A 142,899-nucleotide genomic window follows, 5' to 3' on the forward strand; every position below is an offset into this window, starting at 1 on the left:
TTGCCCGTGGAGCCCACAGATGACTTCGGTTTGAGATGACTCCAAAATTAAAGTTCGCACAACTTTCATATGGACCACTTTTCCATCCAACGCCATCTTGATGATGCTTCTGTTTAATCTTTAAACAGCTCTCATCCAGCCACGGCTGGACCTACATATCTTCACGTCCATGCCACTCCATGCCATCAACTCTTCTTGTGATGTCTTCAAAACTCGACCATCACGTATCGAATATCTCCAATACCGTACATATCCGGTATAAACAACGTACGACAAACCGGTGCCCTCCCGGATCATCGTAGTTTTCATTTCCATTGTTCCTTCGCACGAACGTCCCGCATGACCTTGATCCTCGACCTCAGCTTCTCCCAAGCTTCGTCCCTCGATCCCGTTATCGACCACGTTCCTCTAGTTCCGGCAACATCTGAAAACGAACACACAAATAACCAGTACGAGCACAAGTCCACGACTTGACTCAGGGTAAGTTTCACACAACTCACGCCATGTTTTCACATAAAAAACTAATGGATCAGCACACCACTAGCAAAGTACTAAGTCACCAATGATTTCACGAGATTGTTCGAGGGAGCCTGAGGGGAGACAGATATTTTAAGTTGCCGGCCGGCTCCACGCGCTAACAGGAATCAGGTCTGCCGGCCCACCTTTTTGAAACGACGACGAGCAAATGGTCCAGCAACCGACCGAAAATGGCTCAGTATTCTACTATTCCATACTGTATCCTGGGCCAGATGTTAGCACTTCATGGGCCAGATAGATGGACCTGAAAAGTCTCCCAAGGATCCCGGGTGCCACAAATTCTGGTTCTTTCTACCCCCAGTAAACATGTTGGCAGGAGTGTTAAAAAATTTCTCAACGCTTTGATAAATTTTTGTGTTACATACCTAAAAGCCCAAATACTTGTGCATAATTTATCACCTAAAAAATCTTCGGTTCCTAAGACCAACAAGTGGACAATATACTGCAACGTATTTCTCTAGTATTCTGGGGGAGCGCATGCTATTATCCAATAGATATTTCAATGCACCATTCCTACAACCCAATGGACATTTCATTAAATCCAAGATACAGAAGAGAGAAAATAGACCATCAATTTGGAATTTTTTTGCAAATCTTTAGAAAAGCAAGATGCAGGTGCGGCTTCTGCTCGAGCGAGCACAAGACTAGCATTGAAGCAGCCCCCCTGCTCGCCATGACAATTTCTCGCAAGGAGATGTCGTCGCGGAGAAGTGAGGAGAAAAAGGAACACTTCTTCACGTTTTAGCAAAACAAGAAGACCCAATCCTCCTTCCCAGCCGAGAACCAAGCACAGGCTGTTGGCAACAACAAAAGATGGAAGAACACAAGAACACAAACACGATCAAGAAACACAAGAACACAAACATGATCAGAAAATACTTAACTCTCGGTGAAGACTGCTGTGATGGGGTTCATGGTGACTTGGTTCAGTGATGCTCGTGTGTGAAGGCTAACGAGTGGAGGCAGAAGCAGCATTGCAGACCTCCATAAAGACAATATGATCAGAAGTTCAAAGGATAAGATTTAGCCCAACTCTTTTTCTAACGCTCAATCAAAGGCATCGAATCACACACGCACTCTACACTTCTAAACTGCAGAAACCGATCCAATTTACAAACACAACTTGCGCGTCATTTCATCAAACAAGTGACGTGCAACTCTACTGGTTGAACTAAGCAAAATCAAAATACATTCAAGAGAAACCAACCAGACGGACAGCAATAGAATCAAGAAATTGAAGATGCAGAAGTATGTGGCCTGCTGGCTTGCTGTTACTGCTCCACACGATAAAACAAGCTCGCGTGCCCTTGTGGCCTTGCCGTTGCCAAAGATCTTGGCCTGCAGGTTGTCCAACGCGTCATGGAGCAGGTCGACAACACGGCCGTCTGGTTGGACCGCGCGCGCCCTCAATCCCGCGGCTTCATCTTCTTCCTCGGGCTCCAGCTGGGCTAGGACGTCGAGCTTGGACTCGGTGCCGGCGGAGTGGTCGGTGGCGAGCATGGCGAGGCCGTGGATCCCGCCGCCGGCCGCCTAGGTGCTGCGCGGGTCGACGTCGACCCGCCCCTGCACGCCGCCTCCACGCTCACCGGCTTCGCACACTCCTCCTGTCCTCCATCTCCTTCTCTCAGTCTCTGCAGATGAAGCCAAGAATGGAGGTCAAAGCAGCCTGGCTGGGGATGGAGGTGGGAGAAAGAACCGTGGTCTTATTGCCAAGGAATGGGTACAGAATCACGTGTGTGTGTGTTGCCTATATGGCCTAGGGCTGTCACAGCAGACGCAGAGGACAGCCAGGAATTTTTTGACGCACTAGCCTCCAAGCTAACTTTTTTAACAAATTTGGTTCCTTTCAAAACGAAATTGCAAAAGTAATCTGGCAAAGACTTTTCGCCAATGACATTGACGGAAAGAGTTTTCCATCAATGGCATTGGCGGAAAGTGCTTTTCTCCAATGGCATTGGCGGAAGGAGACCAAAAGCGTTTTTCGAAACAACTGCACAAACACCGCTACAGTGCGTGCTACGGTGCATTCCGTCAATGCCATTGGCGGGAAGTCCATATGTTTCTTTCTGGGCTTTCCGCCAGGCTAGTTTTATCAATATTTTCAGAGGGGGCCAGTATTAACAAAAACGTTGGCCGCGAAAAAATTCGACAAACAGTCAGCTTTATAGATTGCCGCGAAACCTCCAAAACACACTAAGGCTGAAAAAATCTGCATGGGCACGAGGTCCGATCGGACGGCAGCAACAGCGTCCTCTGGGAGGACGTCCATACCACTCCTTATATATATACACTTTCCTGTTTAACTAAGATCTGAACTTTCTCGCCTGCATGATTGAACTTCCCTCGTTGCGGATGTGAACTTTCTCTCGCTGTGCTATACTCTGCACGCGCATGCAGTACGGGTAGTCTGTGCGGACGGTAATTTGAAATCTACTCTTAAACCGTACAGAATTAGCAAAAACGTTATATACGAAAAAGGTGCGCCTGGTTCAGAACTTTCCAACGCCGTATTACTTGCATCATTCCGACAAGCGGTTCAAAAACAATCGTAAAAATACCGTCCGTCCTTTTTAGATTGATCTGATTTCGGTATTTTTAAAATTATTCCTAAACCGTGGGGAATTTGGAAAAACATTACATATGAAAAAGCTGCGGATTTTCAGTTGCTTTCCAATTGTATATCATTTGCGCAAATCCGAAAAAGTTTGAGAAACGTGAACAAAAATCAGTACATTCTACGCGGCAACACGGCGTGCATGTTCTGAACTTACATCGATACACGAGTAAACTTTCATTTTATATACTGTGAACTTCATGAAGGTCTCTGAACCTCCGTCGGCTGTAATATTTTGCCCGCGCCGGAGAAGAAGGAGGTGTCCGGACGTGAATGTACCGAACTTCCCTATATATTAGAGTGAACTTCTTATTTTATAGACCGTGAAGTTCCCTGGTACAAGATTTTTGGCGAGGAAGTTTTGCCAATCCATATTAACAAGGCTACTACACCCCTGTTTTTGTAGCGTGCCGGCTAGTGAACTTACCAAATAAAACTTGCGAACTCTCATGAAACTAACTAGTGAACTTCTCGGTCTAAACAAACGAAACTTCCATGAAAGGGCATCTGAACTTTTCAGTCTAAACAAGTGAACTCCCACGAAAACTAGCTAGTGAACTTCTCAGTCTGTACGAGCGAACTCCCATGATAGGGCATCTGAACTTCTGTACAAGTAAACTCATGAAAATTAGCTAGTGAACTTCTCAATCTGCATACGTGAACTTCCCTAAAAGCACATGTGAACTTCCCAGCGTACCACGCCTATAACTGTGGTCTACGGGCGTGAACGTTCTGAACTTCCATCGACTACATGAGTGAACTTCCGTTTTATAAACTGTGAACTTCCTGACAGTCTCTGAAGCTCCGCCGATTGTAATTTTTGCCCGCGTTAGAGAACAAGGAGGTCTACGGGCGTGAACGTTCTGAACTTCCATCAATACACGAGTGAACTTCCGTTTTATAGAGTGTTGAAGCGACTGCCCCCGTACAGGGTTCGATCTCTGTGCTTACAGTGCTAATCCCTGGATCGACTCGCTAGCACACACAGTTAAAGATGTAATATCAAGATACAAAGGTCAAAAGTATATTACATCGCATTGATCCAGGATTTAATAGTACCTTACATATTGCATAGCCTCATGGGTTAGCTCAGAGTCCCATAAAAACTCCACAATCGAAACATGTTGGAATGTAAACTCGCAACCCTAACAATTCGTACCTCACACTTCACCTGGTTCACCTGCAACATTTAAACGTTGCAGCCACTAGGGGGTCAATACATTGAATGTATTGGCAAGTTCACCAAAGGGTTATTACAGACCTAACAAGTATATGTAGTATTTGGCAAGGTGGAATTCAGGCTTTTTGCGTGGAAGCAGAACATAATTTACCCTACTACAAATGAATGTTACAATAATGTTAACTAATGGACACCGGGTAGAAACACCGATGCTCCTATTAATCTAAGGACATCGAGTAGACACATCAATGCTCCTAAACCCAAGTTCAAACCATTCATTTTATTTAAGAAGTTGGAATGAGTGAGACTTTCCTTACAGCCTCCATATCTAGTTGCTCATGATTGTCCGTAACCGGGGACACGGCTAAGTACTTAGTTTGACACTCTCGAGAGGTGGTACACTTTACCGACAAGAAACCGACGTGTTGATCCCTTGCTGTCGTCAGGGTAGAGTAGCAACGGCATAGATTACAGGAATTTTCAGAACATAATCCCCCAGACCACCTGAGGGACGCGCTCCCACCTACACGGCTACATACCGATGTCATCCTTGGATCCGGATTCATATTTCTTACATCCATTCTGGCAGAGCCCATATTACCATGTGGTTGTACTAGAAGCTACTAAACAGGAAAACTAGTCCAGTCTCTGGTTACCCCGGGTGGCATTCCACATTTGCGATGCAAGCGCTCCCCGAATCCACGGGGAGACGTTCATGGACGATCTGCCCCCGAATCCACGGGGACTCGACTCAGAGGGACCCATAAAAATGGACCTGACATCGCATAACATCTCAAATCCTCAAAGCAGCCCACCAAGGATGGTTCATTAGGGTTGTTTTGCCAAGTTTCCAAAAATTACTCCACATAACCAGTTTCACGGTGATTGAGATTCCCTCCCACGTATACTAACATAGCATGGCTAAGCAATACTAATCACGATGGCTGTTGGTGGAGGATTCATGGCAAAGGTAACCCTATCGCTAGTAGGTCAAATTATAGCTAGCATAAGTACGAGTAATAATCCTATCAATGCATTTTACAAGCAACAGTAATGCATAAGTATTTTAAAAACAATAATAATAGGATATGATCAAAGTGAACTTGCCTGATTAGTGTCTTTGTATTCTTCTTCTTTTCGATACTCATAGTTACCGCACTCCGTATAATCATTCGACAACTCCAAATCATAACTCCAAATATAGAACCAAAGCAATAATAAATAACCATTCGACAACTCCAAATCATAACTCCAAATAAAGAACTAAAGCAATATACAAAGTTTAAATTAAACAGTACCTAACTACTGTTAGGTTATCCTAGGCATAGATCTAAGAGGTAGGAACAAGGCTTGGGTTCTATCGGAGTTGAAACGATGAAGTCATTGGCTGTTAACAGATACAATTTTCTAGGGGTCATGGGTTATGGTAGATGAACTTAAAAAGGTGCACAGAGTGATCAAGAATCAAGAGTTGGGTTTATTCTTGTCAACACAGAAAGAAACAACTGGTTTAGAACTAGGGATCAACAGATATGCCTCTCCGAAGGTAGCTAACAACTAATCAGACTGCAGCGGATTCAATTTTCAACTGGAAATACACTATTGATTATGAACTGGAACAAGGTGAACAAATTGGACTGGTGTGAGGAGGGTGATCTATTCTTTGTATTCCAGAAGGAATTGGCTTAATAGGACAGACGGATAAAAAGATATGAGCTTGCAAAGACGGCTAGTCAGAAACTGGCAGACTAAAGGTACTAATTCCAATTGAAATTTTACTGGTGCTAATGGCTTCAAAAGACAGAGGGCCAATGGGATGAATTAAACTAGATCTAACAAGATTTCAAAATCCACTGGTTTAACATGAATAGGAGTTGTGAGTCAAAAGATACAGGCTTACAAAACAGGCTAATCTATAACAAAGTTTCTATAACTAAACGCTTAGAATTGGCCAAGTGTGGGAAACTGCTGAAAGTACTATTTTGCAATGACGATTCACTAGTGTGGATGAACTTAGAAAGGTGTTAAAAGAGGTCTAGGATTTATATTTTGATTTTATCTTGACATGACAGAAAGAATCATCTAATTTGAAGTAATGGCTCAAAAGATATAGGCTCCGGAAGACAGCTAACTGATGCGCAGTGTTAACAGATACGACTTTTGATTGAAGATGCACTTAGGTAGAGAAATACTAACTTGTGCACCAAGTACACTAATGTGTAGAACAGGATCTAATTGATGAATTACAGAAGGTTTGGAACCAAACGGATCAATGGAACAACCTACATGAATTTCGAAAGGTGGCTACTCCGGAAGTAGCATACTGTGAATAGCAATTTCCAACGAAGATGCCGTACTGAAGATCATTGAGAAGGGGTATACAAAGTGATCTAACATATGGATAATGATGTGTTATAACTACAACAAAAGGAATTGGATCAAAATCTTCTATGGTTCGAAAGATACGGGGTCCGAAACATGGCTTATCTAAACTGCTACGGCTGAAAAGTTGCTCAACGGAAAAGACACGGAGTTCGCCGTAGTTGAAAGAGGACGGCGATGATGTCGACGTAGGGTTAGATGGGGCCGTGGAAGACGTCGTGGCAGACATCGTGACGCGGCTTGCGTGGTCGTAGCATCTTCAGATGGCGATGGGTGGATCTCCGGGTGCAGTGTCGGCATGGGGTCGGGGACGGCGCGGCCAACGATGGAGATGGATCGCATAACCTTGTCACAGAGGTTGTAGATGGTCACGTGAGTGCACCGGTGAAAGGAATTTAAAAACGGACCTTCAGAGAGAGCTCACCGGCAACAATGGCGGAGGCGACGGGCGGAGAAAGACGTCGACGTAACCGGATGTACACAGGTTTTGAGTCAAAACTTACTACATGAGAATGGGAGAGGAGAGGCAAAGGCTCAAAGTGATGCACGTGGAATCCTTTTATACTGGCTGAGGAGGGAGATCGGGCGCGGGATGTCGACGGCCGGCATTCGGGACGCCTCTTTTTGAAACGGCGATTATGAGAGGAAACTTTAAATTGATTGCCTGAATCGGTTCCTGAGATGGTGAGGATTGATGGGATGGTTTCTTTTCGAAGAAAACCGCGTGGGAAGAAAGGAAATCGAGGAGGGAAAATATGGCAATGGTGCGTGCTCCGTGGCTTTCCTTAGGTGCGTGAGGAGGAAGACAAAGCCGGGGCTGGGCTGTTTGGTGGTGTTGGGCCAGGAGGAGGTCGGCCCAAGAAGAAGAAAAAGAAAAAAAAGAAAAAGGGGAGGTGGCTGGGCTGGGCGCTGGGGAGATGGGCCGGCCCAGTTGGATCGGTCCAATCTTTTTTTTTCTTTTTCTTTCTATTTTCTATTTTTATTAATAACTTTTGATTTCTAACTCCAAATAAGTGCAAATAAACTCCAGAAAATTAGTAAATTCAAATCCTTCAAAGTGCGAGCTTTTGGGACTTGAATTCTTTCAAAATAAAAATACTTTTGCTTATATAAATGTCATTAGGGCTTTATAACTAATAATCAAAATATATTTCAAAATCTATTATGAAACTTTTGTTTCATAAATTAGTTCAAACTCCAATAAAAATATTGGGTTGGAATACTTTGCACTAAAATCCTTCCTTAGCTAAATACCCCATTGGGTTGAACTCCAAATAATTGAATTCCAAATAAAATCTCATAATAATTGCACATGAGGATGTCACGTTATCCTCTTCTCGAATATTTGATAGTTTCTTTTTGAAACAAAATGAATACGACAAAACAAATATCGAGAAAACATAGGTGATCCATCAAATATGTTTTCCAACCATATACTAGGAAAATCATATTATTCCCTCTCTTTATCATTTAGATAAATGTTGGAGAACATTTCTAATCGATTTAAATATTCTAACGATGCATGGCATCCAAATTGAAAACTTAGTGTGCTAATAAATTTTTCAAAAAGAAAATAAGATTTATTAGATGCGAATAATAGTTCGGATAAAATCATAATATGCAAACGGTTCCAACTGAAATACTTTGAACTTATATAAATGTCCTAATCATGTTGTATAATTTGGATACTCATATTAATCCATTTTTTTGTTGAATATTCAAACATGGTGTGAAAAAATTTAAATAAGTCCTGAAAATTTCAAATCCTTGAGAAATTCACAATCAAAATATTTCCAAAGCCAATATTTTAATTAAAATAATTATTTTATTTAACATGCCAGAATTGGAAAATTCTGGGATGTTACAATTGTGAACTTCCTGGCGGTCTCTAAACCTCCGTCGCTTATATCTTCCTCTTTTATACCCCGTGAACTTCCTGACAGTTTCGAACAGTGGACGGTAATTCGAAATCTGCTCTTAAACCGTAAGGAATTAGCAAAACCTTTATACATGAAAAAGTTGCGCCTAGTTCATAGCTTTCCAACGCCGTATAATTTGCATCATTCCGACAAGCGGTTCAAAATATATCGTAGAACTACCGATTGCATCCGCCGCCGCTCGCTCGCCCGTGCCGGAGAAGAAGGTCCGCTCGCCCGCGCCGGGAGGTAGCTCGCCGGTTCCGTCGCGGGCTCTCTCGCGTTGGCCTCCTCCGCTGCTCGCTCGCCCGCGCCGGGGGAAGAAGGTGGTAGCCAGGGGGCGCGTCGGGAGGAGGTGCCGCGGGCGGCCGCCGCAGGCTTCCTCGCGTCGGCCTCTTGCCGCCGCTCGCTCGCCCACGCCGGGGGAAGAAGGTGGTAACCGGGAGGCGCGTCGGGAGGAGGGTGCTGCGGACAGCGGACGCGGGCTCGCTCGCGTCGGCCTCCGCCGCCGCTCGCTCGCCCGCGTCGGTGGTAGTTGGGAATAGTTCCTGTTTAAGGTAAATGGAAACTTTTAGGATAGGTTCCTGTTTAGTCCTGCCCTATATATATATTCTAGACTTTTTTTTATATAATTATACCCATATGTAATAAATTTGGACGTGACTATACAGCAGCCGTATGGCAGTTATCTAACTACCGTACGTTTCTACCTGCCCTGCTTTTCCTGCGAGATTGAGCTCGTGATAGCGAGCCACTCCATTTTCCTTGGTCCAACTGCTTGCGTGCGAATGAAGTACTGAGTACGCTCCTGCAAGAGAAAATCAATCCAAGTAATCAACCTTGACACTGGTACATTAAATGGTATTTTGGAAAATTTAAAAAGTTGTATAGCTCAAACTGGATGTCTGATCTAAAAATCGTTTTCACCGTTGACTTCGTATCGACCAGGGCTTCAAAATAAGATCCGATTGGATATGTTTTGACACAAAAAATTCGAGCCCAAAAGTTACCCACCATAACCACAAGAGTTACCGGATCTATTCACGATCACGTGTCAGCTTGAAAATTATACTCACTTAGGGGTGTTTTGATGAATTTTCAGCCAACCAAAGTTACCCACCATAAACACGAGAGTTACCAGATCCTAAGTTACCAGCCAACAAAAGGAGTCTTCAGACTATTCACAATTGGTTTGACACTAGATTTAGTTGGGCACATTTTGACAAAAAAATTTCAAGCTAAACAATTACTAGCCAATATTATGTGGGTTACCAGACTATTCATAAACAATTATCAGCATGAAAACTATTCTCACTTGGAATGTTCCAATGACCTTTTCCGGACTTAGAAAGTTACCGAACAGTAACAATATGAGTTATCGGAGTACTTACAAATAGTTATCCACATTAGCTAGGCCTCAATTAGTTATGTTTTGATGACTTTTGTTGAACTGAAAAGTTACCAAACCAGCAATATGGTTACCATGCTATTCACGATTAGTTATCGGTTCCAACATAAATCTCATCTCGAGATGTTTACATAGCTTTTTTTCAAGCTCAAAAGTTATCAACTAGTAATGTTAGAGTTACCGGGCTAGACTATTCGCTAGTAGATTGAGTTTTCAAGGTTAGATGTCACTTGAGTATGTTTGAACAACTTTCTTTAAGCTCAAAAGTTACCATGCATCTGGTAGCATGTGAGTTAACGAACTAGTTCACATACTATGAGCTTCATAAAAACAACTAGATTTCACTTTTATAAGTAAAAATATCGTGAGTTACCAGACTATTCACAATTAGTTACCCACTTAAAAATCTAGAGCTTACATCGGAAACCAAGTTACTACATCAAATACTATAGTTGTAAAAAGTAACTTGGATAACCGGGTAACTACAATGGTGCAATGGTGATAATTGTAATATGGACACTAGGTGACTACATAAATACCACGTTGGTAAGCGTAACATAATAGTTGGGTAACTATACTAGTGTTATGATGATGGCAGATGGTAACTTTAACCTGAACGGGTAGTTAACTCCATAAATGATATGGTGATAACTATACCCTTGACTGCTAGATAACTATGGATGTGAATATATAGTAACGAACAACCAGACAACTACAATGGTGCAATAGGGATGACTGTTACAGGGACATTGGATAACTACATAAGTATCACTTTGTTTTGTGTAACACAAATAGTGGGTAACTATAATAGTGCTATGATGATGGTATATAGTAACTTAATCCCGAACAAGTAGGTAACTCCATAAATGATATGGTGATAATTGTATCTTTAACCGCTAGGTAACTACATTAGTGAAAGGGTACATGGTAAGTCTAACTCACATAGTTGTGTAACGGTATCAGCCTCATGGAGGTTACTCTAACCCAAACTGATGGGTAACTCCATAAGCCTCATAATGGTGATTGTAACCTTAATGGATACAATACTTCACTATTACTACTAACTATAAAAGGGAGCATTGGTAAGGCCGTCTACTCCCCAAATCTAAAGGAAAAGCACGACAAAGAGAAACAAGAAATCTAGTCTAGCTTCATGAACACACTGAACCTGCAACAAACAATTTCCCATGGCTGAAAGTAAGGCGCCATTGCCAACAAAAATAAGAAGCATGTAATTAGCACTAACAATGACATAAGGCTAAACACATACTGTGATACACACAAAAATCACATACCAGTGGGCACCAAGCATAACGTCGAACATGTCATGTGCATGGCCAAAGATGATAAACGGCGAGCGATCCCTCTTTGCCGGTCTGGCCTGCATCCCGATCAGAGCCCATCATAGTTAGGACTTGGGTTTATCTCCTCGCCACGCCATTGAGCAAGTCTTCCTGCTCGTGAGCAAGCTTGGCCATACCTGAAATTAGTGTCCTCGGGCGTCCTACGTTTGTCGGCGCGATGAAAACCAAGCGAGTGGTGTCCATTCCAAAGGAAGAGGAGCTTACTGTGCGGGGAAGCAGTTGCACCACATGGATCTGGTGTGCAGCAGCAGTGGTCGTCAGCGGTGACTCCCGAGGCGGGGGAAGGGGAAAGGGCCGGTGGTGGTGGAGGCGACAACGACGGAGACACGGGGCTGCGGATGCTCATCCTGCTACCTCTCGAAGGCACGCGACCTCCTGCACGAGCTCGCCGAGCTCACCTCAATGTTCGGCACCTCCCTCAAGCACATCATGGGTGCAGCTTCATGCCTCTGATGGTTTGCAGCAGCAGGGTCGCTGGTGTCGACTCCCACAACAGAGAAAGGGGAAGTGGTGGTGGTGGAGCCGGCGACGGAGACGCAAGGGCTGCAGCTGCTTAGCCTGCTGCCGAGGTGTGCGGGGGCCGTGGTCGACGGAAGCAGAGCGCTGGTGCGTGGAATCAGTGGCTATGTCTGGTGGTAGGTAGGAGAAGTGGAAACAAGATGAGAAAGGAACGGACGAAATCAAACAGGTAGCAAGAATTGAGGCGGCCGAGCAAATCGGACGATGCGGAATGCACGTAAGTTTAGTTGTCGGACGGGTTGAAAATAGATTTCCCGGATAAATTTGACTCGCTTGAGACGGGACAAATGAAATATAATAAAAGTTGCCGCTCATAAAACCAAAGGTCATCCAAGACAGGTGACGTGAAAGTTGCCGCTCATAAAACCAAAGGTCATCCAAGACAGGTGACGTGATCAACCCAAGTAATTGTGATCAGATGGCCATCCGGATGGCACCTGACGGGTTCGGGTACGGGTACAGCACTACCATACCCGTACCCGACGACCCGATACTCAACCGCTACCCGTACCGTACTCGCGGTCGGGTATGAAACTTTACCATACCCGCCACCCGTCACGAGTAAGTTTATCTGCGGATATTTTTACCCGACCCGCTAAATAAATTCAGTAGAATTCAGCAGCATAACTACTGTATACAGATTCAGATTTCAGTACACATGTCATACACTTCAAATAAATCAGATTTAGATTTCAGTACTCCACTTTAAATAAAAACTATTGTATACAGTACACATGCAATACACTTCAAATAAATCAACAGAAGCATCTTAAATAAACAGTAGGCGGTCGTCGCCAAGCCGCGGTCGGAGGACTGGAGGAGGCGGCGGAGGGGTGGAGTGATGGGCTGCCGGAGTGCAGGAGGCGGGGTGGAGGATTGGTGGTGGTGGGTTGGCGGCAGAGTAGAGTCGTGGTCCCGTAGAGGAGGCGGGCGGCGCCGCGGCGGACTAGGAGCTCGTGGTCATGGAGATTGTTTGTGGCTGGCGGTGGAGGGTTGCCGTGGTCCGTCGAGGAGGCGGCGGCGCGGGCCGCATGGACTGTTGGAGGAGGCGGGGCTCGGCCGCGCGGGCGGCCGGACTGGTGGAGGAGGAGGCGCGGGCCGGCCACCGGCGGACTGGCGGAGTGAGACAGCTCGGGGAGGAAGCTAGGTAGCAGCGGAGTTCGTCGATTGGAGGAGAGGCGGCCAGGCGAGGGCACGACCGCTGAGAAAGGCCTGGCGGCGGACGGGTGAGGGGATTCGGGTGGGGAGGGAATTTGGGGATTAGGGTTAGGTCAATGGGATTGGGGCATCCAGGTTTATATACGAAATGTATTGGGGTTGGACCTTAGGCAAGATTTTTAATGGGCTATGTACTGGGCCGGCAACAAGATGCAGGTATACGGGTATACGGATTCGGGTAGTGCAATACCATATCTGTACCCGTCATACCCGTTGGGTACAGAATTTTACCATTTACGTACCGCGGGTATTTTTCTTTACCATACCCATATCTTAAACGCGGGTATCGGATACCCATCGCCGGCCAGCAAAGAATTCTGACTTTAATACGGGAGCTTCTGCCGTTCTGATAATTTGATCTCCTCAGACCAGATCTGACGGAAAAACAAGAAAGCCCTTGAGCAGTTGAGCCAAGAAATCCTTTCCCCGATCTGATCGGAAGCAGACAACGGCGGCTGCGGCGGCGGTAGAGCGGAGCAGGTCGCGATGGGTGTCGAGTGCCGCTACGAGGTAGCGCAGGCGGCGTACGTCAAGCTAGCGCTGCACGCACTCAAGCACCCCACGGCCGCCGTCAACGGACTCCTCGTCGGCCGCCTCCTCGACTCGGCCTCCCCGGCCGTCGTCTCAGTCGTCGACGCCGTCCCGCTCTCACACCAACCGCACCACCTCCCGCTACTCCCGACGCTCGAGCTCGCGCTCACGCTCGTGGAGGACCACTTCGCGCCGCAGGGCTTCGCCGTCGTCGGCTACTACCACGCCAACGCGCGCCGCGACGACACCGACCTTCCAGCTGTTGCCAAGCGCGTCGGGGACCACATCTTCCGCTACTTCCCTCGCGCCGCCGTGCTGCTGGTGGGTATTCTTTTTTCCCCCTATCTGCAGAATTAGGGGATGCAGATCTCATACGGATCCTGATTATGGTTCTTTTTCTGATTTTGTGTTGATTGATTAGCTGGACAACCAGAAGCTGGAGAAGGTGATCAAGGGGGATAGCCGCGACCCAGTTGTTCAGGTAGGCGCCCGTGATTTTTTTTGAGATATACCTTAATAGCTCTTACAGTATGCGAAGGGATTAGCGTATTTGGTGAGATATCTTCTACATTTTAGCATGATCTATTCAATAGCTGCGCTGCCAAGGTCTTATGAATAATAAAGTGCTGCAAGCCACTAGTGTGTCAACCAACCAAACACCTATATGAGAAACTGTGGTTGGTGTCATCTTAGGCATCACAGGCTAGGAATTAAACAGCCCTTTGGCAAGCTTAAGTTCAAAAGAATTTGGAAAGATGCTCTTTTGACTTGATATGTTAGATTATTTTAGTAATTTCAAAATTAGATCATTTGATGACTTTTCTGTGATTATCTCTATATATTTTGCATTTTTGGATCTACTCATCAGTCATGTCATCTGATCATTTTCATATCACAATTCACAAAGACATGTTGTATTTTTCCTTAAACTAATGAAATAATATAAGATTGTTATTTTCACCAAAATATTCAGTTTGCAAAATACCTTGTTCACCCAAATATTTAGTTTTGGTTTATGCAAGGTCTTCACTATTACTAAAACCGTCGTAACGAAGATGAGATCGAAGATGATATGGTTTTGCACTGGAACTATGCTAGGAGTAAAATATAAGCTTTATGTAGGGCAGACAGTATTCTAAAAGGTGACTGCCTACCTGGGTATGCGGCGTCTAGGTGCCAGGCGATATCCTCACCCTCTTGTGTCACCAGCTTGCTGGTTACCCTGCCTAGTCAGTGCCTAGGAATCAGTGCCTAGTCTGCTCCTTCTCAATGATCTAGCCCCTTGATGAACAATGAGAACAAAGGGATTTAAGTATCTGTTGCTATTGGAGTTTTGGGATGAGAGCTCTTGCTCCTTGTGTTTCCTGCAGAGCTCTGCTATGAGTCTAGCAGCTTTAATATATATGTAGTTTACCTACAGATGGAATGGTGACACTAGATCATTCACTTCTTGCTAGAGAAATCTATGTTGTCTCGCAAGTTAATTGATTAATGCCAACGAAGAACTGAATTCTTATGGTACTACACTTTAGTTAGGCAGATTTTGGATGTGAATCCTAGGTATTTTAATTAATTTTGAACTGATTCCAAAAATTCGCCCATGAATCCTCTTGTCCAGAAGCCCCTTAATTTATATGTTGGACAAATGAGGGAAAGCTCAAGCGCATTTTTTCTCTGCCCCTAGTCGTTGTTTTCTTCCATTGTATCTACAGCTAATTTCGGCAAGAGAAAAGTACAGACGAGCAAATGGTTTCTAAATTTTGTTCTTGTAATTGTTAGCTAAGTGTGTAGTTTTTGAATCGTTAAGAATTATAACTTCAAACAAATACTCTCTCCTTTTCACAAAGAATGGCGCCCACGCTTTTCGAGGTCGAACTTTGACCAACGATTAGACCAATTGTATGTAGATTATATGTTACAAATTTTATATGTTGGAAAGGTTTTTGAAATACGAATCCAATGATATAATTTTTGTAACACATAAACCTCAAATCATTAGTCTAGTTGTTGGTCAAAGTAAAATCTTGAAATGCGTGCGTGCCATTCTTTGTGAAATGGAGGGAGTATATAGTTAACTCCCATCTATCATATAGTACTACCATGTGGTAGTATGTATATACTATATATTTTAAGTACGGTCCATAGTTTGTATTATATTTTTGAAATACTATTTGCACATATGATGGAGAAATTTATACATGTTACCCAAAAATTAGTATATACTCTATACTATATACTCTTTACATACTCCATATTTCATACTCTCCATTGCGCTATATACTAGTCCCTCCTATCCATAATAAGTGTCTCAGATTTAGTACAAAGTTAGTACGTGAAGTTGTACTAAGTCTGAGACACTTATTATGGATCGGAGGGAGTACCTAAATTGCGTGAAACAGGCGTCTGAGTAACTAACCTAGTAGTATGAAAAATCTTCCTATGCTAGCTCAAGTTGAAGGATCTACCCTCACATCTGTTTCCTGAAATTTAGGGAGTATATAGTGTAACGGAGATTATGTAGTATGGAGTATATAGAAAGTATATGGTATGTGGTATATATACTCCTTTGTGGGTAATGCACCTTTTTGTAATATACTCTGTTATATGTACAAACGTGAACGTATTTCTAAAATATATTAAGAACTATGGAACAACCTCGGAATTAACTTGAAGATTACCTATTTGTTGAACTTAACCATATGAGCAATAGCTATCTTTTATTTTTTATCAAATGTAAAAAATCATGAAACTTGCACAGTATATTAACCAGAAATGAAATGAAAATGCCAGCAGCCATGTGCTGCTTGAAAGAATCCTGTATGCAATCTGTGTTAGCCTTCAGTGCAGAACCGAGAGTAGAAGCAATATGCTCCGACTTATGAATACTTGTGCAATCTATTACCCTGCAGTACAAAAGTGAGTAGAAGCAATATATTTTAGGGTATGTGCTATGCCTACCAATTAATGGGTTGTTAATGTATTATTGTATGACTTAAGAAGCAGTTTTGGAGTTGGTCATATTAACTTGTTAGGTCCAAATGTAAGAACACAAATAATCTGTGACCGGAGTTCTTTTTGCAAGTTTATAAATATATTTAGAAGTAAAAGCATCGTATATATAATGCATAAAAAGGTGTTCTGTTTAGCAAAGTGCCATTATAGTAGCAGCATATAGATCCAAATGTTCTTCAAGGAGGGAGTTGTAAACTGTAACTCCTTTAGTCCTATGTATAAGTGGCAAATTGCTGAGATTTTGCTCAATCTGCAGATTCTGAGTAATGAATGGTGGATTAATTTTTCATAACTCCCTTAGATGATCCAATTTACAGTTCTAGTTGGAAGTATTGATCATTATGCATTCATGGCATGGATATTTATCAGTCTGTCATGGTCAATTAGGACCCACAACTGTAGGTTATGAGCCTTGCCTAAACTAGTAAAATTACTCGATATTTGGTGTCACACTACTATCCAGCCCCTGAATTATGTGCGGCAGTAATCAAATTTGTTACCCCCTCCGATCCATATTAATTGGCTCAAGTTTGCCCAAATATGGATGTATCTATGCCTAAAAAGCGTCTAGATACATGTAATATTTTGACAATTAATATGAATCGGAGGGAGTACTAGTTAGTTAAAACACCAGTTGGGACAAAATATGAAACAATATGAAGCACTACTTTGCATGGCTAAGAGTCATGGTAAAATACCAACCATTCTGTTTCTTTAGCATGCAAGATTAATGACACATGGTTTTACGACATGTGCAGCTATATTCCAGGGATTCATCAAAAAGCTGGCGCCAGGCTGGATCAGATGGAAGTAGTCAGCTCACTTTAAAAGAACCATCTACCAATGTGGTCTTAGCTGATCATGTTACAACGAAGAAGTGGCAGCAAATTATTGACTTTGATGACCACCTTGATGATATTAGCAAGTAAGTTGAAGAGTATACGAGTTAACATGATGTTAAGTTATAGTTTTATTACCTATACAAAGAAATTGAGTTTTTATTAAGTTTCTAGAGTACTTTCTTTCCTCTCGTTTGTTTACATTGTTTTTCTTAATATCTTTTGCAGGGATTGGTTGAACCCTAGCCTACTTGGTTGAAACAGTTTTGTGATTTTAATCGTTATATATTTATTCAATCTCGATAGAACCGAAGGCTCGTCCCACCAAATCATTACATTGACTATATAGCTAGACGAGTTGTTTGATTTGGTTTGTAATTTACTTAATGTGACAAATAGATATTACCCTTTGTGTTCCACCGGAACTCTGCAGACAAAAATTGATGAAAACTAAAGTTTTGCAATTGGGCTTTTCAGGTTGGTATAAAAATTGATAGAAGTTGCTTGAACTTGAAAATCAGGAATTATGGCCCTTGTGTATGATCACAATATCCACCGGCAGGTGGGTGAATAGGCGATTTCAAATTTAAACTCTATCAAATCATTCCACGTGCACAAAGCGGTAAGAACATACACGTGAATCTTGTACGTAGTAGTTTTTTTTTTAGATTAACAGGAGGCCCAACGGCCCCCCGTTCCTTTATAAAAAGAAACCAGAATGTCTCATACAGCAGGAATAATAGAAGCAAAGTGCTGGGAAGTAAAACAGCAATGACAGTTTGCTGAAAGTATAAGTGCACAACGACAAGAGTTTGTAATGGTCCTGAAAACTACTCCACAGATGAGCCTTCAGGCGGTGCTGCAGCTGCATAGCGTTTGACGATCTTTGCCAGCTTGCTCCTGACCAGGGCTGTGTGGAGAGGTTCAGGGCTTGTCGAAGGAGATCGCTCCAGAAGTGCACGGCTGCTGAGAGTACCTTTAGCCATAACCCCAGGTGATCTCAGAGGGTCAGGCGAGGGGAAACCTTGCAGGCAAAAATGGCGAGAGAGGCTGAGGTAGCACAGGAGCTCTCAGATCCGGTGAGCCCAGAATCTTGTAGTTTGAGGACTTGTACCTTAGGAGTTGAAAGCTTACCTTTGGCAACCATAAGTAAAAACATCTGCTCCAAAGAAAGTCCCTTTGCCTTTGGCAAATGACATAGTAAGTGAAATATGTGCTCCAAAGGAAAATCACTATTTCGATACCACTCAAGAAGATAAAGAACTCTGAAAGATTAGCTCCTTGTATAATGGCGCAAACAAGAAGGATCTTACGAAAAACAAAGATGTGTGGTCAATTCCTAAAAAATCAACGAGGAACTCAAAAGAGCCATCTAAGTAAATTTCACTAGGTATTTTACCCAAGTGCTAATTGATGCAGCTGCACTTTTTGCGACGGACGGGCGCACGTTCCTACGCGTCGTTGGATGGAGCGAACGGCCTGTGTGCTCCCGACCAGGTGCCATGTCTTGCTTTCCCTTCCTCCCCGTCACCCCCATCCAACCTCCTCTGCTTCCTCCCTCCCCTCCTCCCGCTGCTGCTCCTTTTGCTCCCAAGCCGCAACCCCCTCCTGCGCCCACACATGTTTCTACTTGCTTGCGCTGGGGTTGAGGGGAACCGACAGAACGCGGCGGCTAGGAGGAGGAGGAGGCCGCGGCGCGAGGAGACAGGCACCGACAGAGAGCGCACGGGCCTCCTCCTCCTCACAGCAGCCACGGTCCCTCCTCCTACTCGCACCCGCCACGGCCTACCTCCTCTTCCTCCCTCTCCTCGCAGCTTTCAGTTAGAAATTGGGGAGAATCAAGGAGATAAAACGAAGAGCTAAACGGCAGAATCGGTCCGTGGGGTGAAAGGAGATAATTCCCACACATTAATTTAAGGAGAAATAGATGGGAGTGAGAGAATTAAAGAAGAGTTCAAGAACGGGCATGCACGAGCTATGGAGGTCAAAGCCAACGAGGAAGACGACCGCTTGGGCCGTGTAGATGGGGTCCTCCACTTCATGGGCCAGGAGGGGGAGGTGCGGCCCTAGAAGGAAAGAAAAGAAGGAGGAGAGAGATGTGGGCTGCAGCCCAAGGAAAAGAGAGATGAGGGGGATACGGGCTCATGCGTTTGTTCTCAGTCGCAATTTTACTTCTTACAAAGTTGCTAAAATCTATAGTTAGTTACTAACATATGAACCATAGTTGTTGTTTTTTTATCTAAATCCAATCTAAAATTGTTGCACACATTAAAAATTGCGAGCTTTGGAAGAAAAATTGCCAGCATAAAAGACAAATTTGCCAAAACATTAACAAAAATATAACCGGACATACATAAAAGGTTTGCGGTTGAGTGGAAGGTTCTAGACATGAGCAAAAACGGTCACTTTGCATGGGAGCTAATTGTCCATGTCTGAGCAATCGTTGCTAGTATGAGAGTCAAGTTGCTAGTATTTGAAGTGTCAAAAAAAAAAGTGCTAGTATTTGACCAATAGTTGCTAGTACAGACGTAAATGTTACAAGTATAGGAGCCAAAAGTGTTGGTATAGAAGTCAAAATTGCAAGTATGCGAGTCAAATCTGGTATGTGACCAAAAAATGCAATTTTAAGTGTACTATAGGCACCTTTGACTCAATATTGTCGGCAACCTTGTATTATTCATAACAACTTTCCATCCAATGTAACATTGCTCACAAAAATGCAAAAAAACACAAGGAAGTTGCATCGTTGGACATATTCAATTTTTTTATGGGAAACAACTTTTATGATGAATAAAAAAATGCAACTTTGGTTCTCATAATGGCAATTTTGGCTCATATACTATCCACTTTAAGTTCTAGTTTGACTTTTCATCCAGAGGTTAGGATATCTGCTTTTCATGTCGAAGTAGCAGTTTGTTTCCATGGTACTAACTTTGGACACAGCAACTATGATGTGCTCGGTGACAACTTTCGCAACGTGTTTGCAACTTTTGTCTTTGTACTGGCAACTTGGTCTTCCATATCAGCAATTTTGACTTTATGCTGGCACCTTTGGATCTAATATTAGTAACTTCGGTTATTATACTGACAAGTTCACTCGCATATTAGCAACTTTGGCTCATATACTGGCAACTTTACTCACATATATATTAGCAACTTTGGCTCATACACTGGCAACTGTAACTCAGACAATAGCACATTTGGTTCCCACTAGTAATTTTGACTCCCATACTTGCTACGTTGGCCCTTATCTCACGAACTTTGACTCTTATACGAGCAATTTTGGTTCTTATGCAGGCAATTTTCTAACACATAGTTGCAACTTTTGCTCATATTTAACAAATTTCAGTCCATCACAAATAACTTTGGTGTGCCCCAGCGATAACTTTCGTTGTGTGTTGGCGACTTGTCTTTTTTGTCGACAACGTTTATCCCATGCTAGCAAGTACTGCTATACCATACTAGCAACTATTGCTTCCATACTAATAACGTTAACTCCAAACTGGCAACTATTGTTCCTATGCAAGCAACTTTGGTATCCATGGTAGTGGCGGCTTATTGTCCCATGTAGCAACACGCAAACATCTTTGATCTGTTCGATCCCAATTTTCGCTATGTGTTGGCAACTTGGTATTTGTGCTAGCGCTTTGACTTTCATGGAAGCAACTTTGCATTGGACACTATGCCGGCAACTTTCACTCGCGTACTAGCGACGTTTTCTCCTGCACTAGAAAATTTGACTCACATAGTAACAACTTTGGTTTTTATAATGACAACTTAGACTCACATACTAGCAACTTTGGCTCTCGTACTAGTGGTATGTTTTCCTCAACTCTAGCGACTTCCACACCACCCAAACATATTCGGTGTGTCGTCAAGTTGCAACTTTTGTTAATGTGTGACAAGTTTGTCTTTCACGTTAGCAATTTTTTCTTCTGCTGGCAACTTCTTATTTTGTTCTCACAATTTTTGATTGAACAACAATTTATTTTCGATTAAAATGCAACAATATATAATGGATATATTATGAACTAGTTACTCATATTTAGCAACTAACTACACACATTTAGCAATTTTATATAAAATGTGTGAAAGTTGCCGATACAGTAGCCAAAATTGCTAGTACGTGAGTCGAAGTTGTCCATATAGAAGATAGCTAGTACGATGTCAAAATTGCTGATTTATCAGCAATATTTGCTAATATGTGAGTGAAAGTTGCAGGTATAGAAGCCAAAATTGCCAGTGTGCGATTCGAAGTTGCTAGTATAGCAGCCAGGAAGGAAAGAAAAGGTAGAGAAAAGGGAAATGACAAAATTGCCGAGACATAAGGCAAAGTTGTCATTGGACACATTAACAAAAGATGTCACTGGGCACATCAAACTTCCAATAGAGGATTCCAAGTTGTTACGATGGGCAAAAAATTCTGCCGGAAGCCAAGTCGCCAGTATAGGTGCAAAAATTGCATTGTCTATTACAAAAGTTGCTTTTCGTAAAATATATGTCAAAATATATACAATTTGGATCTAGTTTTGAAGATCTAGTCGCAATAGAGCCAACGGTGAAAACAGAGCATAATTTCGACGCTCGGTTTGAAAGTTGTGGCTTTTTAAAAAAACTTGAAAGGAAATGAATCATGTACAAACTATCAGCCACTACTACGTTGGTGACATGCAGCATCTCGTGGGATGAGAAAGCATGGGGGTCGGTTGTCTGGAGATTTGCTCGTCTTTCCTTTAATAGCTAATTGCGGGATTGCTGAGTTACCATATCGATCGTTGGGTGGCTACCGCTAACGAGCCAATGGCCGCCGGATAGTCGCGTCCATTTTTTTTTTATCTTTGAAAACAACGAAGCCAACTCAACAAGCTATTGGAAGATCTATGATAACACACTCCGGCAAAGGTTACGTCATTGTACAAAATTAACCAACATTGACTCCAAAGCCAATACAAAATTGCCTCACAGAAAACTTCAAATCAAGAATGATGAGAAACAGTCATTATAGAATTATCAAACTAGGTAAAAGCAAACTACAAGAACCCCATTGCCATGAGATATTCACCACACAAAATGCACAAATAAGGAATGTGCCAAAAGGACATGAGTATCACGTGCAAAATACAACCCTAGCTACATGGATAGAGATGGGATTTTTTTTTACTTCGATTCAGATCTACATGTGGTCTCTTAAGTCTTAACCTTACTACTTCCTCCGTCCAACAACGGATGTCTCAACTTTGATTAAATTTGAATGCATTTATACACTAAGTCATGTCTAGATACATTCAAATTTTGGTAAATTTGAATGCAAATACAACCCTAGCTACATGGATAGAGCTGGGCCTCCTCTGGTGGCTTGGATTTGGCCCCGGGCGTGGGCTTGGCTGCAGCCTAGAGGCGGTGGTGCATGATGGAGGGCGGCAGGCGCCTTCTCGGTGGGAGCAGGAGAGCAGGCCTCGGCGAAAGCCGTGCTCCGGCTTCGGCTTGAGCCAACGATGGTGACGCCTATGGGCGTCATTCACTTCCTTGGAGGCATTGTTGTTGTGGCCTTACTGCTCTTCTCTCGTTGACCGAGCTCCGGGGGAAACCTCAGATCTAGTGGCTTGGATCGGGCGATGGCAGCGCAATGCTGCGCTGCTTTCCTCCTTGGTGGCATCGCTTTGGAGATGGCGTCGGCCAGGGACCAGTGGCAGCAGGCGGTTTGTGAGCGGGGTGTTCGTTGCCGTCTTTCGTGGCATTGACGGCGGTATTGAGCAGAGTCTGGGCTGCGGCAACGGTTTCGGTAGTCGGTTCTCCAACGTGTCCGTTGACTCTTCATGGTTGGTTTTGCTTCATCGTTGAGAAGTCGGAGTCGCCAGCTCAGAGGGGATCAGAGGAGTGATGTGTGATGACGATGACTTGGTGATGGGTGGTCCGGTCTGAGGAGTCTTGTTCGGCGCGAGCCTTGCATATTGCCTCTACAAAGCTCGCCATCCGAATCGGTGCCGCATTGTTGCCAACACGAGTGGTCGATCTTTTGGCATGGGCCGGCACAAGCTTGCACGCCTGTTGAGTTAGGAACTCCGTCGTTGGTCGTTTCAGGTGAAATCGGAGTCGCCAACTCAGGAGGAGTGTTTGTGTGATGACGACATCTACTGCACCCTCGGCATCGTTCTTCGTTCAGCAGCGTGTGTGGGTACCAGGTTGGCCAGAGTTGTTCGTGGTGTTGTCATGTCTCATGATCTTGACACTGTCGACGTTGTTTACGGTTTTTGCCCGGTTTTCCGTTAATTAACTGGGCAACTCTCTTCTGCTTAATCAATAGATTGAGTCCTTCAGACTCCGGTTCGAACTTTTTTTTTGTAAACTCGAGACATCTTTTGTTAGACGGAGGGAGTATATAAAATCATGACTCCATTAAGAGATCGATGATCCTCATGCTTTTGTGGAAAATCTAGCATGTCCACAACTAGGGGTGGACTATCGAGTAGCTCGGCTCGTTAAGGCTCGTGATCGTTAAGGCTCGACTCGTTAAACTCGTTATGCTTAACGAGTTAAAACTCAAGTTCGACTCGGTTCGTTAAAAGCTCGCGGGCACTCGCGAGCACTCGTTAAAGCTTGTTAGATGACAACATGTTAGCAGCAGTGAATCACATTTTCACAATTTATACAAGTACACAGCAGCAAAGCATAATAGGATAGGAACAGATCAGCCTTTAGCAGAATTGCACAAATGCATAAACACAACTGTTTAGCAAAATAGCAAGCCAACTAGGCACACACTGACGCACAAACAGTCTGTCACTTAATTCAGACAACTTGAGTACTTAATAAACAATATAAAACATCACAATTTAAAGTATAGGAACAGCCAAACTATATCGAACTAGGAAATTAACAATATATTTGGAATAGAAGAGGAGGGGGAGGGGGGGGGGATTGAGGAGGGAATTGAGGAGGTTGCCCGTTTCTGCCCAAGAGATTAGATGGGCTGGACTTGGATGTTGGACGGCCTGCTCTGTTATTGAGCTTATCGAGTAGCTCGTGAAACTCGGTACTCGGTTCATTAGGCTCATTTGTGCTATCGAGTTGAAAACAAAACTCAGCTCGGTTCGTTTGCAAACGAGCACGAGCTTAAACAAGCCGAGCTAGCGAGTGTTCGTTAGGCTTGTTGAGTTTCGAGCTTTATGTCCAGCCCTATCCACAACGAGATCACCCATCACAAACCGGCCATCCCCATGCTTTTGTAGAAATCTAGCATGTCCACGACAAGATCACCCATCGCAAACCGGCCATCCCCATTGAAGCTTCTACTAAGAACATGTTCAATGCAAGGTGCTTAGGAAGGTGCTTGCACAAAGAAAACCGAGTTTTGTCTAAACACTGATGCTTGTGTTCTATAAGACGGGTGCTTGAAAATAAACCGGTTTAATTTTGTAGCACTACCTTAAGCACCTTGCATTGAACATGCTACATGAGGTATCAGTTATATGCACTCCCTGCTACTGATCAAACAACACCCGGAGTTGGGTGTGAGAAAAGGAAAACAAGATGTGGTCTACTCTGCTGCCAGCATGCACAATCTGGAGCGTGCCCCAAAGTAGAAACCCCCCGATCGTGGCATGCTCAAACAGAATGTGGACGGTTCCTTTGTGGCCGCGAATAAGACGGCAGGTGCTGGCATGGTCCTCAGGGACGCTGATGGCCAGATCATCTTCGCAGTGTGCAGGGTCCGGCCCACGATGCTGAGCTTGTTGCGTGCGGTGCGAAGAGGGTCTCTCCCTTGCTTTCCAATGGTCCGTCCGACCTGCCTCTCACACTGGAAACAGACCGCGGAGGCGGTGGACCTCAATTAAGCCGATGGTGTGGACCGATCGGCTTTTGCACATCGGAACAAAGAAATCAAGTTGCTGCTTGCCCAAACGAGTACCTCTGTCTACAAGATCAATACGGCCCAGAACAGACTCAGCCATGATCTGGCGAAGATTGTTCGTGCCACCTCGAAGACTGCATGCTAGATTAGACATGGCCTCGATGAAGTGATGGACTATGTAAATTCTGATTGTACTTACTTCCCTGATTAATGAATTTACTTTTCCCCGCAAAAAAAAAAAAACAAACTCACAAGCCCTAAAGAGAATAGTTGACACACCGATCATGGTAACCATCGAAGTTTCATTTTTCGATGGCATAAATTTAGAGTGGGTCTTTTCTACGAAATTCCAAAATCATGTTACATATACTAGGAATCAATGAATCAAGATGGTCATAATCCACCATATCATCAACCTAAGGCCTCAAAATCAAAAGACACAACCCTCTGAATATGCAAATTAATCACCATATTCCAACGTTGCTACAATCATAATCTTTAAGACAACATGAATGACCAAATCTTTACTTCTCCATATTGACTTAACCATCCTTAAAGATAAATTTTAACAAACTATTGCTATTAGTTAATAAGATCAACTCAACTAAACACAAAGAGAAAAAGATAGAGCCAGGAAAAGTAATGAGCAGAAAGAAAGTTTACGTACCTAGGCAACACACTACAAGTTTCCATGGTAATGGCAGGCAAAGAGGCACAACAAACACTTTGAGGATAGACATCAATAATAGAAGATATACATCAGAAGCGTAAATGCGATGACCGACCCAAAACCCTTCCAATTGTGCACCAATGCGTCAAATTTAAGTTGTTAAACTCTAAGTCCCAAAACCAAACAACTAAGGCGGGCCTTTTTTAAGTAGCCCGATCGACCGTTTTTCCGAAAAATCCACCTGCGGGATTTCCAGGCGCGGAGAAGCCCCGGATACATAGCGAAAAGCGCTGAGGGAAGCCAACGGCATGTGCCAGCGCCAAGGTGACCGTATCGAGGGGAAAAACGCCCATAGTTATGTCTGAGGAGTAGGCCAATTTACTGAATATCATGATACCAGTATCGTATTGTAGATATACTACTTCGTTCAACAACAGTGGGCATATTAGCTTTCCTTTGATCAATGATTTGACTAAAAATTACTCTATTAATATATAATAATATAACATAAAATTGATACCATTGTATTTGTATTATAAAGTAATATGTAGTCAAAGCGTTTGTTAACCAAAACCTAATATACCAACTATTGTCGGGTAGATGGTGTACCTCCCCTTTCCAGACACTAACAACCTGAAGCACTCCGGAAACTATGTGTTACAGAATTACGTATGGACAAGACTCGAAAAAATGTGCAAAATCAGAAACAGTCCGAGAGCCTGGATCCTCTCTGGTGTTGAGATGCTATTCATGCTTGCCCTGTTTTACCAGAGGCAGCGTCGATACAATAATCCTTTTTCTGCCAGGAACCTAATAAACCTCACACAATGTTAAAAAGAAGTGTTTATTCCATTATTCACTTAATAGGGTACCAACAAACTGACGTGCATCTTATTATCTTGTTCATCTATGTGAGGAATCGAGCACCAAATTCAGTACTACGTCTTTTTTCTTTAAGGAACAGATCCGCATTCCATTACGATAAGAGCCTGGACATATCGCCAGCTACAGAGTCTTTTACAAAATCAAGGAATTCACCAAACCACGTTTCACAGTGGTCAACTTCCATAAGTACACCGTGCAGCTAAACACCATTACAAGCCCTTCAGCGATTAACAACTTTTACATTATTGAAACCAAGCTGTAGATGAAATTTAATTTCCCTAAAGATGGCTCCCAAAGAGGATAGATCATGATCTTCAGAACTGACAGCTTGCTTCAGCACTACCGAATCAGTTTCAAACATCACATTTTGGCAACCCATTTGAGAAGAAATATTCGCTACTTGTACTCAGTACTACGTACGATTTCTCACAGGTGATCTTCATTCTTGTTTTAAGATCATCGTCCGGTTACTATTTCTCCTCATGTAAAATTTATGAACCGAAGAGGATGCTGACTTTCCACTAGCTTTAGCTGAATTGACATTGTCTTGCTCATACAGATCACGGTAAGTGACCAGACCCGGCTTTTCCCTCCTTAACGAAATACACCCCGCAAGGTCGCTCTTCTTGTCCACTTCCTCGGTAACCACAGCGTGCATCTCTATCTCATTATACTCCAGTGTGTTTTCCTTCAACATTTGTTCTCCACTTTTAGTACCCAATTCCCTTTTGACCATAATATGAGTTCTGTCCTGATGTGAACTGTTCGGGCAATCTGAAGTTGTTTCGTTAATTGGCTTAGAAATTTTCGGTGGCCTCCCTCTTGGTCTTTTAACCGTCTGTGAACCGATCAGTTCTTTGCCTGTAGGCATCACAGTTTCAAACTTTCCTTTTGGTCCAGACAGAGGATTTAAGCTAGCAAAGGTGTCACCTTGAGCTGCCACATGGCAAACCAAAATTACTAGGCAGGATAAAGAGGCAAAACACAACACCGTATTGAACTAGAGTCAAAGGAACATAAATAAAGTATTCATCGGTTAGAAATTTCAAGTTGGGCAATAATTTAAGTGAAGCTTAACAGACTTTAATGCCTTACAACCCTACACAAACTTTGTTTTGAGAGAAGTTTTAAGATGCTCCCAAACTAGTTTGGACAGTCAATCCATTTGGTAGGTAATACGTCACCTACGAATATTAAATAAGCACCAATGCCTTTTGTATTTAGAAACTTAGCATAAAAGCAAACAATACATTTATGGAGGTAATTGCTATAGATACGTTTCTATAGTATTGGAACTTATGTCAGAGCAATCATGGCAATGGTGACACAATATTGTTGATAAAAGGTACTAAAGTGTAACATGAGTAAGATTTTACTTTTAAGGTGGCAACATTTTGCCATGCAGTTTATCCAACATTGTATGTATCTTAAGGCAGATTTCCTCACCCTGGGTCCATTTGCACTGTATATTAAAAAAACTCAAAACTATTATCTTTTTTGGTATATAGCTCTTCTTTGGCTGTGAAAGATAATAATTTTGTGACTTATTGGATTGTATGTATTGAACAGTTTGATGGGACACGATTAAATCTCATAAGTCATAACGTGACAACATATTTGGTCAGATGAACAAAATACTAATCCATTGATTAGATAAGCATGTAAGCCATTTTTCTTTGTAACTCAATTCTAAAGGAGAGGAGGTTTAAAAGAAGCACGGGCAAAGAGAGTTTAAAGCTCTGGTGTTTTATAGTGACCACAGGGAAGATTAATATAGTAGCTGCGTTGTCCATTATGTTTTCAGATTACCTCAGTTCTTCCCTGTTATTATATCATTCTTTAAAATCTGGATGTTATATTCCACATTGTCGACTTGAAAAATACATCACCACTATTCTTTCATCACATACTATTACGGACAGTTCTGTTAACCTTTTTACTGGTCACAAGTGCAATGAGAAAATTTGCAAAACCAAGTGATGGAACCATTTTATTGAGCACTTCTGATAGCGTTTTAATTAGTTTGCTCAAAAAATTGTTGAAATAAAATTGACACATGAATACAAGGGGATTTCATGTGTTAGTATTAATATTCTGAGTCCAATAGCAAGAGGAGTTTGGGCAAGTATGTGTTAGGAAAGAAGGGTCTTGGGACTGGAGTCTGTTGTATTCCTAATCACTCTAAATGAAGGGTTTGAAGTCTTGAGGAGGAACGACCATGGTTTTCGAAGCGTAAAGCGAAGCGAGGAACCACCATCTGCACACTTTTCAAGCGCTTAAGGAGCGTGCCAAGGCGATCTCATACACACATCTTAATTTAATATTGACAGAAAATTATATCCCCAATTTATTACTACATGTGCACCTAGATGGCCAGATGCTGCCAGTTGTTGAGCCTATGCTCTGGAGGTTCGGGACTATAGACCCATCAGCTTGGTCCATAGTGTTGCCAAACTGATTGCCAAAGCTTTCTCACTCTGCCTTGCCATGATCCTTCCAACGTTTGTGTCCCCAAATCAAGGCGCTTTCATCAAAGGCCAGGCAATCCATGATAATTTCATGAAACAAGGCAACTACCAATACCAGACTACTATTACTAAACTAAGGAACTACTACAACTACTATCAACATTCTCACAAACTAAGGAACTACTGTTACTAAACTAAGTCTAGTATATACAGTGGTACTTTGTACTGCACAAATGCGCACAGAGGGCCCACTCTTTTTACTTTGCATCCAGCTGCAGCATACAGCTCTATGCATGTCCTCATTAAGGCCCCTTTGGATTACATGATTTTTCATAGGAACTTTGTAGGACGTCAATGGTTCAATCCATATGAAGTTCTCCTATGGAGCCCTTGGATCAAGGAGTAACAACTAACGACCACTAAAATTTGTACTCTATTAGTATATCTCAAGTGCTCCAATAGCATTGAGGAAGACAGAATTGCAAGGTCCACTATTTCCGCTGTATTTTGTATTTTATACATGAGAGAAGCATCTACATGTTGAGGCCCCGCATCGACGTGATAAGGTTCCAAGCCACGTACTTCAAATCTTCAATAAAGCGCACAGTATTTCAATACATATTGATGTCATAAAAAGGAACATTCGAACCTCAATCAGAATAAACATTTATTGTGCAGGTGTGTGTAACTTGAAGGACTAGAGGCTGTGAGAAAGTTAGTATGCATCTTATATGACAAATTAGAGTTCTACAGAAAGTAACATAACTGCAACATATTGGATATAGCTCTGAGAAGATCACCTAGCCAATAACGGTAGGGACTATACTTTGAAAACAGCACACAACCAGGAACTTACAGAGATTTGACGTCTGGACATCAGGTAATTCCTTTTCAAAGACCAACGGATTTGTGGATTTTCGCTTTGCTTTTCCTTGTACTTGCAATCTCTTCAGAAACCTTTGAGGCTGATGGGTCAGAAAAACATATGTCAAATATAATCCAAAAAAGTTCTGGACACTTTTACAATTAGTATAAACATACATCCAATAGCCATGAGGCAAGATCATTTTATTCGCAAAAGACTTTAGTATAGTCAATGTCAATGCCACTTATTTGATCAATATTCTGGCCCCCTCTGCTCTTCAGGGTAGGATCCCAGCTGAGTATCTTGGTAGCTCTAACCTGATTTTACGAATTTTTGTGTTCTATGTACTTCGCACCAAGCTGACTAGTCTGTCCGCTGTGAGCATTTTTTTTTCGGATTAGAATGTTGAGCACAAGGAATATCATTGTTGGGAGCATGATGGTTGATGGACCTGTATTTCTTGAGATGTTACATCTTTTTTTTTTAGATAATGGAAGCTTTATTACCTCCGGCCTCTGCATTCAGAATGCATACAGCCTAAACTCGTACATTATTCTCAACAACTGAAAACACATGACCACATCCACAAGTGTGACAGGCACACAGAGAACCGATCTACAAACTAAAAAGTCCAGAGCAGAGATGTTACATTTAACAAGTTTCGTCCTTTGTATTCTCATTGTTCCACTAACATTCCTTGCCAAGCCGCTGTTTTTGTTGTCCTTTCCTGGTACCCCAGGCACGATCTTCGCCTTATCTGCCTATTCACTGATGTCTGCTGGCAGTTCCTCCAGAGGTCTCTTCTGGTAGAACACTAGAACTAGAACTCCTTCAATTCTTCATATCATCTATGCTACACTTGTTGTCTGCGAATTGAGGATTTTCTGATGTATCATCTTCTTCCGTTCTTCATCCTCGATACACTGTTCACAATCTGTCATTCAGCTTCAAGAGAACTTTGGCGGTGTTTTCATTGCTCTTACCAAATTCACTTATCATGCTATTCATCAGTAGTGAGCTCCAGGCGCCGGTGACAGAAAAACCTTCCAGGATAGCAGCCGCACTCCAGGAGGCAGCGGGGCATGTATCTTCCGCAACGCAAACTGTGATGCTGAGAGGCGAGAGCAGTAGCAGCAATGATTTTCATGGTGGTGCCACAACTTCTGGCTACCACAGTTCTGCCAGCAGGGGCTGTGATGGACTGGGGAGGCGTCATGAAGCTCCGTGCAACACACAGGAAGGCCGACGCCTCCCAAAATGGCGGGTGCAACACACGGGAAGGCCATGCACACACCAGCAGCGATGGCAGTTGACAAGACGAGAGCCTCAGATGAAGCGCGCTTATTTCCCTAATCATATGATCATTACTCTACTGTTAATGCTTCTTAGGATATCACATTTGTGAAGGACGGTCTTGATGAGAAGTTTCTCATCTCTGATCTGGATCCCCATCCCTACTGCTTTAGGATTGAAGTTTATTCTACGCATTCTCACCTATTGTGTGTTTCTAGGTGGTTCTCTCATTGCTCTGGAGACTAAGAAGACAACAGCAGAGGCTGAGCTGTGACCTATCTCTCATTGCTCTGGAGACTAAGAAGAAGACAACAGCAGAGGCTGAGCTGTGGCCTATCTCTCATTGCTCTGGAGACTCAGAAGAAGACAACAGCAGAGGCTGAGCTGTGACCTATGGCTTTATTGACAACAAAATAACTAGGCTACAGTGTCAAGGATTTCGGTGATTGTTTCTGCATTGGCTCCTCTTTTGTCTAACAGTACAAGTGTGATTAGCATTGCTCCAGATAGAGTGAAGCATGAGCTTACTAAGAATAGAGGCGTTACTGCTTTCTAACATGCAACCACAGGTGCAAGATCACGTTCCATGTGACCTCTAAGTATAGTTGGCTGAGTTCTTCATGAAGGCAGAGACCAGAGCCCAGCACAACTTATAGTTACGTCTCCCAAACTCGTTGTTATTGATCCACCATGAGTTTGAGGGAGGCTGTTGTATGCACATATATTAGTTATCTATTACCAGAGCCCAGCATGACTTATGCAACATTGTGTGTGTATGAAGTGGTTTTCGTACGTAGGCTCACCGTAGTGCATGCTCATGGTTGGACAGTGTGGAAAAAAAAAGGGCATCCCGGTGCATGTAGCTCCCGCTTGCGCAGGGTACGGGGAAGGGTCCGACCACTTTGGTGTGGAAATTCTCAAAAATAGTGAAAATTTGTTGAACACATTATGACAAACAAAGCAGTCCGGGCATTCATATACAGAGAATTGAGAAAATAAGATTTTATGGGGGTTGCAGCGAAAACAAACAAAGCAGTCCGGGCATACACATACCTCCCTGGCGAGCTCAAATTTCTTGTTCTTTTTGCCACTGACACTAAATTTATATATTTTTTCGATCACACCGTCCCATCATCTCATATCATAGTCATGGTGTTGCAGTAAAAATTTCAAAAATAAAATAAAATAAAATAAAAACTTTTAAACCATCCTACCATTAGCGTGTGCTGTAAAGAGCCTACGTACGAGGACTTTTACTAAGTTGAGCAAATAGAAAGATAAGGTGACACAAGAGGAATGGCATTGTAAAACAAAGGTAGTAGAAGGATAGGAAAAAGCAGCTCTAAGACTCTAACATAATATGTGCTCTATTCAGCCATAGCAATAAGCACTTCTTAATATGAAATTAGTTGCTTCAAAGCAGGCAGTGGAAATTTTATCAAAGCTAAAATGCTTTCTAGTATCATCAACAGCATCACAGGATGCCCACTGTAAGAGATTATCCATGACCCTTTTGCATGAAACAAGAAAGTAATCGAAGCAGGTACTAAATTGTGTGCCTGATAATGTAAGGACCAAGAATATGAAAAACAGAGGATGCAGATTCTGCGAAAAGATTTAAAGGCCCCTGAACAGTATGCACATAAAGATGAGAAAATTTCATTTCCAAAACGAAATTACCAAATCTGTATAGTGGTCGAAAGAGTACATGTCCATGACACTTCTCCTTGGAATATAGGCATGTTTAGATATTTCTCCAGTTTCAAGGTAGTTTGTTACAGACTTGAGTGTACGGAATACAAGATGACTGATAGGATCAGTATAATACTGCACAGTCAGATAAGAACATTAGAAAAAAATCAAGTTTCCTAACTTAAAACAAAATCAATTGTAAGGGAAAATGTTTGACATATTCAATATAAGGAGTGAGATGCTCTGGTGTAATGTACCGGATCTTTTCTAATTCCATCATTGCACTTCCGAAATATCACTTCTTTCACCCACCCATTTGGCAGCCCATCTGGATTGAACTCCACCTGTGCAAGTATCTGTAAATAAGTCCAAACGTTAGTTCTTTAAAAAGTTGTAACTTTCAGTTAATGCTATCTTGTTCAAATAGAATAATTCCAGCAAGAGTCATACATTCTCTTCAGAGCTGGTGCAACATAGCTCATTAACATTACGTCTAGAAATCTCCCCCTCATTAACGTAGCGCAGTACATCTTCTTTTGAGAAAAATCGCGTTCCAGTAGGCAGATGAACATAAAACTACAAAAGACACAGAGGCATGGTTTGAAAAGATGGCCACTCTCTCAATGCAATTCTACAAAATCAGTTTACCGAATAATCATATCTTTCATGAATGTATACCATCTAATTGCAAAACATACATAGTATGCCATAAAAAAGACATTCTCATGGATGTATACCTCCATGTAACTGCAAAAGCATTACCATATCATAAAAAGACAATTCTTGTGTGAAATAAATCCCTACTGTATACATTATAAACATTGTCTTCTATTATATCAGAAATAACAAATACAACCAATCTGGAAGCAAACATGGAGAAGCAGTAACTTATATGATACATTGTTCTTTTCAGCAGCACCTGAACAAGCCTCTTGTAATTTCAATTTCTAGGTGTCTAGTTGCAATGACCTCTACCACATATAGACACATTGAGTTCAAACTAAGTGTAAGACCAGCCAATAACTAGCTGTTAATGTGAAAGTCAAATCAAATGAACCTTGTACATTTTGTCCATCACCTTCCCCCCAGCTCGGACTTCAATCACCCAACCATCTGGAAGCCATCTATACATTCCCTGCATGTACATGGAGGGATTCATATTTGGAATGTAATCAACACATAACCAGAAAATACTTACTCACCAGAAGCTTGTTGTCAACAGCGCAAGCCTGCGACTCCAACACAAACTCGTCCATCTCTGAGAACAGATAATGCAGTGCCTCCATATTGGTTGAGAATGTGTATTCTGACACTGGGGAAGTGTAGTACTGCAAAGAAACAATGAGGAAGTAACAAAAAATTATCTGTGAACTCTATTGTCTTCTCCTTTGTGTTATGTCTTTAGCTGCATGTATGCGCGTGTGGAGCTTTACTTAGTAGCATCGTTTTGCTCTAGCAATGTGCTTGGCTATCTTGTGAGAGGTTTGATACTTTTGTTAAAAAAACACTCTATTATCCATGTGTTCTATTTGAAGAAATTCTAAACAAATCTCAAAAACAAAATATAGCATGTTAGCAGGGTGATGTTCGAGAAACATGCAAAAATTCAAGTTCAAACTCAAATTCATTTTAGAGGTATGTAAAAACAAATTCAGCAACAAATAGCTGCATTTACTATTTCCTACTATTCATTGCGGAATTTGGTTTGTTCACGCCTCCCGAATGAAATTGAGTTTGAACTTGAAAATTTACATGCTTATAGAAATGCACCCCTGTCAATATATTGTATTTTCAGAATTTCCTGAAACTTTAAAACATGATTTTGGCTTGGTTTGCACCATAAGTGGACCCAAAAAAAGATAACAAAAATCCATACATCTCGGCCCCACAACGACATGCCAACAATAAAAAATAGAGCACACGTGTGTAGAGAAGGGCATATGCTGGAAATAAGTACCCGGTGTGTGGAGCCACCGTCACCATGGTGGACATTTATGATCCAACCATCAGGAAACCAGAAAGGCGCCTCCTTCAACGCCGCTACATTTTCATCTTCCTCATCCAGTCCCTCTGCCTCCCCAACCTCCTTACTTTCTTTCTTCCACTCTCCTGCCTCATCTAGCTGATTAACATCCTTGTCATCAGGGACCGCCACCAATGGTTGGAAGTCGTCCATCTTTCTGTGGAAGAACCCGCAAAAAGAGCCCAAGGATGACATGGATGCTAAGTTAGACATAAGCAAACGAGTGCAACAAAACATGTAACACAGTTTGATAAAAACAAATTATGTTGCATACTTTCTATAGGCAAGTAAAAGAACATAAAATAGCAAATAACACCTAGCAACTTCTATATAGGCTACCTAATACCCCTGCATTACTCCGGATAAAACAAATTAGGGTATTCGACAAGGTTATATGAGCAAATAAACAAATTTGACTACCAGATGCCCCAATATTGCCAAGCTTAGCCTATGCAACATGCTCATTCCTTTACTATTATGTTTTTGACAATGTCAAGATTAACCTAGTGTTTATAGGAAATTTATCCCACTTTTGGTAACAAAAATGACAACCACTTATATATGTGCATCTTGTGTTGGAAATATGCCCTAGAGGCAATCATATAGATTCGGAGGATGCACGCCATTTAGAAAGTATAAGGAAGCGATTGAGGTGCGCACACAAGCTAGTTATAAAGGTAGCTTTCGGGTTAGATTATTTATATTATTTAATATTTATATTCAGGACCCGGATTCTAGCTTCGCCCCGGCCCCTGAAATCTCAGGACCGGCCCTGCATACTGCAAGGCATGGTCAACCAAGATGGGATTTACCCCTCCCTACAGCAGGAGAGATATCTCTAGGCCTCCCAAGTAATCGGATTCATAAAGTGCATGGCCATGTCATGGTTAAGTATTAATCGCATTCAGGAATTCCGGATCACAGGTCACAGGTTCAAGTAAGAGTGGTAGAACGATCCAACAAGGATGACAACACACACCTTGAGTTTCATCGATGTCTCGAGGAAAAGACACAAGCATATCTGCATATGACAAGTTGACAACCTTTATATCCTGCAGGATTAAGGATACTAGAATGCGTTCCTATAATCGCTTAGAATGTACTCCGTACGAGAGTTTCACAGTTGTGACACATCAGTCCTTGCAGTGCCTAAATATAACATAGCACGAAAACTACACTATGCAGTTCACACGGGGCCTTCGAATGGTACGCGTAGGCTAGCCGCTAGCTCTCAAATTTCCCAAATCGCCGATACTAAACATCAATCACGAGCCCAGACCGGCATTACCAATATCGCATCACAAATTGACAGTTCACGCAGAATATATTCACTCGGCGAAGCAGGGACGTACCTTACGCTGACGGAACGCTGGGACGGCACAGCCCCACGACGGCGCCGCGAAGGCAGGGAAGAGGGACCGGCGGCGGTGGCCGGAGGAGCGACGGAGGCCGGGGACGGCGTTTCGTCCGGCAGCTGGCGGCGGGCAAGCGCCCGCGCAGAGCGGCGAGGTACAGAGCAGGAAGGCACGGCGCTCTCAGAGGTAGGCATGATGGGATGGGGAGGACTCCGCTGGACGGCGTAGGCGCGGTGTGGGCGGTCGCGGCAGCTGGAAGTCTGGAACGAGCCCAGCAGAGGGATTGGGGTCAGCACTCAGCAGACCGCAGGTGACTGCTGAGCGCCTGAGCGTGGGGTGCGGGTCCCATAAACTTTTTTGACGAAAAAGGGTCCCATAAACTGGGCCTGACGACAAGTGCGAGTGCGGCCACCACGTGGCTCGCTATTTCTTGCTGTTCGATTGGACATCAAAGTGTTTACCTTTCTCGCTCCAATCCATATTAATTAATTGTTAAAATATTACATGTATCTACATGTTTTTCGACATAAAAACATTCATATTTGAGCAAATTTTGAGACAGTTAATACGGATCGGAGGAAACACACACTAAAATACGTCAGAGACGTTTGTATCTTCGGTTTATCTATGTGGGGCACGTGCCCCACATAGTTTTACCGATCTCCTTACTAGTTGCTACCTCTTTCCTCGTTGTCCTCGATACCCACGCATATCCCCTGTTATCTAGACTCTGTCTCTCTCTCGGTCGCATCGGACCCGGCCCCAAATCCCCCAATCTCCCTCCTTCTAGCTCCCCTCAGACATCTTCCTGCCGGCGGCGCGTAAGAAAATGGCGGCGGCGCGGAGGCAGCGGCGCGGTCCGGAGCAGAGCTGTGGCCAGCGGCTGCAGGATATTGCGGTAGCGGCCCTTCTGCAGCAACTTGAGTGTGCAGAGGCGGTGGTGCAGCGGGGAGGCAGGCGTGCGGCGGCACGGAGGCAGCCGGGCGGCTCGGAACGGGGCTGGGGCAGCAGCGGCAGGATATTGCGGCAGCCTGCTTGTGCAGAGCCGGTGACAGATGGAGATGTGCTTCTGATGCCTTGTGGGTGTTCGATGGAATGCCTCATTGGGATGCCAGTTTCTGGGAACTACGTGATTTAGTGAGTGCTTTTTGAAAGGATTGCATGGTAGGGCTGATGACAACTTTGTTGGCCACATAATAGCTATATGATGATGTTTGTGATCATTTGAGGGCCTTCTCAGCAGGTCCTGGCGACGACCACTTTGTTCGATGTGTGTGGACGGCAAGCAGGCTAGGCATAGGCCTGTCGTGCTGTTGCTAACGCATGTGCACAGCTAGGCAAGGCATTCCGGTGTGAAAGATCGAGTATATCACAGAGGGGGGGTGAATGTGACCAATTTTAATTCTTTCTTCAAAATGAAGACTGAAGACAGTCACAGTACTTTAACAATTTAGATTACACTTATCAATTTTAGAGTTGCAGTGGAAAGAATAAAGATGAATAGGTTTAGCAGCAACAATGAAACAGTTATACTTCACAGAGAGTAAAGGTTGAGGAACAAAATCACCAAGACTGAAGATACAGGGATTTGTTTCTGAAGTTCAGATTGTTGGCACAATCCTACATCTGAGGGGGTTGAGTCACACAAGACTCGCGGACACACAAGTCCACCCAATCCTCTTGAGCTAAGACCGAAGTCTCGCCCAGTTACTCGTGGTAGATGTTGAGGTGATCTCCGGACCTTCACAGACTGGTTGATGGCAAACCACAATCTTCGATTGCTCTTCAACACTGACTCCTAGCCGTGTAGGTGATGCTAATCACCAAGAGTAACAAGCTTCAAGTGCTCGGCTAGAGAGGGGATCCCATTCTTCACGCTCAGTTCAGCTCTAAGGGTTTTATCAGGTGTTCTTCAAAACAACTCACTCGGGATCACCACCGAATTCCTTCGGGGTGGGTCGTCTTATATAGCCTTGGCCACGGCTGATCTAGCCGTTGTGACCCGTTGGATAAAGTGAACTTTGAACCTCCAGCTCACACTTTATCACTTTGTCTCACAACGGTTAGATTAGGTGGTCAAGCACGAAAGCGACAGATTTTAAAACACATTTGAACTCAAAGTGAAGACTTCACGCGGAAGTTTTTGTGAAGCCTGAAATGATTCATTCTTCACTCCGACGAAAAACACTCACACAGAAAATGGTTTTCGCCTAAGCTGAACATGAAGAATAAGGTTTCACCTAACCAGCTCCACACTTCAAACCCCCCTTAATAGTACGACGTTCCTATACTCAAGTGAAAGAAAAAGCTACGGAGAGACCTATGAAGAATGCCATGCTTCACGTTCTTCACCGTTCTTCACTGAGTTCTTCATACTTCACGCCAGTATCTGTACTTCAATTTTTAGGGGTCATCGATGCTGGTTAAACCAACTCTTCTGAGGAACTAAAACCTGAAACACTCAGTGTAACTCATTAGTTTCTCAACCATGTTGTCATTATTCATCAAAACCCATACAGGGGCAAGGTTTCCCTTTCACGGTGCATGGCAGCATGGAGCACCTGGTCCTTTGCACAGGCGAAACGAAGGAAGCGGGCTGCACGTTATGTGTTCGATAAAATGCTCAAGTGGGGTTTTTTCGTGCCGTGTTTGGCATGTTGGCCACGGCTGCCTTCGTTGGAGGTGCTCAAGGTGGTGGGTTTGCCGCTGCTGCAGATGGCGGCAGTGATTTTGGCCTAGGTGGTGCGACTGCTGGTGTTGGCGTTGTTCCGTCGGGTGATGGTGCTCATGCTATTGGTTGTGGCAGCGGCAATGTAGTGCCGGTGCTAGCTAGCAGCTTGATGTGGGCGGTGGCCAGCAGCAGGGCAGGCCAGGAGTAGCAAGGCGTGGCCTTCTCCTTGCTGCCGGGTTGACATACGGAGGTGGTCTGTCGTACGATGGATTGTAGTAGCTTGCCGGCGTCGCTCAGCGGGCTGCAAGCGTTGAAGGTGGACCTAGCTTTGCCGCTTGTGTTGTGGCAGGCCTAGGCATTGTTGCTGCAGGTGGTGGTCTTGTGGCTGCTGCCACTTTGTCGACGGTTGGTGTTTTTGTGATAGCTGAGTAGTCATCTGGTGAGGAGTTGGGTGGCGAGCCAGTAATAGGATAGGAGTGTGCTCTTGGTGTTTTTGTAAGTTGTTAAGCCTTCAGTAATACAAAGGTTATGTGCATCGATTGATGCAGAGGCCGAGGGTTCTCCTCCTTTTCGAATTTTTTTTTATGGCCTTCTCTTTGGTCTAAGCGATTTGATTCGATGATTGGCCAAGGTTGTTGTGAATTTGTGATTGAGACAGACTGCATGATGTTGATGATGCATGATCGTAACTAGGTAGTGTATATGTATAAGCGGGGAAGATAGGTAAGCATTGGTAACTGGGCAAGTATGCATATTTAACGTGGCAAATAGCCATATTGATCCAGCAAATAGACTCAATTAGACACAATTAACGTGGCAAGTAGGTTTAAACCGGTAAGTAAGTTTAGCTAAGCCGGCAAAGACACAGTTAATCTGGCAATTATGCACAATTAATATGACAAGTAGTCATAGGTAACTTGGCAATTATGCACAGTTAATATGGCAAGTAGTCATAGCTAACCTAGCAATTAGGCACCGTTAACATGGCAAGTAGGTTTAAACCGATAAGTAAGTTTGAATAAACCGATAAGTAAGTTTGGATAAGCTGACAAGTAGGCACGATTTGACTGGCAAGTAGACACATCTAACCTGGCAAGTAGGTTTAAACCGGTAAGTAAGTTTGGCTAAGCCGGCAATTAGACACAGTTAACCTGGCAATTAGGCACTGCTAATGTGGCAATTAGTCACAATTAATCTGGCAATTAGGCAAAGTTAACATGGCAACTAGATTTAAACCCGTAAATAAGTTTGGCTAAGCCGGTAATTAGACACAATTAATATGACAGGTAGTCAGAGGTAACCTAATAATTAGGCACAGTTAGCTTGACAAGTAGGTTTAAATCGGTAAGTAAATTTGCCTAAGCTGACAATTAGACACAGTTAACCTGGCAATTAGGCATTGTAATTTAGCAATTAGTCACAATTAATTTGGCAATTTAGCAAAGTTAACATGGCAACTAGGTCTAAACCGGTAAATAAGTTTGGCTAAGCCGGGAATTAGACATAGTTAACCTGGCAATTACGCACAATTAATATGACAGGTAGTCCGAGCTAACCTGACAATTAGGCACAGTTAGCTTGGTAAGTAGGTTTAAACCGATAAGTTTGGATAAGCCAACAAGTAGGCGCAGTTAGACTGACAAGTAGGTTTAAATCGGTAAGTAAGTTTTTCTAAGCCGACAATTAGACATAGTTAACCTGAAAATTAGGCAGTGCTAATGTGGCAATTAGTCATAATTAATTTGGCAATAAGGCAAAGTTAACTTGACAAGTTGGTTTAAACCGGTAAATAAGTTTGGCAAAGCCGACAATTAGACACAGTTAACCTGGCAATTAGGTACTGATAACGTGGCAATTAGTCACAATTAATCTGGCAATTAGGCAAAGTTAACGTTGCAAGTAAGTTTAAATCGGTAATTAAGTTTGGATAAGCTGGTAAGTAGGTACGGTTTACCTAGCAAGTAGGCACAATTAACCTGGCACTGGTAAGTAAATTTGGATAAGCCGACAAGTACACAGAATTAATCTGTCAATTAGACAAAATTAATATGGCAAGTAGTCATGGTTAACCTGAGAATTAGGCAAAGTTAATCAGGCAAGTACGCAAAATTAACTTGGCAGTTAGGCACAAGTAGGTGTGGATAAGTCTGTAAATAGATCCGGATACACTGGCAAATAGGTATTGATAAATGTACAAGTAGGCCTCGATGGATGGACAATTTAATAATAAACGAGTATTACATATAGATAAACTGACGATAGACCGGTAATAAGTATACGACTTCGTGATATGCAAAGGTGACGTAACACTGATTTTTAGCGGATCTCAACAATGAATTTCTGCATATTAGAACTGGCCAGAAATTTATATGTGGAAAATACTTGCAATTTAGAAAGAAAAAAAAAGGCCGCTTTGCAAGATGGTCTGGGCTGGTAGCAAGTTGCTGCCTCGGAGATGGGCTTGGGCTGGTAGGGAGCTGCTGCCTGTGTGATGGGCTTGGACTGGCCATGCGTGCACGTTGCGCTCTAGCCGGGCAGGAACGTGCGTGAAGTCGTGAACGGGCGAAGAGAAATACGCAGGCATCGAGCGCGGGCGGGGAAGCAGGCGCCGCTGCGGCGTTTTACGTGGGGCACGCCTCTGCGTAGCACCCTTTAACTTGGAAATTTGTCTCCTGACGAGAAGTTGAAGTTTGGTAAAATTATACCCGCAAAAAAAAAAGAAGTTTGGTAAAATCCATAGATCTGTAGGTACCCCTACCCTACGCAGGACACACCGACCTACTCGAAACACCCTACGAAACCAAAAGAAAACCTCACAGATTACAATTGCAATTTTTTATTTTTGCCCAAAAAAAAGATGAAAAAGTGTGGGTGTTAAAAAAAATAAGGTAGACAAATATTTTATTTAGCAATCAATATTAGTTGCCTTGGTTAAGTTTAGTGATTTTTAGTCAATTGAGCTTACCTTTTATTTTCATTCTGGATAAGTCAATAGCATGCATCCTCACCAACTACGTCTCAATGTTGGAGGTCATGTATACACACGAAGCGAAAATCTCATAGTTTCGTCTCCATCCAGTCTGAATGTGGTTATTGTAGCCACCACCAGGATCGTGTGGTGTTTTGTTCCCACAGATTGATGGTAGTGGCAATGATGGTAGTATCGAGTTATTTTTGTTGAGATTTTTGTCTAGAATTGTCATTTGTGCTCTTAGCCTATCTTCTCTGTAGAACTACGTCGAAGAAGCATTTCTATAACATACTACCACGCATTCATCGGATGGACGGGTAATTCAGCTTTTGAGGTTAGTGTAGCATTTTTGTTGTTTCTACCCCGATACATGGAGAAACAAAAGAAGGAGCTACATACGTCGACTACCTTTCTTTGTTCCTTTTCTTCCATCCGATGCAATCCGTTTTCTAAATCGATTAAGTCGGACATTCTCTCCGAGAAAAAACCAACCGTTTGGAACTTCCGTGTCATACCAAATGGTTCTCCAACCGTCCATTTCTAGTTGATTCCGTAAAAACATGTCCATAAAAGTCATATAAAGTGTACCATAAATTGTTTTACGGTATTGATTCGACTCGGGCGGAACAATTATCATAAACACGTACAGTCGGTACTGTTTGAGCCTGTGCGATATCGTAAATGTATGCATTTGCAAATGGATTTCAACAACAATGGTGTCTAATTGTACGGGGACAATAGTTTGGAAATAACTTGCCAGTACTTCAAATTAACCAAGTTTAACCTCACAATATTTTTACTTAACAATAGTTTTATATCCAAAAATATGCGCAATGAAATAGTAGCAGTTAAGCATGATCAAAAGAATGCGCAGTCGAACACCACCGATGACCACATCGTCGAGAAACACCATCATTGTCAAGATCGCCGACACTATCTCCACCACAGGCCGAAGCATCAGCACCACCACCAGCCAAAGTAGCACCACCACTAGCTTGCCGTCTTTGTTGCAAGATCTCACTTCTTCCTATCTCCCACCACTCTTGCTGTTGCACTTGGGTCCTTTCCTCCTGGATCCATCATCATCTTGTTCTCACATAGTCACCATTTATGCAACCACTTGGAGGTGCGTTCCTCACTTGCTCCAAACAATTACTCCAACAGCTACAACAACTCTTGATCTCAATGAGCGTGTAGATGGTACCGGCATGAGACGATGAAATTTGTCATCAATTCGTTGTCAATACTTCTTCCCATTATTTCTCTCAACTGAAAATCATCGAAAACCCTTCCTCAGTCTCCTCCACGTCATTTCAACCTCTCTATCGCCTCGTTCCATGCTGGCATCAATGGCCCCCAACTGGTGCGTTATCAATGTTGACCGTATTCTCATCCATCAAATCGACGTACGAAGTAGGAACCAAATGCAAATTGTAACTACACGATGAAAAACCAAAATAAAAAAGTGATCATTACGAGAGGTGGCCAGATTTTTTACCTCTCCGACTTTTCCTCAAACACATCATCAGTGGCGTGGTTGTTGCTTGTGGTGGCCTCTTGGGCCGGCTGAGGTGGTGGAGGCGCTAGTCCTCGAGGAGCTGCCTTCTTCGAACCAGTAACCGATGCCTTTGGCCGCCCTAGGACGGCCTCGGCATCGACGACGCGGGAGCGAAGCCGGAGGACGTGACTCCAGCCTGAACGGCTATCTGGGCAATGTGTTTGCCTTGTCGCTTGTGTTTGGCCGCCACGACGGCCGGATTTTGCTGTGCAACAACACCCGGGACGCACGGCTACGACTGGGGCTGCGCAACATGGGATTCAATGAAGACCTCAGGAAGCTCCATGCTGGTGCTTGGCCGGTGCATCTTCGCCGGACGTCGTGGGGGCAGGGAGATCAGCGGCAGCGACGACAAGAAGACGAGAAGACTGGAACTGAATGTCTCTCCTGCCAAGCTATTCTCGATTTTATGGTGACCTAAGAAAACAACGGCGAACCCCGATTACATGAGGGATTTCGGCTCCAGTTTTTGGTACGGACTAGGTTATTTAGTGGAACTGTTTGGGTCAATTTTTCTGACTGAAATCATAAAACAACAAGGATGGTGCTAGTGAGTGCATGTGCACTTGAGCATCTTCAGCAGTACCCCTCAAATCAAGGCCCCTAAACAACATTTAGGGGCTCCTCTAAATTTTTTTGAGCCCCTACTTTAACTTGATTTTCAGCAGCAGCCCTTATATTTCAGCCCCTACTTCTTTTGACCATCATTTTCATATTAACTCTACTTGTACATGTAGTTTGACTACACAATAATTCAAACATATATGATTCAAATGCATAGACTTCAACCATATTCGGATACATAATTTCAAACGACACAATTCTAATACGAGTCCAAAATTTTCAAACATGAAAATGACAAATAGTAGTACCAAAAGACACCATGTAGATCAGATATTGCTCGTGTCGCCGCCATTGCCACCTCCATTGAAGCTCCTAGTCATGCAATCTCCACCAAAGCCCCAAGTCATGCAATCTCCACCCAAGTTGCTCGCCCCCAAGCCCCCCGCCCTAGCTGCAGCTGTCGCGGCCATCTGTGACCTCGGCCAAGACCCATACCTTCACATCCGTCTCCAATGCATTCACATCACAAAACATGATCTGTTGTTCTTGCTCCCATTGAAACTTGTGCTCCTCAAGTGATAGCTTGTGTTCTTGCCTATCTTCGGCCTCCTTCCATCTCTCCTCTCTCATCTTCCCTTCTTTCTCCCTCACCTGAAGCAGATCTTTCAACGCTTCCTTATAAGATCCACCCTCACCTGCATTCTTCATCATCTCTTTTGCTTTCTTCCTTCCAACTGGCCTAGCTTTCCTTGCTGAGTCAGGAGTGGGACTGTTGCTATCATCATCACCATCTCCAACCTCATCAGATGGTGTGGATCTTGATCTCTTGGTGGCAGCATCTAGAGCTAAGAACTTCGGTGTATGCCTCACCTCTAGCCAACAATGAACATACTGAAATGACTTGTTCTTTGGCTCCCCATTTGCATATAAAGCATGACGTTCCTTCATCTGCAGCAAACAAAAGTTAGTACAATTGTTGAAGGGAAATGTTGGTTAAAAAAAGAATTGTTGAAGGAAATATGTGCATTCAAAGTATAACTTACATGCTCCTTGTATGGAATGCCGCTTTCATGGCGACGCTCAACTTGCTCAAAGTTTGCCTGCCACTTCATGCACTCTTTCTGAAGAACATTCCAACGATGCTCCAGAGAATTAGCATTCCTATCGGATTCAAATGTCCGATTCTCATGATAGTGTTCAGCTATCCTAGCCCAATATGACTTGCCCGGCTGCTCATTGCCAACAATGGCATCCGTGCTAATGTTGATCCAAGACTTGCATAGTTGGATGTCCTCATCATGAGTATAGTTGCTTGATCTTTTTTGAGTCTTGGGAGGAGGAACTTCTTCAACCTCCTTCAACAATAAGAATGCATCAATGTCTATTCCTTCATCTATCATGTTCAAAAAGGATTCACTGCAACATTCACATTTATACACAATCATATACACAGATATATCCGAATGTACCACACAATTTTATATATCGCAATTTTATCAAGCAATTCACCTCATACACCACAATTTTCAGAAAACAAATAAACTCATATACCATAATCTTATCAAGCAATTCACCTCATACACCACAATTTTTCAGAATCAAATCAACTAATATACCATAATCAATCAAGCAATTCACCTCATACACCACAATTAATTTTCAGAATCAAATCAACTCATATGCCATAATCTTATCAAGCAATTCACCTCATACACCACAATTTTCAAAATCAAATCAAATCAACTCACCTTCGGGGTTCCTGTGGCTGTGGTTCAGCTCCACGCGTCGGCGGCACCATGGAGTTGAACGCGGCCTCGCTGCTTCACTTTTTGGCGCGTTGCTTGGCACCAGCAGAGCTGGCACCACGAGGGCGCCCTTTGGAAATTGGGGCACCATCCATCAGGCAGCGGTACTGCAGGGGACGAGGAAGGCGGAGGATCGGCCGGGGGACGAAGGAGGTGGAGGACGAAGATGGGCTGGAGGCGGCGGCACTACTGGGAGGTTGCGGGAGGCGGCGGCGCAGCGGGCTTGAGGGGAGGCGGCGGCACTAGGGTCGAGGGCGGCGACGTTGGGGTGAGGCGAGGGAGGTGCTAGGGTCAAGGGGAGGCGGCGGCTGCTGGGGTTGAGGAGGGCGGGCGGGGGCGGCGACGCGTCTGGAGATCGAGGATGGCGGCGCTGCGGGCGGGTGAGGGTGGCGGCTCTGCGGGAGATCTCGGGCGGCGGCGCTGCGTTGGGGCGAGGGCGGCGGCGCTGCGGGAGAAGTAGGACGGAGGCGCGGCGCGGGGGCGATGGTGGCGACGGGGAAAATGGCGGGACGAGAGACGATGCGCGCGGGAAGAAACAACAACGCGGGAGGAGGAGAGAGAGGGGGAAATAGAGAGATAGGGGCTCGCAGGGAGCTCCCAGGAACGAGGGCAAGAGAAGTGATTCTAGGGGCTTTCCTACTTTAAAGGCTCAAGTAGGAGGCTGCTGAAGACATTTTTTTTGGCTCTATCCCCTAAAAAATGAGTAGAAGATCTGTTTAGGGGCCCTGCTGAATATACTAACTTGCCAAGGGTGCACAGCCAAAAAAGAAAAGTATTTGTCCCCCTTTCCAAATAAGGTAAGTTTTGGTCCCCAGTCTCGTCGCGTGTCCTGCCCCGCTAAAACAACCGAAGCACGTGTTTTTTGCCTGCCGCAGCTGTCGATTTTGCCCGATAGATCAGAAAGTTGGCCCGGATGCAAAGAAGCTATATCCAAACAAAGCAAAAAGGCAAAAGCAAAAACGAAAAGGAGACGAAGCTCTTCCTCTCACCCGATTCCATCTTCTCCAGCGCCGCTATTCCCTCCTCTCTGCCCTTCTTACGTCCATGAATTGAAAACTGCCAGGCGATGAGTTCATCCCCCACCCAATCAGGACAGGAAAATTGCTACAGGTATAACGCAAATCTTGCCAACCCCACCCCCTTCCCCTGCTGTGTAAAGCATAAATCACTTAAACTCTGGGCTTAATTCCTCTCCCCAACAAAACACAGATCATGTTCCTTAGGGTTTTGATATGGCACTTAACTCTGGGCACCCCAAGAAGGTAGAATCATAGCGTTGCATGTTTTTGTGATCCTGCACCCCCAGAATTGCAATCTGGGTCAGGGGAGAAAATAAACATGCGTCCAGAAAAAATCCATCAAAATATATGCACCATGTAACATGTATAAGCAACTCTTTAAAGGCATAGAAAAAAAGGAAGAAGCTACCACGCATATAAGCAGAAACAGTAGATCTGGCACATGTACTTGTTAAGAGTTATTTGTTAACATGTATAAGCAACTCTTTAAAGCCAGACAGAAAGTTGCATCCCACAAAAGCAGTGCAAACCACATGATTTTAACCCTATGCTTGTTTTTTGCTTCCCTAATCTCACTATATTTTGGCCCTGTCTTGTACCTGCAGCTCAGAACAAAAAATCTGTTGCTCCTTCGAGTGCATTGTGCCTCCTGCTTTTTGCTTCCATTTTCTTCTGCCCTTATTCCTGCCATTTGTACAGATCCATTTGTAGAAACCCCACCTGGTTACACCTAGCACAACAAAAATAGGAAATCATGACCGGATGACCATATTCCTTGATCAGCTTGTTGTATTTGCTTTCAGAGCATATGTTTGCCATATCAACTGTGCATTCGCCGAACTTCGATAACTCCTGCTCTACTCCACTATGTCCTTAAACAAGTTCCCATCATCTTCACAGATGTCTAGTTCTTCTGCTCTGCTAACTCCTGCTCTACTATGCCTATGCTCTGTACAAACTTGGCAACCTTGTTTGAAATTCCTGTCACTGGCGGATCCACAGGGTGACCAGGGATTCGGCCCATATATGATTACACGTTATATCCTGAGCCCAAAAAAAATAGAAAATCAGGTTGCTACGATCAGTCCCAGCCCATCTCCTCGTTAGGCTCGGCCGGCTGACCAGGGTGTTAGGGTCGCTGCATTGGGCCTAGTCTTATCGATCAGCCGGAACACAACATGCGGAAGTCCAGAACTGCCGGCCTAGCTAGCAATCAGCACGGAGCACAGCCGCAATCTCTCGTGCCCGCACCAAAGCAGAGACACGGGAGCCTGCAGCAGCACAACGGCCTGCGACTTGTTTCGAATCAAGGTTTGCTTGTTGCTTGAACTAGATTTACTATAAATTGTTCCAATGTTGAAATTCTCTATACATAACATACAAATGCCACTTCATACTGAATCGAAGAAATACTTTGAAATAATGTCTGAATTGACAAATTCCAATGCTTCATTGCTTATACTGCGGTTTACTATTGGCGAGTAATATTTGAGGTAAAAAAATAGCTGGTTATAATATATATTGGAGTAAAAAAAAATATACATTGGACCACCCTGTCTCAAAAACCTGGATCCGCCACTGATTCCTGTGCATAGCTCTTGCACCATAACTGCAAGTTTCCTTGTCTTCTGCAATTTATGTAAATATGAATATCCATTAAGGTTGTAATTTTGTAAGGAAAGCAAATGACTCAAAACTGAAAGTAAAATTAGCAGGTTATCAAGTCTAGAAAGTTTCAGTTGGAATTTTGGATTGGCTGAAAACTCATAACAAAAATTGGTTGCCCCCGAGAAAGCGACTAATTATGATGAAAAAGCCTAAGGAAAACAACAAAATTGCATTCTGAAAAACATGCCCAAGGCATTTGGTAATTATTGCATACCTTTACTTTGTAGTTAGCAGGCAAATTTGAGGAAATGACTTTTTTGGCATGTTCGATGCCCACAAACAGGCCTTATCCTACTGTTGCCGCCCCAACGCTATTGCCACGTCCAGCTTGTGCTTTCAACTGTTGGGATTCACAAAAAGAACAGATGGTCAGTATTGCTACTGTACTATGTGATCGAAATAGCCAGAAAACATATCCAAGTGGGGTATTTTATTGAAACTTACATGCAGTTTCCCCGTAAACTCGGCATGCTATCATATCTTGCTGGACAACTTTATTTATGGCTTGCGTCGTCCATGCTTGATTGCAGACAGCACAGTTGCTCAAAGGCTCGTCGACGATGAGTGAATCAAGATGTAGAAGCTGCGCATGAGTATAGTAGTGCATTAACAAAAAGCAAAAAAGGGCCCCCTGCACAAAGCGAAATTCTAACGAGAGAGAAACTCCAGTAAGAAATCAGTTTATTGATGTGCCATACCGGTAAGAGATATACGCAGCAGCGAAGTGAGTTCTTTTCATCGCCCAGATTCTTGAAAGCCACTTGTAGTCGATCAACTACAAACTGGCAGAAATTTATGTTCACAACATCTTCCAGATTGATGAATGAGGGATAACATCGTGGGCTGACTCTTAAGCATGTGCTTGGGCATAAGAAACTGCTCATTGCAACAATCAGCCAAGCACGCATGAATTTATCATCGGCTTTCCCTTTTATAGTTGGATACAGATTCAGTTTCATCTACTTGCTCAAAAAGAGTGGGTCTCGGATAAGAAGCAACTACTCGGGCCACAAAAATTCAGGCTGGTGATATAGGAAGCAAAATTTAGGCAAAATTAACCTTCTGTAAAAATGCATTACAGGCAAAAAGGGGGGACGGAACAAGAGAAGTACCCCCTATTTGCTCCACGAAGCAAGAAATGAAATAGTGTGGCAACTTTTAACCGAAAAATTGGCTAGGTGGAAGCAACTTTTGCTAAAAAAAAGTTGGGTCTCTGATACGAAGCAAGTACCTTGGCAACAAATTCAGGCTAGTGTTATAGGAAGCAAAAATTAGGCAAAATTAACCTTCTGTAAAAATGAAAAGGACATGAAAATGCATTACAGGCAAAAAGGGACGGAACGAAGTACTACCTATTTTCTCCAAGAAGCAAAAAACGAAATAGAGCGGCACCTTTTAACTGAAAAATTGGCTAGGTGGAAGCAACTTTAACTTGAAAAAAACATCAAAGGGGGTAAAGCGAAAAATTGAGGTCAAAAAACGCAAAAACAATGAAGGAGCAATAAAAGTGTGGATGCAACTTTTGCACAAAACAGAATAGGAACAGTAAGTGGTAAAGCAAAATTTAGGCCAAAAATTGACACTCTAATACAACTGCTGGTCAATTTGACAGGTCAGAAGCAATGGAGGATCTCGGCCCTAGCATTAGCCTAATAGCTGCCAATGTTGGCTGTAAGTTAGGATTAGGTTTGCAGATTTGCATAAAGAACCAAAAAACGCCTAAAACGCTTGTATCTAACACAGGCTGGCTGTAAAGCATACCTTGCATGTAGCAACAACTAGGCAAAACCCCCGTGCTGGTTTGAATGCACGTCTCCACCAAATTTGAACTATAATTTGGGCCAATTTCCAGGGATTCGTATGTAGAATTTAGGGGATTCTGATTCCAAAAAGGCTAACCCTAGTTTACCTATAATTTTGCGCACAAATAGAAGCAGCATAACCACCTCGCAACTCCCAGAGCTCGTCGCGGCCGCAAAAGCAACGATGAAATCATCCCTTGGCTCGAAACCGCACATACGGGCCAGCCAAACGCGAGCAACGAACGAAACCCTTGCGGGCAGATACTGGCTTGGGGGGAGGGGTACTAACCGTGTGATCGCGTGAAATCGCTGTGCTGGTTAAGCCCACGGAGCTATATGTGCCCCGGCCTTCGTCGATATGCTTGCCCCGCTCGAATCAGTACCCGGAATAGCTTCGCGCAGCCCAGCACTGCGCCGTGTGACATGCAGACGACCAGGCCGAGCCTACCACCGGCGACAACCTTTAAAGCTCGTGGGTGGACGCGCGAGGCCACCGCGAGGAATTGACGGTGAGCTCGTCGATCTCCCGCCTCCTTCGACATAGCTCCCCCTACCCCCCGTGTGTCGCATCTCTTCTCCGTCGACCCGCACCGCCGAGACCCCCCATGCCGCCGAAGAAAAATCGCCGGGGAGAGACAGAGAGAGGGGCGAAGAGAATGGGGGAAAATGGGATGGGGGGAAATGCAGGGCGTGTGGGCCCCCTCCAGCGAGTCCTAGTTGGGGGGCAACAGACAGCCTCTTGTCCTAAACAGATCGGACGGACGGCGACCGGTAGAGGGAAACGGACGGAGAGGAAGCCTGTGTGCCCGCGTCGTCCGATAAGTGCATAAGCACTTTCTAGCACTTAGGAAACAACAATTATTGTATGAATCGGGGCTATATAACGAATCTGCCAGAGATGCTCTCTCGTCCCAAATGGCTTAAAAAGCTTATTGGCATTTTATTTTTCGAACAATGGTAGTTCGTGAAAGCCTTTCAATTTTCTTGAATCAGAATTTCACGTATACGCTGAAAGCCTGAAACTGAATCAGTAGCATCCCAATGTTGTGTTTACAGATAAATGTAATGATTATATTTTAAACCTTAAACTTGTAGACAGGTATGAAATAAACCCTGGCCACATACAGAAATCTCAGGATTTTTATCCAAAAGCCGACTGAAGTAAGAGATAACTGAACATTTTAGTAGAAACATATTAGAACAAATAAAGGTAGATGCCTTCATTTTTTTTTCAACGCCATGCACACACATGCGTCCATATAACTATGCGCATACACAAGCTGCTAGGTATTTTCACGTGGCCTTTTTGTCCAAGTAACATGAGGCGTATGATCAAATTTCCCACATGCATATTCATATGCAAAATTGTGAATAATTTTATATAACTTGGTCTAAATATATGTGGCGAATCTAGGGAATTACTCCCTCCATTGTTTAGTGCAAACTTGCACTAAAACAACGACAAGTATTTAGGAAAGGAAGGAGTAGTCAACAAATCACCAAATTGTAACCGCCATGTCAGCAATCTCGTTGTCCCAAACGGTGTTTGATTCCCGAAGGTTGACAGTAGACAGCATTAATAAGGTAATGGTGGTGATTACAGAGATTAGGAAGTTAGAGTTCATTTTAGACTTTGTTCTAGGGTCAAAGTTTAATATGGACTTTACTCAATATACAACGATATATAAAATAATTAAGACAAAGGGACCTATAATCACAATTGCGTTACACTAGAGTTATCCTTGCCACGGCGAGTGTGGCTGGCGGCAATCCATTTCGATGGGCAACCAAGCAGCATGAGGTCACAACTCACGACACCCGCCTCCTGGTACTGCGTCTTGCCGAACTTGGGTCGACCAGCCTTTTGATGGACGAAGGCTGGGGAGCGGACAACCCCACAGATTCAGGTATGTCTAGGTCGTTATTCGCCGCTGAGCCTGCAGGAATCTCCTGGTGCTTCTGGAGTAAACCGTGCAATGGCTCAACTTGGATTCTGACTTTCTCCACCTGAAAGGGGAACTTGAAGCTCAACTCCTTGTATATATCTGTCCATAAATGGTCACAAGCAGGGAACCTAAAACTGTAACAGCTAATCGGCGGTATTTTGGGTGAGGCAAGGGTTTAGTGAGACGTTTATCTTCTACAACAAGACATGGGTGCCCGACATAAGATTCTAACTTTTCCAGTTGACGCTTCACAGCATAATACCATTCCACAATAATAGTGGAAAAAGAATGACACTTCAGCTGTTTTCCTATGAATGTGTTCATGGGTGCCAGACAAGATTTGTTTGGGGTTTTCTTTGATGCTACAGAACCAGCGGCTCTCCAGGAAATCCCATCCTTTTCAGAACTACAGTAAACCAACTTGCAGGTTTCCGATGAATCTACAATGAGCTGCTCATTTTCTAGATGTCTAATATTCTATGCACTAGTACGGCTATTTAAGTAGAACTAAGCACTCAATCTTGTAACCAAGTTATTTTGCATGCTCTTAAGAAAAATCATGAATACAAAAATGCATGGCAAGTGAGCTCAGCATCCGCTGTTTTATATTGTGGGCTATAGTAGTGTGGCAATCAAAACAATTGCCACACTTTCTGTGGCATGCCGCACATCCACACCTAGTTTAGTTTAGATGAACCGAGGACCTAAGACCCCAAGATATGGATTATGTACCGAGTTCAATGAGCACATATAAACTGCATGATAAGTATATATGCAGGTCTCCAAATTGTAAATATTTAACTTCAAAGATTGTGGTACCATACCAGCTCTTGGTGAAAAGTGTGAGAACGAGCTTCAGTCAGTCTTCTCTGAAGATCGATTTCTTTCTTACTTCCATACTCGGAGTTTTCCATTTCATTTTCTCTCTCTTCCAATTCTCGATATAACTCTGAAATGAGACATCAGTCACCATCAACCTCCAGCAATTTGCACTAACATGGCATGCATATGAAGAAATTAAATAACAGCCTATGAAAGGTGAAACTAAGTAGAAGTAGGGCCTTCAGAATAATTTCAATTTTCAATAGATGAAATCAAAGAAACACCTCTATGAGATACCTGTAAATACTGACAAGATCCAGATTTGTGTTGGGATGTCATATAGCGTCTTCGCTAACGTCAACGATGACTTCAATATCTCTCTAGCCTGTCCAGTGTCATGTAGCTGAAGTGCTAATGTACCTAGTATTGTTAAATACTGAGAAACCAATTGGATGTTGCCCAACTGTTGGTGTGCTATTCTCAGACCACTTGCAAGGCGAACCCTGCATTACATAGTTTTTTTTTTATATTGATGTAGCAACAAAGTATCTGCAAACTTGGTAAGGGTTCACTCAAAACATAAAGAGGAAGTGGGATGTGGCAGACAACCATGGGAACAAATAACACAGAACATTAGCTAACATGGAGATACAACCTTTTCTTACATGTATAACATGTGACTGTGGGAGATCCAACTTTTTCTTTTATATTGTATGCAAGTGTTATAATACGACGAGACAGCGAGCTCTGAGTATGTTGCACAATATACATTTGCATTCATCATACTAATTTGACTAGTTACTACACCATAGCACTCACCGTGCTTCTTGTGGATTATTCTGTCTCATAAGTAGAAGTCCATACACAAAAATAATACAGGTCTTTTCACGTACGCCAACAAATGAGTCCATGGTTCTGTAAGCAGGACCAATCAATTCTAGCGCCTAAACAGTGAAAAATGGTAAAGCAATATTTTAGTCTTAGGCTGACTTGAAACAGAAAAAAGACAGGTATTGAAGAGTGATTTAAAATCCTACTTTACCTGTGAAGATGATTCTGCATCTCCCTTGCAAATGTAGGAGACTGCTGCATAAACTTGGCACATATATTGCATTGATTTATTCTCTGTCAGCTGAAAGCATTTCATTTATTTAATCAGAAAAAGGCAGGATGGCTTCAACAGAACATACACAGAGTTGGCCTAATATACCAACAATAATATATATTTTCACTTCTGCAGTCTTGGGGTGCATATATTAAATATTGGCTAAAACAAGGTTAACTACTCCCTCCGTTCCATAATTCTTGTCTCAAATTTGCCCAAAAGTGGATGTATCTATTACTAAAAAGTGTCTAGATACATGTCATATTTCGACAAGAATTATGGAATGGAGGTAGTACGTCATAACAGAACTGGTAACTTAGTGATGTAGATCACATTGAACATGTAACAAGTGACCGGTTGTTATTACTCCCTCCGTTCTAAATTTGAACTAAAACCACGGCAAGAATTTAGGAACGGAGGGAGTAGCTTTTTAGATCACTGGTCACATGAAGCACGGTTTGAGGTGCAGGCCGTGCAGCGTGCAGAATATTGATGTGTTTGGACAGTTTGGCAGCGTACAAGAGGAAACTATGAGGTGCATGACAAATAGTCCATTGTGCAGGCAAAGCAAAATACTGTGGAGTGGTACTCTGAGAGGAAAAATACCCTTAATGCTTCAAGGAAGTGAAAAGCAGCCTCATCAAAGCAGCCAACAGAATGTGCATATTGTCCCCTTAGCATTTCAATTGTGCTTTCACTACCTTGGAGAATTGTTGGAAAACGGGTAAACCAAGTTTTCATCTGTGCTAAAGCCTGCAGGAAAATGGTAAACTTAATAAGGGCCAGCTGAAGAACCATATCTGTCATAATTTGTGGACCTATTACACCAGACAAAATGTGCTTATATCAAATACAGTAATCAGTATATATTAGCCCGATATATTGGCCGTGGCAAACAAATGGGCATGAACTCTCCCATAAGAAATGGACAAGTATACATAAGAGCATATACATAAATGATTTATCAAGCATTTTTACAACCTTAAGAAGTCTTCCAGCATACTAGTTAAATATGGGAATGCTTGTTATTTACCTCTTGGGCTTCAACAAATTCTGATCTCGTAAGTTCTACAGCAACATTGTTTTCGAGAAATTGAAGTAAAAGCATCAGGTAAATCCCGGCCGTCCATATCGTGGAGTGTTCCAAATTTGCCTCTACATAGCATGATAAACACTAGATAAGATCAAGGTAACAGAAATTCCATACCATAACAAATTAACAATTTAGTCCTCAAGTGGTGAAGGTGAGTTTCCCATCAAGCACAAAAGATTTAAGGGGAAATTCTTTGGATACCATCAAACAGTTTCCCCAGTCCATGATCCGGCACTGAATAGTGCAATGCCCCTTATATAACAGTATGCCACTGCTGTAGTAAGGGCCTGTTTGGTTTTGAGCCAACTCTAGCCATGCCAAAATATTGGCAACCCGCTAAAATTTGGTGTTTGTTTGTTTTGTTGCCAAAATTTTGGTTGCCAATGAGCGTTTAGACATCCCTCTCACAGATTTTTCCCAAACCTTTGGCCAAGTGTAGGCTCAAGAATTGTTGACCAAATAATTGGCAAGCCAAATTTTGCCAAGATTTGGTAAGGCTATGTTGGGCATAAACCAAACATACCCTAAAACCTTACTCTCAATGTCACAGTTGACCAAATTCAGTGATGGGATTGCACAAAGACCATTATATGCATCCTTATTCTTCTTCCTTGTTGTGTATTGATCACATGGAAGTGGAACTCGGGATGTGTACCATTGCTACACAGCTACGCTCGTCTTCATTGCCTTTTTCCCTCTCCATTCAAACAGGAGAGCATGGAGGAACAGGATAACTGATGGTTCTTGATGAATCATGGGAGTGGAGCTGGATATGTGTGCTAACAATTTCCATGGAAGAGCAAAAGAATAAACCGTCGGGTGGTCGTGCAGGATTGACGCACCAATTAACCATAATAAGGATCAATCCAGTGGTGGTGATGAGAGATTTAGTTTGATGAAGGAAACGTGATCAATTTGTCGAGTGGAACACATTTTAGAACGATGTCACAAGATAAAAGGTGTAGAGGAGGAGAAATCAGTGAGGCGGCAAGGGGGAGGGGGGAGGGCGCATTTGGCCGAAATTGCAGCAGGGCATGATGAAGAAGGTGCATTAAAGTCACAGCAATGATGGAAGACCATGAGCATGGCAGCTGCAACCGCCATGACACATCAGCATGGAGCATGTCACGACACATTAGCATGTAGCATGTGCAGCGATCAGAGAAAGAGAGAAGTGAGAGATGAGCTGTGAGGAAGAAGACCGGCAGGGGAATAGAATAGTGAACAGCACTGAACTGGCCCGGACTGGTTCACCATATCCATCTGCTTGCGTGGCGTTTTGTTGCGTAGTCAACCACAACAAGTGGGCCCCAGATGTCAGTGTTCGCATCTAAATGACTAAAGCTCAAATTTGGGCTTATTGTTGATAATTAATCCAAAACATGTGGTTCCATGTTTAAAAACCCAAAAGTTATAGCACAATAAGGTCCCCTGAAGTGGTGCCTTAAATTATTTATCTCTACGACAGTCGAATGACATGCATCCAATCAGGGCCATGCATAAGTGAGAGCCCTAATGTATGATAGTACAGATGTAATAATAAAAATGGTAACAGGTCTAAAGTATGATAGTAGGAAATAATGTAAGTTGTTAACAGTACCTGTCACACCATCCACGATCCCGAGTTTTAGGAGTTCCTCTGTGAAACAATGTGAACACTCAGTAAGTAGCAGCAATGTACTTAAATTTGTGTTCCTACAGATTTCAGATTTTACATAGACAGAATGAATATATCGGGTTCTAATACAAATCGTGTTTAGAATATCCAAGAAAGGAAACACGGTGGAAGAATATGTTATAGGCTACTATTTAGATTATGGAGATCCACATTCATCAACACTCTGCCCATAGTAACCTAATACATGCTATATCCTGGTCGCAAACTCGCAATAGCCCCTTTCAAATTCCAGTGTGGACTGAAGGTGTACCGTGTTCCAAGAATCATACCTGGACAATGAATCTGGTCTGCAGTGAGTTATCGTGAATTTGGATATTATGATGCTGATTGGAAGAACAAAAAAAAACACCAGCTATATTTTTGAAAGATGGTGATGGCTGGAAATGGATCTGATCAGCATGAGAAGTAAAACAAGATTAAATTATTTTGTCGAACACCTATTTATTAAAACCTATTTTGTAATGAGCACCAGAACAGCTGAACAGGTGCCTAAAGCAGACACTCAATAAACTTAAAATAGCAATATTTGATTCCACAGTAAACACTCACTTAGTCACTTCCTATTCTCTTAGTCTTTGGTATTTCCACTTAACTACAACATGTATACTAAACCCACCATGCACACGCATGGCCACTCTTCCCTATATATGCCTGTCGGCCACATATGTTACAGCGCTGACCCAGGCACCTTCAAGGAATTAGCTTCAACGACACAAATGGCCATGGAATGTCATGACATATAATATCGGTCAACTTGCATTGGATGAGACAGTAGATTCCTTCCACAATTGGCTGAAGGTCTTACAAAATCGTGATGCATGATGCTGAGCCCAATCAATTCTTAAGTGGTTAAGAATAGGAAAGTCTATTTTCAGCACTGAACTCCAGTATTTGGTTCAAATGAACCCCGAACTTTTAATCCCTGAAATTGGTCGTAACCCTGGTGAATCCCGGCCATGAGCTTGTTGGCACACCAGGAAAAACATAATACCGCCAGAATCTCATACCCTATGTCGTTCCTTTCGCTGGCATCCCTTACCCATTTGACCATGAGTCAGATCCATATCCCTAGGCTCCTCCTCTATTCCTAGCCCCTCTATCATTTCTCTCTTGCCTGCCAATCATTAATTCCTCACAACCACCCTGATCGCTGCATCATTCCCTCCCTGTTCTTTCAATCATTCAACTATCCTATCTTCCTTTCCCATCCCCTACATCTCCCTCTTCATCCCCTCTTTTCTCAGCCCTAGTCACAGCCAGTTGGCCCAATCCACGTTGCCTACTTGATATTGCGGCAACCAGCGAATGAGAGGAAGCCGACGAGGTTACCCTAGCAGAGTGACCTCACAGAGGGCTTGGCAGGAGGGCGACCTCCTCCAGGAGTAGGTAGTGTAGTGCGCATCGGGTGGGCATCAATGTTAGCCTCACTGAGGGGATGTGTTGAAAGGAATCAAGGAGACCAGGTCCGATCTGCAGTTGTTAGTCAACGCGGTGAGAATGGCAATCGGCAAGTGTGGCAGTATGCCAGTCCATTAAGGCACAGTGGTCTGTGGCAGCCGCCAAGTGAGCCAAGGTGGATCAGGGGCGCATGAGTCACAACAATAATGTTAGTTAAAACAGTGAGATACAAGGTAAAGGAGTTGGGAGATATCTCAGATGTGGGCCAGGGACACCAATGAGAGGAGCCAGGGGAAATATTGTATTGCAGCTGGGACCACCTTTTTCCTAGAGCGCCGAACAGCTCAATTGGACTTATTTCTTAATATAATATCACAGATAGGTTCCAATTTCAGGGACCAAGAGTTCTGGGTTCATGTTGCACCGAGCACCATTTTTTTTCAAAAAGGTAGGCAAAACCTCCCGGCCTCTGGACCGAGCAGCAAAGTTCAGGGTTTAAATTGAACCTCTTTCTTAATATAACTAGATGATGCCCCGCACGTTGTTGCGGAATCGTGTTAAATTAACCAAATACATAAATAGATGCTTAAAATTAACTAAAATTAATGGAAAACATATCAAAGTTGTATTGTTTTATATGACAAACAATAAGACCTAAGAACTATGTGACCAAATGATGTATAAAAGGAGAAAAACTTTATCAAAAAGTGAAACATGATTGAGCTGATGACGTGGCATGGTTTGAATTGATAGAATAATGAAAAATGTAAATGGGTACATGAAAAAGAGACATGCATGACTTAATGAGATGGCATGCATGATTTGCATGGCACGTTGGTGAGCTTGATGAGGTGGCATGCTTGCATGTTGAGAGAAATTATGTAGTGGGGTGCTCCTATTTAGATATAGAAGATAACACCACCTTGTAAAGGTTGCAGAGCATATGAGAAAGTTTGGACTTCTCATATCAGAACTGATGTCACCATATTCTCATAGTAGACATGCATGGGGGAATGGTAAGCATGTTCCAAAATGGACAGCCTTTATAAGTAGTTTGTTCAAACGAACAATAAATCAGACACGGGGCACCCTTTTAGTACTAACAACATCAACGGTAAGTAGCTATGAGGTTACTACAATGGCAGTTAATTATGTCAAATTTCAAATTAATAAAAACATGCAAATACTTCCTGCAACAAATATACCGGTTGGGTTTAATTAGCACCTCCCTGTACGGCAGGAGCAGGATACATCTGTACCTCTCAAGGAAATGACCTAGTAAAAAAGGGTAGCATTTCATACCCATGGTTGTAAATTAGCTGTGCGTACTACATCATATAACATCATGTCTTGCAGGTAGCTACAAGTATGTCACCTAGAAGCAATACTTCAGATAAGTTAGCATTCAACAGCACATACCATGGATGAGCTGCAGTCCTGATTGTATTCTCTTCCTGCAATCCTTAAATATGCCCTTTGGCCGGCCGACCATGACAACCATGAGATCTACCAACACAAACACCGCAGTCCGCGGAAGCCATTCCCCATGCATCGGCGGTGGTGCCAACAGAAACTTATCCCCATAATCCAACACATCATTCACAGTGTCATAGCTGCACAACGATCTCAGATGAGCTTTCAACTGCCACTGCTTATGCGCCAGCGCTTCTCTCTCCCTCTCCTTCAACATGGGCTGGGCTAGCGTTCTCTCCACTGAACTGAGTTCCGTACCAAGTTCTTTGATACGCCGGCCCCTCTGCATCTCACTCTTAACAGCAGTGTCCAGCCTCTCCACATGCTTTGAGGCAGCCTTGTAGTCACAGATCCTCAGCAGGTAGAAGGTCTGGAGAAGCTCCGTGTAGAAGAAGAGTCCAACCCAGTGGTCCTTCTGCATCAAAATCAGCACAAGATACATATATTCAACAAAACACAAAATTTGCATTTCTTGGCTGCTACTAACATGGCAGCACACGATTGAAAAAAGAGAGAGAGCGAGGCTAAGAGGCTAATCTGAGTTTACCTGCTCGGCGGGGAGTGCATCCCAGAGGCCGGAGATGCGGACGACAGCAGCCTCAACAGCGGCGCTGTCCTCCCAGCAAATTAAGTGGACGTGGAGTGCGGTGGCAGCGAAGAAGAGGTCAAGCTGGGGGCTTTGAAGCTCGGCAGCGGCCGCGGCTCCGGCAGAGAGAGAGGAGAGGGCAGATAAAGGGTCCCCGTCGACGGCGAGCGCGGAGGCAAGCTGCGCGTGGAAGTTACTGGTCCAGAGGAGGGACGGCCCAGCGGGGAGGAGACCCGAGGAGGAGACGGACGCGAGGAGACCTAGCCCACGGCGGAGCACGTGTTTCTGCGACGGGACGGAGCCGAGTAGGCCGTAGACGTTGGCGAGGAGGGAGTGCGCCAAGAGCTTGAGGCGCGGCGGCGCGGAGGGGAGTGGGTTGAGGACGAGCAGCGCGCGCTCGAGGTGGGCCTTTGCGCTGGCGAGCCCCTTGTAGCGGGCGAGCAGCAGGCCCGCGAGGCGCAGCCGCGCGCGGGCCTCGGCGAGCGGGAGGAGCGAGGCGGCGTGCGGCGGGGTGAGCGCCGACTCGAGGCACAAGGTCGCGGTGGAGAAGTCGCGCCGGCGCTCAGCCTCCTCCGCCAGCGCGAGGAGCCCGGCCGCCATCGGCATCGACGGCCCGGCGGCGGCCGACATGACGGGAAAGGCTGGCTAGGGCGCGATGACAAGCGGCAACGCGCATGGAGATTTGGGGAATTGGGGCGAGGGGAGTGGTAACGGGGAAGCGTGGGCTGGAAGAAGGGAGGAGGTTGGGTTCGGCCGTTCGGGGCTTCTCGTTCCGGCGCAGCCGATTTCAACGGGTCGTGTTTGTGCTCGGTCGCTGCTTGCGTCTCGCCAGTACAATAGAGGTCCATTCCTGGTCGTTGCACTATTAACTCATTTTTTTCGATTATGTTAGCTTATCGATTATCTTTCATTTGGGTTATTTATTGGGAACGTCTGACGCTCAGTTGCTAGAGAAAATGTCACGTGAAATAATGTCACGGTGGTATCACGATAGATGCCATATGATAGCTTGAGATGGGGCCGATGGACGAAGGAGGAACCGGAGGAGGGAAGGCGTGACGTAAACCACGCACGAAGTAAGAACACACGGTGTTTATCCAGGCTCAGAGCCCTCTTGGTGAGTTAAGCTCCTACTCCTACTTTGTTATATTATCCAAGATAACAAGGGATACAATGGTGTTTCTTGAACTGTATCCAGAGGAGGAAGAAGGAGGAGACTCCAAAGAATGTCTAAGTGAGGAACCCCTCTCACAGTAGGGGTGGAATTTCTATTTATAGGCCAAAGGTGTCACACTGACATATGAACCAAAAGCAAACCCTAGCTACCATCGGGCCTGCCGGGTACGTCCCATGGTCCCCTCCGGATTGTCCGGGAGGGGACAATGCAGATTTGTACTTTTCGTACCACCAGGCGGCGCGCACCGTAGCCATGCTCCGGCCTTCGTCATCTGTCCTTCTACGGCGTGTCACTGTGCAGTCGCCTGGCACAGCGATGTGAGCAATGACCGCTTTTCCGTCATAAAGGGAGCGCTGCTTTACTTTGCGCCATATGATCAGTATAGGACCGTTGACGCATCCCGGCCTTAGTCGAGATCAGATGGTTCGTGCTTATCCTGCAATCACATAAGACAAGATAGATATGCTGGCACACTTTTGGTATGCCGGCTGGTTGTTAAGTCGGCTCAAAGATGTCGGCGTACTTGCTTACGCCGGCTTTGCTCTTGCTATCCCGGCTAATACGTGTCGTCATGACCCTACCCGGGGTCATCCCCCCGACACTAGTCCCCGAAGCTGTTGCGGTCCGACAGAGAGTGATGTCGGGCCATGGCAGTTTCCCAAAGCCGAAACAGCTCTCGGCCTAGTGGGATTTGACCAGGGAAAATGCCGATACAATCCCGAGCTTTCTTAGCCGAGATTTGGCATCACCGACTTTTTAGTCGGCGTGGTATTTTCAGCTCTGAGCCGAGATCCCTCTCTTAATCGCGGCCAACAACAAAGAACCTTTTTCTGCTGACATCAATGGCACATGTCGCGCTTATTCAGCGCCTCGCTTTAACAACGGGAAGATAAGACCAGAAATATTGTCGGCGCGTCTTTTGAGGCGAACGTGTCGTCCCATCGGACAGGAAAACCGATAGGCCATTAAGAGGGGGAATTTTGGTTTCCACGCATTGCCTTATCTCTCCGGATTCGGCGGGATTTACTGCGCCACGTTGCGCCGTAACCGCGCGCGTGCGCTGTTTATGGGGTTAATCACCCCCATGATCACGCGTTGTTTAGCCCCATGATTGCGCCCCGGCTATAAATAAAGGGACGGGGTGAAAGTCTCTTACGTCCCCCCCCCCCCGAAACCCTAGCTCCTTCACTACTCTCGCGCGTCCGCCATTGTCGCAAGCTTGGAGCTCCTCTGCTGCCACGTTTTCTTGCCTCCGGCAGCCAAGCTCGCCGCTGCGTTTTTGCGCGCACCCATCTGTGCTTCCGCCGCTCTTCCTTTGATCGCCCACGCCTCGCGCCATGGCCTCTTCTTCCCGTGACGCCGCTGCCGTCGACCCCGACGTATCTCCGGGGGACATCGATTGGCTCCGCCGCACCCGGCGGATCCCGGACGAGGTGGAGTGCGGAATTCCCGGTGACGAGGTCGTGCAACACCCGAGCCCGGTGAGTTTGTCGTCTTCGTTTCGCATTTCAAACGCGGCTTTGGGCTCCCGGTTAGCGACTTTATCCGGCAATTCCTTGACCACTTCGGCCTCCAGCCTCACCACCTTCCGGCCAATGCCATTCTCACTCTCTCTGCCTTTGTTACCTGCTGTGAGAGTTATCTCGGCCTGTGGGCATCTGTTGACCTGTGGGCGAAATATTTTATGTTTCGACCCCAGGTTCTTCCCGACAAAGACAATCCCCGCGCCATTAAGCCCATGACCCAATGCGGCGCCGCCACCGTCATACCCCGCTGGTGTTCTGCCTTTCCTCGGATCCAAGGTCTTGAGTCTTGCAAGAGGTGGCTCAAGACCTTCTTTTATGTCAAGAACACCTCCGACACCGATAGAATCAACTTGCCGGGATTCATAGTCGGTCCGCTGGAGGAGAAGAAGAACTAGAGGTATGAACCCAAGGATTCTCTCCCGGAAATCAGCGAGGTTCATGCCGGCATCATCGCCCTTAAGGAGAACGGGATGACGGCCGACGATCTGTTAGCCACGTTCGTGTTCCGGCGGGTCTGCCCGCTCCAACGCTGGACACATAAGATGTGTTTCCACAGCGGCCGGTTTGACCCGAACCGGGTTTCAACCATCATGCTGGACAAATTCGAGGTCCGACGCCGAGTCAAGCGATCGCCAAGACCAACCTGTCCGAGAACTGGGGTTGGGGCATGGTTCCATATAGCCGGAAGAATCGTGCGCCCTTGGTAAGTTTTTGTTTACATGCTTCTTCGATTTTCTTCCGACATGATTGTGCGCCTGCTTCCAACCGATAATGTCTTATCTCGGCATAACCTTATAATTTTGTGCAGAGATTCACGCTCCAGCGCAATGAGGACGGGCACTCGCCGGACAAGCGCTTCGGAAGCGATCGCTTGGGAGCTTACCCGGAAGACCCGGATTCGGAGGATCACATGCCGATTCCTCATGCCGGCCCCAGACGTGCCACAGGTAATGACTCCCGACCTCCTCTCATGGATATCAGAGTACTTATCTCCAAAATGCTCGCATCTGCTTTGGTCCGGGAGTAGCTGACCTGGACGATCCAAGCGTTGCTGCAGCCCCTACTGCTGATCCGGCGTCGGCCGGCGAGAAGCGTGTTGCCGACACAGATCTTTCCAGGACTACGAAGCGGAAGAAAACCGCTGGCCGGCAACCGAAGCCGAAACCTATGGTTGTCGGGTAAGATGGACGCCATTTCGATCTCTAATGTCGGTATTTTTCTTAACCGATATGAAGGTAAGAACACTCCATTCCTGTAGGGAGGCTCTGACTGCCACTCAGTCTCAGACCTGCATCGTGTCCGAGATCCCGGCGACTTCATCTCCGCGTGCAGAGCCTTCTACTCAGGCCACGGGAGAAACCGAGACCGCCGCAGATCCGACATCTCCCGTGCACGATGTCGACCCTGGCACCGACGCTTCGAGCGTCGCTCAAGCCAGGACAGCAGCGGCCGGGACATCGGCGGCCGGGGCTTCTCCTTCACCGGGAGTGCCTGACACGCGGGCGCAACCGTTGGCCACGGATCCTCCTCGCCAGTCGGCAACGCAACCCCAAGGACCTCAAGCAACAGCAACACCGCCGCCGCAGCCGCAACCGACACAGCTAGTGGGTGCTCGAGCTAAAAAGACCAGGAGCTCAGCCATTCCGGTGGGACAGTAGCCTCCAAGTTCCTTCGACTCGCCATCCATCCGGGGTACTCAAGGAGTTCCTCTTAGGACAACGAGCGGGCACAGCTGGGGATCTCTTGGCCAGTATGTCATGGACTGGAACAGCGCCAACAGCTACGAGGTCAACTCCGGTACCATCCAGACAGTGCAACAGAACGCTCTAGTGGGGCCATCACCCGTGGCGGCAACTCCAGAGTCGGTGGCGGCTCGGATATTCCAAGCGAGGGTTGCGCTGTTCGAGTCCAGCTGAGCTGCCGAGGTACGAAAATCTCTTGAAGTTTTTTATTCTATCTGTAGCATATATATTCCTAGTCCCCGAGGTTTAGGGCGAGTAAGAAATAGTGAGCCTGAAGCTTAGTTTAAAAAACTTCAAACACTATTCCCCGAGATTCAGGTCAGGTTTAGAATAGTCAGTCTGAAGCTTAAAAACTTCAAACACTATTTCCCGAGATTCAGGTCAGGTTTAGAATAGTCAGTCTGAAGCTTAAAAACTTCAAACACTATTTCCCGAGATTCATGTCGAGTTTAGAATAGTCGGCCTGAAGCTTAAAATCTTCAAACACTATTCTCTGAGATTCAGGTAGAGTTTAGAATAGTCGGCCAGAAGCTTAAAAACTTCAAACACTATTCCTTGAGATTCAGGTCGAGTTTAGAATAGTCGGTCTGAAGCTTAAAAACTTCAAACACTATTCCCCGAGATTCAGGTCGAGTTTAGAATAGTCGGCCTGAAGTTTAAAAACTTCAAACACTATTCCCCGAGATTCACGTCGAGTTTAGAATAGTCGGTCTGAAGCTTAAAAACTTCAAACACTATTCCCTGAGATTCAGGTCGAGTTTAGAATAGTTGGCTTGAAGCTTAAAACCTTCAAACACTATTCCCTGAGATTCAGGCCGGGTTTAGAATAGTCGGCCTGAAGCTTATAGTTGCTGACTTGCGATTGCTACAAAATTAACTATGGATCACCTTCTTGCAGAGCTGTATGAACAAACGCAATGCGACCTTCAAACTTCTGCTCGCTTCACACCGGATATTGGTAGCGAAGCACAAAGCTTTGGTGGCCGAACAGCAGAACAAGAGTGAGTATACTTCTGCCGACATAAAAGCTATGTCGAGCTATCTATGTATTGTGAAAACTGACGTGTGCCTTCATACACAGCCGGGGATGATGCACAAGTGTCGGAGCTTCTAAAGCGCGTAACGGAATTGCAAGGTAGGACTTAGTCTTTATCTCGGATTGCATCCATTTCTATCTCGAACTCTTGTAATCCATGTCTTCCAAATAGGGGAGAACACTCAGCTGGTGGAGCAGCACCGAGATGAGGTGGCCCGGCTAAGGGCGCAACTCGAAGCGCAGGCCGAGGCGCATAAGGCCGAGGTAGTCCAACTTACCTCAGTGCTTTCTGCGCAAGCCGACGAGAAGATCCGCCTGGAAGGCGAAGTCCAAAAATATAAGGATCTTCTCGCCAAAGCCGAGACTCGAGCCACTGCTGCTGAAGAGGAGAAGACCAAGAGCGCACATATGCTAAGCGTGTGCACACAGGATCTCGACAAGATAGATGGACTGCTGGCCAGTAAGTTGCCCTAACCCGAATCTTTTCCTTTGATCATTTGGCCGACAATAACAGTGTGCCAAGACTTATTACTTCTTTTTTGTCCTTGTCAGAAATCTTCCAACATTCTATCGAAGCTGCTCAGGCCGCCGTGATTAAGGCTCGCGGGAAGAGGGATTCGTCCAAGGCACTGCCATCGAAATACGATGGGGATGATTATCTCATCATCATCTGGACCCGGGTCAAGCCTTTGAAGGCTTTCGGGGTTGACATGCTCAATGCCGGCATCCGTGCTAGCTCTTTGGCCAGGAGAGGAAGCGCCGAGTGGCATCCTGGAATTAGCCAAGCGTCTCCTGGAGGTGGAGGACCGGCTAAGCGAGTGCCGGGAGTCGGCCGCTCGTGTCGGCGCCGACGAGGCACTGTTGTTCGTACTTTCTTGGTACGACGGCATTAACCTCGACGTGTTGTAGTCCATGCACGTCGGTTCTCCCTTCCTCTCGGATCCGGAGTTGATTGCGAAGCGTCAAGAACGGGCCTACTCCTTCATCCAGTATGCCGATGTGCATACTTTTGTGGAGGGTCCGAGATCAGACGCAGACGAGGAGGCGGCCGAGGAAGAAGAAGAGGAGATGGACAAAGAAATCGTGGCCGAGTCGCCTTCCGCCGCAACAGATGCTATGAGTGCTGGCACCAACGATCCTGCTGCCTGAATTCATACCTAGTGATGTGGGCAAAAAACTTTTAAAAACTGTTAGATCCCCGGGATGCTGGGTGCAGATGTAATTACCTTGAAGTACTTTTGCTCGTGATGCACAATATTTTGAATTGGCTTATGCCGCAAGTTATCGAGTTTCCAACCGAGTCCCCGAGTTTATTTTTTCTGTTGGTGAAATTATATGACCTAGGTTCTTTGTCTGCCTTGTCGGCGTTCGACGTATCATAGAATAGACCTTTCAAAAAATCTTAAACTCAAAAAACTCGCCTGGAAATGCCCGGCATAGGAAAGGAATGTTGGGTTAGGTAAAATAACGCGCATCTCGACTCGCTCATTTGTTTGTTTCCGTAATAGTTTTTCATGTGTTTAGTAACTTCGTACCCGTGCTCTAGCTTGCAATGAAGCCAGGTTGTGGACAATAGCTAAGTCATGGAGGGAGTTTTCAGTACCAACACACTACTAGACCGACATAAGATTACACAATCAAGCAATGCCGACATACAAATAGACAAATGTAACACAACACTCATATAGCATGGGAGTCCCCGAGTTCCTTTGAAGAACCTGGCGGATAATTCATTGTCTCAAAATATTCGAAATAATGAAAAAATGATACAAATAATCATCTCTCAAGTACACAACGGACGAAGCAAAGCTACATTCCATGGCATCTTGGTTTCCTCGCCAGATCTGTCCATCCTATTCGCGTTGGGGTCCTGCGCATCTATAAGATAGGATGAATCATTGTGCAGCACTTTGCTCACTGAAGGGTCCTTCCCATGGGGGCGACAATTTATGCATGCCGCCTGTGCGTTGCCCAAGCCGGAGCACGAGATCTCCTTCCCGGAACACCCGCGGGTGTACCTTCCGGCTGTGATAACGCCTAAGGTGTTGTTGATAGATGGCTGACCGAGATAAAGCCAATTCCCGTGCTTCTTTGAGCAGGTCGACATCATTTTCTCGGGCTTCTTTTACCTCGGCTTCCATATACATGGTCACTCGCGGAGAGTCTTGTTCAATGTCGGCACCAAGCCCTCTTTTCATTTTGGAGCCGTCAAAATGCATCTTCCAGTAGCTAGTTTTAGGTGGTGGTGATTCATATTCCATGCCCAATCCACCAGGAAATCCACCAGCGCCTGAGACTTCACAGCATCTCGTCTGTCATATTGCAGCGTGTAGGGTGCTAACTCAATAGCTATCGTAGCCCGGGGCTTAGACACCGCGGATGCTAGGCACCCCCTTTTAGGTTCGACAGTGGGCGTTGGGGATCGCTCTGGCGATCGCCGGCGAGGCCAATGACGGGCGTTGCAATGCACAAGTCGGTTTACCCAGGTTCGGGCCACCCGGAGGTGTAAAACCCTACGTCCTGCTTTTGAGTGTGTATTAACCAAGGAACAAGTGTTTACAGGTTGCCGGGGGAGTACCCGGGCGCTCTCTTCCTTTCTGCTAGGTGACTACTTGCTACTTTTGGGCTAAATCTCTAGGGATTGTAACCTCAGCTCGAGTCTAACCTTAGGAAAATCTGGACCCGAACCCCTTGACCGGTGGCGCTGGTCCTCCTTTTATACTCAAGGGGATACCACAGGTGCCACGGTCTGCATGGGGGACGCGCTTTGGACACGCGCTGAACGAGGACCCAAGGCCGCTTGCCCTTGCTGTGCTAGCGTGCATGAACGGTAAAACGCACTGTAGCTAGGGTCATACGTGCCCTAGATTCACTGCGGGCTACTCACTGTAGGCTGACTAGACAGGAAACCACCTCCCTGTCGGAGCATTTAATGCTCGGCTTGTGCCACACTCCACGCTCCGACCATCCCTGCACAAAAGGAGGCTGCCGGGCAGCCACGTGGCGTTGATACTCTGCCTGCGGGGCACCCGCCCTGTTGTAAGCGCCTACGCCAGGGAACACCCTCCCCGGCAAGTGAGCTTCCCGGGGGGCGTCCTGATGGGGATTCACGCTGTCATCCGGGGTAACCCCCGCAACCCGGCTAGTCCTGCCGGGCTGGTGGCTTCCCAGGCAGCTTGCACTGTGCTACCCAGGGTGCTGTCCTTGCGGGGAGCAAGCGAGGCGACCCAAGCGTTGAGCAACGGTGGTACCTCGGGTGCCACTGGTGCGACAGTAGCCCCCGTGCGTGGGCCGGCAACGCCTGTTCCCGGGTGAAATCATCCTTGGTCGGTTGTCGGGCTACGCCCTAACCGACGCATGGGTCCCAATTCGTTTAGGGTTCCCGAGCATACGCTGCTCCAGGGACTCCGCCGTTACAGGCAGAGCGGTGGGGGCGAGATTTCCGCCCTAACCTTCCCCTTAAACGTGGGTGGTTAAGGCCACATCTCGCATTCCCCTCTTAAAACGTAGTTATCCCCAGCGCTCCCGTAGGGTGCGGATGTGACCGTTTCTCTGTGCTGGGGTGCTATAAAACCCCACCGCAGCGCTAAGGGGCAATCACTTAGCCCCCAGTTCTTCTTCCTCATCCCTTTTCCTCCTTGCCGTCTTCCAGTTTCTCTGTGAGGGGTTTGTCAGGGTGATGCCGTCAGTGGCGTTGTTCCGCCATTACTTCTACCCGCCCGTCGAGCAGTCGGGTGCGATGTCGTCGGGGGTCTCGTTCCGCGCCTGCGGTAAGATGAAATCGGAGTTCATAGTGCGGACCGAGAAGGAGTGGCGCGCGGACTGGTGCTGTGTTCGCGTGGACGAGCCCAACGAGTTCATCCATGCGCCCACCGAGCTGCCGGCGTGTAACGGCAGCTGGCGGGACCGCTACAGCCGAGACGCGGAGCTCCTTCCCATCATCAAGAAGATCAAGGCCCTGCGGTTAGCGGGGCTCACCGATCTCGACGTGGTGCGTACCTACATCAGCCGGCGCATCGCGCTGCTTCAGTTGTGGTCTCGCCCCGTGTGGATGTACACGGGGCCCGGCGACACCACACGCCTGCAAAGTGTGGGCGTGACGCCGGAGGTGATCTAGGGGTGGGTGAAGGGAATCACCGGCGAGGATGTCCTCTTCACAGAGCTGCCCCCAGGGGCTCCATCCCTTCATGCCGGCGTCGCGGGCCTCCACGACATCGTCGGCAGCTACCCACCCTGCAATGAGTGGGGGCTGATGTCCGATCCCCCGGTCTCAGCCCCGCGGCCTCCGCCACCCGCAGCCCGTGGGAAGCAAGTGGCTGAGGAGAGTGAGGGGGGATCGGATTCCAGCTGGCCCGATGACGAGTCCTCCGGGGACTAGGCTGGTGGCGTTGCCGGAGCCCAGATGGTCCTCCCTGAGGCGGAGGTGAAGGACGAGGACGACGTGCCTTCGGTGCGGCGACCAAGAGCACCGGTGGCAGCGGCCACCTCTGCAATGGCTGCAGGCGCCTCGGTGGCTTCCACGGCAATTGGAGCTGCGGCAACTCCACGAGGGTCCGCGGTCCCGCCCAAGCGGGGAATCTTCACGGGCTACTCGCTCAAGCTCAACCCCCCAAGGTAAGCTGACGTTTTTCCTCCCCCTTTTATTTGCAAGTTTGTGCTTGCCTTGATTCCTTTGCTTCTTTGTTGATGCCTTGCAGGGACATTGCTCCGGCGGGAGCCGGCAAGAGGGGGAGAACCGACACTGCACCCGCTGCGCCAAGTAAGAAGCCGCGCACCCGAGCCAGTGTCAGTGCCAGTCAGACCGGCACGAGGGCCCGCGGCGCCGCCACTACGCCTGCCGCCAACCCTGATATGGACATGCTAACCATGGATACGACTTTTGGTACCCTCAATTCTATAATATTTGACAAGATTTATAATCAGGTGAATTCAAGTAGTAATTGTTTTCATTGTCATATTTATAAAGAGGCGGAGCTACTACTATCTTGTCTCGTTTTATTACGTAGGCATCTTGTCGAGCTTTTCAAGTCCAAGGTCAAGATGAGATACGATGGAGGCGAACAGGAGGGCCAACAAGAATCAAGCATTCATACAGCTGAGAGGGAAGGACTTCAAGTGTACTTTCCAACAAATCAAACGGCACATGATTCGTAGCTTGCTAGAGAAAGATATCACGAATTAAAGTTGAATCCGATTCGGGTCTGAGCTGACAGGAGACCCGAATTATTTTAATCACCCAGGCCGCATCCGGAGTCCAAATCAAGCAAACAAGTACTTGTTGGAAAGGTAATTACAATACCTTTCCAACGGATCTGGCCCCATCAAGAGATTCGACTCGTGCTGACCGTGACGGACAAAACAAGCTGACGGATCTGTTTTTCTGTTTCCTAAAGAGTTGTAGTTTGTTAGGAAAGTTAGAGATAGAGTTGGATTTCGGCCTCTTACTCAAGGTGGACAAAAATATCTCTCCCTCCTCCTTTATATACCCCATGAGCCCCCCCTAAGGAGCCTTGGGTTTTGATTAGATAAAGTTTAGCCATCTTTGCTACTTTCGTGTAATCGCGTGTGTCGGTTAGACCACCTGTTTTACGGTCGTCAAGACTCCAACTTATCGTCTCGTTGAGACATTGGTTTGATACAGTATATTCGCAATTTCAGATTGCATCCGCTATTTATCTTGTTCTTCGATTGCTTGCAGGAACAAAGAGCTTCGTGGTCAGGTTGATCGTGCCCCCGCGTGATCAATAACCCTCTGGAGTTGGTGTATCGATTGCTAAGGCGCTGCCTTCTAGGCCGTAGTCGGATCGTCAATGTCACCTCCTACCCAAATCGAGAGTTATCCATCTCATCGAAAGATCGGGCCACCCCCACCCACATCACGTGGTATCAGAGCTTAAGGTTGCTCGGTGAGATTTTTTCCAGTTTATCCGTAGTTTAGATCTGTTTTTACCTATCGTCCAGAAAAAGCCAAATAAAAATTAGAATTAGTTACCTTGTCCTAGAACCAATCTGAGCCTTGCAATTTTTACTTTAGTATTTGCATTGTTGAATCTTTGCTGCATTAATCGTGTCGAGTTGCTGGATTAGATTGGATCATTTTTCAGATTTTTTCTACTAGATCGAACTTGCTTTTGGTTTTCTTGTTCTTCGTGTGACGCAGGTTTCGTTCATCAATCTTCCGCCGCCAAACTTCCTGCCACACCACCGCCATAATCTCCCGCCGCCACCATATCTTCCACCGAGTCCCTCTTCGAGTCCTACACCGAGTCCCTCTTTGAGTCCTACACCGAGTCCCTCATCGAGTCCTACAACGAGTCCCTCTTCGAGTTCTACATCGAGTCAGCAAGTAATAGTTTTCAGCCGCGAGTTCGAGTCCGAGTCCAATAAGGAGTGCTTTTGAAAAGTGTTTCATCATAGATCGAATTTTGTTTAGAGATCAAGTTGTTTGGAAAGTAGAAAAAAAAAGAAAGGAAAGAAAAAAAAAGGAAAGAAAGAAAGAAAAAAAAAGGAAAAAAAGAAAGAGCAAGAGTTCGAGTCAGTTTCGGACCCGAGTCAGAATTTTAGTTTCGGGTGGGTTTGACCCGTGTTCAGTAAAACGGGCGTATCTTTTGCGTACCAACTCGGAATTGGACGTTCTTGGACTTTTTGGAAAGCTCACGATGAGGCGCATCAGGAAATATCCAGGGCGGTGCCCTGCACTTTGACCCTCAAATTCGGTTTGTAAGGTGGACTTTTGGAACTTCCAAGTTTCTGCATCCGTTTTCCGGCGTCGCAGCAGCCCGGTGTTTCTCAGTTTTCTCCACCGTCCAACATCCGTTTTGAGTGATCTTGCCCTTGCTGGAAAGCTTGTGTCGATACCCTTCTAACATATATTTTTTCATATTTTTCTAAATTTTTCTTACTGCAGCTTTTGTTGTTCTTCGACAGACCGACGTACAGTTTTACGGTCCTTCTTTTGCGTGAGTTTCTAGGGTTAAAAAAGAAAAAAGAAGAAAAGAATAAGAAGCCAAACAGAAGGCCACAAAAAGAAAAAAAAAGAAAAAAAATCCTAGGGATTTACTTGTTGTGCCATCTTTCTATCCTACCTTCTTCAGTATCTAGGCTTAGATTATTTCTGTAATTCGTTCTTATCGACTCCAGCAGCTAGGACTAGCATTATTGAGCATATTTTCAACTTTGCATTGCTGATTTGATTATTTGCTATTTCTTGCTACTCACAAAAGCCTCCAAGCTCCACAGATTCTACACCTAGGTTGGTTTGTTACCGAGGCATCGATACATTTAATATTCGGAGGGCTTAGTCACGCCGCTGGCCATCACCTTCCTGTTTTGCATGGTAAGAACTTGTAAGAACTTGATTTTTAGCTTGAGAGTTGAGCGACTTGAGCCACATCCTAGTAGTTGATAGGAACATATTACTGTGATTTGTTTCTTGTTTTCTACTAACCATGACAGGATTTACACGAAGCATGGCAACTAGACCGATGCTATCCTGTGACCGCGATGAGTGCTTTTCACCGCGGCCATCCTCCACGTCTCTTGTTGATAATGCCACGGCAACGGTACAAAACAATCCTTCTAATACAATTAAATTGTGTGTACCTTTCTTTGAGGGGGAAAATGATGCTGAAACGTATATAGATTGGGAGCTAGTTTTAACTAAACAATTCACATGCTTCCATGTACTAGATAGTCGTAAGGTCCAAATTGCTAGTAGTAAATTTCGTTTTGATGCATTATCATGGTGGTGTGAGCTAGTTAGAGAAAACAAAATACCTCACACTTGGATTGATATGAAGAAAATCATGAGAGAAAAATATGTTCCTCCAAGTTATGCTTATGAGTTGTGTTCCAAATTACGACGTTTGACATAAGATGATAAAACTGTTGATGATTAGTACCATGATGAGTTCCAAATTTTAACCTTGCGATCTGGTTTAGATGAAACCGAACAAAGAAAAATGGATAGGTTTTATTGTGGGCTTAACTTTGATATTTCTTACATAATTGAATACGGAAAATATGACTCTCTATTGTGTTTGCTTAATCTTGCTCGTGAAGCGGAGAGGAAATTGGAGAGAAGGTGTACAAGAAACGTGTTGAGCCTACAAGGTAATGATAAAGATGATTGTGTTGCTGAACAAAATATGACATGTGATGAAATAAATGAGATACCCGTTGAATTTTCTGCACCATGTGAAATTGTTGATTTACATGCTGATTTGAGTGCACCTACTGCTGAAATTAATTCTTCTAATGATTTGAGTGCACATATTAATGTTGATATTGATGATAATGAATCATGTGAGGAAATAATTAATGTTTTGGGAGAAACATGTGATGTAGATAAATTTGGTTTAGGTTGTGTCGACTTAATTACACATGGAGTGATTGAGAACGATCCACCTATTAATTCTTTGTGTTATATTGCACTTGATAGTCCCATGTATTTGTCGCATGCAATGGATAAACTGTGTGAGTTAACAATTTCGAAATCTTTTGCTGTTCATGGATACACAATTCATTTAATTGGACAACATGATGTGAACAATAACATTTTGGTGCATGAGATTTGCATTACTTGTGATAATTTTCCTCTCTTGGGAGAAAAGAAATTTTTGCACATGCTTAATCATTTTGATAGGACCTCCAATATAGGTGTTGATTATTTGCCAAATAGTTATTTACATGCTTGTTTGAATATTAGTGCTTTGACTTGCTCTAAATTTCAGCATATTGTAGTAACTAATTTGGATACTATTCATTATTATTCTCCAATATTGTGATGGTGTAATGGTGAGCGGTGCAAACCAAATACAAGAAATCGTTTCGCTTATAAATGCAAACAATATTGTCAATCTTCTTGCCGGAATGTTATTCATCATGATTGTTTTACTAATTATCTCACGAGACTTTGTTATAAAAGATTAATTGTGCAAGAAAGGAGATGCATAAAGATGGATGACATATACATATACCATGCACACACTTTGTCTATTTTGTCAGTCTCTTTACAGCACAAACGACGCCGAGGCGACTTTCCTTTCAAGAAAGGGAGGATGATATGGACATGCTAACCATGGATACGACCTTTGGTACCCTCAATTCTATAATATTTGACAAGATTTATAATTAGATGAATTCAAGTAGTAATTGTTTTCATTGTCATATTTATGAAGAGGCGGAGCTACTACTATCTTGTCTCGTTTTATTACGTAGGCATCTTGTCGAGCTTTTCAAGTCCAAGGTCAAGATGAGATACGATGGAGGCGAACAGGAGGGCCAACAAGAATCAAGCATTCATACAGCTGAGAGGGAAGGACTTCAAGTGTACTTTCCAACAAATCAAACGGCACATGATTCGTAGCTTGCTAGAGAAAGATATCACGAATTAAAGTTGAATCCGATTCGGGTCCGAGCTGCCAGGAGACCCGAATTATTTTAATCACCCAGGCCGCATCCGGAGTCCAAATCAAGCAAACAAGTACTTGTTGGAAAGGTAATTACAATACCTTTCCAACGGATCTGGCCCCATCAAGAGATTCGACTCGTGCTGACCGTGACGGACAAAACAAGCTGATGGATCTGTTTTTCTGTTTCCTAAAGAGTTGTAGTTTGTTAGGAAAGTTAGAGATAGAGTTGGATTTCGGCCTCCTTACTCAAGGTGGACAAAAATATCTCTCTCTCCTCCTTTATATACCCCATGAGCCCCCCCTAAGGAGCCTTGGGTTTTGATTAGATAAAGTTTAGCCATCTTTGCTACTTTCGTGTAATCGCATGTGTCGGTTAGACCACCTGTTTTACCGTCGTCAAGACTCCAACTTATCGTCTCGTTGAGACATTGGTTTGATACAGTATATTCGCAATTTCAGATTGCATCCGCTATTTATCTTGTTCTTCGATTGCTTGCAGGAACAAAGAGCTTCGTGGTCAGGTTGATCGTGCCCCCGCGTGATCAATAACTCTCTGGAGTTGGTGTATCGATTGCTAAGGCGCTGCCTTCTAGGCCGTAGTCGGATCGTCAACGTCACCTCCTACCCAAATCGAGAGTTATCCATCTCATCGAAAGATCGGGCCACCCCCACCCACATCACGTGGTATCAGAGCTTAAGGTTGCTCGGTGAGATTTTTTCCAGTTTATCCGTAGTTTAGATCTGTTTTTACCTATCATCCAGAAAAAGCTAAATAAAAATTAGAATTAGTTAGTCCTAGAACCAATCCGAGCCTTGTCCCAGAGGAGGAGGAGCCCACAGCAGGTACAGACCCCTCCCCTGACTCCATTGTACATGCCCCTTCTGCACGTTGACCCTTAACCGTGTGATTAACCTGGCTTGCAGGCAAAACCCAGCCTGCAGGTGACAGCCCGGAAGCAGAAGCCGGGGTAGAGGGGGACAAATCTCCCCCCGCAAGCACGGCCCCGCAAGGTACTCATCCAGAACTCCCTTGCGCTCGTCGCTCGGTACCTTAGCTTGGCTTGAAGTACTTATTTTGGCCTTGTCGCAGGTCCCAGTGCGCCCACCACGGGGGCGGACGATACGGTGATCGACCTCACCTCTGACGTCGAGGATGCAGAGTTGAGGGACGAGCCGAAGGTGGCTCCTGCGCCAAGCCCCGCCGCCCCAGACACGACGGTGGCGGCATCCACCGCCGCACCAGAGTGGGGCTCGGCGGCGCGTCCCCGGCCTTGCAGGCCGGAGGCACGAGTCCCGCGGCCGCTCAACAGGAGACGCCTCCTGCCGGGGGCGCGGCCCCTCCACCAGACCCGCACCCCACGGGTGCGGGTGTGGAGGAAGACATGGTTGGGGAGCAGCAGGCGGCTCCCCTGCAAGGGGACGATGCTCCACCCGGCCAGACCATGGCAGCGGGGGTCTCGTCCTCGTCCGCCGCTACTTCCAGCCCAGACCTCGGCATTCTTGCCAGGGCGACTTGGGACCCAATCACCTGGGACCCAAGGATCTACGATGAGGGGCACCAGTTCCTCGACGCCATCAAGGAGTAGCAACTGGCGTTCATCACCTCGTTCAACAAGGTGAGGGTGCACCACGAGCACGCGAAGCTTCAGCTGGGTGAAGTGCGGCAGGAGCTCTCCCGGCTAAGGGAGGAGACCCGGCTAGCCCGGCAGGCCAGGGCCGAGGCCACGACGCCAGTTGTCCCCGAGGCGGGGCTCCATCGGCAACTGGAGGCCCAGCGCACCGAGCACCAGCAGATGTTGGACTCGCTGGCCGCAGCGCGGGAGAAGGCTAACTAGAGCGCGATGATGTGCTAGCAACAGCTCAAGCTCGCCTCAACGAGAAGAGCGAGCTGGTCAACAGCTACTCCTCCAACCTCCAGGTGCTGCGCACGAAGCTGGAGGAGCAGGCCAAGGCCGCGGAGGACGCGGCAGCGGCATCTGCATGGCGAGAGAAGGAGTTGCGGGAGCAGTTCCGGACCCGGGAACGCGAACTCGAGGGGGAGCTCAATTCCGCCAAGGAAAGGAGCGCCCATCTCGAGTCCGAACTGACCACCGCCTAGGGCGAGCTCGTCAAGACTGGTGAGGACAATGTGGGCAAGGCCAAGGAGATCGTGCGGCTCACGGAACTCCTCCGCAAGGCCAAGCTTGCGGTGGCATTCTCGCGCAGCAACCACGACAAGTTGGCGGAGCAGCGGCGGAGGGAGACCGAGAAGCCGCATGAGATCGCCCAGGCCGTACACGAGCTGTTGCCGAGGTTTGAGCTGCAGGCGGCGAAGGTGGACGGCACGGACGTCAGCACCCTGATCACATTCTTCTCCGACATGGTGGGGAAGCTCGGGGCGCTGGACGTGTGGATCTCCAAGTTCTGCGACGGGAAGATAGCCGAGACGATCCTCCCCCGGGTGCACTACCTGACTTCCCCTTCGAGGCGCTGCTGGACGCGTTGTCGGACAGCGAGGACGGTCCCTCCCACATCAGGGCAGTGGGCAAGTTCGTCGATGAAGTGGTGGAGCGGATGCAGAGGAAGCCGGAGCCGGAGCCCCCAGCGGAAGACCCCGGCAACCAGTCGTCGTCGTCCCCTGCTAGCTTTTGTTTTCCTTTTGATTCCTGCAAGTGGCGCTTGGCGCCGTTGAACAATTATGGTTTCATTAGCCCATGTAATCATTTGCTACTTTTAGAAATTCCGCTTTTTGGTTCTACTTGGTACTTGTTCCCGAAATTGACTCGCGGGGTGGACCTTCCTGTCCTCGTGTGTTATGCTTTGTGTTGCCGGGGACTCGCACGTTACTCACTTAACCAGACCAGGGACCCGGGACGGACCCGCAGTGCCAACCTGGGGTCAAGCAGTAGCGGCGAGCCACTCCATTTGCGGGTTAGCTACTCCCAAGCATGCACCTATGGGCCGGACCCATAAGACGCATGAGGAGTGCACTCCCCCCGCAAGCGTCCTTCTAACACTCCAGCCACACGCGAGACCTGACCCACACCAACGACGCAGCGTTGAGGCTAGAAGGCCAGGCACCTAGGATAATGCACTTAGTTGTTTGTTCTCTTGTCGAACGTATTGGTTCTACACTCGGAAAGCCTGCTGGAGGGGTGCAGCAAGGGCAATGTGGCAGTGCACCCATCGGTGCTGAACACGGATGGCATGCACCACCACAGCGTTTCTGCAGCAACCCTCACCTTGGAAAAGCCTGCTGGGGGGATGCGGCAAGGCCGCGATGGTAGTGCACCCATCGGCACTAAGCACTGATGGCATGCACCACCATCGCGTCTCTGCGGCAACCCCCGCCTTGGAGACGCCCGGTGGAGTGACGTGGCAGGGAGGCGATGGCGGGAACACCCTCTCTACTGCATCACTCGCCATCTTCTTTGCTTTGCTTTGAGTTACTCCGTGGCCACCATGCCCTTTTATAGGCACGATGAAGAATCCTAGCGCCGTGCACGCCGAGCTACCGCGGCACACGTGGCGACACCCTCCTGTGGTAAGAGCCTTGAAGCGGTCACCATGCACCAGTGGCTACCCGCTAGACGACACGGCCGTGAGTACCCCACGAGTATCACAGTGTGTCTGATCCCTATCCTTATCCTGCATGTCAGATTCTTACCAAGCTCGAGATGCTGCAATTTTTTTTCGAAACGCACGAAGAAAGGTACAGTACAGATAACCCTCCTGCCTCCCAGCCCCCGGGCACAGAAGGGTCGATACCAAACTTGGGTGTGAGCATTCTTCTTTTCCCATGATGCAGTTGCTGCGTGGTGCGTGTTGCGGGGAACCCGGCAACGGCACGACCCCGTACCGGAGTGATCTGGCAACGGGATTCTTGTTTTTGAGGCTCCGGCAGCCCCCTGCTCACAGCCAAGGATGGAAAGAGACTTCTGTGCACCTAGAGCAGGAGACAGAAGAAAGAACATGCAATAACGAGACAACTTGAAATTCAGAGGAAATCACTTAATTTTATTCATAGAAACTAGCGGATTACAATCGGGGGTTGCCCGGCTACACTAGTTCGAGAGGCATGCTGCAGCAGCATCACCCGTGGGTCAGGCTCCGCCGCTTCACGGGTAGAACTTGCGCAAGTGCTCAAGATTCCATCTGTTTTGCACCGGCAAGCCTTCTTCGGTTTCAAGTCGGACAGCCCCCGGCCTGGTCACCTGCACTACCCGGAAGAGGCCCTCCCATTTCGGAGCCAGCTTGTTCCCGACCTTTGTTCCTTGTATCTGGCGCAGGACAAGGTCTCCGACCTTGAGGTCCTGGGTACGGACTCGCTTGTCATGATAACGGCGGAGTTCCTGCTGATAGCGTGCAGCTCGTACAGCAGCCCGGCATCGAAGTTCTTTGATGAAGTTAAGATCGTCAGCGCTCTGCTCGTGTTGGCTATGCTTGCCGTACGCGCGTAGAGAGGCGAAGTGGATCTTGGTGCCTATGCCCTCGCAGTAAGCTTGGAACACGGCGCTCATAAATTGTGTGCCATTATCGGTGATGATGCCATTAGGCACACCAAACCGGCACACAATGCCCTTGAAGAACTAGATGGCCGCCTGAGCGGTCACCTTCCGCACTGGTTCCACCTCCACCCACTTGGAGAACTTGTCGATGGCCACGAGCAAATACTCGTAGCTGCCAACCGCTCTCGGCAACTTGCCGACGATGTCTAGCCCCCAGACCGCGAACGGCCAGGAGGATGGAATGACTTGCAGGGCTTGCGCCGCCTGATTACTCTTCTTTGCATGGAATTGGCACGCCTCGCATGTCTTGACTAGTTGTTCGGCATCGGCTAGCGTTGTAGGCCAGTAGAAGCCGTGCCGAAAAGCCTTGCCGGGTAGAGCCCGAGAGGCCACATGGTGCGAGCATGTGCCTCGGTGTATGTCTTCCAGAAGTGCGCGCCCCTCGTCTTGGGGTACGCAGAGGAGTTTTACCCCATTTGCACGCCTCCGGTAGAGATCCCCGTCTACCAGAGCGTACATCTTGGCTTGCCGAGCTATGTGCTCCGCGGCAACGTCGTCTTCAGGGAGGGCTTCTCCCTTGAGGTAGCGGGCGATGTCCACCGCCCAAGGCGGGGTTTCCCTACTCATGCATGCCGCCACATCGGTGGCATGGACCTCCGCTGTTGCGGGGTTTCCTTCGGTTGCCAGGGGGGGGGGGGGGGCTTCCGGCAGCCGGCTTGGGAGTGACTGAAGGCGTAGTCTACCTGTGCCAGAAAACACTCCCGCCGGGACTTTCTGGCGCTCGCTGTAACAGCCCAAGAGCAACATTTACATTTAAGCCCTTGTTTGGACCTGTTTGTAATTTACTTAAATGTTGTGTGACAATTACATTTGCATCCATGCCATGCCATGTCTATTTATTTGTGTCACATGAGTTTTAAATTTGCATCTCAACTTGTGGTTTGAATTCTTGTTGTCTGAATTTGCTAGAGGATTCAAATATGAATCTTCCCTTCTTTGAGTTTGAATTCCTTTTCCATAATTTATAAAAGAGAGTCAAATGGATTTTTCAATCTTTAAATCCATTTGAACATTTTCAAATACTAGCACTATATTTTAAGCTCTCCTATTCCTTAGCTCTTCAAATTGGTATTTGAATTTTGAATCCAAAGTTATTTGCAAAAGAGAAAACAGGAAAAAGGAAAAGGAAAAGAAAAGAAAAAAAACCTTACCTCCTTACCTGGGCCCAACTTCGCGCGCAGCCCCGCCGCCTCGGCCTTTCCCTTCGCGCAGCCCCGCAGCGCCTCGGCCCAGCTTCTCCCGCAGCGCCTGCAGCCCAGCTCGGCCCAGCCGCCTCGCGCGCCGCCCCGCGTTGCGCTTCCCCGCGTTGAAGGTGTATTCCACGAAGTACGCCATCTCTCACGAGCTTCTCCTTCCCTCTGCTTTCTTCCTCCTGGCCGGTGGAGCCCTCGCACGCCACGTCGTCGAGGACAGCGACAGCCACCTCCCTTCCTCGCCTACTTAAGCTGCGCCGCGTCTCCTCCCTTCCCCAGCGCCAGGCAAACCCTAGCTAGGGTTTCCTCTCCCTCCTTCTGTGCCACCGCCGTCGCCATCTTCCCGGGCCGTGGACGCCACTGCGTCGCGCTGCCGCCTCCGGCCGAACCACGACGCCCCGACCGTGTCACGAGCTCCGCCTCTTCTTCCTCTTCGTTCGCGTGCAAGGAATTTGGCCGGGATCGCCTACGTCGACGCCTAGCTCGTCTTCCCGAACTCCGGCCGCCGCCTCTTCTCCGGCAAAATTCTGGCGAGCCCGTCCACGAAATCCTCGTCAGCTTCCTCCTGAGGATTTGGGGTGAGCTCTTCTTCCTCCTGCTTCTTTCCTTTCGCGTTTTGGTGCATCATAGCGCCATAGCGCTGCCGGGCGCTCCGGCTTGCCGCCGGCGAGCTGCTACTCATCGTCGCGCCGCCGTTCCCGCTAAGGACCGCGTGGTGGCCTTCGTGCCACCTAGCTCAACTCCGCGCGCCGCTTTTGTTTCCGCGTTTGCTAACCCTCCGCGCTAGCTTTGGTTGCCAGCGTTCATGCCTTGCCGTGGCCGCCGCGCGCGCCCGCAAGCAGCTAGCTTGGGTTGGTTCAAAAGGGCGCACACCCTTCTTATGTTGAGATCCGAGTTCTTACCGTAGTGGCTTGCTTCCTCAGCGTTGGATCTGGCCGACGCGGGTTCGATTCCCCCTCGCGCGGAATAAAAACCCCATTTTTGGGATTTCACTGGCCACTGACACGTGGGCCCCGCGGACCCACCTGCCAGCGACCTGGTGCACCGCTGCGCCCGGTGGAACGAGTCCATGCGCCTGTGCCGCGTCAGCGCCATTTCAGTGAGCCCGGGTCCACACATCGGTGACCGTGGCTAGGACCTGACCGTGTGTGTTTTGGTTTTCCTTTTTGGATTTGTTTTAAAATTCCAGAAATGTTTCAACTCTTGTTTAATTCCTAGTAAATGCATGCTATGTCCAAATTGAGCAAACCATATATGTTTTGGAATCAGAAAAATGCAAGGAATGTAACTGTGCAGTTAGATTTATATTTTGAGGTTTCAAATTTCAAATCTTTCCCAGATTTGAAATTGAAACATAAGAACTTGTGTAGCTCCTAGTTTAAAATTGGTAATGAATTTGGACCTTCTGTAAAAATGTGAACTATTCTTTGTAACCTGTACTTTATGACCATGTTACTGTTTAATATATTTGAGCAAGGTGAAACCACTGTTATCATCCATCTTACCATCTAATGGATAATCTATTTCACTAAATGCCTAGAACTCTTATTTAAATTGAATGTATCATTCTATCACATGCCATGCATCCTTGTTTGCGCATTGCACCCTATGTATGCTTATTTCTACCTACCTTGTGTCTTTGGATCTTATCGTTAGCAACTCCGACTTACTCCGTCGATGATCCGGGTTCCCGCACTTATTCGGATGCCCTCTCTCGGTGCCTAGCGACCGAGCATCCAGGCAAGCAGCCATTCCTTGAACATGTTGATTATACCCAATGCATCTCTCTCATTCTTGCATTAAGTTATGTTCTCAGTTATTGCCATGATGCCTCTAGGATTGCATAGCTTTAGTCAGCTCCACTCAAATGCCTGTTGTCTTGTTCCTTGTCCTATTGCCATGTCACATGTTTGTTATTGCCCTAACTGGTCATTAGAAGTTTGCTTAAATTGCTAGTCTAGTGTCCTTACTTGGGGTTACACGATTACTCCATCCACATGCTACTTTTCTGTACTTAATTGCAATTATTAAATTGTGACCTGTTATTACCTGCACAAGGCAATGATGGGAGGCCGTGCTAATGCATTTTTGTTTTGTTCCATTGGCGCCGACCTAAGGATTGAGTTCTCGTTTTCGCCGACCCAAGAAACTTCGTACTAACCGCTCGTGTCGGTTTAATACTCGTTTCATAGCTCTTCCAGGGGCCACATAGTTCGGCCGTTCCATTTGGCATATGGCATATACATTGGTGTTGTGTTTGGAGACTTGTTGGTACTTTGCATACATATAGGACTGCGGCACACATCTGAAGTGTTTATTCTGCGGACACTGAACCACTACCAGCTGTTCCCGCAACTCTTGAGTCCGTACGACGCTTCAGCCAGGCTCTCGTTTCGAATTAGACTCAGTTGGGTGGTTCCCTGGATTAGTTGTGGGGCTTGGAAACCATATTATCTATCTTTTGAGACTTGTTGCATATCTCGTTTAGATCTCCCGTAAGTCTTGCAAGTACTTTGTACTCAGTTGCTTTGCAACGTTGTTTTCTCCAGAGTTTCCGGAGGAGCAGGTGAGTGGTTACTTCGTGGAGTTCGATGACGACAGCTTCGACGCTTAGCCAGAAGATTTCAGAGCAGGGTTCTGTGAACTTGTCGCGGGCTCTCCTTTTCCAATTTTAGCCTCTTAGGCAATAATTGTAACCTGTCCGTACTCGAGCCTAATTTGCTTCCGCTGGTGTAATGATGATTGTGGACATGTGTCCGTGAGTTGTAATAACTTGGTATTTTGCTCCATGTATGACCTTGACTTAATTCTTGTGTCTTAGAGTGATGTAATGATATCATTGTTGTTCCAACCTGCGGTGAACACATTGCATGTATGTTGTGAAGTGTTCATCGTAGGGAGGCATTGGGGCTTGATTTATGCGCGAGTTAGCATTTGGGGCTAAATTGCATAAATTCAGTCTCGGGGTCTCACAGCTGCCGACTTGGACAGTTCATCAGCCGCGAAGTTATCCTTGTGCTTGATGTGCTCGAATCGCAAACCCTTGAACTTGCGGACTTCATCCACGTATGATGCCATCTGCGGGCAGTCGTAGTCCTTGTTAACCTGGTTGATCATGAGTTGGGAATCCCCGCGGACAATCAGGCGCTTAATATCGAGGGCGATTGCCGCCCGCATCCCAGCGAGCAACCCTTCGTAGTCAGTGTGTTATTGGTGGAGTTGGGAAAGTCAAGTTGGATGGCGAATTTTAGCTGGTCTCCCGTGGGCGACTCGATGACGACTCCGGCGCCAGCCCCTTGCAAGCTGAAAGCGCCGTCGAAGTACATGATCCAGTGGCCTTCGTCCAGCTTGCCGGGCAGGCTGGTCTCTGGCTCCTCTTCTTCTATGCCTGTTGAGATCCACTCTGCAATGAAATTAGTCAGAGAGGCACTCTTGACACTCTTGGTGTTCGTGAAGTGTAGATCAAACTCTGACAACTCCATCCTCCACTCGGCCACTCTCCCGGTGGCTTCACGGTTGGTGAGGGCCCGCTCGAGGCAGAATCCTGACACCACCGTGATGCAGTGCGCCTGGAAGTAATGCGCAGCTTGCGTGATGCAAGCAGAATCCCCAGCAAGAGCTTCTGCACTTGCGGGTACCTTACGTGGGCGTCGTGCAGCACCGTGCTGACGAAGTACACAGGGTGCTGCACGAGCCGCTTGCGTGGTCTCAGCGCCGCCGGCTCGATGGCGGTTCCCGGGTCCGAGGCGGTTGCCGGGGCGGGCTCAGCCCCCTGCCCCGCAAGCCTAGCCCCGGGGAGATCTTCTTCTCTCTCGGCAACAAGCACCGAGCTGACCACTTGGCCAGTCGCCGCTAGGTAGAGCAGCAGCGGTTCGCCCCGCTTGGGGGCGACAAGGATTGGCGGCGATTTCAGGTACTGCTTCAGGTCCTGGAACGCCCCTCAGCCTCGGGGGTCCAATAAATTGGGCCCTTCTTCTTCATTACCTTGATGAAAGGCAAGGCGCGTTCGCCCATCCTTGAGATGAAACGCCCTAGCGCGGCTACACAGCCGTTGAGGCGCTGGACGTCCTTCACCCTGCGGGGAGCCTCCATCTTCTCGATAGCTTTATCTTCTTTGGGTTGGCCTAAATCCCCCTGTGTGAAACCAAGAAGCCTAGAAGCTGCCCCTAGTCTACACCAAAAGTGCATTTCTCAGGGTTCAACTTGAGCTTGATCCTGCGGAGGTTATCGAACATCTCCCGCAAGTCATCAAAAAGCGAGTTCTTTAGCTTTGACTTGATGACGATATCATCCATGTTGGCCTCAATGTTTCAGCCTAGCTGGGGTCCCAAACACTCGCGTAAGGCACGCTGGAATGTTGAGCGCGTTCTTCAACCCGAAAGGCATGCACGTGTAACAGTAGCAGCCAACCGAGGTGATGAACGCCGTTTTCTCTTCGTCCTCGACTGCCATCTTAATTAGATAGAAGCCGGAAAAGCATCCAAAAAACACAACAAATTGCAACCGGCAGTGGAATCTACTATTTGATCAATGCGGGGTATAGGGAAAGGGTCTTTGGGACATGCACGATTCAGATCATTAAAATCTTCACACATGCGTAGTTTGTTTTCCCCCTTGGGTACTACAATTGGGTTTGCTAACCAAGTGGGGTACAGTACTTACCTGATAGCCCCCGCAGCTTTTAACTGGTCCACTTCTTGGTTGATGAAGTCTTTACGCTCCTATGCTTGCCGGCGAACCTTGTGCTTGACGGGGCGGGCATTTGGGCGCACCGCAAGTCGATGCTCGATCACCTCCCTAGGGACTCCGGGAAGATCCGATGGTTCCCAAGCGAACACGTTAGCGTTCTCCCGGAGGAAAGTGATGAGGGCGCTTTCCTATTTGGCATCGAGGTTCGCACCGATGGTGACGGTGCGCTCCTCGTTGCCGGCTTGGAGGGGTGGCTTCTTCACCTTGGCGGCCTCCTCCTTGAGCTTCTGGCGCTTGCTGGGGCGTGAGCTCGAGCTTGTGCTTCCCCCGGCAAGTTGCTGCTGGGTAAAATGAGCCTTCTTCGTTGCGGGGCGATCGCCCAGCAGCGAACCTTCGCTTCCGTCGACGCCTTTGTCACCGGAATCCGCTGCAGCGGCGGCCTTGATGACCTCGCCAACACACCAAGCCGCGTCCTTGAGATTGCACTTGATGGATAGGACTCCGTACGTGGACGGCATCTTCATCACGCCATAGGCGCAATGGGTTGCTGCCATGAACTTGATCAACGCCGGCCGACCAAGGATCCCGTTGTACGGCAACGGGGTGTGAGCCATATCAATCATGAGGTGCTCAGTTCTAAACGCTTCCCAGGACCCGAAGGTAACCGGCAGCGTGATGCGCCCCAGGGGGCGCACGATCCCGGGGTTCTCCCCCGGAACGGGTCGGTGGGTGTCATCTGCTCTAGCGGCAACTGAAGCTTCTCCACCAACCTGGCGGACATGAAGTTTAACCCTGCTCTGTTGTCCACCAGCACCTTGGTCACCGTCATGTTGTTGATGACCGGTGAGATCACGAAGGGCAGAACCCCTGACCCCAGCTGCCGGGCTGGGTGATCGTCAGAGTTGAAGGTGATCGGCACGTGCGACCACTTCAACGGTTGCTGCGTCTCCATGTCTGGCAACAATGCACACACCTTCCGGGTGAGGCGCTTCACCGTGCTATAGGATGGGAGAGCATAAGCTCCCCCATGGATGCAGGCGATGCCGCGGGGCTCTTGGAAGCCGGGCTCGTCGCCCTCGCTGTAATCGGACTCGCGCTGCTCCTCAGCACGAGCCTTGTCTCGTCCCTGGGGAGGCCGCTCCCTGCTGGCGCGGGCTTGGCCTTGACCCCCCTGGGGTTCTTCTCTGCCGACATCTCCACCGGCAGGATTCGCTCCAGCTCTGGGGTCATTCGGGCAATCACGGGAGAGATGCCCGATATCGCCACAGTTGAAGCAGGCGCCGGCTGCCCGGCGCTCCTTGTGGCGCTGCTCGCGCCTCTACTTGATACCCTACAGGATGCGGCAATCCTACGCGTCAGGGGTGCTGTTGGCGCGGATGGGGCAGCGGGGCGCGTCGCCCGGTTTGCCACCAGACCCACCAGCGGACGAGGCCTTTTTTGGAGACCTCGAGGTAGCCCCCGGTTCCGCGGCAAGCACTTGCTTCCCGCTGCGCTTCTGGGAGCCCTTCTTCTGCGAGCCCTCAGCGGGACTCGCGGCAGCCATAGCTGCAAGTTCGGGCGCCAAGCGCCCTTCCTCGGCCATGGCACACTTGTGCGCCAAGGCGTAGAGCTCATGCGTCGTCTGGATCCGGTGCGTGCTTAGCTTCTCACGCATCTTGGGGTCACGAACGTTGATGGCGAAGGTGTTGATGATGGCGGCAGCCTCCGCCTCAAGAATGGAGTAGGAGAGACTGGAGAAGCGGTTGATGAAGCTCCGCAAGGTCTCTCCTGGCTTCTGCACGACCGTGTGCAGCTCTGCCATGGTTCCCGGGCACTTGTATCTGCCCTGGATCGCGTTTATAAACTGCTCGCGCAGGTCAGCCCAGGAGGCTATGGACCCGGCGGGCAGGTTGAGCAACCAGGTCCTCGCTGATCCTTTGAGGACCATCGGGAACCAGTTTGCCCTGACCTTGTCGTCGGCGCTGATGGCGTGCATCCCCAACGTGTAGGTCAGGATAAAGTCCTTGAGGTTCACGGTCCCGTCGTACGTCCCGAACGCCAGTGCTCGGAACTTGCGGGGCCATGTCACCCGACGTAGCTCGTGAGTAAATGCGGCGCAGCCGTCCTCGGCACCCATGGGAGCATCCTCCTACTCCTCTGGGTGTTGGCGTTCTGCCCCACGCCGGCGCTGGCGCTCCAAGCGCGGGCGGAGGTCTTCTTGCTAGCGGGCGTTCAGGAAGCCCCGCGCGTCACCCCGTGTAACGGTCGGTGACGAATCCGAGGACCCCACGGGATCCTCGCCTCCTTGCCCTCCCAGCGGGGGAGGGTGTTCTCCATGCCCCGAGACGCGGGTCGCGTCTCCGTGTTCCGGGTCCTGCCCCCGGCCTGAACCAGCCGGGGCGCCCCTCGCCTTGCGGCTGCTGGGCGGCGAGTGCAAGGAGCGCGTCCAATTCCGCCCTCCATGCATCATGTGCCGCCGTGCCTTGTGGTGGCTCGTAACGCACCATGACACGCGCGGCTATGATGGCTTCCGCTGGGGTTTGGGCGCGAGGCTGCCGATTCTCTGACAGGCTGCCCTCCCTATCCCCCGGTGCCCTTGGGTGAGTGGGGCGAGATTTCGTCGGCGTCGCACGTGACTCGGTGTGCTTGTGGCGCAGCTGCCGCCGCGCGTCTTCGGCCCGCGAGTGGACTCACTGGCCGGCGCGTGCGGCATTGTGGCTGCTCGCGCGACTGGCTCCGACGCTGGGAGCCGTAGGCGCCCTCAGCCGGTTGTCTGCTGACGGCCGAGGAAGTGGAGGTGGCATGAAGCGACCGCCCCCGTACAGAGTTCGATCTCTGTGCTTTTAGTGCTAGTCCCTGGATCGACTCACTAGCACACACAGTTCAAGATGTAATATCGAGAAAGAAAGGTCAATTAATTTTATTACATCGTCATCATCCAGAACTTTATAATACTTACAACTTTGCATAACCTGTCAGGTTAGCATTTAAAAATAATATAATTTATTCAACAGGGGAAAAGCGAGGAGAAACATTGAGCCAATTCAACGCCATAGAGAGCGCATGTAGGAATGCAGGCTCGTGACCAAACAACGTAACCTTACTCGTCGTTGGAATTCCCTGCAACAGTTTAAAGGTTGCAGCCACTAGGGTCAATACATTGAATGTATTTACAAGTTCACCGGGGATTATGACAGATCCTAACAAATATATGCAATTATTGGCTATGTGGAGTTCAGGCCTTTTGGCGTGGAAGCAATTAACATAACATTTTATCCTACCACAATTGAAGTTTACTAATAAGATAATCTATTGGACATCGGGTAGACACACCGATGCTCCTATTAAAACTAAGGACATTGAGTAGACACATCAATGCTCCTAACCCAAGTTTAAAACCATTCATTTTATTCAGAAGTTTGACTGAGTGAGACCTTACTTAGTTTCCATATCTAACCGCTCATGATTCATCCATAACCGGGGACATGGCTAAGTACTTAGTTTTGACACTCTCGAGAGGTTGTACACATTCCCCACAAGAAACCGACGGGTTAATCCCTTGTTGTCCTCAGGGTAGAGTAGCAACGGTGTAAATTATGAGATTTTCGGAAGTAATTTCCTAGACCACAAAAGAATCACGCTCCACCTACACGACTACATCATTACAATTCTTCGGGTCTAGGTTCATACAACATACTCTATTCTCGCCAGAGCCCATATAGCATGTGGTTGTACTGGAAGCAATTAAATAGGAACCCAATTCAGCCTCTGGTTACCCCAGGTGACATTCCACATTTGTGACGCAGGCGCTCCCCGAATCCACGGGAGAGATGATCATGGATGCTCCCGAATCCACTGAGAGACGACTCAGAGGGCCCCATAGAGATGGACCTGACGTCGCGTACAACCATAGTACTCAAAGCCGCCCACCCAGAATGGTTCATTAGGTGTTGATTTTAACCATACATCCAAAATAACAATTTTATTCAAATAATATTTCTAGAGTAAAAGTGGTTGCCTCCCACGTATACTTACACAGCATGGCTAAGCATAAACTAATTCGATGGCTATTGGTGGGGATATGATGGCGAGGAGAATCTACTCTACTAGGACAACATAGCTAGCATAAATATAATAATATAATCGTAATGCAGTTCTACAAACAACTCTAATGCATATAGGAATAAAATAAGTGCGATGATAGGTGATTCATGATCAAGATGAACTTGCATTGTCCAAAGTTGTTGTTGTTCTCGCACTCGTCGCAAAGACAGGGTTCGCACTCCGTAAAATCTAACCACAAAAACGTATAACCGAAATGAACAATCATCCAATACATACACGCAATCGTTTGAAAAATGCTATGATGCGATGCACATGATGCGACCTAAATTCTTGTTCCTGTCACAATTAGTTTGTTTAGTGATTTTTCATCTACGCGATGCAATGATAAGATCAGGTTCATGAGGTGCAACTTGGATACATAAAGAAATGTAAGCCGGTTTATTCCATTTTAAGCCAGATTACTCGTTCGTTGGTGATGCACTCATTTTCATAACGGACCAATTTTTCTACTGGTTCTACTGGTTAGAGTGTATCACAAAGAAATTTTATGAGTGGATAAATCATCCAAAATAATTATAAAGCAGTTTTTAGGTGATTACGTTCAAAGTAAAGCATTCTGTTATTTGGTACAGTTTCAGTTGTACAAAACTGAAAAACAAACTGTGCCAAAAGTTTCTACATGTCAAGAGGATTCCAAAAAGGTGCGGATCATCAAATTTGGTCAAACGGTTCAAAAGTTATAAGCGTTTGAAGTTCCAGGGGTTTTTCTGCAATTTTGCCATTTAATTCAATCCAGGAGATAAAAATTACATTTCGTATTTCTATTACAATGCCACGTGTTGCGCCGTGATTGGCCGGTACCGGTTTGTTTTAAAGTCTCTAATCTCGGCTGTTGGCCAAGATCCAACGGCTGTGGATCCTCGGGCTCACCTCCGGTGAGGCCTAGGTTTTCCGGCGGCGGGGTCCGGCGGCGGCGTGGTACGGGCGGGGGGGGGGGGGGGGGGCGGACGGAGTTCCGGGTGGTCGCCGGTCATCGGGGAGGAGGTGGGCGAGGGCGGCGCGGCGTGACAGAGTCGGTGACGCGCTCGGATTTGCAAGACGAGGCCTGTGGCGACGCCTAGGACGACGAGCGGCTGCGGCGGCGCGGTTCGGGGCTCCGGTGAGGACGGCGGCGGTGTTCCGGCTGTTACAGGGCACCAAAAGCGAAACCGCGCGCGTCAAAACATGCGCGAGGACGAGGAGGTCAAGAAATTGAAGAGCGCGGACAACAAGGCTCACCGGGGTGACGGCCGTGTCTCCAAAACGGCGGCCGCGGCGGCGGAAAACTTTTGTTTGTTCTTTTTCTTTTCTCTTTTTCTTTTTCTGTTTTTCCCTCCTAACTTTTGATTTAGAACTCCAAATGACTCCAAATAAATTCCAGAAAATCCTATCTGTTTTTCCCTCCTAACTTTTTTTTGTTCCTTTTCTTTTCTCTTTTTCTTTTTCTGTTTTTCCCTCCTAACTTTTGATTTAGAACTCCAAATGACTCCAAATAAATTCCTATTAGGTTCGGCAGTGGGCGTTGGGGATCGCTCCGACGATCGCCGGCGAGGCCAATGACGGGCGTTGCAATGCATAAGTCGGTTTACCCAGGTTCGGGCCACCCGGAGATGTAAAACCCTACATCCTGCTTTTGAGTGTGTATTAATCAAGGAGGAAGTGTTTACAGGTTGCTGGGAGAGTACCCGGGCGCTCTCTTCCTTTCTGCTAGGCGACTACTTGCTACTTCTGGGCTAAATCTCGAGGGATCGTAACCTCAGCTCGAGTCTGACCTTAGGAAAATCTGGACCCGAACCCCTGGACCGGTGGCGCTGGTCCTCCTTTTATACTCAAGGGGATACCACAGGTGCCACGGTCTGCATGGGGCACGCGTTTGGACACGCGCCGAACGAGGACCCAAGGCCGCTTGCCTTTGTTGTGCTGGCGTGCATGCACGGTAAAACGCACTGTAGCTAGGGTCATACGTGCCCTAGATTCACTGCGGGCTACTCACTGTAGGCTGACTAGATAGGAAACCACCTCCCTGTCAGAGCATTTAATGCTCGGCTTGTGCCATACTCCATGCTCCGACCAGCCCTGCACAAAAGGAGCCTGCCGGGCAGCCACGTGGCGTCGATTCTCTGCCTGCTGGGCACCAGCCCTGTTGTAAGCGCCTGCACCAGGGAACACCCTCCCCGGCAACTGAGCTTCCCGGGGGGCGTCCTGATGGGGATTCACGCTGTTATCCAGGGTAACCCCGCAGCCTGGCTAGTCCTGCCGGGCTGGTGGCTTCCCGGGCAGCTCGCACTGTGATGCCCAGGGTGTTGTCCTTGCGGGGAGCAAGCAAGGCGACTAACGAAACGAAACGACTTAACGATGCTAAGCATCCAGTGAATTTTTACACATCTTTGAGACATTTTGGCAGTTTCATTCTTTCTTAGGCGGCAATTTTCACATGATTCGTTTCTATACCCCGACTCGACACCAGGAACCCAAGTAGCTTTCCTACCGGCACACCGAATGTGCACTTGGCCAGGTTTAGCTTCATTCGGAATCTCCTCAAATTTGTAAATTTTTCCCGGATATCATCCAGTAGTGTAACGGTTTCTCTGGTTTTTATGACGACATCATCGACATATACCTACACGTTTTTGCCGAGTTGGTCGTGCAAGCATTTCTGCATGCACCTTTGGTAAGTAGCCCCTGCATTTCTCAAACCAAACGGCATATTCCGATAGCAATAAGCCCCGAACGGGGTGATAAAGGATGTCTTTATTTGATCATTAGAGTTCAGCGGTATCTGGTGAAAACCAGAGTACGCGTCTACAAAAGACAACAACTCACACCCGGCAGTGGAGTCAATCACTTGATCGATCCGTGGTAACAGAAAAGGATTCTTAGGACATGCCTTGTTCAGGCCAGTGTAGTCGATACACATGCGCCACACCTTGGCAGCAGTTGGGTCATCTTTCTTCTTCTCGACCATGACCGGGTTAGCCAACCAGTCAGGGTGCAACACTTCCATGATGAAGCCGGCAGCTAGAAGCCGGGATATTTCTTCCGAGATTATCTTCCTTCTGTCATTAGCGAAGCGTCGAAGGGGCTGCTTCACCGGTCTTGCGTCTGGCCTGACATGCAATGAGTGCTCAGCCAACTCCCTCGGTACACCCGGCAGGTCTTGATTTGACCATGCGAAGATGTCCCGATTCTCACGGAGGAAGCTGGTGAGCTCGCCTTCCTATTTATCATTCAGGCCGGCACCGACGATGACGGTTCGGTCCGGGAACTCACTGTCGACCGGGATCTTCTTTGTCCCCTTGGCTGCCTGGAAAGCCACGCTTCCATGAGGGTTGGTCATAGCCGGCAGACCAATCTATGCCGACTGAGCCAATGCGACGACTTCTTGCAGCTTCCTCTTCTCGCCAGCGATAACCAGTGACTCGGGCAAAGCAGATCCTGCTGCTGCGCACTCCATCGAACGCTTGTAGTTGCCGGTAATGATTATGGTACCATTTGGTCCCGGCATCTTCATCTTCAGATAGCCAATGTGGGTAGTCGCCATGAATTTAGCCAATGCCGGTCTGCCGAGCTGCGCATGGTACGGACTGTTGAGGTCCACCACCTCGAACACCAAGTTCTCGGTCCGACAGTTCTCCCTGGTGCCGAATAAGACATCAACTCGAATCTTGCCTACCGGAGCACAAGATACTCCCGGTACGATACCATGGAAGGTAGTCCGGCTAGGCTCAAGGATGTTATCGGTAATGCCGAGTTTAATCATCGTGTCTCGGTACATGATGTTTATGCTGCTGCCATTATCAATGAGAACTCGAGTGAACTTGACATTGATGTCAGGCCCAATAAGTGTCGGGTCGACCACCAGAGCATAACCACCAGGATTCGGCATGACTTTAGGATGATCTGCCCGGTTCCAACAGAGCTCCTGTTCCGACCAGTACGTGAACTTCGGCACTGCCGGCATGACAGCGTTGACTTCCATCTCACGCCTGCGCTGGCTCTGCTTGTCGGTCGGTTCCGTGATAAAAATCATGTAGCTCGGTGATGCTCCTTGTACTCGTTTCTTCCGGCATACTCTGGGATGCGTTGGTCTTCCACCTAATTGACAGCACTGTTCGCCGGAGGGGGTCCTTGAATCTGTGCATTGGTGCCTGTGAGCGGCGAAGGAGGGGGCAGTCGACTTGCCTCACCCTTCTCGGCCCGCTGTATCTAGCTGCATTGTCGGGTTGTGTGATTCGCCGGTTTGCTGGGGTTGGTCGTGTGGAAACGACAAGGCTGATCAAGCATCATCTCGAATGTATACTTCTGCTTATCTTGCCAAGGCTTCTTCTCTTCTTTTATTCCGATGATTGCCTCACCCTTCTTGGCCCACTGCTGATTCCCAGTCTTCTGACGCTGGCTAGGACCGGCATCAGGTTGATCTTGAATAGCCGCGACATGGGCTGGCCCATACCGGTAATCCGGCCTGTCATCCCTTCTTTTATTCCGATGATCTTGATGATCATTCCTCCGGAATGCTCCGGCAGGATTGTATGTCGGCTGCTCTCTTTGCGGCTCTGCCAGCATCAACGATGGCTGAGTCGGGTCACCCAACGCATACATGTCGGCAATCTTGATCATCTCGGACAAAGTGGCCAGCATTTCCCTTTGCAACTTCTGCCACAACATGCTGCCATGTCGGCACCCTTGGGCAAACCATGCTATTGCTTGCGACTCCACTATCCCTTCACAGGAATTGCGGAGGTTTTTCCATCTTGTCAGGTAATCTCGGTCGGTCTCATTGTCCCTTTGCTTGCACATGGACAGCTGCTGAGGGCGGTTAGGCCTCTTGTAGGTGTTGGTGAATTTGCTGACAAAAGCTTCCTCAAAATCTATCCAGCTATTGATGCTGCCTTCCGGCAAATTGTTTAGCCAGATCCTGGCTGGCAGTACCAGCATCTGGGGTACATAACGTACGGCCCATCTGCAATTGCCGCCTGCCACATGCACCGCAGTGACATAATCTTCCAACCAATCTTCCGGCTTTGTGCTGCCGTCATATGTTCTCGTACCCCTGGGTAGTTGGAAACCCTGGGTTGGTGTCTCTCTCATGATCCGGTGAGCGAAACAGCGCGGTCCTAGAGGACCTTGCTCTTCCAGAAGCTCCGACAGATAGATTCTGTCAAGCCGATGTCGGGCATCTAGCGGCGACACTTGCCTGTTTCCCACTCGGGCTCCAAGTGGGCCGACATTGTCACGTTCTCGCTTGAGATAGCCTTCATCTCCCATGGCCGAGTATCCGTCATCGTAACGGTTTTGCCGGCAATCTTCACCTCGATACAGGGGGTCTCGCCCGGCACCCTGCGGCAGTATTGGGTGCCGGACCCCGAGGTTGGAGTCCATGACCAGCCGAGTGACACTCTTGTGGGTCTCGGCGATTGTTGCCGAGATGCAGACCACTTTGGCCGTCATCAACTCTCCTAACCATTTGCTTCTCAGCCAAGGCCGGATCATAAATCTCTAGCCGCTTGTCTCGGCTTGTATTGACACTCTTGTCCGGTCTGCCACCAGGTGAAGACGCTTGCTTGTCGGCCCGGCCGTCAGCGCCCGCGGCCAAGTGAATGATCTGAGATGTACCGGGCTTGCCACGCAACCTCATGTACGCCTCGTTCTGCTCATTAGCCTTGCGAAGCACCTCCTTCACACGCAGCTGCTGCAGTCGGAGCGCCTCTCCCATGAGATTCGGCACCTCTTCTGCTGCGGCCTAGGCTGCCTTGAGGTTCTTAACAGGGGTGCTATATTTCGGCTTTAGTGCCGACGCAAAACATGCCGACACCGGGTATTGCCCTGCCATTCCTAGCTATCTCGGCGTTCAGGTTTCTGCCACGATTACGCACTTCCCCAACTCGGCTAGGGGTATGCACTGCATTAGAATCGAGACCATGAGCTTTGTTATACTCACGGAGCGAAATCTCGAGCTCTTTCTGAGCACGAGCCACGTCGACAACTTCCTGCAGCAGTTTTTGGCGTTCCAACTCCAGCTCAGCCTGAAGCTGGGCCGAGTTGGCGTTTGGTGCTACGGGCAAGGTCAGCATTTCGATGGCGGCCTGGAGCGGAGTCGGCTTTGCCGGCACAGTGGACGTGCCGGCTTGAGCAGCAATGTTTTCCGACTTCTCCATCGGAAACTTCGCCGTTCTGCCGGACTTGCTTGGGAGTCCGACGCTCTCTGCCGCGCCCTTGCCAGCATCGCCGCCATGACCGGTTACCATGACTTCCGCACGGTCAGCGGGGCAGTCAACATGTCGGCAGCGAACCGTGCAGACGGCGGGAGAATCTTCGGCCACCACCACCTGCTCGGGATACCTGCAAGGAGTGTCAGTGGCGACATAGATCTCGTGCGTACCGAAGTTGATGAAGCGGCCTGCGCAGGGAAGTGGCGCGTTGTTGAAGCAGCTTGTGTTGTTGTCGATTGTTGTAGTAAAATAAAACCCTTATATGGGCCGGGCCGTAAATCCTACGTGACGACGACCAAGTCAACATTTCGCAAGCGCGAGTCAAGACGCCCGCGTGGCGCAGTCAATCCTACATGGCAAAGGGAGACAAGTCAACAAGTCAAGTCTCTCATGCCATGGTCAAAGGGTCAAATGAGTTAGTGTAGGGGACAAGAAAGGTGTGAGAAGGGGGCCTTTAGTCCATTGTGGACCATGGACTAAGCCCCACTTTTCTCACATGGTGCACGCAAAAGCTATGGACCAAAGGAGCTATTTTTACCATTTTGCCCCCACTTTTCTCTTTCCCTCAAGGGTAGCCATGGTCTTTTGTCATGGACCCCTAGGCTATAAATACCCCCCCATGGGGGCATGTATCGTTCACTCTCACTTGAATAAACTCAAGGGGAGAGGGCTAGAGAGTCTCTTTGAGAGGAGCTCTAGTTTCGGGATCTCGGGAAGCCTCTTTCGGCCCGAGCCTGAAGGAGAAGGAATCGGGTTAGAGTTTTAAGGGTATCTCGATCCCGCTACTTAGGAAGCCTCGTTTGCCCAAGTACGAAGCGGCCCCTTTCGACCTCTCGCTAAGTGATTCGGGGAGCCTCGATCGATCCAAACGTTTTGGCTAACGACCCCCTCAAAGCCTGTCCTAACATAAGACTAAGTCGCACCCGCAGGGTCGACCGAACCTATTCAAAAAAAATCGACGTGTCAACTTGTCCAAGTGTACGGCGACCTTCGCTATAAGGCCGGCGTACATGCCCTACTTTTATACTCGTATTCGTGCCATCGAGCTTTGGCACCCCTTACTCTAATTGTTGTCGAGAACAACAACAGTGGCGCCGACCGTGGGGAACCCTCGCCGCAATTGAAGATTTAATGGCCCCGACGAAGACTACTTGATCGGGTCCCCAACTTGCCGCGAAGTCTACACGGTTGCAAACGAAGAAAGCAAGTGCCTCGGGGGCTCCCGAGGAAGAAGGAACCCTCACCAATCCGGACGCCGCCGCAAGCATGGTTGCCACGACAGAAGTCGCGGTCGCCTCTCCGCTACCGGCCGTCCCGGAAGGTACCGAGGTGCTCGAAACCGTCGCAGGTGGTCCCTCGACACTCACCAACGTAGTGGCAAGTATCGGCGAGCTGCCTACGGTTGCCGCCCCCGCAGGGGATACGGAACTCGGCATGCCTCGCTCGATGGGCTTCGCGCCACCTTACCTACAACCGGTGGTGACCCTGCCCTCGGAACCTATAAGAGGAAACAATGTGGCGTCGGGATGATCCGCGCCAGAAAACCAAGGAGTCCCGCCCTACGACCCCTCCAACCCAGGATTACCTCCACTGGCGCTCGCCGCGATCGCCCAAGGAGTTCCTTGGTATCATCCTTATTGGAGGCTTCCGCCGCAAGGCGTTCTCCAAGTCGCACACACTCAACATCAACGTCGCTTTGCGAGTGCCCCGCAAGCGCCCCTTTCTCCCCCCGTCGGGGTCGAACAAGGCGGCCACCAGGTACCACCTCCAGCTGCGCCTCACGGGGAACGAGACCCCAGCGTGGATGGAAACGAGCAGGTGGCGGAATCCAGAGCCCGTGCCGGTGGCGAAAGGAATTCCCGTCGACGCTCCGACCCTCCAAGAAAACGCCGAGATCATTCTCCAAGCGACCCCTCTAGCGACAAAAGCGACGAGGCAGGACCTCGTCACCAAAGGAAACCAAAAGAATCGGCCGACCTGCAACCCGCTCACGCCGGAGATCCAAGACGAGCCTTTTCCGCCAAGGTTCAAGCCACCCACGATACGGCATACGACGGGGAGTCGAATCCTCTTCAATTTTTGGATATCTACTCCACCTCCATACGGGCCACCGGGGCAGGTCCCGTCGAGATGTGCAACCTCTTTCCACTCACGCTCACTGGAATGGCGCAAACTTGGTTTTATAACCTGCGGAAGAACTCCGTGCACTCGTGGGAACGCCTCCAAGAGGTCTTCATCGCCAACTTTCAAGGAAACTTCAAAGAACCCGTACAGGCTCACAAGCTATACGCCGTGAAACAAAAGCCGGGGAATCCCTCCGAAGCTTCTTCCATCGCTTCGCAAAGGTACGAAGCCAAATCGCCAACCTGCCGTCGACCATCGTGATCGACGCATGCATGCAAGGCATTCTCCAAGAAGAAGTGAATCAGGCCCTAAGTCGCAATCCTCCAAGGACGACCGAGGAGCTCTATCGGATCTTGCAGGAATACGCCCGAGGCAAAGACGGGGACATTGCTAAGAAGGACGCGCCACGCGCCGCTCCCGAAGGAACTCCCTCGTCCGACAAACCCCCTGCGCCCACTTCATCTTCCAAGAAGAAGATGAGGTGGGGGAAAAAGGGCCCCGGCGACCAAGCCCGGAAAATCTTCACCGTCGAAGGACAATCATCATTCCAAAAGACTTGGCAACCCAAGAAGCCACCTCGTCTGACCGAGGGAGGAACTGGAAGATGCCTTATCCACAACTCGGCAAGCCATAGCACCGAGGAATGCAACACTCTCATCGTGGCTCGCGAAGAATTCCAGGCACGAATGCAGGCCCGGCGCAAGGATGAAAAAACTGCCGAGGCTCCGCGCCCTGCCAACGTCCTCATGGCTGACCTGGCACCTAAGGAAGACAACCTCCCGTTTCAGGAACCCGCGCATCACATCAGAGTGATACTCGGGGTCTCCGCCACTGGTCAAGGATTGAAGCGGTAGCGCAAGGAGTATGCACGCGAAGTCAATGTCGTGGGAACCTTCACCCCGACACCACCACCAAAATGGGCAAGCGTGCCAATCACCTTCATCGAGGAAGACGCCAAGGGGATACGCTCCCCGCACGACGACGCCCTCTTCATGACGGCGATCGTCACCAATTGTGAGCTCAAAAAGATTCTTGTGGATGGCGGAAGCTCCGCCGACATCCTATACCTGAGCACTTTGAAGAAGCTGATAGAACCACAAGGGGGATACAAGAACGGCTCGTTGCAGCCATCCCTTTATCCTCTCACCGGCTTCATACCGGGGAAGTACATTCAGCTGCTCGGACAAATTGAGCTCCTCACGACCTTGGGGGACGCCACAAATCATCGAACCGAGCTCGTGCGCTTCGACGTGGTGGACATGGAGGCCTCCTTTAACGCCATCCTCGCGAGTACTATGCTAAACCGTCTCTGCGCCGCCGTCCACCACAACTTCTTGTGTATGAAGATCCCGGGCCCAAAAGGCGTGATAACGGTCCGCGGCGAGCAATCTTCCGACAGGAATACCTTCTACTGCCATGAGACCAAGTGCGCCGAAAAGGGAGAATCATCCAAGAGTATCAACATACTTTCGTATGCAGGAGCATCCGAAACCGATCACCCAAAGCGCTACATCCCTAAGCCCCTCCTCAAAGGAGAACTCAAGGAAGTACGCGTCTCCCAAGAAGACGCCACGCGCACGGTGAAGATCGGAGCCGACCTCCCGAGTAAACTCGAGGAAGAACTCATCGACCTACTTCGCAAGAATTCTGATCTCTTCGCTTGGTCACCTTCCGACATGGGAGGAGTCCCGCACGATGTCATGGAGCATCGCCTCGCCGTAAGGCCCGACAAAGCTCCCGTAAAGCAAAAACTTCGGAAACTCTCCACCGAGCGATGCGAGGTCATCAAGCAAGAAATCGCCAAACTTTCCGACGCCGGGCTAATCCGAGAAGTTTGGCACCCCGAATGGTTAGCCAATCCCGTCTTGGTGAAGAAGGCCAACGGCAAGTGGCGAATGTGTGTGGACTTTACCGACCTGAATAAGGCGTGTCCCAAGGACGACTACCCGCTCCCTCGGATCGACCAACTGGTCGACTCCATGGCAGGATGCGAAAGGTTGAGTTTCTTGGATGCCTATTCAGGATATCACCAAGTCCACATGGCCAAGGAAGAGGAGGAAAAAATCAGCTTCATCACTCCCATCGGCACCTTCTGCTATTGCAGGATGCCTTTTGGTTTGAGAAACACCGGTGCAACTTTCCAACGCCTCGTCAGCCTCATCCTCAAGGAACAATTGGGGAGAAACGCCGAAGTATACGTTAATGACGCCGTCATCAAAAGTCAAATTGCAGGGACCCATCCCAAGGACCCGCAGGAAACCTTTGACAATCTCCTCAAGTACGGCGTGAAGCTCAATCCGGAAAAGTGCGCATTTGGAGTTTGAGGAGGGAAACTCGGTTTCCTTGTCTCCCAACGGGGGATCGGGGCCAACCCGGAAAAAATTCGGGCCATCCTGAAGATGGAACCTCCTCGCTCCGTCAAAGATGTGCAACGCCTAGCGGGAAGAATGGCGGCCCTAGGACGTTTCGTCGCCCGATCAGCCGAAAAGGGTCTCCCTTTTTCAAAGCCCTGAGGAGCCTCGACAACTTTGAGTGGACCGACGAAGCTTAAAGGGCCTTCGAAGAGCTCAAGACCTATTTGTCAACCCCTCCACTTCTCACGAGCCCAAAACAGGGGGAGCCTTTGCTCCTATACCTCGTCGCGACCCCGGTCGCCGTAAGCGCGGCACTCGTGAAGGAAGAAGATGGGTCACAACGCCCGGTGTCCTACGTGAGCGAAGCTTTGGGAGGAGCAAAGGGTCGATACACCCAGATCAAGAAGATCGCGTACGCGCTCCTCATGGCCTCTCGAAAGCTCCGTCATTACTTCATGGGCCACACCATCATGGTGCCAACTACCTTCCCACTCAAGGAAGTCTTCGGCAACAAGGAGGCCACCGGAAGAATCGCCAAATGGGCAACGGAATTGGCGCCTTTCTCGTTTGAACTCACGACGAGAACGGCCATAAAATCCCAAGTCCTAGCTGACTTCGTGGCCGAGTGGCACGCTCCACCAGCCTCACCCGAAGAAATCACATCCAAGACCGAGCCCTCCGAACCACATTGGATAATGAGGTTCGACGGCTCTAAGCGCCTCGACGGTGCGGGGGCTGGAGTTATACTCATCAGCTCCGAAGGCAAGATCTTGGAGTACACTGCCCATCTTGACTTCAATGCCACCAACAATATGGCAGAATATGAGGCGCTACTTCTCGGACTTCGACTGGCCAAGGCCATGGGAGTCTGACGCCTTCTCATCCAAGGAGACTCCCAACTGGTGATAAACCAAATGGACAAGTCATATCAGTGCCTTGATGAAAGGATGAAAAAAATACATCGAAGAAGTTCGCAAGATGGAACGGTATTTCCTGGGCATGGAGGCGCGATGCATTCCACGAGGAGAAAATCACCTGCCTGACAGGTTAGCCCGAACGGCCGGTTCCAAAGAACCGCTGCCACTGTTGGAAATATGCCCTAGAGGCAATAATAAATTTGTTATTATCATATTTCATTGTTCTTGATAAATGTTTATTGCCCATGCTATAATTGTATTGATTGGAAACTCAAATACATGTGTGGATAAATAAACAAATACCGTGTCCCTAATACGCCTCTACTAGATTAGCTCGTTGATTAAAGATGGTTAAGGTTTCCTAACCATAGACATGTGTTGTCATTTAATAACGAGGTCATATCATTAGGAGAATGATGTGATGGACAGACCCAAACCTAAACATAGCTTTTGATCGTGTCGCTTAAGTTTAAGTTGCTTATGTTTTATTATGTCAAGTATTATTTCTTTAGACCATGAGATCATGCCACTCCCTAGTACCGGAAGAATACTTTGTGGGCATCAACCGTCATCTCGTAACTGGGTGATCATAAAGGTGTTTTTCAGGTATCCCAGAAGGTGCTTGTTGGGTTGTATGGATCAAGACTGGGATTTGTCACTCCTTGTGACGGAGAGATATCTCTGGGCCCTCTCGGTAATATAACATCCTAATGAGCTTGCAAGCATGTGACTAATGTGTTTAGTTGCGGGGGTATTATATTACGGAACGAGTAAAGAGAACTTGCCGGTAACGAGATTAAACTAGGTATGGCGATACCGACGATCAAATCTCGGGCAAGTAATATATCGCGAGACAAAGAGAATTGGATACTGGATTAATTGAATCCTCGACATAGTGGTTCAACCGATGAGATCTTCGTGGAATATGTGGGAACTATTATGGACATCCAGGTCCCGCTATTGGTTATTGATATTTGATCATGTCCACATGTTCTCGAACCCGTAGGGTCACACACTTAACGTTTCATGTTGCTTGGGTTAGATGAGATAAATGATGATGATATCGAATTATGATTCGGAGTCTTGGATGGGATCCTAGACGCAACGAGGAGCTCCGAAATGTTCCGGAGATAAAGATTTATATATGGAAAGTTGTTTTCAGGGTTCTGGAAAGTTTGGAATATTTCCCGGTTTTGACCGGGAAGCTTCTAGAAGGTTCCGGAGGGATCCGGAGGGTTCCACCTTGAGGCCCACCTATCCCTGGGCTAAATGGGCCTGTGAGGGAGCACCCTGGCCTTAATGGGCCGAGGGGCTAGCCCACAGGGCCCATGCGGCCAGGAGGAGAGTCCTGGCCGCGGGAGAGTCCTGGCCGCATGAGAGTCCTGGCCGCCGGAGAGTCCTGGCCGCGGGATAGTCCTGGCCGGCCACGCCTCCTCTACCCCTATATAAATAGAAGGGGGGGGCAAGGGAGAGAGACACCCCAAGCTTTCAGTTGGATCTCTCTCCCCTGAGCCCTCCTCTCCTCCTCTTCTCACGCGCACGGCATAGCCCTGCCCGTGAGAATATTCACCATAGTCACCACGCCGTCGTGCTGCCGGGATCTCGTCTACCTCTCCCTCTCGCTTGCTGGATCGAGGAAGGAGGAGACAACGTGAAGCTGAACGTGTGGATACCAAGGAGGTGCTGTCCGTTCGGCACTGAGATTGATCTCATTGAAAGTTCCACTACACCAACAACGATCTCGTGATCGTAACGCTTAGCGGTCTACGAGGGTATGGTGTTCATGATCCCTCTCGTTACATACATCTAGTATATATATTCTTGGGTTTTCTTCCGCACTTCTCGTAGGAAAATTTTTGTTTCCTATGCAACGAACCCAACAGTGGTATCAGAGCCAGGTTTATGCGTAGATGTTTTGTACGAGTAGAACACAATTTAGTTGTGGGCGTTGATGTTCATATTGCTACCTCCTTTGTGCACTATCGGATTTTGCGGGATAGTGGGATGAAGCGGCTCGGACCAACCTTACTTGTCTTCGCACAAGAGACCGGTTCCGCAATTAACATGCAACTTGTATTGCATAAGGCGGCTGGCGGGTGTCTGTCTCTCCCACTATAGTTGAAATCTGATTTGCAATGGGAGGCCTATATGGTTAATAAGCAATTTGTATATCACCGTTGTGGCTTTTGCGTAAGTAAGAATGGTTCTTTTAGTGCAGCCCCTAAAGCCACGTAAAACATGCAACAACAAAGTAGAAGCGTCTAACTTGTTTTTGCAGGGGCATGTGATGTGGTATGGCCAAGATATGATATAATATATTTGATGTATGAGATGATCATGTTTTGTAATATTTCACGACTTGCATGTCGATGAGTTTGGCAACCGGCAGGAGCCGTATGGTTGTCTCATTAATTATTGTATGACCTTCGTGTCAATGATTTAATCGCCATGTAATTGCTTTACTTTATCGCTAGTAGTAGCAATAGTCGTAGTAGCAATAGTTGGTGGAGGCAACTATACATGACGCCCGAGGACCTAGGCGCCATGCTGGTGATGATGGAGATCATGCCCGTGCTTTGGAGATGGAGATCAAAGGCACACGAAGAGAAGGCCATATCATGTCACATTATTTATGCATGTGATGTTTATCCTTTTTATGCATCTTATTTTGCTTAGTTGACGGTAGCATTATAAGATGATCCCTCATTGTTAATATCAAGATAATAATGTGTTCTCCCTTAGTATGCACCGTTGCAAAAGTTCGTCGTTTTGAAGCACCACGTGATGATCGGGTGTTATAAACTCTACGTTCGCATACAACGGGTGTAAGCCAGTTTTACACATGCAGGAATACTTTGGTTAACTTGACGAGCCTAGCATGTACAGACATGGCCTCGGAACACAAGGAACCGAAAGGTTAAACATGAGTCATATGAATGATGTGATCAACATGCTGATGTTTACCATTGAAGCTACTCCATCTCACGTGATGATCGGACTTGGTGTAGTGGATTTGGATCATGTGTCACTAAACAACCCGAGGGATGTTGATTTTAGTGGGAGTTCATCAGTAATTTGATTAGCTTGAACTTATTATCATGAACTTAGTCTAATTGCCTTTGCAAATATACTGTAGATCAATGGCTCGTACTACGTTCAATATGAATACTCTCCTAGAGAAAGATAAACTGAAGTCCAATGGAAGCAACTTTACGGACTGGTTCCGGAATGTGAGGATTATCCTCGAAGCTGCCAAAAAGGCTTATGTTTTTGATGCAGCGCTTGGTGCAGAACCCGCAGCAACTGAGTCTGCTGACGTTAGGAACGTTTGGCTGACTCAATCTGAGGACCACAATGTAGTTAGGTGCGGCCTCTTGCTTGGTATGGAACCTGAGCTCCAAAAGCGTTTTGAGCACCACTCGGCATATGCTATGATTGGGGAACTGAATACTTTATTTCAGACCCAAGCCCGTGCGGAGAGGTATGATGCCTCCGAAAGGTTCTTTAACTGCAAGATGGAGGAGAACAGCTGATACGTGTGCGGGTGGCCCGATCTTTTGATGAGATTGATAACTCTCGATTTGGGTAGGAGGTGACGTTGACGATCCGACTACAACCTAGGAGGCAGCTCCTTAGCGATCGATACACCAACTCCAGAAGGTTATTGATCCCGCGGGGGCACGATCAACCTGACCACGAAGGTCTTTGTTCCTGCAAGCAATCGAAGAACAAGCAAGAACAAGATAAATAGCGGATGCAATCTAAAATTGCGAATATACTATATCAAACCAATGTCTCAACGAGACGATAAGTTCGGGTTCCGAAAGCGGTAAAACAGGTGGTCTAACCGACACACGCGATTACACGAAGTAGTAGCGATGGCTAACTTTTAACTAAACAAAACCCAAGGCTCCTTAGGGGGGGCTCATGGGGTATATAAAGGAGGAGGGAGAGATATTTTCGTCCACCTTCAATAAGGAGTACGAAATCCAACTCTATCTCTAACTTTCCTAACAAACTACAACTCTTTAGGAAACAGAAAAACAGATCCGTCAGCTTGTTTTGTCCGCCACGGTCAGCTCGAGTCGAATCTCTTGATGGGGCCAGATCCGTTGGAAAGGTCTTGTAATTACCTTTCCAACAAGTACTTGTTTGCTTGATTTGGACTCCGGATGCGACCTGGGTGATTAAAACAAATTCGGGTCTCCTGGCAGCTCGGACCCGAATCGGATTCAACTTTAATTCGTGATATCTTTCTCTAGCAAGCTCCGAATCATGTGCCGTTTGATTTGTTGCAAAGTACACTTTAAATCCTTCCCTCTCAGCTGTATGAATGCTTGATTCTTGTTGGCCCTCCCGTTCGCCTCCATCGTATCTCATCTTCACCTTGGACTTGAAAAGCTCGACAAGATGCCTACGTAATAAAACGAGACAAGATAGTAGTAGCTCCGCCTCTTCATAAATATGACAATGAAAACAATTACTACTTGAATTCACCTGATTATAAATCTTGTCAAATATTATAGAATTGAGGGCACCAAAGGTCGTATCCATGGTTAGCATGTCCATATCATCAGCTCCGTTAGCGAGCACGTGCTCAGAATGTCTGGGTACGCCGACCGCCTGAGACAACTGGGAATTGAGATTCCTAATGAATTAGGCATTGACCGGGTTCTTCAGTCACTACCACCTAGCTATAAAAGTTTTGTGGTGAACTACAATATGCAAGGGATGGATAGGACACTTCCTCAGCTCCTCGCGATGTTAAAAACTGCGGAGGTGGAAATAAAAAAGGAGCATCAAGTGTTGATGGTCAATAAGACCACCAGTTTCAAGAAGGCAAAGGGTAAGAAGGGAAATTTCAAGAAGGGTGGCAAAACTGTTGCCACTCCCGCGAAAAAGCCCAAATCTGGACCTAAGCCGGATACTGAGTGCTTCTACTGCAAGGGAACTGGCCACTGGAAGCGTAACTGCCCCAAGTACTTGGCAGATAAGAAGGCTGGCAACGTCAAAGGTATATTTGATATACATGTTATTGATGTGTACCTTACTAGTACTCGTAGTAGCACCTGGGTATTTGATACTGGTTCAGTTGCTCACATTTGTAACTCGAAACAGGAGCTACAGAATAAACGAAGACTAGCAAGAGATGAGGTGACTATGCGCGTCGGGAATGGATCAAAAGTTGATGTGATCGCCGTCGGCACGCTCCCTCTACATTTATCTTCGGGATTAGTTTTAAACCTTAGTAATTGTTATTGTTGGAGATATGCCCTAGAGGCAATCATGTGATGATGTTATTTCCTATGTATTCATGAGTTATTGTTATTGTCCTTGAACATCATCACTGATATGTATCAATAAATACGTGATTTGTTTGTGAGACTATGTATTCTATGATGTTGTTCTAATGGTCCCTAGTCATTGAGGTTATGCGGACACATAATCTAGACTAGCAATGTGAATCAGTATGATGACTATGTTTCACAAGTCATAGGGCAAGGTGTTGCCGACTGATAGCATGGACTCGACAATGAGATTGTTGAGTCGGACAGACCCGCACTGAGACACAACGAGATGATTGTCATTGGTTAGTCTCAAGTACGATGTATATGCCAGTCCTAAACCTGAGGTCATCGTATGAGCTTGGGATGTGAATCGGCCTACTTAGGGGTTGCCAAACGCTACTCCGTAACTGGGTGGTTATAAAGGTAGCTTTCGGGTTTGCTGAGAAACATACTGCGAGTCATGGTTGATCAAGATGGGATTTGCCCCTCCTGTTCGGAGAGATATCTCTGGGCCCTCTCGAGTGATCAGATTCGGAAAGCATGGCCATGCGACTTGGGTTAAGTGTTAACCCGTTCGGGAATCTGTATCACAGGAACGAGAAGAGACTCGAGCAACTTGAGTCGGTGCCAGTGGACGAGTAAGGTGTTACTCGGGCCCGCAGTCCGAGCTCGTAGTCGTGGCCGACTGACCGCGAACCTGAAGGGTCACACGCTTAAGGGGTGGGAACCGAGTTGGATCGGATCCAACTCGTATCGGGCTTGGACTCCTAATGGGCCTCAAGTGTTGAGCCCACTAGGGACGTCTATATAAGTGGAGGAGACCAACCCGTCTAGGGTAACCCCAGTTGAGACGCGAGTTAGACTCGGCCGTCGCACCTCCACGCCCAAAGCCTTGCGATCGGATCTAGCAGTCCGCCGCACGGAGTTCCTCCCTGTACGTGTGGATACCTCGGAGGCGCGGCACCTGCGGCGCTTGGACGAACTGTTCGTGGGATCGGCGAGGAGGAGCAGGCTGTTCGACTACTCGGCATCGACGCGCTACATCGACTCTACTTCCGCTACGGGTCTGCGCGTCTAGTGGTAATCTCGTGATCCATTATCTACAGCATTGATCCGGGCGGAAGCGGTAGAAAATTTTATTTTGTGCTAGCGTAGCATACCGCGTTCCCCAACAGTTATTTGGTGCCTGCGTTGAGCATGAACATTATATCAGGATCTTGTTTAATGCAAGACGGTTATTCATTTAAATCAGAGAATAATGGTTGTTCGATTTATATGAGTAATATCTTTTATGGTCATGCACCACTTGTGAATGGTTTATTTCTATTAAGTCTCGATAGTAGTGACACACATATTCATAATGTTAATGCCAAAAGGTGCAAAGTGGATAATGATAGTTCAACATATTTGTGGCACTGCCGTCTAGGTCATATTGGTATAAAACGCATGAAGAAACTCCATTCTGATGGACTACTTGAATCACTTGATTTTGAATCATTTGATACATGTGAACCATGCCTCATGGGTAAGATGACTAGAACCCCGTTTTCAGGCTTAATGGAACGGGCCAGTGACTTGTTGGAGATCATACATACTGATGTGTGCGGACCAATGAGTGTTACAACGTGCGGTGGATATCGTTACTTCCTAACCTTCACAGATGACTTGAGTAGATATGGGTATATTTACTTAATGAAAAACAAGTCTGAGACATTTGAGAAATTCAAGGAATTTCAGAATGAAGTGGAGAATCATCGTAACAAGAAAATTAAATTTCTACGATCGGATCGTGGAGGTGAATATTTGAGTTACGAGTTTGGCACGCATTTAAGACAATGTGGAATTGTTTCACAACTTACGCCGCCTGGAACACCACAACGCAATGGTGTGTCCGAACGTCGTAATCGTACTTTATTGGATATGGTACGGTCTATGATGTCTCTTACTGATTTGCCACTGTCGTTTTGGGGTTATGCATTAGAGACAGCCGCATTCACTTTAAATAGGGCACCATCTAAATCCGTTGAAACGACACCGTATGAATTATGGTTTGGCAAGAAACCTAAGCTGTCCTTTCTTAAAGTTTGGGGATGCGAAGCTTATGTAAAAAGGCTACAACCTGATAAGCTCGAACCCAAGTCGGAAAAATGCGTCTTCATAGGATACCCTAAAGAAACAATTGGGTACACCTTCTATCACAGATCCGAAGGAAAAGTGTTTGTCGCTAAGAACGGGTCCTTTCTAGAGAAGGAGTTTCTCTCGAAAGAAGTGAGTGGGAGGAAGGTAGAGCTCGATGAGGTTATTGAACCTTCTCTCGAATTTGAGTGTAGCGCAGCACCAGAAACTGTTCCCGTGCATCCTGCATCAGCTAGAGAGGAAGCTAATGATAATGATCATGAAGTTTTGAATGAGACAACTACTGAACTTCGCAGGTCGACGAGAACACGTAATACTCCTGAGTGGTACAATGTTCGTGTCATGAATGTCATGTTGTTGGACAACGATGAACCTGCGAATTATGAGGAAGCGATGATGAGCCCAGACTCCGAAAAATGGTTAGAAGCCATGAAATCCGAAATGGGATCCATGTATGAAAACCAAGTATGGACTTTGGTAGACTTACCGAATGACCGAAAGGCCGTTGAGAACAAATGGATTTTCAAGAAGAAAACAGATGCTGATGGAAATGTTACCGTCTATAAAGCTCGACTTGTCGCAAAAGGTTTTCGACAAATTCAAGGAGTTGACTACGATGAGACTTTCTCACCCGTAGCGATGCTAAAGTCTGTTCGGATTATGTTAGCAATTGCTGCATTTTTCGATTACGAAATTTGGCAGATGGATGTCAAAACCGCGTTCCTTAATGGTCACATTGAGGAAGAGTTATACATGGTTCAGCCCAAAGGTTTTGTCGATTCTAAGGATGCTAATAAGGTATGCAAACTTCAGCGTTCCATTTATGGGCTGAAGCAAGCATCTCGGAGTTGGAATCTCCGTTTTGATAAGGTGATCAAAGGGTTTGGATTTGTTCAAACTCACGGAGAAGCTTGTATTTACAAGAAAGTGAGTGGGAGCTCTGTAGCATTTCTAATACTGTATGTGGATGACATATTGCTGATTGGGAATGATATAGAACTTCTTAAAAGTGTTAAAGGCTATTTGAATAAAAGTTTTTCAATGAAAGACCTTGGTGAAGCAGCTTACATATTAGGCATCAAGATTTATAGAGATAGATCAAGACGCCTGATAGGACTTACACAAAGTACATACCTTGACAAAGTTTTGAAAAGGTTCAAAATGGATCAAGCAAAGAAAGGGTTCTTGCCCATGTTGCAAGGTAAGACATTGAGTAAGACTCAGTGTCCAGCTTCGGCAGAAGATAGAGAAAAGATGAATAGTATCCCCTATGCCTCAGCCATAGGCTCTATTATGTATGCCATGCTGTGTACTAGACCAGACGTGTGTCATGCTGTTAGTTTGACTAGCAGGTACCAAAGTGATCCAGGAGTGGAACACTGGACAACAGTTAAGAATATCCTTAAGTACCTAAAAAGGACTAAAGAAATGTTTCTCGTTTATGGAGGTGACGAACAGCTCGTCGTAAAGGGTTACGTCGATGCTAGTTTTGACACTGATCCGGATGACTCTAAGTCTCAATCCGGATACGTATTTATTTTGAATGGTGGTGCAGTTAGCTGGAGGAGTTCCAAGCAGAGCGTTGTGGCAGCATCAACAACTGAAGCGGAATATGTGGCTGCTTCAGAAGCGGCACAGGAAGGAGTTTGGATGAAGGAGTTCATATCTGAACTTGGTGTGGTTCCGAGTGCGTTGGATCCCATGGACATCTATTGTGACAACACTGGTGCCATAGCCAACGCCAAGGAGCCGAGGTCTCACAAGAATTCCAAGCATATTAAACGCCGGTTTCACACTATTCGTGAATATGTCAAGGATGGTGACATAAAGATTTGCAAAGTACATACGGATCTGAATGTCGCAGACCCGTTGACTAAACCTCTTCCACGAGCAAAACATGATCAACACCAAGACTCCATGGGTGTTAGATTTATTACAATGTAAACTAGATTATTGACTCTAGTGCAAGTGGGAGACTGTTGGAAATATGCCCTAGAGGCAATAATAAATTTGTTATTATCATATTTCATTGTTCTTGATAAATGTTTATTGCCCATGCTATAATTGTATTGATTGGAAACTCAAATACATGTGTGGATAAATAAACAAATACCGTGTCCCTAATACGCCTCTACTAGATTAGCTCGTTGATTAAAGATGGTTAAGGTTTCCTAACCATAGACATGTGTTGTCATTTAATAACGAGGTCATATCATTAGGAGAATGATGTGATGGACAGACCCAAACCTAAACATAGCTTTTGATCGTGTCGCTTAAGTTTAAGTTGCTTATGTTTTATTATGTCAAGTATTATTTCTTTAGACCATGAGATCATGCCACTCCCTAGTACCGGAAGAATACTTTGTGGGCATCAACCGTCATCTCGTAACTGGGTGATCATAAAGGTGTTTTTCAGGTATCCCAGAAGGTGCTTGTTGGGTTGTATGGATCAAGACTGGGATTTGTCACTCCTTGTGACGGAGAGATATCTCTGGGCCCTCTCGGTAATATAACATCCTAATGAGCTTGCAAGCATGTGACTAATGTGTTTAGTTGCGGGGGTATTATATTACGGAACGAGTAAAGAGAACTTGCCGGTAACGAGATTAAACTAGGTATGGCGATACCGACGATCAAATCTCGGGCAAGTAATATATCGCGAGACAAAGAGAATTGGATACTGGATTAATTGAATCCTCGACATAGTGGTTCAACCGATGAGATCTTCGTGGAATATGTGGGAACTCTTATGGACATCCAGGTCCCGCTATTGGTTATTGATATTTGATCATGTCCACATGTTCTCGAACCCGTAGGGTCACACACTTAACGTTTCATGTTGCTTGGGTTAGATGAGATAAATGATGATGATATCGAATTATGATTCGGAGTCTTGGATGGGATCCTAGACGCAACGAGGAGCTCCGGAATGTTCCGGAGATAAAGATTTATATATGGAAAGTTGTTTTCAGGGTTCTGGAAAGTTTGGAATATTTCCCGGTTTTGACCGGGAAGCTTCTAGAAGGTTCCGGAGGGATCCGGAGGGTTCCACCTTGAGGCCCACCTATCCCTGGGCTAAATGGGCCTGTGAGGGAGCACCCTGGCCTTAATGGGCCGAGGGGCTAGCCCACAGGGCCCATGCGGCCAGGAGGAGAGTCCTGGCCGCGGGAGAGTCCTGGCCGCATGAGAGTCCTGGCCGCCGGAGAGTCCTGGCCGCGGGATAGTCCTGGCCGGCCACGCCTCCTCTACCCCTATATAAATAGAAGGGGGGGGCAAGGGAGAGAGACACCCCAAGCTTTCAGTTGGATCTCTCTCCCCTGAGCCCTCCTCTCCTCCTCTTCTCACGCGCACGGCATAGCCCTGCCCGTGAGAATATTCACCATAGTCACCACGCCGTCGTGCTGCCGGGATCTCGTCTACCTCTCCCTCTCGCTTGCTGGATCGAGGAAGGAGGAGACAACGTGAAGCTGAACGTGTGGATACCAAGGAGGTGCTGTCCGTTCGGCACTGAGATTGATCTCATTGAAAGTTCCACTACACCAACAACGATCTCGTGATCGTAACGCTTAGCGGTCTACGAGGGTATGGTGTTCATGATCCCTCTCGTTACATACATCTAGTATATATATTCTTGGGTTTTCTTCCGCACTTCTCGTAGGAAAATTTTTGTTTCCTATGCAACGAACCCAACAGCCACCCAGCGCATTCTTCGAAGTAATTCGTGCCCCATCCATCAAAGAAGAAGCCGACGCCCTTGACGAAGCTACAAAGACCAGCATGGTCATCGATGCTCCACCCTCTTGGATGACACCGATTATCCGCGGCTTGAAAGGCGAGGTGGACGAAGAAGCGGAAGGCCCAAGCGCCAAAACTCTGCTCGCAAGTGCATAACTCCTGACCGGGGAGCTGAGCTCCTCCAGGAAATCCATTCAGGAATATGCGGCCACCATCTTGCGCCAAGGGCCACCGCGGCAAAAGCCCTACGTCAAGAATTCTATTGGTCCACCATGGTGCAAGACGCAATCACCATATTACAGAAATGCGAAGCTTGCCAAAAAATGGCTAAGTCAATCCATGCACCTGTGACTTCCCTGAAGAATATCCCGATAACATGGCCATTTGCACGCTGGGGAATGGACCTCCTCGGGCCTTTCCCCGCATGCAACGGGAGCTGCAAGTACCTCGTGGTGACAATTGATTACTTCTCCAAATGGATAGAAGCAGCGCCGCTTGCCAAGATCACGTCACAGGCCGTTCATAAATTTTCTGGGAAAACATCATATGCCGATATAGTGTCCCGCGAGAGCTAACCGTGGACAACGGCAAACAGTTCGACTGTGCGAAATTCATCAAATTCTGCGAATGCCTTGAGATCAAGCTGCACTTCACATCCGTAGCTTACCCCAAGAGCAACGGCGGATGCGAAAGGGCAAATGGACTAATCCTCCAAGGACTCCACCGAAGGGTAGAGCACACGGTTAGCAAAGCAAGGGGAGCATTGGGAGATGAACTTGCTAGCGTGGTTTGGGGCATACGCACCTCCGTAAGCCGTTCCACGGGTTGAACACCATTCTCTTTGGTATATGGAGCCGAAGTAGTTCTTCCCGCCGAGGTCGAGTTCCGCCCACCTCGGGTCGAAAGGCTCCAAGAAGCCACCCCAATTGCCGTCATCGAAAATGAAGAGCATCACAAGACGGCCATCGATCTTGTGGAAGAAGCTCGTGACAAAGCCCTCATGAGGCACGCTGTCTACGATCAAAGCGCCGCACGCTTCTACAACACAAGGGTGCGGGAATGAGCCTTCTCCCAAGGAGACCTCGTACTGAAAAAGAATGTCGACCCAAAGCTCCAGCGCAAACTCGACCCTAAATGGGAAGGACCATACCGCATCGCCGCAGTATTGGGAATCAGTGCATACCACCTCGAGAATATGAAAGGACAAAATCTTATCCATGCCTGGAACGGCGAAAAGCTCCGGCGTTTCTACGCCTAAGTAGGACCTTCAAGGGCAATCCTTGCCGCTCCCAAAAGGAGATCATCAGCGCCCAACCGGCCTCTTCCCTACGAAACTTCGAGGGATCATAAGTGCCAATGAGACCACGTCTACATAAGACTTCTAAGTGCCCATCGGGCCATACCTTAAGACAAGGAAGCAAGGATAAATAAAGCAAGTCTTTGAGGAAAAATTAAGAGTGACATGAGACACTCACACGACTCATCGTCGTAAAAGAGCCGCTGCCCCTATGCCGCTCACCGAGGAACGCGGAAAGGCCTCCGATGGCCCGAGAATCCTCTAAAAATGTCCACGGACATAGGTCGCTACTAGCAAATTGTTCCTTGGTAGATCCTAGCGTGCCTCGAGGCCATCCACCAAGTAGAACCAAGTCCCCCGAGGACCGGAAGCTCCTTAAAACGCATTTAAGGGGAACCGTAAATAAGCGAGTTATGCATGAGCTTACTTACCTCGAAGAACCATGTTACCCGTATGCGAGATGTCGCGCGTGGGCCTGCATGATAGTAACCGGGTTAAGGCTCCATAATAATCGTGGGAAAGCATAGCTTCCTGAAGTCCGAAGAGGGAAAATTCCGCATGAAATTTCCCCAACGGCAGGTCGAAATGTCCGGATCACTACCGGCATATCGATAGCGACCCTCACAAGGGTACTAGGACCCATGGTTCGTAACCATGGCCTAAGGCACCGAAGCCAAGTCGTGTCCCAACAGCGACAACAATTGTGAAGGGGCGCGTAGAGATAAACAAAAACTTTTCCTACGCGAACTCCCAAGATCTAGCCGAGGTAGAAGGCCACGAGGATTACCACTAGACGCGCAGTTGCGGATTATTGATGCGGCGCCTTGATGCAGTGCAGTCCCTCGATCCGATCCAGCCGATCCAATCCCGCGATCGTCGAAGTGCTGAACGTACAGCACCTCTGCCGGTATCCACACGTGCGAGGAGGAGCTCCGGCGGCGGACTGCTAGATCCGGTGCGACGGTTGAACTGAATCGGGCTAGGGTTCTCAACGCATGAGAGTGGAAAAAACTGTGCCCTTTAGGCATCCCACGCCCCTGCTTATATATCGAGTGGAAGTGGGCTCCAAGCCTTGTGGCCCATCCACCCTGCGAGTCCAACTCGCATTGTCAGCCCAATTCCAGTTCGGGTCCAACCCGACCAAATACTTGCTCCCGCTCTTAAGTGTGTGACCCCACAGGCTCATGGCGACTTGGACACGATTGGAGTCCGACTCACAATCGATCAATCGGTAGCGGCTCCTAGCAGAACGTGCCGACTCCCAAGTACCATCGAGTCATGACGACGTACCTTCCAATGTGACATACGTCTTAGTCCCTTTTTGCCTCACGATATACCTTGTCGAACTATAGGCGATTAATCGTCATCCCTTTAATAGTTCAACTCTCTTCTCGATCTGTGATATACGATTCATCCGACTAACTCTTAGTCGATCGACCCAGTTAACAATTAACCAAGTCGCGCATGGCCATGCTTCCCGAATCATATCACTCGAGAGGGCCCAGAGAATATCTCTCCAGTCGGAGGGGCAAAATCCCATCTTGGTTATCCACATCACACAGCTTGATTCTCAGTCAACCCGAACTCTGCCTTTATAACTGCCCTGTTACGGAACAACGTTTGACAGAACCTAAGTTGGTGATCCACAACTCGGATTGTGCGATAACCTCAGGTCTAAGGATTACATTGATTGAGACATGCAAATGACGACCTACTCGTTGCATCTCAATATGGGTCAGTCCGACTCGCTAAACTCTTTAGCCGAGTCCGTGTAAGCTGGAATGACATCACCATGCCCATGACAAGTGGAACCGAGTCATCAGCCAACTTTCACATTAGTCTAGGTTATGTGTCCAGCACAACCTCAATGACTAAGGACAATTTAGTATGAACAACATGAATACATAGTTCCACAATCAAATCACATATTCAATGATACATATCAGATGTTCAAACAAGGACAACTCAATAATATTTATGAATACATTGGGAATTACATCATACATGATTGCCTCTAGGGCATATTCCCAACAAATTGATGACACAAAAGTGTAATCATAGCGAACGATCGCGAGCTGTATAAACTGAGAACATTTCCGATAATGTCGACTACATGGTGAAACATGAGAAATACATGCTGAGCTAAGTTAACATTTCCGATAATGTTGACTACATAGTGAAACATGAAACACAACAAAAAAGCTGCTTTACAACCTCTATGACTAAAAGCCTAAACATGCTAGCCATGAGGCTAAGTCAAGTGGAGATATGCAATATCGCATAAGTAAGCAGCTGAGGTACATCACCACCTCCGAGGGCGACGAGGCTCACACCTCACCATCACCCTCCTAAAGAGCGGGCTCAAGGCAATGCACGAAGCGTCGAGCCCGAGCACGAAGAGGAGCACCCTGGTCCGCCAGAAACTTCTTCGCCCCGTGAGACATCTCACCATCAAGCCCGCTCATCCCGGCATCGCCGTCCAGGACTGCCGCAACCGCCGACGAAACAAGTCGTGCACCCGTACTTAGGAGGCACTTCTTCAGGGTAGGCTCGATGAGCTCCACCTGGGAAGTAAGCACCCTGCTCGCCTCATCCACCATGCGACACGGAGGAAGGTCCGGCTAGGAAACGCTCCTCAAGCAAATCATCGTCTCCCGAATCTCGGTGGCCTGAGCAAGCAAAAGCGAAACCACCTCGTGATGACGATCCGAAGGAGGGTGAGCACGAGAAGCGAGCATCGGGCCGTCACTTGCTGCAGCCAACTCCACCTTGAGGGAAGCAACCTCCGCTCGAGCGTGCTCCCTATCAAGGTTGGCCACCACCAAGTCCTCCTCAACTCGACGAGTCTTCGCAAGCTCGTCCGCCTGGCGCTCCTCAACAAGCCGAGCCCTGGTCTCCATGGCCGCGAGCTCCGCCGAAACGCGGAAAGCTAGGCCTCCAGGGCCTCGCGCCGCACCCTCTCCGAAGCCAACTCGCTCAAGGCAAGGATAGACTTGGACATCTCCACGTCCAAAGCGGCAGAAAGCGCCCCCACCTGAGTCTTGAGGGTAGGAAGGGCGCGCACGGCCTCGACCAAACTGCTCACCTACAAAGAAGATGGAGTTAGTCCAAAAGAAAAACCGGAGGACCAAGGGACACATGTCACGGACGCTCACCAGCTCCAGTGTCACGAGAGGGTCTCTCACCCCATCCTCAGTCGTCGGAAGCTCTCCGTCCCTCGCTTGAGTCGGGGGCTCGCCCTCGGGAACCTCGGGAGCCGCGACCCTCGCACCTGAAAACAAATCAAGGAAACCATGTCAAGAATCTTCAAAGAAGAGCGACATAACCAAAGAGAAAGGCACTCACCCGAGGTAGGAGCATCCTCCTCAAGATGCTCACGATCGATGGAGAACATCGGGACGCCCACACCGCTGGCTCCGGTCGACAACTCCACCACCGAGTCGCTCCGCAGCCGAAGCCCTGTCTCGCGAGTAAAAGCCTCAACCTCGTGGCTCGAAGGAGGAAGCACGTGCTCAAGTCCAATCTCCCCCTTCATGTGCAGGTCCAAGGTCACCCTCAAAGGGGACCCCGACTCACCCACAACGGGATCCGCCGAATCTGCCGGGGCGTAGTCGTAAGAAGGAGAAGGAGTCGGGGGAGCCTTCCTATTGCATCCACTCGACGGACGAGGTATCTTGGGGACTGGTGCAACCGGCACCGCCAGGCCCAGCACCGCCGTCCCCATCTTCACCTTCCCGCAGGTATCCCGCAACTTGGACCCTACCCCCAGCATCGATGGTGTCGCCAAGTGGGAGTAGCGATCGCCCACTCGAAGGAGGCGCCCGAACTTCGGATCCTGCCGCATTGGCACCATCTTCCCGAAGCACTTTGCGATGATGTTGTGACATCCCCCGCCGCTCATCTTGATCTCGTAGCCACGGTGCTCCAGCCCGCCGTACGGACCTATCAGCTGCGCGGCCCACAGCGCCACCCTTTCCTCGGAAAACGTTGCTAAAAGGACAAGCCTACATTGTTAAGTACCACCGCAAGGGAAAAACAACCAAGGCCCGAAAGGAAAAAAGAAGCGGCACTCACGTGTGGTGACAGCGTGCAGAGGACGGAAAGCCCGAGGAATCCCAAGCTCGGACCTCGGACGGCTCCTCATCATGAAGCGCCCTGCCATCACCATGTCCTCCATGAGTTCACGGAAGCTCCTCTCGGCGGACACCTCCTTGATCTTGGTCACCTTCCAAAGGTCGGTCGACCGAAGCTCGCCTGGGTGAGGCACCTCCTTGAGGCCCCCAGCCCCCGAGTGTCGAGGAAGATCGCCTGAGTGTCGGAGACGCGTCTGCGAAGCCCGAAGGAAAAACCATTGGGACTCCCACTATCGTAGCACGGGGCTCAGACACCGGGGATGCGCGAGCACCCCCTTTTAGGTTCAGAAGTGGGCGACGGGGATCGCTCCGGCGATCGCCGGCGAGGCCAATGTAAAGCATAGGAGCACAACAAACACGAGATGGCGAGCAAAGATCTAGGGCAGCTCCCACTCGGTGCGCTGGCTTGCATGCAGGTTGAGTGGCCCTGCAACTAGGGGCCTAGGCGCCTAAAATTTACCCCAGACCAGTCACTGTAGGCTGAATGGACGAGGAATCCCCTTTCTGCCGGTGCATTTAATGCTCACGTGTGCTTCACTCCTTGGCGAACCGACGAACCCTGCGCACAGGGAGCCCGCCGAGCGGCCACGTGGCGTCGTTGTCCTTCCCGCTCGGTCTCGCTCCTGTAGCAGACACTTGCGCCCCGGAACCCCCCTCCCGGCAAGGAACCTCCCGGGAAGTGCCCAGGTGGGAATTCCCTTGCTGCCCTCCAGGACAATCCCCGCAGCCCCGCTAGTCCTTTCGGGCTGGTGACTTGCCGGGCGGCTTGTGCAGTGCTGCCCGGGGTGCGATCCTTCGGGGGAGCAAGCGAGGTGGCCCACGCGTCATGCAGCGGTGGTACCCCGAGTGCCACCGGTGCGACAGTAGCCCCCGGGCGTGGGCGGGCAACGCCGGTTCCCGGGTGGACTCTTCCTTGGTCGGTTGCCGGGCTACGCCCTTAACCGACGCGTGGGTCCTGAGCCGTTTCGGAGGCCCGTCTATCCGCCGCTCCAAGGACTCTGCCGTTACAGGCGGAGTGGTGGGCGTGAGATTTCCGCCGTAACCTCCCCCTTAAACACGGGTGGTTAAGGCCACGCTCTGCACTACCCTTTTGAAGCGTAGTTATCCCAGCGCACCCGTACGGTGCGGCTGTGATCGTTGCTTAGCGCCGGGGTGTTATAAGACCCCGCCACTGCGCTAAGGAGCAAACACTCAGCCCCCAGCCTTTCTTCTTCATCTCCAAGCTTCCTTGCGCCCCTGACTCCAGGCAGCTTCCGTCCGCGTTCCCCATGGCGGCGCCCGCTCCCAGGAAAGGGAAAGGCCCCAAGAAGCTGTAACATCCCAACAATTTCAAACTTTTACATGTGCATTGCATTCATAAGCATCATGCCACAATTTCATATTTGAATTCAAGTTTGAATCCCAAAAGCCTTTGAAAATATTTTATTTCAATTTAAACCTAGGGTTTACACCCATTTGAGCTTTGGATCTTCAAACTAATAGGGTTTATTTATAAAAGGGGTTTATTGCATAAATAAGCTATCCCAAATTTTTTGGATGAATATTTGGAGTTGAAAAACTATTTTATTTAAATAGTTATATAGCCCTAAAGGCATTTATAGGGAAAATGTATTTTTATATATTTTATTTTGAGGGGAAATTACTCCCAAAAGTTGAATCATGATAAAACATGATTTTACAAATTTTCTGGAATTTATTTGGGCCAATTTGGAGTTCAAAATCAAAAGATATCAAAGAAACAAGAAAAAGGGAAAAAGAAAAAGCTAAAAGAAAAAAAAAGGGAAGAAAACCGGACCGGCCCGTCCAAATGGGCCGAACCGGCCCGTCCAAATGGGCCGAACCGGCCCAGTCCCGAGCCGCTCGCGCCCCGCGGGGAATGCCCCGCGCGTCACGCCGCCCGACCGGCGCTCCGCCGTTGCCCCCGCTATTGCCGCTCCCCGCCGATTTCGGCCTTCCCGAAACCCGCCGGCCGCGTCATTATAAAGCCCTCTCCCTCCTCTTCTTTTCCCCCCTGCTCGCCCCCGCTCGCACGCGCCCACGCAGCCGCGATTGCTCGCCAGAGAACACCGCTGCCGTCGCCGTCTCTCGCCCCGCGACGACACGTCGGTGAGCCATCCTCGAAGCCGCCTCTCTCTCTCTTCTTCTCTCTCTCGCGCACACCGTGACGCGCTTCTTCTCCTTTTTCGTGCAGTGCAGCGCCTCGCCCGACGCCGACCGGAGCTCCGCCGCCCGCCGTCGCCTTCGCCCCATCCTAGGCCAGACGTCCGACCGCCCCGAGCCTCGCCGACCGCGTCCTCGACCCCGCCTCGACGCGCCGCACCTCCCTCGCGCTTCCTCGAGCCACCCGCGTCGCCGGAGCACCCCGCGCCGCCGCCAGAACCCTAGAGCCCGTCGGACTTGAAGGAGATATGATCCTGACCGTTGGATCTTGATCAACGGTTATGATTAGAACCGATTAATTCACTTAACCAAACCAGTACCAACCAATCAGGAACTGCCACGTGGCACTGCTTAAATAAAAACGAGAATAAAATTTTAATTCCCGGTTTAATTAAATGGCACTTTTGCAGAAAAGCCCCTGTAACTTCAAATGATCATAACTTTTAAACCCTTTGGTCAAATTTTACAAACTTGACCTTTTTGGAAAGCTCTCAACCTGTAGAATCTTTTGGCACTGTTTAAACTTGAATTTGAATATTTGAATCACAGTCCATTTACAGAATAGCGTTTAATGCCTTTTAATTCATAACTAATTATTTAGAAGTCCTTTTTTATTGAAACCAGTGCCCCAAATTTTTTTTTCTTATCCTCTGTCCATTGGGACAGAGACATAAATATTTTGAAATAAATTACTTGGCTGATTCCAATAAAACTATAATTTAGGGTTTTATTTAATTGTTTTTTTGTTTAAAACCCTAAATCATTAATTTTAATTGCCAATGCTTAGGATCAGTTGATCATCCAAATAAAATAAACCAAGTCATGTCACATGTTATACATTGCATCATGGCATACATTTTCACTTTTGATTGTATTGTGTGTTTATGTATGCAATGTTTATATTTGACTAGTTTTCTCGGAGAGCGAACGGTGTGATTTTGAAGAGTGCTTGAATACCAACTGCTATCAAGGCAAGTTCACTTTGACCATCATCGTATTATTTTATTATGCACTAGATTTTATTAGTTGCATTGTTACGATTATTATTGTATCTTTGCTAGCTGTGATCTGTCCTAGTAGTATAGGATATCTTTGCCATGTCCTTACCACCAATTGCCATCGTAGTAGTAAAATGGTATGCTATGATAATATACGAGGGTGGTATTATTACAATGTGATACTATTGAATTACAATATGATTTTCCTAGTGTATGGCAAAACAAGTAATTCAATGAATCGTCCTGGGTGGGCGGCTTTGAGTTTTCGGATGTCGTGACGTTAGCTCCATTTCTATGGGGCCCGCTGAGTCGTCTCTCCGTGAGATTCGGGAGCATCCATGGTCGTCTCCCCGTGAGATTCGGGGAGCGCCTGCGTCACAATGTGGAATGCCACCCGGGGTAACCAGAAACTGGACTAGTTTCCTGTTTAGTAGCTTCCAGTACAACCACATGGTATTATGGGCTCTGTCAGAATGGACGTAAGAAATATGAACCTAGATCCGAGGTGACATCGGTATGTAGCAGTGTAGGTTGGAACGCGTCCCTCAGGTGGTTTGGGGGAATATGTTCTGAAAATTCCTGTAATCGATGCCGTTGCTACTCTACCCTAAGGACAGCAAGGGATTAACACGTCGATTTCTTGTGGGTAAAGTGTACCACCTCTCGAGAGTGTCAAACTAAGTACTTAGCCGTGTCCTCGGTTACGGACAATTATGAGCAACTAGATATTGGGGCTGTAAGGAAGGTCTCACTCATTCAAATTTCTTAATAAAATGAATGGATTGAACTGAGTAGGAGCATTGATGTTTCTACTCAATGTGCCTAGGTTAATGGGAGCATGGGTGTTTCTACCCCGTGTCCAATAGAATTCAAAACTATTTATTTAAAAATGTTAGGATTGAATAATGATGCTTTTGTGCAAATAGCCAAACCCCTCCTAGCCAAATTATGCATGTACTTGGTAGGTCCTTTATAACTCTGGTGAACTTGCCAATACATTCAAATGTATTGACCACGTTGTGGCTGCAATTAACAATGCAGGTGGATCCGACGATGAGTGAGGTTCGTCATTATGTTGTGGGTCATGTGCTTCCATTCCAACATGCTCTTACCTTGGAGTAGTGTGGCCCTTATGTTCTACCCTTTTCCGCTGCAGTTTTGAAAATAAAGTTTTATGATGTCGAAACTGTATTTGTTTATGCTGACCACGAGGTCATGCGAGGTTGTAAGTACTATTTAAATTCTGGATGATGCGATGTAATAAAGTACTTTTGACCTTTGTTTCTGTATATTTCATCATGAAACTGTGTGTGCTAGTGAGTCGATCCGGGGACTAGCACAGTAAGCACAGAGATCGAACCCTTGTAAGGGGGAGGATCGCTTCAGAAGCTCGCGGCCGGCAAGAGTGAGGCGGCTCCCCAGAAGCCCGCCTCGGAGAAGGACCAGAAGAGGAGGGCGCTGAGGGCCACGTGCGCCTTCTTCCAGCCCGGCTACAATGGCGAGGCGCTGGACAAGGTCCGGGACGCCGTCGCCTCACGGTTCAATGAGTCAGGCGTGGTGTTCCGCGCCCGCGACCGGATGAAATCAGAGTTCATCGTCCGGTCGGAGAAAAAGATCGAGAAGGAGTGGCGCGCAGACTGGTGCTGTGTTCGCGTGGAGGAGCCGGAGGAGTTCATCTTCACGCCCACCGAGCTGCTGGTGCCCAACGACACCTGGCGGAACCTCTACAGCGGTGACGTCGAACTCCTCCCCATCGTCGAGTGGATCAAGGCCCTGCGGCTAGCGGGGCTCACCGACCTCGACGTGGCACGCACCTACATCGGCCGGCGTATAGCGCCGCTGCAGCTGCGCTCCTGCCCCGTGTGGATGTACACGGGGTCCGGGGACACCACCCGCCTCCAGCACGGGGGCGTGGCCCCGGAAGCCATCCAGGCATGGGTAAAGGGGATCACCGGCGAGGACGCCCCCATCACAGAGTTGCCGCCAGGGGCTCCCTCCCTCCATGCCGGCGTCCCAGGGCAGCACGAGATTATTAGCGCCTACCCGCCCTGCGACGAGTGGGGCTGATGTCCGACTCCCCTGCTCGGACCCCGCGTCCCCCTCCACCCGCAACTTGTGGGAAGCGGGTGCTCGTGGAGAGTGGGGGAGAGTCGGAGCTCAGGCGGCCTGACCTCGAGTCCTCCGGCGACGAGGCAGGCCGGGTTGCCAGGACCCAAGCGGTTCTCCACACGGCGGAGGAGGAGGAGGAAGAGGACGATGCGCCCCTGATCGTTCGAAGATCAAGGGCGCCCGTGGTGGCCGTCGGCGCCGTGGCGACTTCTACGACGACTGGGGGTGCGGCAACCCCATGGGCGCCCACGGCCCCGCCTAAGCAGGGCCTCTTCCGGGGCTTCGAGTTCAAGCCCAACCCCCCGAAGGACGGTGCCCTGTCAGGAGCCGGCAAGAGGGGGAGAGCCGACTCGTCACCTGCCGCGCCGAGCAAGAGGACGCGCACCCGGGCCTTGCCCGCACCGACCCAACCGGCATGGGGGCCGGCGGCGGGCGCAGGGGGGAGGAGCCCGCAACAGGTACTGACTCCTCCCTTGACTCCCTTGCATATGCTACTCCTGCCTGTTGATCCGCAACCGTGCTGCTTTCTTGACTCGCAGGCAAAGTCCAGCCCGCGGCGGGTGGCCTGGCAACAGAGGCTGGGACGGAGGAGGAGGAGGCTCCTCCCGCAAGCTCGGAAGCCCCGCAAGGTACTCGTCCGGAGCTTCTTCGCGTTCATCACCCGGTAACTTACTTTATACCTAGATTCTAATTTCATTCTTTGTCGCAGTCCCGACTGTGCCCACAACGGGAGCGGGCGACGTGGTGGTTGACCTCGGCTCCGACGTCGAGGACGCGGAGATGAGAGAGGAGCCAGAGGCGGCTCCCATGCCAAGGTCCACCACACCGGACGCAACGATGGCGGCGCGGATCCCGTGGCCACCCCACAGGAGGCGCCTCCTGCCGGGGGTGTGGCAACTCCACCAGTCCCGCAACCCACGGGCGCGGGTGCGGGGCAGGCCGTGGCAGGGGAGCAGCAGGAGGCTCCGCCACACATGGACGACGCCCCGCCCGGCCAAACAGTACCGGTGGGGGCCTCGTCGTCGTCTGCCGCTACCTAAGGCCCAGACCTCGGCACCCTTGCCGGGGTGACTTGGGACCCAATCACCTAGGACCCAAGGATCTACGACCGGGGACACCAGTTCCTTGACGCCATCAAGGAGTAGTAACTGGCGTTCGTCCCCTCCTTCAACCAGGTGAGGGAGCGCCACGAGCTTGCGAATGCCAGCTCGGTGAGGTGCGGCAGGCCGTCGAGAGGGAGCGGCAGGAGCTCTCCCGGCTGCGGGAGGAGATGCGCCTGGCCCGGCAGGCCAGGGATGAAGACGCAGCGCCAGTCGTCCCCGAGGCGGCCGGAAGCCCAGCGCGTGGAGCACCAGCAAGCCTTGGACTCGCTGGTCGCGGCACAAGAGAAGGCCAAAAAGGACCACGAGGAGGTGCTCGCTACGGCCCAAGCTCGCCTCAACGAGAAGAGCGAGCTGGTCTGCAGCTACCTGTCCCAGCCGCAGGGGCTGCGCACCAAGCTGGAGGAGCAGGCCAAGGCTGCGGAGGACGCGGCAACTCCGGCGGGAGAAGGAGCTCAACTCCGCCAAGGAGCTCAACTCTGGCTGGAGAAGGAGCTCAACTACGCACCACGTTGTCAGCACGGCGGGAGAAGGAGCTCAACTCCGCCAAGGAGAAGAGAGCCCAACTTGAGTCCGAGTTGGCCACCGCCCGGGAGGAGCTCGTCAAGGCGGGCGAGGACAACGTGGCCAAGGCCACGTAGATCGTGCGGCAGGCGGACCTCCTCCACAAGTCTAAGAACGCCGTGGCGCTGGCACGTGGCAACCATGCCACGCTGGTGGAGTAGTGCCGGAGGGAGACCGTGGAGCTGCTCGAGATCGCCCGAGGGGTGCCCGACCTGCTGCCGCGGTTCGAGCTGCAGGCCGCGCAGGTGGACGGCCCGGACGTCAGCACGCTGATCCTATTCTTCTCCGACATGGTGGAGAAGCTCGGGGCGCTCGACGGGTGGATCTCCAAGTTCTGCGACGAGGAGATCGCCACGTGCGGCAGGGATATCGCTGGGACGATCCTTCCCCAGGTGCACCTCCGCCACCCGGACTTCCCCTTCGAGACACTGCTGGACACCTGGTCGGACAGCGAGGACGGTCCTACCCACTGCCAGGCGGTGAGCAGGTTCGTCGACGGCGTGGTGGACCGGATGCAGAGGAAGCCGGAGCTAGTGCCCCCAGCGGAAGACGCCGGTAACTAGTCGCCGAAGCCCACTGCCGGTCATCGTTTTATCTTCGTGTTTTTGTCTTTGATTCCTGCAAGTGTCGCGCTTGGCGCCGTTTAAACAATTAATGTTTTATTAGTTCATGTAATCGTTTGCTGCTTTTTATAAATTTTGTTTCCCTGGTTCTACTTGGTGCTTGTCTCTTGTTCCCGGGATTGACTTGCGGGGTGGATCTCCTGGCTTTCGTGTGTTATGCCTTGTATTGCCAGGGACTCGCACGCCACACACTTAATCGGACCAGGGACCCGGGACGGGCCCGCAGTGCCGACCTGGGGTCAAGCGGCAGCGGCGAGCCACTCCGCTCGCGGGATAGCTACTCCCAAGCATGCGCTCACGAGGCGGACCCGCAAGCTGCACGAGGAGCGCACACCCCCCGCAAGCGTCCTTCTAACACCCCACCCACATGCGGGGCTCGAGCCACGCCAGCGAGCTAATGTCTAGTGTCAGAAAGTTTGGCATCCAAGATCATGCACTTAGCTGTTCGTTCTTGCGCTCGGAATGCTTGCCGGAGGGATGCGGCAAGGACGCTATGGCAGTGCACCCATCGGTGCTAGGCACGGATGGCATGCACCACCATAGCGTCACCGCGGCAGCCCTTGCCTTGGACCCGCCTGTTTGAGGGATGCGGCAGGAATGCTGTGGTGGGGCCGCCGCCGGCGCCAAGCACCGGTGGCGGTGCCACCACAGCATCTCCGCGGCAACCCTCGCCCTGGAGACGCACTCTGGAGGGATGCGGCAGGGGCGCTACGGCAGTGCACCCATCGGCGGTGAGCACTGATGGAATGCACCACCACAGTGTCTCCGCGGCCACCCTCACCTCGGAACTGCCTGGTGGAGGGACGCGGCAGGGGCACGGCGGCAGTGCACCCATCGGCGCTGAGTGCGGATGGCATGCACCGCCACCGTGCGTCTGCGGCTTCCCTCGGCTTGGGACCGCCTGGTGGAGGGGTGCGACAAGGACACGATGGCCGTGCACCCGCCGGCACCGAGCACTGGTGGAATGCGCCACCATCGCATCTCTGCGGCCCCCCTCGCCTTTGCAGCCATCTCCTTGGCTTCGCTCTGAGCCGATCCATGGCCACCACGCCCTTTTATAGGCGCGGTGGAGAACCCTACCACCATGCGTGCCGGGTCACCGCAGCACACGTGGCGTCACTCTCCTTGAAGCGCGGTAAGGGCCCTGCCACCACTAGCCCCAAGTCGCCGCAGCACACGTGGCGGCTCCCTCCTGCTGCAGGAACTTCGGAGTGCGGTGAGAACCTTGAAGTGCGGTCGCTACGCACAACTGGACACCGCTAAATGACACAGCCCATGAGCGGTCCACGAGCATTGCAGTGCACACCACTCCGTCCTTCCCCTGCATGTCAGATTCTTACCGAGCCCAAGATGCTGCAAAAAAATTTCAAAATACATGAAAAAAGACGCAACATGGATAGAGCACAGGTAACCCTCCTGCCTCCTAGTCCCCGGGCACAAAAGGGTCGATACCAAACTTGGGTGTGAGCACTTTTCCATTCCAGGATGCAGCTTATGCGTGACGCGCGTTGCTGGGAGCCCGGCAACGGCATGGCCCCGTGCCGGAGTAATCCGGCAACGGGTTTTCATTTTCGAGTCTCCGACAGCCCCCTGCTCACAACCAAGGATGGAGCGAGGTTTCTATACACCTAAAGTAGGAGACAGAGGAAAAAGCATGCAAATAATCGAGATAACTTGAAATTCAGAGGGAAGTACTTATCTTTATTCATAGAAACTAGTGGTTTACAATCGGGTTTTGCCCGACTACACTAGTTCGAGAGGCAAGCTACTGGAGCATCACCTGTGGGTCAGGCTCCGCCGCTTCATGGGTAGAACTTGCGTAAGTGCTCAAGGTTCCAACTGTTTGGACCGGCAAGCCTTCTTCGGTTTCCAGCCGGACAGCCCCCGGCCTGGTCACCTGCACTACCCGGAAGGGTCCCTCCCATTTCGGAGCCAGCTTGTTCCCGGCCTTCGTTGCTTGTATCCGGCGCAGGACAAGGTCTCCGATCTTGAGCTCCTGGGGACGGACCTGCCTGTCATGGTAACGGCAGAGTCCCTGCTCGTAGCACGCAGCTTGCACAGCAGCCCGGCATCGAAGTTCTTGGATGAAGTTTAGATCGTCAACCCTCTGCTCATGTTGGCTATGGTTGCCGTACGCACGTACCCGAGGGGATCCATGCTTGAGCTCGAGGGGCAGCACCGCTTCTGCCCCGTAGACAAGGGCGAAAGGAGTTTCACCCGTTGCCCGGCTAGGTGTGGTCCTGATCGACCACGGCACGGGCTGGAGTTCTTCAATCCAGGGCTTCCCATGGCCTTTGAGCTTGTCAAAGGTCCACGTCTTGAGGCCCCGCCGCACCTCTGCGTTGGCCCTCTCCGCTTGCCCGTTGCTCCTCAGGTGAGCAATAGACGCGAAGTGGATCTTGGTGCCCATGCCCTCGCAGTTGGCTTGGAACGCCGCGCTTGTGAACTGTGTGCCGTTGTCGGTGATGATGCCGTTAGGCACCCCGAACCGGCACACGATGCCTTTGGAGAACTTGATGGCCGCTTGGGCGGTCACTTTCCGCACTGGTTCCAATTCTACCCATTTGGAGAACTTGTCGATGGCCACGAGCAGATACTCGTAGCCGCCAACTGCTCTTGGCAACCGCAAACGGCCAGGAGGATGGAATCACTTGCAGGGCCTGCGCCAGCTGGTTGCTCTTCTTCGCGTGGAATTGGCACGCCTCGCACGTCCTGACCAGCTGCTCGGCATCGGCTAGGGCCGTAGACCAGTAGAAGCCGTGCCGGAACGCCTTACCGGCCAGAGCCCGGTAGGCCACATGGTGTGAGCATGTGCCTTGATGTATCTCCTCCAACAGCGCGCGCCCTTCGTCCTGAGGCACGCAGAGAAGTTTCACTCCGTTCGCACGCCTCCGGTAGAGGTTCCCGTCCACCCGGGCGTACATCTTGGCTTGCCGGGCTACACGCTCCGCGACAACGTCATGTTCCGGGAGGGCCTCCCCCTTCAACTAGCGGGCCATATATATCACCCAAGGCGGGGTTTCCCTGCTAATGCATGCCGCCACGTCTGCGGCATGGACCTCCGCTGTTGCGGGGTTTCCTTCGGGTGTCGGGGGGGCTTCCCCGGCAGCCGGCTTGGGGGCGACCAAAGGCGCAGTCTGCCTGTGCCAGAACACCCCCGCCGGAACCTTCTGGCGCTCCGCTGCCAACTTGGACAGCTCGTCAGCCGCGAAGTTATCCTTGCACTTGACGTGCTCAAACCGCAAACCCTTGAACTTGCGTTCCATTTTGCGGACTTCATCCACGTATGCCGCCATCTGCGGCACTCGTAATCCTTGTTAACCTGGTTGATCACAAGTTGGGAGTCCCCACGAACAACCAGGCGCTTGATATCCAGGGCGATCGCCGCCCGCAACCCGGCGAGCAACCCTTCATACTCAGCCGTGTTGTTGGTGCAGTTGGGGAAGTCGAGTTGGATGGCGAACTTCAGCTGATCACCTGTGGGCGACTCAATGATGACTCCGGCGCCAGCCCCCTGCAGGCTGAACGCGTCGTCGAATTACAGGACCCAGTGGCCTTCGTCCAGCTTGCCCGGCAGGCTGGTCTCCAGCTCCTCTTCTTCTACGCCCGTCATAGTCCCCTCTGCAACGAAATCCGCCAGACCCGCACTCTTGATGCTCTTGGTGTTGATGAAGTGCAGATCGAACTCCCAACTCCATCCTCCACTCAGCCACCCCTCCGGTGGCTTCACGATTGGTGAGGGCTCGCTCAAGGCAAAATCCCGACACAATCGTGATGCGGTGCGCCTGGAAATAGTGGTGCAGCTTGCGTGATGCAAGCAGGATCCCCAGTAAGAGCTTCTGCACTTGCGGGTATCGCATGCGGGCGTCGCGCAGCACCGTACTGACAAAGTAGACCGGGTGCTGCACGAGCCGCTTGCGCGGTGCCGACGCCGCTGGCTCGATGGCGATCCCTGGGTTCGAGGCGGTTGCCGGGGGCCGCTCAGCCCCCTGCCCCGCAACCTCAGCCCCCGGGAGATCTTCTTCCCTCTCGGCAACCAGCACCGAGCTGACCACTTGGTCAGTCGCCGCTAGGTAGAGCAGCACTGGCTCGCCCGGCTTGGGGGCAACGAGGATGGGCAGCGACTTCAGGTATTGCTTGAAATCCTGGAACGCCGCCTCAGCCTCGGGGGTCCAATTGATCTGGCCCTTCTTCTTCATCACCTCGAAGAAAGGCAGGGCGCGTTCGCCCAGCCTTGAGATGAAGCGCCCCAGCGGGGCAACACAGCCGTTGAGGCGCTGAACGTCCTTCACCTTGCGGGGAGCCTCCATTTCCTCGATATCTTCTATCTTCTTTGGGTTGGCTTGAATCCCCCTGTGTGAAACCAAAAAACCCAGAAGCTGACCCGAATCCACACCAAAGGTGCATTTCTCAGGGTTCAACTTGAGCATGATCCTACGGAGGTTATCAAACGTTTCCCGCAGGTCATCAATCAGCGAGTCCCCGCGCTTTGATTTCATGACGATATCGTCCATGTAGGGCCTAGCTGGGGTCCCAAACTGTGGCGACCTAGACCCGTAAGGATCCGGACCTCTGTGTAAACTGTGCTAGTCCCTGGATCAAACGCTGGCACACACAGTTCCATGGATGAAATACCATACACATGTCTTTTACATTGGTTCGAATAACAAATCCAGAGTACTTAATACAAGCCAAGCGGAAGTTCAAATAAAACAAACTAATAGAGAGGAAGTCCCATCAATGCCACAGGCAAGTTGAGTGTAGACTCGCGACCCTGCGTCTTCTTCTTATGCGTCACTCTCTGCGCATGATAGGTGCAGGTCAGTACATTGAATGTACTTGCAAGTCACTCCTGTGTGGTTAGGAGGAATGCATGGAAATGCTGAAGGATTTCCTAGTTTGGCTACTAGGGTTGTTTTTGCAAAATGCTGCTTTTGGGGTTTCGAAATACTCGTAGTATTTTCCTTTGAAAATCTCTATCCTGGAGTTTTGATAAAATAGGGTTTGATCAATAGTCTGGTCATTCTGTGGATGTTCACTCCACGACCTAGCTATACACTCTGGGTCAACTGACACTCACATAGCATCCCTTTTCCCTGACTCATTCTGTGGAACCTTCCATCGAGTCAAAACAGTTTTGGGGTTTTTGAAAAGAAAACTTGAAGATCTCCACTTCTCCTAACTTAATGACTCAAAGTCGCCCGTAACCAGGGGCATGGCTAATCGATTAGATTGACACTCTCGAGAGGTTTGTACACTTTACCCACTTGACACAATAAGTCCAAAGTGTTGACTGACGACAAGCGTGCGCAACAGGTAAAGATTGTGACGAAGTCTTTCACTAGAAGCCCCCTGATACCTAATTCTGGCACCGCCCGCCCCATATGAGCACATTGGCTCCTCTCCGGATGGCGATACCCAGGTAAGGGTTTCCTGCTAGTTAGTCGACCAAGCCAGAGCCCATAATAGCAAGTGGTTGCACAAGAAGCCTTTGGGTACATGAGAAGGTTTGAACTCTTGGACTTCTGGACAGCGGTCCCCACCTTCTCCTAAGCGTGTGCTCGTTACGGGGTTACAACACTTGCCGATAGCCAACTAGCCTCCATGATACCACTCCATCCAGATAAAACATTTTGGTTTTATTTTGAATTTTTTTTTCCAAAAACATACTCGCTCATAAAGAGCACTTAATACTTTGCAATATAGTTTGGGTCCCGTCCCGTTATAATAGTATATCATACTTCGGAAAAATGTAAATACATAACCTATGGTATTTGGTTGCATGGCAATAAATCCTATAAGCAATCTACTAGGAATAACTAAACATGTTGAAAACGCATTTGATAAATACTTCATAAAGAAATAACTCTAACATGCATCCCTATGATGTTGTAAACAAAATAGCATAAGCAAAAATATAGGGTCTACATGGTCAATAGTGTAACTTGCCTGGATCAGAGAAGTTGTTGTGGTCGTCAACTCCCTGGCACTATTCGCAATCGCAATCCGAATAATCTAACGCGAAGAACGAAACGACAATAAATGCATAGTTCCAAACATCTCTCAAAATCCAAATATAACTCCAAATGAACTTCAGATAAACGATGTATCACAAGCATACAAAAACAGAACTTAAACGTCATCTAAGTAATACCATAGTATTAACAATTCAAGTTCTAAAGTCTAAGGTTAAGACTAGTGTGGCTAAGTCTGAAGATTCAGAAATCTGCTACTATTAACAGATAGCAATTAGGGTTGACAGGTAATAGGTCCTAAAGTACATAACATGGCATGAAACTTATGCTACAGTATAGTTCTAAGGTTGTACTAACTAACGCAATAGGTTTCAGGTCAATTGGATAAACAGATCAAAAGTTACTAGCTTGCAAAGGTAGCTAGTCAGATTCTGACAGACAAAGAATACTAACTTCTATTGAAAAGTTACTAGCGCTAAATTATTCCAATGACAGAGAACTAAACAAAAGAGGACAAGAATATTATTTAATCTTCCAAATGGCACTGGTTTCACTAACTACGGAGATATGAGGCAGTAGCTATGAACAGATAAATGTGGCTACTCTAAAACAGAACATAATAGGATATGAACTTCTACCGTCGTGCTGCTAGTGAAGGTGAAGTTGAAATGGTCCAACTAGGAAATGGCTGTGAAGGGGTGTTCTAAATTTCAATCGACAGAAAGAATCAACTAAAATGATGCTACGGACAACAAGAAGAATTACTGCGAATAAGGCTACCCACTAAGAATGGTGCTGCAACTTCCTGCCGCGGCAGAGATACGGCAGAGAGGCTGCTTAGAATACCGTTTTGCAACGACGATGCAAAGCATGAGATGAACCATCTACGGCTACTGTCTACAGAGAAATTGTAGAGGAAGATACACTCTACACCATGGTGAAATATAGAGCACATAATGATCAAAGGTTTGCTGACAATCGACGTAAGAACAGGGCTACTCGAAGAGAATGAAGATGAACCAAACCATACCCCAAATCTGACTGGAGATGAACGGAATCGACGAATCGAAGCTAGGGGACAAAGAAGAAGGCTTGAGGGAGGTTCACGGCGTCGCGGGGATCACGAAGCCGGTGGCGGCTCGGCGAACGGGGCAGCGCAGCTCCGGCAATTTCTCGCCGGAGTTAGGCGGCGGCGGCGGCGGTTTTGGGCGCGGGGAGCGGCGCTCGGGCAGGGGAGAGCAAGGGCGTGCGGGGGGTTCGGGAGAGGGGCGCGGGCGGATTTTATAGGGCTCGGGGCGCGTGGGCGGGGTGGCCGGCGGTTGCCGCGCGACGTGGGGTTGTGGGCGTGGGCGGGCGCCGGTGGTTGCGCGGGCGCGGGGAGCGGCGAGCGGCGGTTGGCCGGAGGTAGAAGATGACAGGTGGGCCCCACCTGTCAGTGAGAGAGAAAGAATAGATTGAAAGCGTATTTCTCGAAGAATACGTTTCCTTGCAGAGAAAGCGTATTTCCGGAAGAAAAAGAAAAAGAATAAAAGAAAAGGATTAATAAATACTTTTCAGGATCGATAATTCACCCGAAATTCCATTTAAATCATTTAAAATATCAAATGGCATCCGAAAAATTCCAAAAAATTCTGTAAAATAATATATTTCATTTAGAGTCCAGAAAAATTATTCCCACTCAAAAATAAATTAAAAAAAAAGTATTTTTAAGGTTTTTAAGCTTTAAATAAATCCAAATAAAATCCTAGAATGCATTTTTAAATTCTAGAAAATTCTCAAATCAATTTCTATCAACCTAAAACATTCCAAACACCATTTCAAACACTTTCAATAATGCATCATAACGAACACCAATATTTTAAGATATGATCAAGGTGATATGCATAAGAAATGAAAAGGTGCGAAGATCCGAAATTGAAAAATTTGGGATGTTACACAAACACTCGCGTAATGCACGCTGGAATGTTGAGCCAGCGTTCTTCAACCCGAAAGGCATGCACGTATAGTAGTAGCAGCCAACCGGGGTGATGAACGCCGTTTTCTCCTCGTCTTCGACTGCCATCTTAATTTGATGGTAAGATCTTTCTTCTCAAATTCACTATTTAACTGTGCCTTTGGTTTCACAATATCAGCCTTGTCCTTTGTAGCAGTCAACATATAGGAGCAAGTTGATAGGAGAACTATTAGTTGTCTTTAAATAAACACAACTATCATAGTCTGATCTTCTGAAACACTGAGAGATCATAAAGGAGTCAAACCTCTTGTACCATTGTCTTGGTGATTGCTTCAAACCATAAAGAGATCTCTTTAACTTGCAAGCCAAATTCTCCTTTCCCGGAACGACAAAACCTTCCGGTTGCTCCATATAAATGTCTTCTTCGAGCTCCCCATGTAAGAATGCAGTTTTCACATCCATTTGCTCAAGCTCATAATCACGCATAGCCATTATGCTGAGTAAAGTACGAATAGAACTATGCTTGACAACAGGGGAAAAGACATCTGTAAAATCAATATCAGGGATTTGGCTGTAACCTTTTGCAACGAGCTTTGCTTTGTACCTGACCTCTTCGGTCAGGGTAACGCCCTCCTTTTTCTTGAAAATCCACTTGCAACGGATACGCTTCTTCTCACTTGGTAACTTGACTAACTCCCAAGTGCCATTTTTCTCAAGAGATTCCATCTCATCATGCATGGCAGTCATCCATTTATTTGAATCAACAGAAGTGACAGCCTCTGAATAAGTTGAAGGTTCAGCATTACCTTCAATTTCTTCCGCCACGCTCAAAGCATATGCAACAACGTTGCATTCTTCAATCAACCTCCTGGGTCGAACAATATTTCTTTTAGTCCTATCAACTGCAATGGACCGTTGTGGTGGCTGCACAACATTGGGAGCTTCCTGAACATTTTCCTCTTCAATTTCTTTTGTAGACCCTGAATCAATAACATGCTCCACCTGCACACTTGTATCATGTGACTTTATAACAGGAACATCAGTATATGGCTTATCAGGTAACATAACAGACTCATCAAAAGTAACACTTCCGCTAACCACTACCTTTCTAGTTTCAGGATTCAACAGCTTGTAGCCTTTCACACTAGGCTTAAAACCAAGGAAAATGCACTTGACAGCTCTAGGCTCCAATTTACCATTATTAACATAAGCATAAGCAGGGCAACCGAATATTTTCAAATCTGAATAATCCACTGGAGAACCAGACCATAACTCAATGGGAGTTTTCTTTCCAATAGCAAGGTTTGGTGACCGATTGATTAAGTGACAAGCAGTGCAAGCGGCTTCTGCCCAAAAACTTCTAGATAATCCAGAACTTGACAACATGCAACGCACCTTCTCCATGATGGTTCTATTCATGCGTTCGGCCACACCATTTTGTTGAGGGGTACCTGGGAGAGTGTAATGTCTGAAAATTCCCTCTGACTTGCACAAAGCATCAAATTCTCCAGAACAAAATTCCAAACCATTATCGGTACGCAGCTTTTTGATATACTTGCCAGTCTGTCTTTCAATCATAATCTTCCATGCCTTGAATGCATTGAAAAAACCCGATTTGTGCTTCAAGAAATATGCCCAAACTCTTCTCGAGTAGTCATCAATGATGGTCAACATATAACCAGCACCTCCAAGTGAAGGAACGCGGGACTGACCCCACAAATCTGAGTGAACGTACTCCAAAATGTCTTTGCTAGAATGAGTTCCTGTGCCAAACTTCACCCTAGTTTGCTTGCCGAAGACACAATGTTCACAAAATTTCAACTTGTCGATGCATTTACCATCAAGTAAGCCTCTTTTGCATAGCTCCATCATTCCAGTTTCACTCATATGGCCAAGACGCATATGTCAAAGACTAGTAGCATCCGAATCGGATAATTTAGGTGAAACAACTGTAGCATTACCAGTAATTGTCATACCTCAAAGGTGGTAAAGATTTGCAGCCTTCATATCACCTTTCATCATGTCGTCGCACGGGGCTCAGACACCGGGGATGCGCGGCACCCCCTTTTTGGTTCGGCAGTGGGCGACGGGGATCGCTCCGGCGATCGCCGGCGAGGCCGATGCAAAGCGTAGAGGTACAATGAACACAAGAGCGCTTTTTACCCAGGTTCGGGCCACCCGGAGGTGTAAAACCCTACGTCCTGCTTCTGAGTTTGTAATTAACCAGCGAACAAGAATCTACAGGTTGCCGGGGGGAGTCCCCGGGTGCTCTCTCTTTTGGCTAAGTGCTACTTGCTATTCTCGGCCTGAGCTAGTGTGGGTTCGAACCCTTTGACCGTTGGCGGGGTCCTCCTTTTATACCGAAGGGGATACCACAAGTGCCACGGTGCATGGTTGACAAATGACGAGCAGGGAGCTAGTGCAGCTCCCCCTCGGTGCGCTGGCCTGCATGCAGACCGTGTAGCCCTACACTTAGGGGTCTAGTCGCCTAAAAATTACACCCGGCCAGTCACTGTAGGCTGACTGGACGGGGAATCCCCTTTCTGTCGGTGCATTAAATGCTCACGTGTGCTTCACTCTTCGTCCTGACGAATCCTGCGCACAGGGAGCCACGTGGCGCTGCTGTCTTGCCCGCTCGGTCCCGCTCCTGTAACGGACGTCTGCGCCCGGGAACCCCCCTCCCGGCAAGGAGCCTCCCGAGAAGCGCCCAGGCAGGAATTTCCTTGCTGCCCTCCGGGGCAATCACCGCAGCCCCGCTAGTCCTTCGGGGCTGGCGACTAGCCGGGCAGCTTGTGCAGTGCTGCCTGGGGTGCAGCCCTCCGGGGAAGCAAGTGAGGTGGCCCATGCGTCATGCAGCGGTGGTACCCCGGGTGCCAGTGGTGCGACACATCACAACAAGATAACCTTTTGTGACCTTGACGATCCCATCTCCACCTGAATATTTGTACCTTTTATTATCAAGAGTACTCAAAGAGATAAAAAATTTCTTCAAACTCAGAATGTGGCGAACATCTGATAAAGTTCTGATAGTGCTATCAAACATCTTGATTTGAACGGTGCCAATGCCTGCAATCTCGCATGGAGAATCATCGCCCAGCAACACAGAACCATTTGGCATAGCTTCATATGTTGCAAACCACTCGCGGTGCGGAGTCATGTGAAAAGTACATGCCGTATCAAAAACCCAAACATCTCTCATTTTGGAATCACCGGTAAAGACAACGAGAACATCACCATCAGAATCTTGTTCGCTAACAACGGTGGCTCGGGCATCATCCTCTTGTTTGAATTTGCCATTCCTTTTCTCCCTGTTCTCATCGGTCCAATCAGCAGATTTTCTTTCACAAATCCATCCAGTGTCATAATTGGCTTGCGCCAATAACGTCCGCATTTTGACTTGTCGTAGGGAAAACCTTGTGTCACGATTCAGCAGCGGAAGGTCGTATTTCATAATAGCCATAAGTAGATGAAACTGTGTGCACAAAGTAGTACAAGTCGAAGACAATCTTTGATTGAATTAATTTGCGGGACAAAAAACTGAATTAATAGCACCTGATGGACACCGTGTGGACTTGACAATGTTGGATCAAAAGTGATCCCTTTACTTCACGTGAGAGAACTAGCTTGCAGCCTGAACTTGCAGCACCGATCGATTGGACTGCTGCCTGATTGCTCTGCCTACTTTCTGCAGTTCTGCTCCTGACCGATTGCTCCTGCGGTCTGTTTACTCCGCTTGCTGTTTCGCTTGAATCGCTGCTGCTTCGCCTCCGATCGCGCGAGCGGAATGGAATCAAAATCCGTCGGACTCGGGAACTCGGCACGCGCGAAATGCGTACGAATACACGGCGAAATTTGTCTCGTAAATTTAATCTCAACAACGTGACTCTGATATCATTTGTTACGAAAATAGAGATTAAACTAGAAACGAGAGACACAAATTTAACGTGGAAATCCTCGCGGGAAAAACAATGGACGCACGAAGGCGCAACTTCACTATGTTGGAGTTTTACAAGCACGAGACGACAGATCGTCTTTAGGTGTGACTACATGGAGTATATATAACGGGCAATAAACATGAGTCATAATAGGACAAGGAAAAACGAGTTCAACTCGTATACCAACATAAAGCTCAAACCTATCCTGCTACGTCTAACAGAGTTTGTAACGGATTCAGATCACATTTCAACAATCATGTTACGTTCCGAATCGTTCAGTTTCAGATCACACTTTATTGTCAATTGGAACAACAAAAACCCCTACGAATTCGTTCAAAAATTTTACGTTTTGCGGGTTTGTGCAAGATATCTAGCTAACATTAAGAGAAGTCTCGAGTTTTTTTTTTTCATCTCTTTCTTGGTCACCAGCAATCATCCTATTTACACTGTACACGCCCTTATCATAATCCATCTCCATCCAAACTCACCTAGGGAGTGATGCGTAAACAACACAAAGTCAAAGATGTTGTTCCACTCGGACCCGGTTAAGAACAGTCTACTTCTCCAGTTGGGTTTGTAAGAACCGATCCACATACTGTTGAGTTAACACCAAATTGAGCCTAGTAGCAGTACAACTGTGGCCTGGTTTAACCTAGGCCTGCTTGGCTTATCGTCCTTGTCTGTGAGTTTTCCTGCCTCATGCTAATGTGTGTGAGTTACAAATCACATAACGCGCACAAAATCCATGACCCAAATCTCGCTAGGCTCTTTTTTTTCTTCCCTACGGCTCATGAAACCACATGAGCATACCATGTCTTACTTTGGCACTTGTGTTATTTGAAAAACAATTATCTCAAAAGTATATACTCCCTCCGTCTCAAAATAAACTATAAAAATCCACGCCAAATTATTTTGAGACAGAGAGAGTATGTCAAACCAATTTGCTATAATCAAAACATCACGATACATGTATATATCATATCGGATAGATAACAATTGAATCATTAAGTAAATAAATGGAAAATAGTCTCAATAAAGTGAGCAGACGGCCCAAGTTCATGTCTTTAAAAAAATTTAAGAGTGCGAAAGAAAAGACAAATAACGTTAGGAGACTGCCCCCAATTCAAATCTCTACAAAATTTAAAGGTGCGAAAAGAAAAAGACAAACTTTTCGCCTGCACCTAGACGGGCAGACGGCATGCTATTATGTTTTCCAAAGGCTAACAAATGCAGCTGCATTTTTACTGTCCCTCGAGCGCACGCTTGTGTCGGGTGGTCCGACCAGCCAAAGCAGAAGCAGCATGCAGTTTTTTTTTCCTGTCGTTTAGCTTAATACAGTCGCATCGCTGTTTGCAAACATATGAGCCCTCGCATGCCATCTTATCTTGCATTTAATTTTGATTTGAAGCATTCAAAAAGCCACAACTTTTGACTCGGGCATCAGAATTTTGATCCGTTTTCACGGTTGGGTTTTTCATGTTGAGCTCTTCAAAACTAGATCCCCTATGTGTATATTTGAACGATCTTTTTTTAAAAAGCAACTTTCTATTAAAACAAAGCGACTTCTGAGACCTAAGTTGTCTACCTTTGTTGTTAAGTTGCATGTTATACAATTCTTGTACTACTACTAGATATGACTTTGCCTAAAATGGGGATAAACGCGAGAGCCAAAGTTGCTAGTACGAGAACCAAAGTTGCTAGTATAAGAGTGAAAGTTACCGGTAGCTAAAGTTAAAAATGATACGTACGTGAGTCAAAGTTGCCGATATGTGAACCAAATTTACTAGCATCAGAGTCAAAGTTGCGAGTATATGAGCCAAAATTGCAAATAGATGAACCAAAGTCGTTGGTATGTGAGTTAAATTTGCCGATATAGGAACAAAGCTGTTAGTATGAAAAACTCATGGTTGTCGACACATAAGACAATGTTGCCAACATACAAGACAAAGTTGTCCACCATGTCATACCAAAGTTGTTTGTGATAGAGTGAAAATTACTATAGTTGAACAAAAGCTGTTACCGGGTGGAAAACAAAGTTGCTAATATGAGAGACAAAGTTGTCATTATAGAAACCAAAGTTGGTTGTACGGAAGTCAAAGTTGTCGGCATAAGAGCCGAAATTGCTAATATGTGTCGCACCAGTGGCACCCAGGGTACCACTGCTCCACCACGCGTGGGTCGCCTCGCCTGCTCCCCGAAAGGATCACACCCCGGGCGGCAGTGTACAAGCTGCCAGCCCGGTAGGGCTAGCGGGGCTTCTGGGGAGAATTCCCGCCTAGTGCCTCCCGGGAAGCTACTTGCCGGGAGGGGCGTTCCCAGGCGCAGGTTTCCGTTGCGAGAGCGGGACCGAGCAAGCAGAACAGCGACGCCACGTGGGCGCACGGCAGGCACCCTGTGCGCAGGATTTGTCAGGACAAGGAGTGAGGCGCACAGCGCATTTAATGAACCGACAGAAAGGGGATTCCCCGTCAAGTCAAGCAAACAGTGACTGCTCAAGAGTAGTTTTTAGGCCTTTAGACCCCTTGTTCCAGGGCTAGCATTCTTGCATCTATGCCAGCGCACTGAGGAGGTGCTGCCCGAGCTCCCTGCTCGCCACTTGTAAACCATGCACCGTGGCACCTGTGGTATCCCCTTGGCTATAAAAGGAGGACCCCCGCCAACGGTCAAAGGGTTCGCTGGACCAACTCGTAGTACCACACTAGCAGCAGCCCAAAGTAGCAAAGGACACTTAGCAAAAAGGAGAGCACCCGGGGGCTCCCATCGGCAACCTGTAAGCACTTGTTCTCCTGTCAATACAAGTTCAGACAAGCAGGACATAGGGTTTTACACCTCCGGGTGGCCCGAACCTGGGTAAATACGCATGCTCGTGTTCATTGTGTGTTGGCACGCTTTGCATTGGCCCCACCAACGATCGCCAGAGCGATCCCCGTCGCCCACTGCCGAACCAAAAAGGGGATGCCCGCGCATCCCTGGTGTCAAAGCCCCGTGCGTCAGGTAGGGGGCACGTGAGGAGAGCTCGCCGGTGACCGCCGGCGCCGTCGTCTACGTCGACATCGGCCTTGTCTACTCCAATAGTGGAGCCAACCACCATGCCTCCTAAGCGGACTGGTGACCCCCGGATCGATCCGCGTGAAGCCCCAACGGTACACACGCGGTCGCCCGACGCGCAGCCCGCGTCGCGGGTTCAGGAAAATCCTGAGCCCTCACGAGCCCAGCAGTCGCTGCTGCCACACCCGCCTGCTCGGCCGTCGGTAGACAACTGGCGGAGGGGGCCTACGGTGCCCAGTGCCGGTGCCAGTCGCGCGAGGAGCTACGGTGCCGCCCGCGCTGGCCAGTGAGTTGAGTTGCGGATCAAAGACGCGCAGTGGCGGCTGTGCCACGAGCACACCGCGTCGCGAGCGACATCGACGGGGTCGCACCCCACTCACCCGGGTGCGACAGGGGATAGGGTGGAGGCCAGCCAATCGGAGGATCGGTTGCCCCCAGCCCAAACCTTAGCAGAAGCCATCATCGCCGCGCGGGTCATGGTGCGGTACGAGCCGCAGTAGGGCACACCGGCGCACGAAGCATGGAACGCGGAGTTGGACGCGCTCCTCACGCTCACCGCCCAGCAGCCGCAAGGCGAGGGCGCCCCGGCAGGCTCAGGCCGCAGGCAAAACCCTGGCCCCGCGCCTCGCGGCAAGGAGAAAACCCTCCCCCGCAGGGAGGGCAAGGAGGCGGGGATCTTGAGGGGTCCTTGGGCTCGTCACCCACCGTCACATGAGGCCCGGCAACTAAAAAGGCCTGCCCCGCCCCGCAAGAGCTTGCCGAGGGAGGCGCAGGCTCAAGCTCGCGCCCTGGCAAGGGCCAGAAGCTCAAGGAGGAGGCCACCAAGGTGAAGAAGTTGCCCCTCCAAGATGGCAATGAGGGGCGCACCGTCACCGTCGGCGCGAACCTCACTGCCGAATAGGAAAGTGCCCTTGTCACTTTCCTCCAGGAGAACGCCGATGTGTTCGCTTGGGAACCTTCGGATCTCCCTAGAGTCCCTAGGGAGGTGATCGATCCTCGACTCGCGGTGCGTCCGGACGCCCGCCCCGTCAAGCAAAGATTTCATCAAGTAAGAAGTGGACAAGCTCAAAACTGCGGGGGCTATCAGGGAAGTACTGTACCCCACTTGGTTAGCTAATCCTGTTGTAGCGCCCAAGGGGGAAAATAAACTTCGCATGTGTGTAGATTTTACAGATCTTAACCGTGCATGTCCAAAAGATCCTTTCCCCGTACCTCGCATTGACCAGATAGTGGATTCCGCTGACGGTTGCGATTTGCTGAGTTTTTTGGATGCATTTTCCGGCTACCATCAAATTAAGATGGCAGCCGAAGACGAGGAGAAAACAGCGTTCATCACCCCGGTTGGCTGCTACTGCTACACGTGCATGCCTTTCGGGTTGAAAATGCGGGCTCAACATTCCAGCGTGCGTTGCACGAGTGTTTGGGACCCCAGCTAGGCCGAAACGTAGAGGCCTACATGGACGATATCGTCATCAAATCAAAGCGCAGGGACTCGCTGATTGATGACCTGCGGGAAACGTTTGATAACCTCCGCAGAATCATGCTCAAGTTGAACCCTGAGAAATGCACCTTTGGTGTGGACTTGGGTCAGCTTCTAGGTTTCTTGGTTTCACACAGGGGATTCAAGCCAACCCAAAGAAGATAGAAGATATCGAGGAAATGGAGGCTCCCAGCAAGGTGAAGGACGTTCAGCGCCTTAATGGTTGTGTTGCCGCGCTGGGGCGCTTCATCTCAAGACTGGGCGAACGCGCCCTGCCTTTCTTCAAGGTGATGAAGAAGAAGGGCCCGATCAATTGGACCCCCGAGGCTGAGGCGGCGTTCCAGGATCTCAAGCAGTACCTGAAGTCACCGCCCATCCTCATCGCCCCCAAGCCGGGCGAGCCGCTGCTGCTCTACCTAGCGGCGACTGACCAAGTGGTCAGCTCGGTGCTGGTTGCCGAGAGAGAGGAGGACATCCCGGGAGCCGAGGTTGCGGGGCAGGGGGCTGAGCGGCCCCCGGCAACCGCCTCGAACCACTACTTCCAGGCGCACCGCGTCATGCAAGCTGCGCCA

The 142,899-nt window shown here is 48.1% G+C and overlaps 5 protein-coding genes and 1 pseudogene across 15 annotated transcripts; 2 read left to right on the plus strand and 4 right to left on the minus strand.

Moving 5' to 3' along the window:
- Window positions 1–1,511: 1,511 nt before the first annotated feature.
- On the minus strand, window positions 1,512–12,085 carry LOC104585532. Of its 4 annotated transcripts, none has more exons than XM_024456113.1 (4): window positions 11,518–12,083; window positions 11,333–11,418; window positions 9,340–9,437; window positions 1,512–2,168 (listed from the first exon to the last, which is right to left on the minus strand). In XM_024456113.1, exons 1-4 carry the CDS (start codon window positions 11,745–11,747, stop codon window positions 1,986–1,988), a joined length of 597 nt encoding a protein of 198 aa, XP_024311881.1. In that variant the 5' UTR covers window positions 11,748–12,083; the 3' UTR covers window positions 1,512–1,985. The 4 variants fall into 4 exon arrangements, 3 of the variants coding, with proteins under 3 accessions (XP_024311881.1, XP_014758901.1, XP_014758899.1); XR_001408115.2 differs by lacking the exon at window positions 1,512–2,168 and adding an exon at window positions 8,519–9,177 and having other exon boundaries at window positions 9,268–9,437; window positions 11,518–12,082; XM_014903413.2 differs by lacking the exon at window positions 1,512–2,168 and adding an exon at window positions 8,519–9,177 and having other exon boundaries at window positions 11,518–12,085.
- Window positions 12,086–13,432: 1,347 nt separating this feature from the next.
- LOC100841998 (ER membrane protein complex subunit 8/9 homolog) lies at window positions 13,433–18,029 on the plus strand. The gene is made up of 4 exons (XM_003579509.4): window positions 13,433–13,990; window positions 14,091–14,150; window positions 17,440–17,606; window positions 17,749–18,029. The coding sequence occupies exons 1-4, from the start codon at window positions 13,625–13,627 to the stop codon at window positions 17,777–17,779; spliced, it is 624 nt and encodes a 207-aa protein (XP_003579557.1). The 5' UTR covers window positions 13,433–13,624; the 3' UTR covers window positions 17,780–18,029.
- Window positions 18,030–26,973: 8,944 nt separating this feature from the next.
- LOC100844950 lies at window positions 26,974–36,939 on the minus strand. Of its 4 annotated transcripts, XM_003581055.4 has the most exons (9): window positions 36,621–36,935; window positions 35,203–35,425; window positions 34,448–34,573; window positions 34,303–34,380; window positions 33,696–33,821; window positions 33,503–33,601; window positions 33,234–33,380; window positions 30,252–30,360; window positions 26,974–27,863 (listed from the first exon to the last, which is right to left on the minus strand). In XM_003581055.4, exons 1-9 carry the CDS (start codon window positions 36,815–36,817, stop codon window positions 27,367–27,369), a joined length of 1,602 nt encoding a protein of 533 aa, XP_003581103.2. In that variant the 5' UTR covers window positions 36,818–36,935; the 3' UTR covers window positions 26,974–27,366. The 4 variants fall into 4 exon arrangements, with proteins under 4 accessions (XP_003581103.2, XP_014751665.1, XP_010239759.1 ...); XM_014896179.2 differs by lacking the exon at window positions 33,696–33,821 and having other exon boundaries at window positions 36,621–36,937; XM_010241457.3 differs by lacking the exon at window positions 33,234–33,380 and having other exon boundaries at window positions 36,621–36,936.
- Window positions 36,940–44,502: 7,563 nt separating this feature from the next.
- On the minus strand, window positions 44,503–50,964 carry LOC104585298 (glutathione S-transferase T3). Of its 5 annotated transcripts, XM_024455499.1 has the most exons (8): window positions 49,578–50,964; window positions 49,324–49,462; window positions 49,094–49,219; window positions 48,754–48,839; window positions 47,811–47,941; window positions 46,136–47,486; window positions 45,431–45,803; window positions 44,503–45,335 (listed from the first exon to the last, which is right to left on the minus strand). In XM_024455499.1, the coding sequence occupies exons 6-8, from the start codon at window positions 46,183–46,185 to the stop codon at window positions 44,835–44,837; spliced, it is 924 nt and encodes a 307-aa protein (XP_024311267.1). In that variant the 5' UTR covers window positions 46,186–47,486; window positions 47,811–47,941; window positions 48,754–48,839; window positions 49,094–49,219; window positions 49,324–49,462; window positions 49,578–50,964; the 3' UTR covers window positions 44,503–44,834. The 5 variants fall into 5 exon arrangements, with proteins under 5 accessions (XP_024311267.1, XP_024311264.1, XP_024311266.1 ...); XM_024455496.1 differs by lacking the exon at window positions 46,136–47,486 and having other exon boundaries at window positions 45,431–45,742; window positions 47,811–47,931; XM_024455498.1 differs by lacking the exon at window positions 46,136–47,486 and having other exon boundaries at window positions 47,811–47,931.
- A 1,221-nt stretch (window positions 50,965–52,185) lies between these two features.
- LOC100845559 (sister chromatid cohesion protein SCC4) lies at window positions 52,186–61,501 on the minus strand. The gene is made up of 10 exons (XM_003581056.4): window positions 60,744–61,501; window positions 60,143–60,611; window positions 57,248–57,286; window positions 55,588–55,709; window positions 55,161–55,307; window positions 54,492–54,581; window positions 54,269–54,393; window positions 53,747–53,952; window positions 53,452–53,576; window positions 52,186–52,688 (listed from the first exon to the last, which is right to left on the minus strand). Exons 1-10 carry the CDS (start codon window positions 61,410–61,412, stop codon window positions 52,491–52,493), a joined length of 2,190 nt encoding a protein of 729 aa, XP_003581104.1. The 5' UTR covers window positions 61,413–61,501; the 3' UTR covers window positions 52,186–52,490.
- A 9,164-nt stretch (window positions 61,502–70,665) lies between these two features.
- LOC112269366 lies at window positions 70,666–110,764 on the plus strand (annotated as a pseudogene).
- The last annotated feature ends 32,135 nt before the right edge of the window (window positions 110,765–142,899 follow it).

Source organism: Brachypodium distachyon, chromosome 5 (assembly GCF_000005505.3).
Source record: "Brachypodium distachyon strain Bd21 chromosome 5, Brachypodium_distachyon_v3.0, whole genome shotgun sequence".
NCBI lineage: Eukaryota > Viridiplantae > Streptophyta > Magnoliopsida > Poales > Poaceae > Brachypodium > Brachypodium distachyon.

Coding starts and splice junctions, on each gene's coding strand:
- LOC104585298 (XM_024455496.1), bottom strand. CDS start 48,818: ATGGTGCAAGAGCTATGCACAGGAATCAGTGGCGGATCCAGGTTTTTG. Junction 45,743..47,810: donor TTTTTTGTTCTGAGCTGCAG/GTACAAGACAGG, acceptor TTATTGTTGAAG/GAGGTTGAAGAAGTTCCTCC. Junction 45,336..45,430: donor GCATTCCATACAAGGAGCAT/GTAAGTTATACT, acceptor TGTTTGCTGCAG/ATGAAGGAACGTCATGCTTT.
- LOC104585532 (XM_014903413.2), bottom strand. CDS start 11,747: ATGAGCATCCGCAGCCCCGTGTCTCCGTCGTTGTCGCCTCCACCACCA. Junction 11,419..11,517: donor CCCGAGGACACTAATTTCAG/GTATGGCCAAGC, acceptor ATCGGGATGCAG/GCCAGACCGGCAAAGAGGGA. Junction 9,438..11,332: donor GTTATGCTTGGTGCCCACTG/GTATGTGATTTT, acceptor TTTCTCTTGCAG/GAGCGTACTCAGTACTTCAT.
- LOC100844950 (XM_003581055.4), bottom strand. CDS start 36,817: ATGCCTACCTCTGAGAGCGCCGTGCCTTCCTGCTCTGTACCTCGCCGC. Junction 34,381..34,447: donor CTGTTGACAACAAGCTTCTG/GTGAGTAAGTAT, acceptor ATGTACATGCAG/GGAATGTATAGATGGCTTCC. Junction 30,361..33,233: donor TCGACCACTATACAGATTTG/GTAATTTCGTTT, acceptor CTGACCCATCAG/CCTCAAAGGTTTCTGAAGAG.
- LOC100841998 (XM_003579509.4), top strand. CDS start 13,625: ATGGGTGTCGAGTGCCGCTACGAGGTAGCGCAGGCGGCGTACGTCAAG. Junction 13,991..14,090: donor CTCGCGCCGCCGTGCTGCTG/GTGGGTATTCTT, acceptor TTGATTGATTAG/CTGGACAACCAGAAGCTGGA. Junction 14,151..17,439: donor GCCGCGACCCAGTTGTTCAG/GTAGGCGCCCGT, acceptor CGACATGTGCAG/CTATATTCCAGGGATTCATC.
- LOC100845559 (XM_003581056.4), bottom strand. CDS start 61,412: ATGTCGGCCGCCGCCGGGCCGTCGATGCCGATGGCGGCCGGGCTCCTC. Junction 60,612..60,743: donor ATGCACTCCCCGCCGAGCAG/GTAAACTCAGAT, acceptor ATTTTGATGCAG/AAGGACCACTGGGTTGGACT. Junction 55,710..57,247: donor GATCGTGGATGGTGTGACAG/GTACTGTTAACA, acceptor CATGCTATGTAG/AGGCAAATTTGGAACACTCC.